Source organism: Saccostrea echinata, unplaced genomic scaffold, assembly GCF_033153115.1.
Source record: "Saccostrea echinata isolate AGI-Se365-2 ecotype Australia unplaced genomic scaffold, CSIRO_AGI_Sech_v1 ptg000028l, whole genome shotgun sequence".
NCBI lineage: Eukaryota > Metazoa > Mollusca > Bivalvia > Ostreida > Ostreidae > Saccostrea > Saccostrea echinata.
Window position 1 is genome coordinate 13188058 of NW_026889777.1, and position 144179 is coordinate 13332236.

General features: G+C 33.0%; 4 protein-coding genes across 4 annotated transcripts; all 4 read left to right on the forward strand.

Annotated features, from left to right (window-relative positions):
- Positions 1-1287: 1287 nt before the first annotated feature.
- Positions 1288-31089, forward strand: LOC133194139 (E3 ubiquitin-protein ligase HECW2-like). Its single transcript, XM_061330121.1, has 28 exons — positions 1288-1691; positions 3814-3924; positions 6722-6819; positions 7129-7195; positions 8339-8502; positions 9156-9298; positions 10784-10887; positions 11250-13016; positions 14255-14344; positions 14613-14763; positions 15076-15149; positions 15573-15739; positions 16019-16101; positions 16212-16314; positions 16642-16803; positions 17795-17849; positions 18850-19030; positions 20348-20445; positions 20699-20819; positions 21081-21197; positions 23423-23575; positions 24049-24147; positions 24455-24587; positions 24971-25117; positions 26161-26275; positions 26684-26769; positions 27247-27359; positions 27573-31089. The coding sequence occupies exons 1-28, from the start codon at positions 1409-1411 to the stop codon at positions 27682-27684; spliced, it is 5097 nt and encodes a 1698-aa protein (XP_061186105.1). The 5' UTR covers positions 1288-1408; the 3' UTR covers positions 27685-31089.
- Positions 31090-39204: 8115 nt separating this feature from the next.
- Positions 39205-42462, forward strand: LOC133193527 (uncharacterized). The gene is made up of 4 exons (XM_061329491.1): positions 39205-39446; positions 39574-39905; positions 40071-40180; positions 42328-42462. The coding sequence occupies exons 1-4, from the start codon at positions 39205-39207 to the stop codon at positions 42460-42462; spliced, it is 819 nt and encodes a 272-aa protein (XP_061185475.1).
- A 47093-nt stretch (positions 42463-89555) lies between these two features.
- Positions 89556-89987, forward strand: LOC133193779 (uncharacterized). Its single transcript, XM_061329709.1, has one exon. It carries the CDS (start codon positions 89556-89558, stop codon positions 89985-89987), a length of 432 nt encoding a protein of 143 aa, XP_061185693.1.
- A 39552-nt stretch (positions 89988-129539) lies between these two features.
- On the forward strand, positions 129540-130374 carry LOC133193528 (C-type lectin 37Da-like). Its single transcript, XM_061329493.1, has 3 exons — positions 129540-129590; positions 129803-129896; positions 130157-130374. The coding sequence occupies exons 1-3, from the start codon at positions 129540-129542 to the stop codon at positions 130372-130374; spliced, it is 363 nt and encodes a 120-aa protein (XP_061185477.1).
- The last annotated feature ends 13805 nt before the right edge of the window (positions 130375-144179 follow it).

Genomic DNA, 144179 nt, shown 5'->3' on the forward strand with positions numbered 1-144179 from the left:
TATCCATGGTACATAAAGAATTTATTTTTCATTTCGCATTTAAAAAAATATATATATATATATATCCAAATAACATTCTGTACGTTTCTTTGTCACTCAAAAGTGATTCAATGAATTGTGATTTTGTTTTTAATACTTCTTATTGACAATGAATATTAACGTGTCCCAGTCGGTCGATTCCCATACGGTTATGTTGGAAAATGCATTTTGAAACCTTCCCTCTTGGTGTCCGTGCATTTAAGCGATGCCGCCATAAGTATCCCATAATACACAGTTCAACATGTCAACAACAGGAAAAGGATGTTAGCGAATGGATGAATTTGTTTTCTTAATAAATCAACGTTATTTTATGCAATTTTGGCAAAATATTATCATCTGCAAGAAAATAAAATATCAATGGTTCAAATACTTTCAGATGGTAAGTATGAGATAATAAAAAAGACGAAATCCTGACATGTAGTACCCATTGAACCCGATTTCTCTGTTGAATGTATGTCTGGTTTGCACACTTTAGGGTAACAAAAAAGGGCATGAGGGATTAATTAATCACGTAATAGGTACATACCTACGAAGGTATCAAGTGTTTACAACGTTTTGATTTAAGCAACCCGTTTGGAATAATAAAATTCGGAAGTAATGATATTGGAGACAGTTGAGCTGTCACCTGTTTGGTGTAGATACATGCACTTGAATTGTTAATGAAGCATGTCAGCATGGTTTGAATGTAAAGTAAGAGATCTTGTTAGATATCTATAGATTTAGCTCTGTTCTTGTTGGTCATGTATGTTTTGCTCATAAAGAATTGATGTAAGCTTGAAAATTTGTTTAATAATGTTTGAATGATAATTTGTGTTAAATCTGTACACATACTGATTTAATGTTTGTTTTTGAACCATCTCCCTGGATTCATCATGTTTTGTGATAGGAACTCGGGCTTAAAGGGAACAAAGTATGCACATTTTTCGTATGTTTTGATATCTTTCTGTAAGTCGTTCACTTGCATAAATGCAAATAGATTAATGTTATCTGGAAGATTATGATGTAGTGCCAAAAGATTTTCTTCTGCATGATTCTAAGTAGCTACTTACAGTGTATACAAACAAAGAAAAGCTAGATAGTGTTATTTCTTTCATTTTCTTCATACTTTCCAGAACTTTCTGTCATTTTTCAGCCTTTCTGCAAATAATCAATTGTTAAGTTAATAACCTTAATTGTGAAACAAATTTATTACAGGAATACATCACGATTCTGAGTCTTATGAAGTCATCTCTTTGATTTCTATTCCAGAATTAAAGACAATGTGAAATTTAAACATGGGTTGACATAGTGTAACTTGAGTATGGTCCAACAAAATCACCAGCAGCAAATGAGATTAGCAGATTAATATAGGCAGTGGAGAAGATTCGTCATGGCCGAGGCGGGGTCATCTAAGGGCCCCCTTTATGGAGCAGTGGATGACCTCTCCCTCCCCTTACCCCCTTCTCCACTAGCCAACCAGTCATTTGAGTACAGACATGTGAGAGAGAGGAGCAGTAGTGAATCAGATTTAGCTGCAGAGTCTCCGGGATTGCTGTCCTATCTAGCTGTGGATAAAAATGTCCTTAACCTTGGTAAGATGACGAGTGTCAAGGTCAGCTGGGATATCAAGGAGGAGATTGGAGCTGATGATTGGATAGGACTGTATCAGTCGGGTAAGTCTCCAGGCCTTCATCATTAAAATAGGGGTTTTTAAAATCATATTTTTACATGTACATAAGAGTAAATGTATAAAGATACAGCAAAACACGGTTATAGTGAACACACTTATAATGAATTTACGCTTACAGTGAAGTTATTTTCCTTTCCAATAGTTTTAAAACGCATTTTGAACTGAACAGATGTAACAAATTACATTTATAAAGAATTAAAATTGTTGATCCCCGACACTTCACTGTAAGCATGTTTTACTGTACCTTTTTATCTCAAACTCTTAGAGACAAAAAAACTTTTGAGATATGTCTGAATGTTCAAGATAACAAGGTAAAAACTCAAAACAGGAACTGTATTTGGAACCATATACTCACTTTGTTTTAGGCCAAATAAAATAATTCTGTGTGTTACCTATTGGCTATTGCATGGGATTTTGAAAAAGGGTAGGTAGGTGCATTTTTTATGGTATTAGGGTGGGGGGTTGGAGATTCAATATCTATTGAATGTAATGAACAAGAAATAATTCTAGATCTAATCAAGGACTCTTCTAGGCCTAAAATTTAGGGAGTCTTCACCTCTATCTCAAAGCAAATTAAGGAGAAGTTTTAAAAATTAAGTGGGTGTGGGCTTGATACACCTTTGATTAACTACTTTTACTTCCCCCTATTTTAAAACATAAAAAAAAACATCATTATTAGGCCAAATAAAAAATATGTGTGGTTCCGGTTACCCGACCGTCCCTATTTTATACCCCCGACCGTAAAACTTTTTTTTGGCAATTTTCATATTTTTTCCGGAATTTTCCCCAATTTCCATCAATGGCTCCGGTTTAAGTTTTAGTTTCAGCAATGACGGCCCCCTTGCACAACATAGTGCAAGTGTTTATTAGTGTTAAATCCAAAGCAAGCTAGCATGTAGGTGTCCCCTACCAATATTGACTAGTATATTATCTCACCACATCTAAATGTCATTTGCAAAGTAGTGATAAGTAATATTTAGAAAAATTAAGAAAATCATTTTGTTAAAAAAAAAAAAAAAAAAAAAAAAAAATCCCTACCTACCTACCCTAATTTTTTTGGAGGTGTAACCGGAACCACACATATTTTTTTGTTTGGCCTTATTAATCAATATGAATTTAAATTTTGTAATTAAAATCTAATTCAAATCTACCTATAAAAATAAATATGCAGCAAACCATATGGCTCAACATTCTTTAGATTTCAAATGACTATATATTTCCTCTACCAGGCCTATGTTATTCATAGAATTCTTCAAAAAATGATTGGATGATATTTTATTGATATTCGTCTGGCCCATATCAGTTTACTTCCGTGATGCAGTAAGCTCATTGACAATGTCGTGACATCTGTAATTGTTTACAAGATCAATATAGCATTTAAATGTCTTAAATGGCATGAAAATTATTTAATAGTTAATTTCAAATCATCGATTGTCATTTATCAGATGTATTTTGCATCACTAATTTGATACGATCCCATGTTGATTCCTGCTGATATTTTCAGGATTGGTACTGTGAAAACGGCTCTACAGGGGACAATTCATAACATTTCCCTCTCTAAATAATTTAAAAAGGATGACTTTAATGATTATATTTTTGACATGAAACAGCAAAGGACTCAGACTTCTTGCATCCAACAATAGGGGCAGGAATTTGGTTGAAAAAAAAAATAGGATGGCTTGGATAACCGGAAACACACATATTTTTTTTTTGGCCTTATATATATATATATATATATATATATATATATATATATATATATATATATATATATATATATATTTTGTACACCTGATGTATCTACATTAGTTTACTGTATTCATTAGGACTCAGTATGTAGGGAAAATGTAAGGACTAAAATACTGTACTTTTTGTATGGTAAAATTGGACCTCCACAAGATTTCTTTTATCAATGACTAAACAGTTTATGAGTAGATAAAGTATCATTGCTGTGGCATTTTGAATATCAGACAGAGTGGCATTATTGCAGATTGTTATAGGATACTTAACATACAGATAAAGAAGGAAGCAAAGTCATTTAAATATAAGGATTTCAAATGTTCATCAACAAGATTTTTGTATTATAATCCTGTATTTATATTTAGGGGAGACAAATCCTTCAAAGTTTCTAGACATGAAGAATCGTGGAGGAAATGGTGGACAGACAGGAGATTTACAATGGGATCTGTCAGACATCACGTACAACTTTACAGCAGGTAATTGTAGTGACCAATGGGATCTGTCCGACATCACATACAGTTTTACAGCAGGTAATTCTAGTGACTAATGAGATCTGTCCGACATCACGTACAACTTTACAGCAGGTAATTCTAGAGACCAATGGGATCTGTCCGACATCATGTACAACTGTACAGCAGGTAATTGTAGTGACCAATGGGATCTGTCCGACATCACATACAGTTTTACAGCAGGTAATTCTAGTGACTAATGAAATCTGTCCGACATCACGTACAACTTTACAGCAGGTAATTCTAGAGACCAATGGGATCTGTCCGACATCACGTACAACTGTACAGCAGGTAATTCTAGTGACTATTGAGATCTGTCCGACATCACATACAGTTTTATAGCAGGTAATTCTAGTGACCAGTGAGATCTGTCAGACATCACATACAACTTTACAGCAGGTAATTCTAGTAACTAATGGGATCTGTCAGACATCACTTACAACTTTACAGCAGGTAATTCTAGTGACCAATGGGATCTGTCAGACATCATGTACAACTTTACAGCAGGTAATTCTAGTAACTAATGGGATCTGTCAGACATCACGTACAACTTTACAGCAGGTAAGTCTAGTGACCAATGGGATCTGTCAGACATCATGTACAACTTTACAGCAGGTAATTCTAGTAGCCAATGGGATCTGTCAGACATCACGTACTTTACAGCAGGTAATTCTAGTGACCAATGGGATCTTTCAGCCATCACGCACAACTTTACAGCAGGTAATTCTAGTGACCAATGGGATCTTTCAGCCATCATGCACAACTTTACAGCAGGTAATTCTAGTGACCAATGGGATCTTTCAGCCATCGGGTACACATTTACAGCAGGTAATTCTAGAGATTAATGGGATCTGTCCGACATCACGTACAACTTTACAGCAAGTAAGTCTAGTGACCAATGAAATCTGTCCAACATCACATACAATTTTACAGCAGGTAATTGTAGTTACCAATGGGATCTGTCAGATTTCATGTACAACTTTACTACAGGTATTTCTAGTGACTGTGGGATCTGTCAGACATCATGGACAACTTTACAGCAGGTCATTCTAGTGACCAGTGGTATCTGTCAGACATCATGAACAACTTTACAGCAGGTAATTCTAGTGACCAATGGGATCTGTCAGACATCAAGTTCAACTTTACAGCAGGTAATTCTAGTGACCAGTGGGATCCATCAGACATCATGTACAACTTTACAGCAGGTAATTCTAGTGACCAATGGGATCTGTCTGACATCACATACAACTTTACAGCAGGTAATTGTAGTGACCAATGGGATCTGTCCGACATCACAAACAACTTCACAGCAGGTAATTCTAGTGACCAATGGGATCTGTCCGACATCACATACAACTTTACAGCAGGTAATTCTAGTGACCAATGGGATCTGTCCGACATCACATACAACTTTACAGCAGGTAATTCTAGAGACCCGTGGGATCTTTCAGCCATCATGTACACATTTACAGCAGGTATTAATATCAGTCATAATAGTGGTATTACTTTATATTAGGTAAATGTAGTGACCAGTTAATCAATTGTATACATATCAAAGATCAAGATTTATTACATTTTCAATAGTGAAATACTGTGATTTATTTATTGAATAAAAGTGATATTCTCTCACAGTGTGAAAGGATACCAAAATGATATTCTCTCACAGTGTGAAAGGATATCAAAGTAAGTAAAAAATAATTTCTGACCTGTCATAAGATAGAGATAGTAACTAAACATCTTGATAGAGCTAAAACTGCAATTTTCTTCCAAAATATGTTGCTAAAATCCATGCTATGTAATGTTTTCAATCTCACAACTGCTAAGCTATGACGTCTTAACCGCTCAACTATGACGTCAAGCCTAGCTATGACACTGTGTTAAGAAAAGACAGAGGCAAAGAGAAATTCAAAGAAAATGTAATAAACAGAAAATTCAATGTTTTGTAGATAAATATGGAATTTATTTCACTCGTGAGACAGGATTTTTTGATATTTTCACTCGTGCTTCGCACTCGTGAAAATATCAAAAAATCCTGTCCCACTCGTGAAATAAATTCCATATTCATCTACAAAACATTGAATATCCTCTATCTACATCTCTTATACATATGAAATTAATATTGATATGTATCATACTATAGACAGTATACTTCACTTTGAGCTGTATGGAATCCATGTCTTCAGAAGAATTCAATGATTAAAAAAAAATAAAAATCCCCAGAATACTTCATTATTATTGTTAATTATAATTGTTAATCCTGTTCATGACTTAGTTCTAACATGTATGCATGACAAAAAATGAAGATATGAATTGAGGATTTCCTGATCAAACTATTTTGTATCTGCTGTTGGGAAATCTGCCAAGATTTAGTCGTGCTCTATGAAGTACATGCACGTGCTTGAATAAGGGTGTAGATGACTCTGTACAGCACAGGAAATTGTACATCCTTTATTTGTTAATTGGTTATGAGATCTTGAATTAAGATGATAAAATGTTCAAAAAGAAAATAAAAAAATAATAAAGTTGTATGATCATGATGATTCCTAGACAAATGAATGAGCCTTTATTATATTGCATGTGATATGTCATGGCATATGGGTACAACTAGTTGTATTTAATATTCTTATGGGAAAAAAAAAGAAAAGAAAAAAGAACTAGATAATAGTTTTCTGAGCATTTTATTCTTGGTATTTCTATCAGTATTTGACAGAAACCTATAGCTTTGTGTTACAATTAATCATCATGGTTATTTGTTGTTGATTAGGTGAAACAAAGATTTGCTTCAAGTATTACCTCGGCAGTAACCAAGATCTGGTGGCCACAAGTCCCTCTGTCAAAGTTGTGAAACCTGCCTCTCCAAAGGTATCTCAGTTGTTGTTATTAAGTATTGTTAATTTCATTATAATTTTTGTATATTTGGACACTCAAATTTATGGATGATAAAGTTTCAACAATTTTTGCAATAAATATACTTGGAATGAAAAAAGGAGAGAAAAAAATTACCTTCTAAGTCTGTAGTCTTATTCCAAAGCCAGTGAGAAAAAAGTAATATACATCGATTACATGTACTTCACATGTAGAAGTACATTGTAGGTATAGATAAAAATCTGAATCATTTAAATTTCCAGGAATATCTTAAGTTTTATAAGTGATGTCTTTTTCTTTTTTTAGGAGGAATCTGTTGAAAATGGAATCACAAGCAGAGATATAAATAGAAAAATAAAACTGAAGATAACGGGTAAAACTCTTACTGAATGATATAGAATAAAACTGAAGATAATGGGTTAAACTGATAGACATAAAATAAAACTGAAGATCACGGGTAAAATTGATAGTGTCTGATAGACATAAAATAACACTGAAGATCACAGGTAAAACTGATACTGTCTGATAGACATAAAATAACACTGAAGATCACGGGTAAAATTGATAGTGTCTGATAAACATAAAATAACACTGAAGATCATGGGTAAAATTGATAGTGTCTGATAGACATAAAATAAAACTGAAGATCACGGGTAAAACTGTTACTGTCTGATAGACATAAAATAACACTGAAGATCATGGGTAAAATTGATAGTGTCTGATAGACATAAAATAAAACTGAAGATCACAGGTAAAACTGTTACTGTCTGATAGACATAAAATAACACTGAAGATCACGGGTAAAACTCTTACTGTTTGATTGACATGACTTCATAGCAGACATGATTCTAGTGAATTCACTGGTACAATGAAGAGATGAAAATTAGGATTTTGAAAGGAAAAAGTTACAGAAAACTAATTTGCAAATACGCACATACACACATCATCAGAGTTTTAAAACCAAGTGGTGAGACAGTTTATAAACATGAAAGGACCTTTAACCACCAGTATTGATTTGATATGCATGTAACTGAAATATATTTTGAAAGTTATATTACAATCCCTTTATATTGTATGATGGTGCTTTTTTTAAGGGAAATAACTCTCACAATACCTGCAGAACATATGCCTATTCTCAATACAAATTACTTCAGAATGCAATAAAGAAGTTTAATTGTGTAGTTTATATTGATTAGTAATTTTAGAAATGACTATCTGAATGTTTATTCTTATATTTCCAAGTTTGCATATATATATATATATATATATATATATATATATATATATATATATATATATATATATATATATATATATATATACATATATAGTTCTGAATGAAAAGTAGTAAGCTTCTGATATGTTAAAATATCAAGCAAATATGTATCTTTTGACCAATGACTTTTTTAACTTGCTCTAAAAATATTTTTCAAACAATGCAATATGATATTCTTTATAAATATTTAAAAAAAATTAATTTCCCCCCAAAATATGGTAAACTTTTGTTATTTTGCAGACATTGAAGCTGTGAATCTGAAGAAAGGAATGTTCTTTAACCCAGACCCCTATGTAAAGATGACTGTGCTACCCGGAAAAATGTGTCCAAAAATGAGTCACCACCTGAGAGAGATACGCACTGGTGTGTGTAATTCTACAACAAACCCTGTTTGGCGGGGGCAGGTCAGTGTTGAATTGTTATGATACCATTCCTGTATTTTTTAAATGACGCAATACTTTTGATGATGCTTTGATCACAAAGCTGTTTGATAACAAGTTTGACATAAAGAATTTTTCTCAGTTGTTCAGGATGAAACAAGAAGTCGACACTATACAGAGTACAGGAAAAATGATAGAGTGATCAGAGTGATCAATTTCACTTTTTAGCTTTCTAGTTTTTGATAGTTTTTCTTTATGTAAACTGTAATCATTTACAGTAAAACAGAATTAACAATACCAATCTACAATTTATTGTAATCAACAGTTATTAATTGAAAAGCAAGGCCCAATTCTGTGAGTAATATATTTTCAAAAAGAATTTAGTTATGTTGAAGTAATTTGAATGTATTATACATAAAGAGAGGACCTTGAAATACTGATATAGGTAGGGGTATTAAATGAAACAGTATTTACCAGTAATTTTTGAACACCTAGTCAGTATGGTACCAATTGGTACGGATACCGAGCAAGTTGTACTGTTTAATGTCCATAAAATTCATGTTAAATGCCACTTAAAATTTAAGTTTTATTAAATCCTATTCTTTAATGGATTCCTCAATTCATATGATTCACCCCCACCTGATATTTATCATTAAATAATTCATTTCCTTTTCTAGTCTTTTTCCTTTGAGTCTGTTCCCACAGATGTTCTGGATTTTGAAATCAAAGATAAATTTTCTAAGAGTCGGCCCTCCATTAACCGGTTCCTGGGGAAAGCCACACTCTCTGTACAAAGAATCATTGATAAGACAGAAAGAGAGTAAGTATCCTTCAGACTGTGTAATAGACTTGAAAAAAGATTACTTTAATACAGTAGAACTTATCTAATCTGGTCACCACTGGTTCCATAGAAATTTGTCGGATTAGACATCCTGTATTTGACAACATTATAAACAACTGAATTCACTGAAAGGTGAATTGTATATTTAGATTCCGTGCATTGGCAGTAACTTTATCAGTGTATTTACTTCATCTCCTTCCTGCCTGGAGGTTATTTTAATATTTATAAAACCAATTTTATATTTGCTCTCAGACTGTTAATAATGTTGTTGTTGAGGGGACATATATAGAAACATTATTATGCAATAGAATCCAAGTTTAAAGTATTCTAAGCATCAGCAGAATTATGAAAGCATAAATTATACTTACGTGTAGCATATTGGAGGTTAAAAACTCTAATATCATACTAAAGCAGAGTGCAGGAATACATAGAAATTGAGTCAGCTGTGCTAGCATGAATAATGTGTTGTTGTCTATTGTTCTTTTGTACCTCATTTATATATGGAAAAAAAGAGTAAAACACAAAAAAATTAGTTAAGCTGCTTTATGGTTACTTCAATACAAACATGTATCAGTACAAATATGTACTATGGTACATATACATGTAACTATACAAACATGTTATACAAACCAAATCATGTATTTTTACATACATGTAGTGTACCCATATAGCAGTGCACATATAGCTGTATAAACAGGCAGTTGCTTATTTATGTAACAAAAACTTTTGCTTAAATACATGTATATAATATCTGAGAGCTAAAAACATGGATTGCCTTTGTAAGAAATTAAAAATTTTTTTTTTGGTGAAAGATGTTTACTGTTCTTTTCATGTACACAATTACTGTATTATCTACATAAAAAGAGAAGATAACATCCATTGAGATAATGCTTGATCTCAAAAATCCTTGAATGATTGTAATTGTTGTCAAGTGTCTCTTCCTTAATGACAGTGCAAATTTATATAAAAGGATATCAAACAGATACACATATTTCAGTTAAAATATAAAAATATTATTTCATAGGGTTAATTAATAATGTATTAATACAGTTGACATAAGTAAATCTGACATTACACACAAACCTACTGACGGTCAAACCAGGATAGGGAAGTGGTTATATATATGTGTACAGTAAATCTTAGTACTATCCTCCTTGACACAGCACTTACACATGTATCACTGTCATTTACTTCCTTTTATACAAACTAAAGTTTTGTTACATTCCAATAAGAAGGTAAGAAAGTCTATGAAGGGATATTTTTTTATTGCATAATAAGTGAAAGATTGTCATATCTTTTTTTTCTAGAGTTTATGAAATAGTTTATATGTGGTATTTTATTTCCCAGTATTCATCCACTCTAGAAAGTGTATTGTTATAACCATACATGGATATTATTTCTCTGTGGTGTTCTTAGCAATGCCTAGTATAAATATGTTGATATTTTGGATTTGTATTTAAACAGACCTGCAGAATTCTGTCTAGATCTGACAAAGAGGAACCCCACAGACAATGTCAGTGGTACTCTTAAGTTTGGTGCTGATGTGATAGACCTGGAGTTCAGATCAGGTGAGCCAAAAGAAGGAGAATAATAATAATAGTTCCTGTTAATAAAAGTATAACATAGAAATAACAGCTGTTTGTCTCCATAAATACATATATTAAATTGAATTACATACCATCCTAGCTGTACGTTACTGGCAATTGTAAAAAGAGAACCAAATATTAGCACATCTTTCTGCTCCCTATTATTTGTGATTGTCCAGTTTGATTTTTTGACTGCACACTTAATATCGAGTAATGAAATTAAGTGGTGTGATATGTAGGAAAATTTTCCAAGCAAACAAAATCTAAATGAACTGAGAATTGATCTAGAGGTATGTTATGTATACATGAAGCTTTAACCTGAATCATTCCTTATATATACCTAGGATTACAAGAATCAACTAAACAAAGTGCAGGCATTGAAAATCCTGAGTCAGTGTCTGAAAACGGCTCCATTTCAAAGGATGATTCAGTAGATGACCAAGAGGATTCTGGGATATCCTTAACGCAGTTATTAAGGGACCGTATCAGTGGTGAAATTGAAGACGATGTAATTGAAGTGGAATGTGATAATGTTCCAACTGAAAGTGAGGGTACCAGTCTACCATGTGTACCAGACATAGTGTGTAATTTTTCTGAGGATACAGAGGAAACTCGGACAGAAGAATCAAATCAGGGTGAAACATGTGATATTAGTTCAGGTTTGTCCTCTGCTGTGCCATCAAGTGGAGACAATTCCAGTGGATCAGACGTTTCACCTCAGATAGTGAATAGAAATGGCCGTGATCCACTGGAGTTTTTAAATTGTGCCAAAAACAAACAGGAGGAAGCTCCTGAAGTGTTAGATAGCTCTCTAGATAGTGAGGTAAATTTAGTCATGAATGACATACCCCCCAAACCACCTGTGCTCCCACCACGGACCTATAAGGCTCCCCCATTACCCCCTCGGTACAAGATGACCGATGCCCCTCCTCTACCCCCTCGAACACCTGAAAGAGGGGAGAGACCTACATTTCCTGCTAGTGGAGTAGGAACTGTGCAAATTTCACCAGACACTGTGTCAGAATCTAGGTCAGAGCCCCCCACACCTAGACCTCCTAGCACAGATGTATCAAGGACTTGTCATAGTTTGGAACCTCCCCCCTTACCACCCCGTACTTATAGTCCAATCACTGTGTCTCATAGTAGTCCACAACAGCAGACGGTGGAAACTGAACAAGAGGAAGGGGAGGGAACAAGTTCAAACAGTTTGGAGAGTTCAGGGGATTCTCAGGAGTGTGGAGAAGAACAGGAGACATTAGAGTCATCTCCAGCTGGTGTTCAGGAGGCAGAAATCTCATCCCCATCATCTGAGACAACAGATGAAGTGGACAGTCCGAGGAGGTCATGCCCAAGGGCTCTGAGATCTGAATCTGAAGTGCATAATAGACCTAGAAGTGTTGTGACTAAATTACCAGCTAGACAACTGACAAACAATAGCAATGTGTTTTCACAGGTGTCCATGATGAGTGGCACAGAGTCAGCTGTGTCACCTGAAAGACTCAGAAACTCGAGCACAGTGAGTCGATCTGTGGAGTGTAGCCCAAGAACTAGTCCGAGTCCTTCTATGCAAACTTCATATAGTGATTCAGTGGCCGAACAAAGGAAATATGCAAGTCGACATAGTATAGCTGCACCTACAGAAAGAAACTTTAGAAATAATGAAACCTTTGTTACTACCCCAGTAAGGGCTCCTTTGGATAGATCTGCCAGCTCTATATCAGACTCTGGAACTCCACCACGCATAATTCCTAGAAATGCCCTCAGTCGTGTCTTAAGTGATGAGGAAAAACAACAAAACCGTGAACAAATTGTTCAGCAACTACAATTATGGACCCAAAAACAAAAAGAAAAATCTAAGCCTGATTCAGAGGAAGATTCCGGTGCCGTGTTATCTACCGATAGTGAAAACCAGACAACCAGTGATAAACCAGACAAACCATCTACTTCAGCAGGTAATGCCACACCTAGCAACTCACCAAGACCTCAGCCAGGTGCCGGAAAGTCATCAAGTGCCAAATCTGGAGCCAGTAAATCTGAGTCTCGATCAACAGTTTGGCAGCTCAGGCAGTCAACCAATAAAATAGAACCTAAACAAGCATCCACAAACAAAGGTAAACAAGGCTACTATTATTTCACTTACTGTATACAGGGTTATTTTCGCCCAGTGTTATTTTTACCCTTTCACACTTGCAATCAAATTTGCCCCATTTTAAATTCGCCCAGTCACAGTTCTGTATAAGAAATTATACTGTATTCTTTGAATTTGCCCCGTTTAAAATTTGCCAAACTGAGGGTAGGGCAAAAAGGACGACTTAAAACTGGGGCAAAAATTTCCCTGTATATAGTATTTTCATGCAGGCTTAATTTTTGTTGTTTTCTTGGTATAAAGAGACCATAATTCATGTCCAACATTAAATGTTGAAATTGTGATTAAGACTTCACTTCCTCAACCACAAAATCAAATCCCGACCAACCAATTTTCTCAACCCATGAAAATTTGGCCTGTAAAAATAAGTGATTTTACATTATCAATGTGCATTAAAAATTTTTTTTCAACACTTGCATAGTCTGGCTAGCAGTGGCAAAATTTAACTAGCGCACATCACATTTTACTATCCCCCTTAAAAGTGTGAAAAATAAAATGACAGTTCCATTTCATTCTTTTAAATTAAACCAAGGCTCATATTTAATTTAAAAAATTAAACTTCTATGAACTGTCATTTTATTGTCACGTGACACAACGGCATCCATGCAAAAATATTTGATCCAGTAATAAAACTGTTTTTGTTTTACACACATGGATGCAGTTCGATGCACTATAAACATTTCATTACATTATATTCCTAACTGAGTCATGGTCCACTGTCTCCCTATCTTTCTGTTTTATGCAGAGAGCTTCTTGATGTCAGTGACAGTCTTTGTCTCAATTTTTTCTTCTTCTTTTTTTAGCCATTTAAACATGGAGACTAGGAACGACAAATTATAAATAACCAAACTAAGCATGGACAGAAAGATAACAATCGTTGAGAAAGTCGAAAAATGTTCAATCAAGATTATTAATATTTTCAGATAAAATTTTTTTTAAAATACTGCGATGGAAATGGATAATTATTGCTGAAAATTTTACGAGTCTGATAGGGCTGACCTACATTTACTAGCCTGACCAAATTTTTACTAGTGTTTGGGTATCGTGCTAGTGCTTTTGGTGCACACTGCAGTATTTATAAGGACTGTTATTACTGAAATTCAAGCCCTGTTTTGAAGTTACACTGTTAAGATTTGCTTGTTGCTTACATAAGATAATTGTACAAATAAGGATTTGATGATGATTTTGCCATGACTCTTATAGAGGGCAGCCAATCACCACTTCCAAAACTGCCTGCCAGGAAAAGGTACCACAGAGTGGATCCACCCCCAGGGGATCAGCCCCTTCCTCCTGGTAAGTGATCCTAATCAATTTTTCTAGGTGGGGGTCTCTTTAGAAGAAGAATGCTTTATGAACTATAGGTATAATATTTCATTCTTCTCTGTGTATTGTACATGTATTGTCTTTTTCAGTTCAGTTCATTAAAATTTTGTGAAAATTAACTATTCAGTATCATTATGTTGTGAACTGAGTTGGTAAATGTAGAGTGTATATACATGTATAATTTACCTGTTCATGTCTATAAATCCTTAAATAACTTTCAATTACTGCCTTCATTTAGGTTGGGAGGCTCGAGTAGACAGTCATGGCCGAATATTCTACATTGACCACACCAACAGGACCACCACTTGGCAAAAACCACAGAGTGGCCAGCGAACCATCCAACGCCGGCCGACCATCAGCTCCGAACAGCGACAACAACTGGACAGGAGGTATGAATTAATAGGCAGTGGTGTGTGCTGAGGCGACTACATTCATGTATTCTATTCATACTTTCTTTGTTGACTAGCTCTACTGAAAATCATCATTTTGATTGCCTTGCAATTTTGTGTGTACATATAAAATTCACATGTATATTTTGGAAGTGTGTACATTGTATAGAATTTTTAAAAAATGGAAATATTGATCTTGTTATGGTTGTTTGATATTAAGAATTCTTCACTGTTTGACAGGGAATGACTAGCAATGTTGTGTTGTTATAATATTTTCTATCATTTACACAAAAATTTCACAAAACATTTCAGATATCAGAGCATCCGTCGAACAATCAACCAACCTCGATCTGAACAGGACACTCCAACCGAAAGTACTTCATCAGGTGAGTGAGGTTTTATTACAGGTGAAAAAATGGAAAATATTCAGCATTATTGAATTGGTCCTACTCTTCACTGATCATGAGTACTTCTGAAAAAGTGAATATACATATTGTAGATTCATTTGAAAGTGTAAATTGAAATTAGTTGATGTCAGTTTGTATAGAGTAAGAGTTATTTTCACCAGGCAGTACAAATTTATGAAAAATATAAATTGATATAGTGAATTGTTTCTGGATGACACTTGTGATATAAAATTTGGACACCAGTTACATTTGATAAAATAGATTGCTTCTCATCATATGTCAGAACCTAGAGTGTTTATATATGAATCTACAGTGCGCAGCAATATTTTTTTTTTCATATTTAACCCCCTTTTTCATCAACAATTGACTTGTTTTGACTTTCGTTCTTGTTTATACATGTAGGAGGAAGTGACAATAGTCCACAGACGTCAGCACAATCTCGGGTACCCCTTCCCGTCACCTCCCCGCCCCCTTCACGAAGCCCTGCCCCAGAGCCTGGGGACAACAGAATGCCAGCTGTCAAGTTTCTCACCCGCTCTGATTTCTTCCCTCTTCTGCAGGGCAATGACGTAAGATGGAAAATTTTATTTTCATCTTAATTTGGATGAGAAATTGACATTTTGTAAATTATGATGAGCTTGAACATTTATTAAATTAAGATTCCATACTTATGAAAGAAGGAAAAAAAAACTTCAAATGTTAATTGAAAACTTTTGCTATGTATACTGCAATCTTCTTTTGATTATTTATGGTGTTATTTTGCTGTATGCACAAAACACCAAAGTACCCAATTTGGAAACCTAAGTGAAATTTCATACATTATTTTTAATATATTTGTATCATTGTAGAGAGCAATGGCAGAATATAACCGTAATGGTACACTCAAACACATGATCAGTAAAATCCGCCGCGATCAACACAACTTTGAAAGGTGGGAGAAAGGAGGAGCTTAAATTTCAATTAAGAGTTGCCTTTATTCTTTGCTTTTTGAGTCTATTAGTTAATGCTATAATCTTTGATGAAATGTGCTTCCCATCATAGATACCAGCACAATAGAGACCTTGTGTCATTCCTGAATCATTTTGCTGACAGCAGTAAGGAACTGCCAGCTAACTGGGAGATGAAATTTGACAGAGGAGGAAAAGTAAGCTACATATACATATATCAGTAATATGTTGCTGTGAGTTTAAGATAATGGGTGAATGTACAAGTTCCTGAAATATTTCACCGTATGTAATGCTGTGTTCTGTACATGTACTACATATTCTGTGTGATTTGTTCTTTTTGTTAATTATTTGTGCTTTTTAACACTAGTGCTGTATATGATCGCAAGAGTTAATTAAAATTTTGAAAAATACATGTTTCTCTCCAAGTGCATATACATATTTATACAGTAACTTCTCAACATGTTTTAATTTATTTATTAAAAAATAATTAGAAAGTAAAAGAATGACATTTCTTGTTGTTGTAGACATTTTTCATTGACCACAATCAGAAACTGACGACCTTTATTGACCCCCGTCTGCCAACAGATATCCCACCAATCAACACAGACTTCCTACACACGTCATTATTGTTCCGTAACCGCGGGAGACGTGAGGGAAGTGATAGCCCAGTCAGAACCAATCATGCAGTAAGAATTGAAATTACTGTAAACATGTACAATTTAGTTGTTTATTATGGGTATTCTCTTTTGTCTTTCTTCAAGAATTTATGTTTCAGTCTACAGAAATTGAGTTTAACATATTCTGAATTACTTTGAAAGAATGGAAAAGAAATATTTTATTTTGTAACAAATGCAACAAATAACACCACTTACAACAGACACTGGCAACAACATACACTCCCCTCCAACTGTTTCACCCCAGTTCTTTTTCTCTCTCTACTGTGCACCTCCTTGTGTTTTTTGGTCTTCCTTTAGGAGCCCATGGTAATGCAGTTCTCATGCTGGAACTAGTGTCTCTTTGGAGAATGTGGCCTTTCCATTGTTGTGCTTTGATTGTTTTAGATGGTTCTTATTCTCTGTCATAAAGTTATGGATATGAGATCTTACCTGACCAGTGTATCTTCAGGATTTCCAGAAGGCATTTGTGATTGAATGCATCTAGCCTTTGATCATCTTTCTCCTTAGTTCTCCAGAGTTATGAATACGGCAGTGATAATAATGGGGCCAGATTAGGGGATCTTGGATTATGCATGTATAAGAAAAATCTCAAAATCTTAAAAACAACAGGACCACAATTAGTCATATACTTATGCAATGTAGATTCAAGTTGTTTAAAGCATGGTCTTAGGACTAGGTTGGGGCTACAGTTAAGAATTTTTTATCCAGAAATATATATTGATATGCAAGAAGAAGAATGCTACAATTTTAAAAGTTGGCAGTTTGATATCAAGTGTCAATATACAATTATTGAAATCACAGACTACAATTTGGTGACTACAATAAGGGGTTTAATTTCTCTATTTGCATAGAGAAGGTGACTGAGTTGAGCTTTATGGACCATGGGCCTATTGTTTTCTTGTAGTCCCTAATCCAAAAATATTGATGTAGAAATTACATCAAAGCCTTCAACTCTGTATGTTTATTGCTAAAAGGTTGACAACTTTTTGGTTTTTTTTAGCCAACACCTCCTCCTAGAGCCCCAGTACCTGATGAGCCAACAGTTGTACCAACAGGTAAGGTGTCCTTTTTCTTAAGTTCTATATATTTCCACATGGTTAAAAGCACTTTCTTCACCACTAAGCATGATTCTTTGTGAAACTTCTAAGTTGTATTTGTGTTTATGTGTCAAAGCATTTTATGAACATGTCACAGCTCATGAGCTTATTATATACATGTACATGTATATGCAGTATGTAAACACATTATGTGAACATTTGATCATAGACACGTATTTTCAGATGTTGAAAATATTTATAGATAAACAAAAAAAGAGTGGTATATTATGTGGTATGTGTTTTATTCTTTTATGAATATATGCCAGTTATTTGCTAAAATGCCTGTACATGAACTTATAAAAATTATCCTAGAGGCTATGAAAAAATTGATTGCAGAGTCAAGTAAATTGTGAAAGGTTGTGAGAAAGTTTGAAAATGTGCATTTGATGATTGTAATAATTTACCACCAACTCTTATTCTAGATCAGAAAATGCTTTATATAACTATAACATAGTGCATGTATATTTGTGTTTTTACATTGTATAAATTTATTGCTTGGAGATGTTGACAATGTAAGCATTTCAGGACAGTAAAGAATTACTTCTCCCTGCAACAGCATTGCATATGTAGTCTCTTGTTTTCACTATAGATCTGTCATTCTCAGTATTCATTTACATGTACAAATGTACATACTGACTATTGACAATGTGCCTTCTAACACAGAAAATATATACATGTCAAACAGAAATACAGTCATGTACTAAAGACTTTTATTTTATAAAGATACACTAAAGTCATTGACAAGTACATTTACTTGGACATCATATCAATACAGTGTAACAAAATATTGATAAAGATTAACTGCAGTAGTCTTAAAGTTTATTTTCAAGCTAATTGAAATGAAAATTGAAATGAAAATTGATCTTGTACAAGTAAATTGAGTTTCTTTTAAAGTACATTTTTTTTACATTGATTTATGGATTTATTCCAAGTTTTTATGAAGACAATTTTTTTGTAGCTTACAATGATAAGGTTGTTTTGTTTCTGAGACAAGCCAACATTGGGGAGATTCTTCAAGAAAAGTACTCTGCTTATAACAACAGTACCCGGTTAAAAGAAAAGATCAACAAAATCCGTAGCGAGGGGACTGAAGCCCTAGACAAACTGAGTAACGATGTGGATCTTATCATTCTGCTCAGGTCTGTGTGCTTTTCTCAATTACCTCCCCTTTCTCAAAAATAAAACGTGTTGAAACTTTAAAAAAAAATTATACATGTAAATAAGTAAATATTTGGAATGAAATTTAAACCTAAAAGTGTAATTAGGGCCCCACAAGGATTTGCAGGTGCCCTATAGTACTCACTCTGTCTGTCTGTCCGTCTGTCATTCTTCCGTCCACAAATTTTCTGTTTTTTTCTAATAACTTTTTTTGTAGTTGATCAATTAAGTTCAAATTTGGTATGTTGGTTGAAGAGGCAGTAAGACATATTTTGATGCTAAGTTTGGTTCTCTATGTCATCCAGTTTGGAGCTGGGGTGGTGGGGTAGATTCCTTAACTTTACATTAGAATGAATGCCAGGGCAGAGAGAGATAACTGTTCCAATTGTAAAGTATGAAAGCTGCAACTAGTCCCATGGGATTAATTAACTTTCCTCTTGAAGAAAATCCAAAGCATTATCTGTTTCTGTCAAATTGAGATTAATTAACACCTCAGTCTGCAAATGAAGTTTGTTTTGAAGTTAAGGTCAATTCTGAATGTTTACATTCTCTGAAATGTGGATTTAAATAATGTTCATACTTTATATTGGTAAAATTTACAATGAGTTATGATTTTATTGAATTCTAAAAACAAGATATACATAAAGCTGTTTTTTTAATTTTTTTGTTTTTACATGTATTTATTTATTCTTTTTTTTTTTTGGCTGCCATTGTAAATTCAAGAATACTATTAATTTTAACAGGTAGTCCAATAATAAACTCATTCTATCATTACTGAAAGAGTTCTTATTGTAAACTTGGAAGAAAAGGATAAGAGAGCAGTACAATTAATCCCTTGGGATTAATTATCTTGTCTTGGGCAGAAAATTTTCCAGGCTTATCTTTATTTGTCACTTTAAGATAAATTAACCTTTGTCTGCAACTGATGTGTGTTTTGAAGTTAAGGTCAAGCCTGGGTGATATTTGAAAACACATGCTTTATTCTTGTTTGAATATACATTTAACTGAGTTATTATAGATATGATGTTTTTTACTGCCTTATGTAAATACAGGGATACTCTTTACAGGTTGTTGGATATTTAGGAATTATCTTGAAATTTTAATTTTATAAATACAGTTGTTATTGCATATTCTTCTTCATATATTTTTAAATTTTTGTAATCAATTAAAATTCTTATTCTGTAAGCTGCACTCTTATATTTCTACCCCTCGGTGGGGCCCTTGCTGACTGGTCAGTTTTCTAGTCTTTATGCAGTTGTGTGTTTATTAAGTTGTTTTCCCTTTTTTTCTCCAAACAGTCTATATGAAAATGAGATTATGTCTTATGTGCCTCAGAACCTTCTACAAGCCAGTGTACCAGGGGATTCCCCGGGGGAAACCCCTCAAGGATCACCAAGTAAGTTTATTTTTATACCACTTTTACATCAACTTACCTGTTAAGTACATGTGTATGATTAAGTGGCATGTGATGTTTTCCCTAAGTGCTGAATAAAATGACTCGAATCATCAGTGTACATGTACCAATAATAAGAACTTAAGTACACTGTACATGAATGAGATGCATTAAATAATGCAATGGTATCTTGAGACAGGTGTTTGGTATTGATATAATGAGAATCGTTTCAACAGCGACTAAATTTTTTTTACAGATGTACAGAGAGCTAACATGAGAGTTCATGCTCCATACAAACGAGATTTCCAGGCCAAGCTACGCAGCTTCTATAGAAAGCTAGAGAGCAAGGGTTACGGACAGGGACCTTCCAAATTAAAGTAAGAATGTACTGCGTATCAAGACAAGAATGGTCATGGTACCTAAGTAGTTAGAAAATAAAGCCTGCCTGTAGCTTTTTAGAATTTTTTGAAAAGAAATTAAACGTCATGTTCAGCTTTTTAAGTGGAACGGTGTGGGATTTGTAAACTTGATTGTCCTTTTCTCATAGATACAGTATTGCTAAAGACTTAACATGACCAGAATATTAGATTCATTTACATACATATACATCTACTGTATGTGTTTATGATCTGATTCAGGCTAATGGTGAGAAGAGACCATGTTTTAGAGGATGCTTTTAACAAGATAATGGGAACGACAAAGAAGGAACTGCTGAAGAAGAGCAAGCTGTACATCACGTTTGTAGGAGAGGAAGGGTGGGTATTCTATACTGTGTATACAAGCTGTACATCACGTTTGTAGGAGAGGAGGGGTGGGTATTCTATACTGTGTATACAAGATGTACATCGTGTTTGTGGAGAGGAGGGGTGGGTATTCTATACTGTGTATACAAACTGTACATCACGTTTGTAGGAGAGGAGGGGTGGGTATTCTTTACTGTGTATACAAGCTGTACATCACGTTTGTGGGAGAGAAGGGGTGGGTATTCTATACAGTGTACTGTACATCACATTTGTGGGAGAGGAAGGATGGGTATTCTATACTGTGTATACAAACTGTACATCACGTTTGTAGGAGAGGAGGGGTGGGTATTTTATACTGTGTATACAAACCATACATCACGTTTGTAGGAGAGGAAGGGTGGGTATTCTATACTGTGTTTACAAACTGTACATCACGTTTGTTGGGGAGGAAGGGTGGGTATTCTATACTGTGTATACAAGCTGTACATCACGTTTGTTGGGGAGGAAGGGTGGGTATTCTATACTGTGTATACAAGCTGTACATCACGTTTGTAGGAGAGGAAGGGTGGGTATTCTATACTGTGTATACAAACTGTACATCACGTTTGTAGGAGAGGAAGGGTGGGTATTCTATACTGTGTACTGTACATCACGTTTGTAGGAGAGGAAGGGTGGGTATTCTATACTGTGTATACAAGCTGTACATCACGTTTGTGGGAGAGGAAGGGTGGGTATTCTACACTGTGTATACAAGCTGTACATCACGTTTGTAGGAGAGGAGGGGTGGGTATTCTATACTGTGTATACAAACTGTACATCACGTTTGTAGGAGAGGAGAGGTGAGTATTCTATACTGTGTACTGTACATCACATTTGTTGGAGAGAGGGGGTGGGTATTCTATACTGTGTACTTTACATCACATTTGTGGGAGAGGAAGGATGGGTATTCTATACCGTGTATACAAACTGTACATCACGTTTCTAGGAGAGGAAGGGTGGGTATTTTATACTGTGTATACAAACTGTACATCACGTTTGTAGGAGAGGAAGGGTGGGTATTCTATACTGTGTATACAAACTGTACATCACGTTTGTAGGAGAGAAAGGGTGGGTATTCTATAATGTGAACTGTACATCACGTTTGTAGGAGAGGAAGGGTGGGTATTCTATACTGTGTATACAAGTTGTACATCATGTTTGTTGGGGAGGAAGGGTGGGTATTCTATACTGTGTATACAAACTGTACATCACGTTTGTTCGGGAGGAAGGGTGGGTATTCTATACTGTGTATACAAGCTGTACATCACGTTTGTAGGAGAGGAGGGGTGGGTATTCTATACTGTGTATACAAACTGTACATCACGTTTGTTGGGGAGGAAGGGTGGGTATTCTATACTGTGTACTGTACATCACGTTTGTAGGAGAGGAAGGGTGGGTATTCTGTACTGTGTATACAAACTGTACATCACGTTTGTGGGAGAGGAAGGGTGGGTATTCTATACTGTGTATACAAACTGTACATCACGTTTGTGGGAGAGGAAGGGTGGGTATTCTATACTGTGTATACAAGCTGTACATCACGTTTGTAGGAGAGGAGGGGTGGGTATTCTATACTGTGTACTGTACATCACGTTTGTAGGAGAGGAAGGGTGGGTATTCTATACTGTGTATACAAACTGTACATCACGTTTGTAGGAGAGGAGGGGTGGGTATTTTATACTGTGTATACAAACTGTACATCACGTTTGTAGGAGAGGAAGGGTGGGTATTCTATACTGTGTATACAAACTGTACATCACGTTTGTAGGAGAGGAGGGGTGGGTATTCTATACTGTGTATACAAACTGTACATCACGTTTGTAGGAGAGGAAGGGTGGGTATTCTATACTGTGTACTGAAATCACTTTTTATTCACAAGAACTTTATTTTTGCGTAATCATGCAAGACGGTATGCTTGCAAAAATTTCATTCTCATTTATATTAGTATTCGTTAAGATTATTTATAGCAATATAACCACAATTTGTGAAAATTTCATCTCGCTAATAAAGAGTTAATGACTGTCTTGTGAAAATAAGGTGTCACGAGAATTTAGTAATCTACAGTATACAAAGGTCGTCAGGACAAAACTTTGGAAGGCAACTAAAAAAAATTACATTTGAATTGATATTCTTGATGAAGTAAAGACAGATTTGCCTGTAGGATTATGACTATGTTAATTGTTTGTTGTATATTTTAGCTTGGATTATGGTGGCCCGTCACGTGAATTCTTTTTTCTTCTTTCTCGTGAACTCTTTAACCCGTACTATGGACTTTTTGAATACTCTGCCAATGATACGTATACTGTACAGATCAGCCCAATGTCTACTGTGGTGGAAGACGCTCATGAATGGTAAGTTTGAAGTTTTTAAGGTAGCCATACTGTTTGGTTGCTAAAAGTAACAGTAGTGTCTACGTTTATTGTGTTTTGCTTTGAGTAATACATGTATGTGTATGTGTTGATTTGGCTGGCTGTTCTCAAAATCTTAATATGTTCCCCAGAAAATTGATTGTACATGAGTAGGGGAATGCATGGTAATTGATTTTTGTTAGCTCTTAACATGGCTTTAAGGATTATTTTATTTTGTTCTTAATATTTGTATTTTTTGCCCATTCCTAGTACTGTACGCATTATACAAAACATGAATTTGTTAACAAGTTCTGTTCTGTGTTACTAAATTTGGGCAAAGACAAAATTGGTTGTTTTTTTTATATGAAATCTTCTCTCGCAGTGTATTCTGCATTACCATAACATTAGTGATATATATTTTGTTACCTATGTACTTATGTTTTACATGTACATGTATGTTTGTCACCTTTTTTCAGGTTCCGTTTTGCTGGCCGAGTTTTAGGACTAGCAGTTGTACACCAGTATTTATTAGACGCTTTCTTCACCAGACCATTCTACAAAGCTCTCTTAAGACTGTAAGTAATAGTAGTACAGTTTGTAATTCATCAACTTGGAATCAAATCATTATCAAATATTTCAGTTCAAATCATATACATGTACCTGTAAATATACAGTATACATCACAGTGAAATTAATATAATATCATCAGGAATGGTTTCACAAACATTGCTTTCACATCACACGTAGGAAAAAACAACTTTTATTTAGATGTACATGTAGACATAGAATTAAACATAAGTTGGTGGAAATGCAAGACTTAAGTGTAAACTGAGGGAATCATACACTGGTTGTTAATGTTTTCTACTTTGTCAATATTTCCAGGCCCTGGTCCCTAGCTGATGTGGAGACCTTGGACGCCGAGTTTCACCAAAGTCTGTTGTGGATTAAAGAGAATGACATCTCGGAGGTCGACATGGACCTTACTTTCTCTGTCAATGAAGAGGTGTTTGGACAGGTAGTGCACAAATGTTGAAGAAAAACCTTTATTGACTAATTATGCTGCACAGACTGAGAGAAACCTATATCTTTAGCAAAAAAAAAAAGAGAGAATGTGACTGATATTTTCTTTAAATCTTTAGGAAAAAATGTAATATAGGATGAGAGTAATTGATAAATTCACAATGATATTTCTCTTAGAGGAGAATGGTACTGCATAAAATTAGTTTTCTTGGATTGGAAAATGGGTAGGGTGCAATGGGAGCAGCATTTGTATTTCACAAGTTGTACCTGAGTATAGTCTGCATCACAGTAAAGGGATCAAAGAGGAGTGGTACATTAATTTTGTATTTTGTATTTGTGTCACCTGTACACCTAGCTCAATAAGACAATATATTTCAGGTGACGGAGAGGGAATTAAAACCTAACGGGAAGTTGCTCCCTGTGAACGAGAGGAACAAGAAGGAGTACATAGAGAGAATGTCTAAATGGAGGCTGGAAAGAGGGGTCACAGAGCAGACGGAGAGTCTCATCAGGGGCTTCCATGAGGTATAAACCTCCTCAGTAGAAACTGTTTATAAGGGGCTTCCATGGGGTACAAATATCCTCAGTGGAAACTATCAGGGGCTTCCATGGGGTTTAAACACCCTCAGTAGACACTGTTTATTAGGCCTTCACAAGGTACAAACACCTTGTTAATATTTCATACTGGAAAATCTGTCAATCATGGGTTTATTTTTGCCAGCTCGTCTTCATATTTGATGAGCAAATTTTAAATTAATTTTATACCCAGGGTTTTTTTTGGGGGTCGTAGGGGGCTTGTAATAGGCCCCATTCCCAATGGTAAAAAGTAGGTGTTTTTCCCAATTTCATAAAAGAAAATTCCCAAAAGAGAATCAAAACAAACAAATATGGTTAAAAAATGGCTGAACTCATTAAAGTTTATCAGGAATGTGTTCAAAAAAAAAAAATCTAAAAGGCATGCTCCAAAAACTGATTGACTGAATGTAAAATAAGTCAATAAATACCTTGCAAATGAAAAAAAAACTCTTATTTGAATTTATTTACAAAAATATTAAATATGATATTCTTCCCAATTTCAACCAAAAGTCGCTATTTTTCCCAAATGGAAAGGCCCAGGCCCTTGATTTTAAGACCTAAAAAAAACCCCTGATACCTCAAAGAACATAAATAGTGTACATACATAAGCAAATGTAGGTCATAAATCATGAAAAAAGCAGATTTAAGCTGGTTCAGAATCATTTTGTCCAGCATTTAGGCAAAAGATACACATGGCAAAAGTTCTGTAACTTGGTTAACTACATGGGTATACAAATGATTTCATTAAACTTCCCTGAAATTGAGTTACCGTCAAACCTCTATCTTGAACTGATGGGACTGAAAAAAAACCCCCAAACTTTGAGATATCTGAGGATTTGAGATATCAGGGGTAAAATACTTAAAGAATAAGTGGTTGGACTTCCAAATCGGTTCAGCATATCCATGATACTCAAAATATTAGTGTTCAAGATACCGAAGTTCAACTGTATATCTGTATTTTTGTATGTTTCATGGATTGATTTCATTTTAAGGTGATAGACAGTCGGCTGATCTCCATGTTTGATGCAAGAGAACTGGAGTTGGTGATTGCAGGATCTGTGGAGATCGATGTCAAGGATTGGAGAAAGAACACAGAATACAGATCAGGTGAGAGACACAACACCTATGTTACTAATATAGCATGCAACTTCCAGTGTCAGTATTCACTATATTCATGCTCTCATTAAGTTGTGAATTGTATATTTGTTTTAGGGTAGTTCAAACACATTAAAGTCAGTACTTATAGAAATAGAAGCAGAATATTATACCTTCAAATTTCAAACTTCTACAATACTTCATTATCTGTCATAATTTCTTAAAAATGCTTTTTGGTGCATGGTTCATGTAAATGTATGTAATTACTCGGGTAAATTAAATGCCGTAAATAAAATTTCACTTTAAAATAAAATTTGTCAGTAACTTTAAATTTAAATTTGACTGTAACTTTAAATTAAAATTCGACTGAAACTTTAAAAGAAAATTTGACTGTAATTTTTGTATGTCTTCTCTTGGCAGGATACCATGACCAGCATCAGGTGATTCAGTGGTTCTGGCAGGCCATTGAAAAGTTTGACAATGAGAGGAGGCTACGATTGTTACAGGTAAAAAAAGTATAGCTAGCATAGCTAAAAAAGTATAGCTAGCATAGCTAAAAAGTATAGGTAGCATAACTAAAAAAGTATAGCTGGCATAGCTAAAAAAAGTATAGCTAGCATAGCTTAGAAAAGTAAAGCTAGCATACCTTAAAAAAGGGAGCTGGCAAAGCTAAGAAAAGTATAGCTAGCATAGCTAAAAAAGTATATTAGCATAGCTAAAAAAGTATAGGTAGCATTACTAAAAATGTATAGCTAGCATAGCTAAAAAAGTATAGCTAGCATAGCTTAAAAAAGTAAAGCTAGCATAGCTTAAAAAAGGGAGCTAGCATAGCTAAAAATGGGGAACCTATGATTGTTTATATGTGGATCACATGGCTCAGTGCTGCTGTAAGAAGTCTTTGTTGGCAGTGTAAAAGTGTTTGTTGGCAGTGTGAGAGTATGAATGTTTGTGCTCGCTGAATGGGTAACAGTTTTGTTTTGTAGTTTGTGACGGGAACCTCCAGTATTCCTTATGAGGGATTCTCTGCTCTCCGAGGAAGCAATGGCCCTCGTAAATTCTGTATAGAGAAGTGGGGGAAAGTTACCAGTCTCCCAAGGTGAGATTTTCTTAATTTTGATGTTTAATTTTCAATTTGAAGCAGCTTAAAACTTTCAGAAAAAATGTAATTTGAAAGCAAGTGCAAAACATACAATTGTGATAGTTTTTGCCTGAATACCTGTATTTGAATGCATGGATGAAAGAAGAAGAAACTTTGTTTTAAAATTTATGGTAAAGTTTAGGTTTTATTAAAAGAGTTTTATATTTCCAGAGCACACACTTGCTTCAATCGACTGGATTTACCTGCTTATGCATCATCAGAGATGCTCTTTGAGAAACTTGCCACAGCTGTGGAAGAAACAAGCACATTTGGAATTGAATGATACTTCTCAAAAAGAGTCTTTCCCCTTGATGTTGGGATCTGTTTTCCTTAATAAGGGTATAGACCACTATTTGGTAATTAAAGAACCTCATAATAATATGAATACTTGAAAAAAGCGACAATAGTTTTTTATTACCATTGTTAGCTTTTTATAATTGATATATAAGTCTTTCATTGAAGAAGGATTAATTGCATGGTTAAACAAATTAATGGAGGTTTTTTTTAATCTCAACCCATTGATGTTTGTTAATTGCAAAGGCATTCAATGTATTTTGTAAGCTTTATTGTCAGTGAAGGGTCCTTAAAACATTCTGAGGACTAAGAATCTAGACACTAGTCAGCATGACATATGTGATAATGTTTGATTTGAGATTTCTTTTGATGCAAATTGACTTAGATGTGTATGTACTGTATTTTTTTTTCTTTTTGTGGAAAAATCGTAAATAATTTTGTGCACAGATGTGTATTTTATAAATGTATTAGAACATCTTAAAGAAATTTCGCTTAAAAATTTTTCAGCTGGAAAAGACAGTATTAGCTTAAAGCAACTGACGCTCATTAAGTCTTATTTAAATTGATACAATGCAATTAGGAAAATTAGAAGGGAATTACAAATATTAACAATAGGCATTCACATAATCCGTGACATTATTTTATGGTGAATTATGGTTGTGATTACTAGTCTCTTTATTGTATCATGTGCGAATGTAGTATTCTTGCCTTGAAATTTTAAATCTTCGTTAGACACTAGAACTTGTGTAACTTCAGATGTTATTCTTAACTAATTAACAAGTTCAGTGGCTCTGTGTTAGATACTTACACATATGCATTATTATTTTACATGCTAAGTTTCTGGAAACATTATGAAAGCAATATGATGTGCAATGAATTTTGGATAAAACCAAAGTTGTAATAACAAAGTTTTGATTCAGTTGATTTCGATGATGTGTCTTATGATTTTTGGGTGAATGTTTCTACAAATGAGTGTATTTTTTTGTTTAAGCTACAGTGTTTAAAATTGAAGGCAGATTTCATAAGGACTGTTAATTTTAAATATAAGAATTAATTTGGACTGAATTTCATAAATGGAATATTCCTGGTCAGGATATCCTTGTCATAAAAAAAATCCAAAGAAAAGTTTGAGAGGGTATATATTTTATGTACTGTGATAATATTTGATATTGGTAAAAACAGTTTATATAGCTTTTTTGGTTCTAACAGCTTTGAGTGGTATTAATGCTTTAAGAATTTACTTTTTACACAAATTGTAAAATGGTATTACACTTGTCAATATCAAACTCTCCTTTAATGCTTCATTTTATGTAAGAAAAAAAATTCTGAGAATGCTTATTTAAAATAAAAAATCAAAAGTAATAGAGGAAGTTAAAGAATTTTAGTGAGTTTGGCAAGTCTGGTTTCTTGCTGTATCATATGCGGCCCATATTTAGAAGTGTAACGGAAGCCTCTCTGCTGTGGGTATCAGGGAATGGATTTTATTATTTTGTTGTTATTTGTTAGCTTTTGTTGTACACAAGTGTTGTGATTTCTCCCTATTTTATTTCCTCATATGTGTATATATACTGTACGTATACATACATGTATGTATAGACTGTGCCAGTATATTGTAGTTTTTGTTATACACACAATCATGATTGGTGTTAACAAAAAAGAACCTTTCAGAATATTAACCAAATGTATATCACTGTGTATTGTTTGAGAGCATTAGGTGCAAGTTTTAACAATCACAGCCTGTAAATATTAGTAAATTAAACGTAAATGTAGAAAAATATTTTATCAGGATGCTTTATATAATGTAACACTCAAATTCATCACGCTTACATCATTCCGTTGTGTTCATGTTTAGAGAAAATATATCAATGTTGATATTTATTTTGTTATTTGCAGCCATATATACAGTTTTAGTCATATATTAGCCTTTCACCTTTTTTGTAAGATAATATTTTTAAGCCAATAAATATCGTTGAACAATGCTGAACTCTTCATTCTAAGAGATGAAAATGAAGGTTTTGTAATAGGCTTATTTTGTTCTAATGACATAATTGTAGAAAAATATCATACTCTGGGTTATTTATATTTTCCTACTATTTTCATTCCTTAGAGGTTTTAAGAACTATTTTTTTCTCCCCTGCTTTTTTTCATTAAATGAGTGTTTAATGAACAAAGAAATATGTTGTCACAAAGTTTAAGAAATACATATAATGAATTTTGCATGCCTGTTATAATTATTGAATGTCTCTGTAACTCTTTATTTGAATCAAAGGCACATTTGATCAGAAGAAAGATAATATTTTATGAGTACTGGTCAACAGTTAATAGGAAATTTACTGCATGTTGATGTTGAATTTTTCTATTGGGGTTGGGAAGTGGATGGGGGTATGACTTCTTCAAATTTACAATATTATCGTGGAGAATTAAAAAAAAAAAGGTTTTGAATGGTTATTTGATTGGAAATATCGTATTTGATAAAAGAGGAACACTTGTTAGAAATCTTTAAAATGGAAAAATAATTTTAATTTGTAAGTAGGTAATGTACATGTATATGATTATAATTAGCAAAAGTTATATTTATGTTATGTGTTCATTTGGCACAAATTGAAGTGGCAACAATGTTTTTTGGGGGGTATATTTTATGTTTGGCTGATGCAAAATGTCATTTTTTAAGCTAGAAATTCTTGCCACAAAATGTTTTTCCTAGCAATGATTTTTTGGTTAGAAGAAACAGTTACTAACTTAAGCTTTAATCTAAACCACCACCAAAATAAATTTTTTGCGACAATTACAAATCTTGCAGTTTCAGAGGAATTTATTTTACAATTTTCATGTACTTACTTATATGTTCTCTGATGTATATCAATATCATGTTTGAAACCTGCTCATGAAATTATTCAATATTCCAAAGGGCAAATATAGTTGATAAATATACCTCAATAGCTTCATTATGCATTTCTCACGTTCAGCTTCAGTGTCACTGGGATAAAACGTTCCAGAGAAAAAGAAATTATTTCTTTTTGTCCCTGTATTACTGGGTGGAACAGAAAATTTCATATTTTCAACACAAGAATGAAAAAAAAATTATTTGTATCTGAAGATAAATTTCTATTTCAGGTTTAATTACTCTGACAGTTTCAAAGTATGGTTTAGATGATGATTCTCGAACTAGAATAAACTATTTAAGAAACTATGTTTCCCAATAATATTATTCTGTTTTGGATGAATGAATAAACTCGAATTATTACTTTCAGTGTTATTATGTGCAAAGGATAACTGAAACACATTTTGTAATTTTTTTTTACGATTATTCATATTTGTATATCTATGGTAACAATTATTTATGTGCATTGTAACAAAATTGTTGTTTATGTTTTATAAATATAAATGAAAAACATTTCTGTTTGCTTGAATGTAGGAAGTTATCAAAGGATTACTTAAAATTCCATTAAAGCAGAAATTTGCAAAGACAGACGATGGGAGACTTGTATTTTGTGCTGATAGCACACTCCGAGTTTCAACTTTTTAATAGAACCGGGGCATAGATGTAGGATGTTTCATTTTTGATTTACACTATTTGTATGCGTGTAACATATCTTCTGGTATTACTGGAGATGATTTAGCAATATCTTATTTTCAATACGTAGTCATTTGAAATTTAGTAAGGAAAAATTTCAAGAACTTTGGTTATTATTAGTAATACAAGAATTGGTTATCATTAGTAATACATAAATATGCGAGAATAATATTTTTGCAAGCATAATTACACGGAAGTAAAGTTCTCGCAAATAAAAAGCGATTAAGAGTATTGTAAAATTTGATGCAAAGACTGGCGATTAAAGTTGAAAAAAGATGAGTTGCAAACAAAAATGTATGGAAAAATACCTCTATATTTCAATTTGGTGCTCTCTTTATGCTTTTTGTTACAATTCTTGTAACCAGTATTTAAATAACTAAAAGGTATCTGCCGTAAGACAGCAGACAGAGACCCTAAATTGGCCTCCTCCATCTCTTCGAAAAATAAAGCCTTATAGAGGGGACTTATTGCTCAATCTCAGTCCGGTGAGATGCTGCTTACTATATTCTTCAAGTGATTACGGTCGTTGTTGTAGAGCGAAACTCCCCCACCCCTAGTGAGACTCCTCCCCCCGGACGTCTTGCTCTAGAGTGAGCTTTCCCTTCTTGGGGTTGTCCAACTCTAGAGCCATACTCCCCCTCCAGAGCGCTACTTCCCCAAAAGTATTAAAAGATAGTAAGCCTATCCAACTTCTTAGAAAAATATTTCAAACATCTTATGTTTTTTTAGTAACTTATACAAAATTGTGCTCATGCTGTATTTCTAACTTTTATTTCAAACTATATTTAATATGAATATGGTGTACTTATCTCAGCCATACATAGTGATAAAAGCCATTCATTGCAAGAGCTCAAAGATACATGTATATCGTCCGGAAACAAGTGTTACACAAAGACAGAATAACAGTCGGCCGGACGGATGGACAAACGAACGGTCAGACCCAAATGAATATCCTTCACTGTGAAATCGGGGGCAACTAGTGTTCCGCTATAAATGTTTCGTAACTAAATAATCTCTATAAAGTGATTTTCGTAATAGTAAAACAAGATCAAATGAAGCGGGAGCCATACTCTGGGGGGTGGGGGGTGGGGGGGGGGGGGAGACTGACTCTACAACTAGAGGTAGAGTAGGTCTTTCCGCTGGAAAGTGGGGAACTAGAGAGATACTTCCCCGGAGATTCTTCTATTCTAGAGTCCTTCCTCCCCCAGAGGGAAGTCCCACTCTAGAGCAAACGTCCGGGGGAAGTCTCACTCTACAGCATGACTACCGAGGGGACGTCTGACAATGGAGGAAGTCTCAGTCTACAACATCGGTCGACGGGGGATACTTATTCTTCCTTGGAACCTGATCCAACCTCTGGAATTTGCGGGGTTCATGTTTTATGTCCTGTTCACAGAGTTGTGTTGTTCGAAGTTTTTTGAGATAGATCGCTGTCTGTTATCTTCCATTTTTCATATGAAATATATGAAAATAACAGTAACCAAGCTCAAAAGTTCATTCAAATAATACAAATCAGAGCAGAGCAAACACGGACCTCTTAAACAGGGTGGGATCAGGTGCCATGGAGGAGTGAGCATCCCCTGACGATTGGTAACACCCCCGTGTGCTCCTTGTCATGATCGGGAAATAACGGAAAAATCCGTAGACCATTCAGTGTGTAAATAATGGACAAAGAATTAGTATGAAACACGTCAGTCAGCATTTGACTTAATGGCAAGGTCATTGTATCGACCATAGAACAAACGAAATAATGACTTTGAATGAGATTGTTAATATTCTTGTTTTATCAACTTGTTGTCAATAACTTATCTCGTTTTAGAAATTGTTCATTCGTAGAGCATGCTCTTGCTTATCAAATCAACTGGGAGATATAAACTCCATATGCATGTGATAAGGGTATATTGCTACTTAAGTAAGGGAAGTTAAAGTCATCACGTTTTTTATAAAGCTTTGTTGTTAAATTACCATTAAGTCTTTCCCTAGTTAAATAGCCAAATAATATAAGAAATAGATGTGTCAGATTCTGTTGTATCTTTTATTTCAAGCTCACTTGGATATATATCGTGTCGACATATGAATAGAAGTAGGTATTTTTAATTGATAATAGGTTGTCGATACATGTATATCAAAATGTCGAGTTGACGGCCACAGCAAGAGTACGTATATATAAGGAAATGGTAACCAATAATTAAAATGTTCATAATGACAATTTTTAGTCGAAATTTTAAAGCATTTTTAGTTGAAACCACAAGACCATTAATTTCTATTCTTTACTGAAAATAAAATAAAAAAAAATATACAGGAAGATTTCCAAAAATTCGAAGATTTTTGCTTTTAAGGAACTTTTAGACCCTTTGCCGTGAAGAAATTTCTTACGGTAATCTACATTATACAATATTTTGCGGTAGTCTATGTTTATAAATACGTTTTATAAAAGTGCGAATTTTTGCAGAGAGTTGCTCTTTCATAATTGTCTCAAGCTCTGGTAATTAAATTTCATGTTATGTTCTAATACTTTTATGTGTAGATTTTGATGATATTTTTTCTAGTTATTAATTATACTAGAATTATAGTACTTTTACATGTAGATCTGTTAAAAACTAATTATTATAATCTATAATTTGCATATAACATTCTTTTAGTACATCTTTGTGTTGTTGTTTAATTATTGAGACTTGCTCTGGTTATTAATTATACGAATCCTCTAATTTTCACGTATATTACGATTTGTTGCCGAAATCTTTCAATTAATCATTACAAGGATTTTAAAATCTTGTTAATTTAATTACAATTTCTTTGCAAATGTAATTTAATTTGCGAATGTAATTTAATTAAATAAAAAATTACAATTAAAGAAAACGCTCTATTAAACTAAAGAAGGAAACAATATATACAAAGCAATACAAACAGTTAAACATGAAAGTCGAATAATATTCATATCATATATAGTTACAATATCTTTTACGGTTACATTTTATGTTCATTAACTGTTCAAATGTTGTGTCCCCTAACCTACATCTATCAGATCTGAAGGTTTTTCCTGCCAAATTGAAGATTCTTTCCAATGGGACAGATGTGGCAGGACTACCAAGATACGAACAATCAAGTTTACTCAATGATGATCATTTCCTAGCCAAGAAAAAAGCGGATTTTCAGACATGTCACAACATGACTATTCTACATATTCTTCAACCTCAACTTGTACAGCTCCCCCAGAAAAGAAGCAAAAAAGGTCTTTTTCTGAATGTTGTGGAAGCATATTCGAAGCATTCCCTGACTTTCTGACATATATGACAATTTGTGAGCTTTTTCAACAACTTGTTTCAAAGAACAAATGAACAAAAATCACTACTGAAATTGACAAAATATTGTTGATATATCAATATGTTGAATTAAAAACCACAGCAGGAGATTTCCTTTCATTTTAAAGTTTTTAAATAAATTCTGTTGCTAGAGAATATAAAAAAGAACGGCTAATTAAGGAGCAGAATTAGAGCAAAGCGGAATTTCAACAGAGTGTTAGAAGACCTGGTCTCTAAAGACTACATGAAATATATGGAGATAACGAACAGTATTCAAGCTCAAAAGTCCATTAAACAATACAAAATAGGAGCAGAGCAAACACGGACCTCCAAACATCAGAGGTGGGATCAGGTGCCATGGAGGAGTGAGCATCCCCTGCCGACCGGTCACACCCGCCGTGTGCTCCTTGTCATCATCGGGAAATAACGGAAAAATCCGTCGACAATTCAGTGTGTAAATAATAGCCTAACAATAAGCATGAAAAACGTCAGTCAGCATTTGACTCAATGATAAATTGTATTTGCTGACAAGGTCATTGTATCGACCATAGAACTTACGAAATGATGACTTTAAACGAGACAGCTGATATTCTTGTTTCATCAACTTATTTGTCAATAGTTTACCTCGTTTTAGAAATTGTACATACGTAGAGCATGCTCTTGCGTATCGAATCAACTGAGAGATATATACCCCGTATGCAGGTGATGAAGGTATATTGCTGCATAAGTAAGGGAAGTTGACGATTGAAAAGTTAAAGTCATCACGTTTATCATAAAGCTTGGTTGTTAGATTACCATTAACGTCTTTTTCAAGTAAAATATCCAAATATGAAACAGATGTGTCAGACTCTGTGGTATCTTTTATCTCAAGTTCACCAGGATATATTATCGACATAAGAATGGAAATAGCCATTGTTAATTGACAATACGTCGTCGATATATCTAAATGTCGAGTTGAAGGCCACAGCAAGTGTTTTCTTCTTTTCACGTACAAGATTTTGGACATATAAATATTGTCATCGAGTGACGCCTGCATCTTCAGAGTACTTTTGTGTTGAATCAGAATGATTTTTGTTGATGACTAATCACAAGATAGGAAAATCTAGAAAGTTCCATTTTTATTGAAGAAGCAGTTGTCTATGTTGTCAAAAAGCCTGCTCTTTATTTATCGTGAGGAATGTTTGTGTGGTTGTATGGTTGCATAAAGCGTAGAGAAATCATTTGTTATCATACTATTGATTTTTGAAAAGTTTTGTGATTTTAGATTTTCTGAAAGTTTTTTTTTGGAGTTTTTGAGAATCTACAATAGAATTGTTTACATTCCTGTCTTATATACATGTATATGTTGAATCATAGTACAACTTCAGGTTCTCCTTTGCTGCAGTCAAAATTTTGGCGTAAGGACAGGGGCTTAAGACAATGTGATAATCTCTTTTTCTGTATATATAGTGTATATGAAGTTAGTTTAAAGCAGTTTAATCAAAGAAATTTAGTTTGAACATAATTAAACTCACACAGAGAAATTCATCAGAGCTAACGTAATATAAACAGAATGTTTATAAAATATGAAGGTTGAATTCTCATTAAATGTTGTTAACTTACAATATTAGGGCTTAAAGTCTTAAAACATGTTGGTATAATCTGTGAAGTAGGCAGAAGCGCCACCTGGGATCATAAAAGACAGTATAAACATTGAAGAGTTACAAAGAGTATAACTTGGTACAACGATAAAATCACGTACAAAAGGAATAACACATTATTACAGCTTACAAACATTTATACATATAAGCCAAGTAACATCACGATTTCTATGCATTTTCTTAACAATTAAATATGCTATAGTGAGTTGACTCTATCTGATTGACTCGAAGTAGATCACATATTCAAATTTAATGTTTTGCCGTGGATATCGGCGTGGGTAGCTCTGTCGGTAGAGCACCTGACTAGTGATGCAGGGTTACCGGGTTCGATTCCCGATCCAACCATACATTTTCTCCTTTCCTCTTACAAAAGCCGTTGACCGTAAGAACTTGGGTTGCGTCTTCGAGGACGAAGACAATTTAAGGAGGGAGGAATGTAATGCTTTGGGCCGTGGATATCGCCTGGGTAGCTCAGTCGGTAGAGCAACTGACTAGTGATGCAAGGTTCTCGGGTTCGATTCCCGGTCCAGCCATACATTTTCTTTTCCTGTTACATAAGAATAAAACAGTATACAGCCTCAAATGCCTTAATGCTTCAAAAGAGAATACTGACCCCATATTTTTAAAAACAATCTTCTGGGAAAACAACAACAGTGATGAATTTGCAATAGCCGATATTGATTGCATGTTTCTAAAAACAATTTCTTCAAATCTTATTACTAATTGTAATGACATAATGAGCATGAAATAACAATGTCGACTTCTTATATGAGAAAATACTCTATGATTGAAAGTTGATAATCAAAATATTTTTCCATTAATTGATAAAAAAAATTAGATAACAATGTGGTCTTTTTATTTGGTACAATCCCTAGATATACATGTATACCCTTATTAGAGAAAAGTATATCTTATCGACCTTGCACTTTATGCACCGTCCATATGCTTTCTCTAAGGTCTATATATCTGCAATCTCTACCCAGAGTTATCGTTCCCGCTTCGCTCCACTAATACCTCTGTCAACGTCTAAAAAGTAGTACGGAAAATGGAGACAGGTGACCTTTATCACAGGAAGATTAACAAGCGCATTACCTTACGTATCTGTATATGTGTCAATGCTGCAAGTTATTTGTCTTTAAAAACTAAACCATGTTGATATTTATCGGCAATGCGTTTTAAATTTTCCAAATTCTCCATATCTGTCTACATGAGTGATGCAATATCCCGCCGAGAAATAATCCCTTGTGAGATACGGTGATGCAGACTTATCTCTTTCTAATTTTCGTAAATAAACTTTAATTTAAATTTTAAAACTAAAATATTATATAACTTTAAAGTTTATAATTTGTTATGCAATAGGTCAAAGTAAGTTTTGCCAAGAATCCTGGCATTTAGACGTTGACAAAGGTGTTGTAGCGCAGCGTAAACGCCTTCTCGTGAGAGATTGATATATCTGGTGTTTAACCTCATCAAAAAGCTATATTTGTATATCAATTAGTTCATTTTCCGAGTCGTACTTTGGACAGTATTATCAATTTATTTTTGTTTTTCCCTATTGTTTCCAACTATTTGATCAGCACAAACTAGATCATCTGCTGAAATATTAGGTTTCGAAAAGGCTTACTGATGTGTCTTAAAATGGAGAGAATTTACATCGAATCAGCAATAGTACTACTTCAGGATATTGTATCTAAAAATCACTAATTATGGTCCTGCCGTTCTGAAAAAAAAAAGATTTTGAAACATACTTGATGACGTCACAAAAGTCATATTGTTTGTATGCAGATACTAACTCATCTGTTATGTGGTATCATTATAAATACAACGTAACGATGCCTTATATTCAAATCTACTCGATAAAGGAAACATAGTTGCTTAAGATATTTTTTTTTCATTATCTGATACCAAAAATACAGAAACAGATGTAGTCACTCCCTAAATATATCTATCTTAAAGAAAACATATCATAAATTTAAGCGAAGTTAAGTATCAAGTCTCACGTGTTTCAACATTCGTTCTTTAAGTTTGACATTTATCTGTGATTTTAGATCACATAAGCGACCATTCAGAGAATTAATCGATCAATTATCTAAAACCCACTGACGTATGATTTTAATTCCAGCTTCAAATGTAATATTCTGAAAGGGGATTTAAATGTACCTATCAGCATTTTAACTAGGCTATTTTAGGCCCTATGTATGTGGTTTTCAGAATTACTTATGTCAAATACAACCTATCATTGTTTCGTATTTTGCTTGATATGTTTTAAGCTAATTATTGGGCTAACTTAATTACGTATTATTCCCGATCAATATATAGAGGGTCGACATTAGATTGTTGATTAATTAATTGTATGATGTTTTACGTCCCATTCGATTTTTCACTCATATAGGGACGTCATTTGATTTTGTGGTATCATACTGTAGTATGATATTTTAACATTTCTTGAAGATATAAATTCGTTGGTCTCTTTGAACCACAAAAAAATCCAAAGTTAATCCGATTTTGAAAATTTGTGATTTCACAGTAGAAGGGAATATAGGTTCTGCGCCTCAATGTGTGCTCTATGTTACATGCTGAAAAATTGGCAAAACAAGCTAAGCACCACTTTTGTGTTGTTAATATCAAAATTTCCCTTATCAACATAAAACGTTTGTAAAAAGGTTTGAAATTATACACAAATCTGCTTCTGTTTTCTTTTCTACCTTATCTTGCCTTACGGAATAGAAGTCTTATTTTTTTGGATGTAAGAATTTCCTTCAAAGTTAAAATTACGCTTTAATAAAATAAATTTAGGTTTTTGGATTACAAATGAATTGCGTACTGCATGTTGAAACCTGATTCTTTTGATTTTCCACATTTAACAGCTATATAAATAGGACATTATCTGTCAATCAATTAGGATCACGTTTGAAACTAAACTGTAACAAGGAGAAGCAATATAAATAAAGGTTGTAGAGGATATTATAACAGTTCTCAAATCTCCCAACACCATGGAAGAACAAATCACAGGAAACGCATTTTACTACATGCCTTACACAGCAAAGATAGGATTTAATAATAACAGCAAAGATGAAATGAGTGTCAATGATGTTTCAGAACAGAAGTGGCTTTTGTTTATTGCTAATGGATATTCGAGATATCATGGCTACATAAGTTTAGTGATATGCACCTATGGCATTATTGCAAACAGTGAATATGGTTATTTTAAATATGAAAGAGCTGCGTTCTCCCAGTAATTATATCCTAACTCTAATTGCAGTCAGCGACAATATTACAATGTTAATATATATACCACAAGTTCTTCTCTTCCATATGAATTACACAGATGTGCCTCTTTCCCAGTATTTTTCTTACAACAGAGTTGCTTACAGGCTCTTAGCCTCCAAGATAACCTTAGCTTCTCATAATGCCAGTGTATGGCTTGGAGTATCCCTAACTTTTTACCGGTTTATCCAGACTAAGAACAGACGTCATATCCATCGAGCCACGCGAAACATGCAGACAGTTGTAGTAGTGTCCATTGCCCTGCTCATCTCTGTTGTTTCATCATTCCCGAATTTTCTCACAAACAACATCGTGGAACATACTTTAACCAGCAATGAGACTATCTACATCATAAATGCTACCATGCCTACCAGTGGTGGTTCTCGTAACATTGTGGACACTAATGGCCTATTATACGCCATTGTAGGTAAGTTGCTTCCTTGCATACTGATGACAATGTTTGTTGGGGCTCTGGTGCACACTTTACTGAAAAGAAGAAGTAAATTTTCATTAACTTCCAGTAAACGGTCCATCATCATTGGGAGAACAAATAGGCTTCTTTACGTCATCGTTGCTCTATTCCTGATCACAGAACTACCACAAGGAATACTAGTTCTGATGCGTGTCTTCGTCTCTGGACTGTACGAAAATGTGTATATTCCGCTTGGAGACTTCTTTGACGCCATTGCTTTACTTAACTGTGTAATTAATTTTGCTTTGTATTGTATCATGAGCAGTAAATTTCGAAACACATTTAGAGAACTGTGTTTTAAAAAATGTATTTCACGAAAATCCAATTCGACCTAAAAAGAATCATGTATCAATTTGATAATAAGTGTTTGTTTAAAAGAGATCATGTATCAATTTGATAATAAATGCTTGCTTAAAAGAGATTGATGTGTTTTGTTTTCTTTTAGTATCAGCAATATATATAGGAGTATTGCATTTTCATCTTAAAACATATCACATATATGTTTGCTATTTTTCTTTAAGGAATTTTATTATAAATTTTGTTTGTTTTTTGTGGATTTTTTTCTTCTTAAAATCAACTGAAAAATTTGTCTTTACTCGAGTTCATGTTTTTGTGATAAGGAAGTATTGATATTTATTCAATGGTAATAAAGTAATAATAAGAAGACTAAAAAAAAATAGGTTGTGTAAATTTCAATAATCATCAACTAATTATGCTAACAAGTGCTGTCGAGTCATTCCGAGCTGGTCTTATATGCATTTAATTCTTTATGAATTTACTAATACGAATTATATTTAACTGAAACTCACACTTCCCTTCCCAAAGATGATTTTTCTTTAAAAAAAAAACTTTTAAGATTTCAGTCAATATAAGTGAATTTAATTTACACTTCCTATATCAGGCTTCAAGATCATAAACTGAGAACATACTTAAGTCAGAATTTAAATACGTGAAACTTTTGAAATAATTTTTATTTAACCAGAATTGTTATCATGGGTTTGAATTTAAATATTATACACTAATGCAACTTTAAAAAAATATAGATAAACACTGAGATTTTTAAGATTAAATATTGACTTAAGTCTGTTCTCAGTTTATGGTCTTGGAACATGATTCTAAAACTTAGAAAAAAACCTTTAAACAAAGTATAAAAATTCCTATACAGTGAAACATAGCATGGGCCAGTAAATGTTTCTCCAAACTTCCATCTTTACTCCTAGCAAAAAATTTATTGCTGTGAAGAAGAAACATCAGACGCACTGTGCTAGATATGATTCTCAAAACTCAAAAGAAATTTTAGAAAATTTGAAAACTCATTTTTTCCTCCAAAATTAGAAGCGTCTTCCTTACACCTTTTACAATTATTCTTCAGGATAAATTTAAGACTGTCTTTTGACATCAAAAGATAACAGATTCAATAAAAATGAAACTCGGAAAGGAAAGTGAATATGACTTTTTGACTTTATTTTGTCCTAAAAAATATTGATGCTTTCAAAACGTTTGACATTTATTTTATCAAGAAAGAATATGGCATGGGGAAGGACCGTTCAGGAAATATTACATCATTTAATTGTTTAATTTCTATAGTTAAAACAGAAAAAAATATCCTCAAAAAGATTCATTGAAGGGTCTATTTTCCTCAGGAAGAAAGTAGCTACAGCCGTTGCCTACTTCAATTTTCGGATATGTTGTGTACAAATCTTTGAGAAATGATATTTCCTAAAATCTTTCTTGGTGATGCATGTGACCTATATTGTCTGAAGATAAATTCCACAGAAAATTGATGACTTCTGCAACTGTTAAAGAAATTACGGGAAATACCCAGGTTTATGACGTCACAAGTGATATTTAGGAGGTCATATAAAAAGACATTATGATCTTACTGCATGGCCTTTGAACAATTCAGAGAGCATGTGTGTTAATTTCTCAAAAGTTTTTGGAAAAATGACCAGATTTGTATTGAAACCGTACCTTCTTTTCATATCTTGAGATTCGTCACCTACAAAGATAATTCGTTAAAAACGTATAAAAACCCATTAAACAAGTAGTTAGAAGCTGATATTGAAAGGATGTTGGAGTCCCTCAATAATGATATCTTTGTAGTCATTAGAAACAGATCTTCCTACATTCTGTTGTAATTGCGATGGACATTAATTGTGCCCCTTTATTAGCTGACATGTTTATATATTCTTATGAAGCAGAATTTATTCAAAACCGTCTACATTAGAAGAAAACTCATGCTGTGGCATTCAATTGACATTAAGATATATTGACGTTTTATCAACTAAGAATTATAATTAATTGTCTACTCAGTATATCCCAATGAAATCAAAATTAAAGAATATACCATATCTGTTTTGTATTTGGATGTTTTAAGACTGTAGACGTTAATGACCAGCTGACAACTATACCATATGACAAACGGGATGACTTTAGCTTTTCCATCGTCAACATTCCACTGTCACTATCCACTATCACTTGTGCAGCTGTGTTGGCTGTGTATGTCTCCTAGATGATTAGGTACCCAAGAGGATGCTCTATGCAAATCAGTTGTGCTATGGCTACTAACAAAAACATTGATGTTACACGCAGCTAGGATAAGTCTCTCTGTAAAATATCACAGTGCTCCATCTAAGTAACTTCTCTGTACTACCTAGATATGACGTCATAATAGCATATTATTAAAATGTTATTTATTCATAGTGCATTATTGCCTGCGATACTTTGATTATTCAGCTTAAGTCAAGATTGATATCACTCTGTGTCTATGTAATAATAAAAATGATTCTTATTGATATTTAGCCTATTACAATCGTAGTTTACACATTAAAATAAACTTCAGACACTTTATGATGTTTGTACCCTATGATCACTACTTGACATTATTAAAAAAGTAGACCAGTATGCCAAACTGAATCAGAAGTTTTGCTGACTTCACAAAACATATCATGTTCTGCCGCGTCTAATCTCATACCCATCTTCATCGATATTTATTGTCTAGACAACAGAAATGATTATCTACAAACTATGATTCTATTCACATATTTCCATAATTTCCGTTTCCTTAAAATGTCATTTAGTGGGATGCATTGGAGTGATGGTACATGCAGCTTGTTTTTTCTTTCTTTTCTAAATGTGGATTCAGCTCTGATTTATGAGAGAAAGTTGCAAATTATAATAGATATTGTGTTCTCAGAAATCACCGTTTTGAAATTTAGCCCTTAAAACTTTGACTTTCTGTAGCTTAAATTTAATTGCGGAGTATTTATGATAACATTCGATAATACTCGTTTTTCTGATAGAGATAGGGAGAGCATTTCCCTAGCATTGAAGTGAAGCAGGGGAAGAGTGAATATGAAATTAAAAAGGATTTGAACGCAGGCTTCTAAACTCTGGAGAGATATTTTCCTACTGGTGAACATATTTGCATGAACGACACACCAATTCCACCAGTAAATCAAATGACAAGAAAACACTAATTATTACTTGTAAACCCAGGTAAGTTTCTCATCGTCACTTGAAGGGCATTACAGAAACAAAATAACAAAGACAGTATAATTTAAACTATCATCTCTAAGACAAACTTTCTACGTACAGTATCTGTCTAGCCACTGTGCGGGAACACTTGTCTGATAGCCACGCAAATAAGTAATTAATGCACTGAGCATGTTTAAAGGTGTGTGGTAGGATCAAAAACACTAAGACTAGATTATTAAAATTCCAAAATTTAATTCGTTTAAGAAAGTATACCATGTATGTGACTAGAAGCCAATCCAAAATCCAATATCTCCACTTTGAAGAAGACATGGCCTATGTTTCAACCTACCAAAGAATGCACCCTGTTATTAGCAGACCTATCTCATATTCATATGAAGCAGAATTTATTAAATAGAAAGACACTTGCTTTGGCCTTCAGCTCGAGATTTAGATATATCTACGACGTATTATCAATTAACAATAGTTACTTCCATTCATATGTCGACTCGATATATCCCAGTGAATTTGAAATAAGAGATACCAGAGAGTCTGATACATCTGTTTCATATTTGGATATTTTACAAGAAAAAGACGTTAATGGTAACGTAATAACAAAACTTTACGATAAATGTGATGACTTCAACTTTTCTATCGTCAACTTTCCTTACTTATGTAGCAATATACCCTTATCATATGAGGTTTTTATCTCCCAGTTGATTAGATACGCAAAGAGCATTCTCTAAGTACAAACAATTTCTAAAATGAGGCAAGCTATCGACAAATAAGTTGCTGAAACAAGGATATCAACAGTCTCGTTTAAAGTCATCATTTCGCAAGTTCTATGGCCGATACAATGACCCTATCGGCAAATACAATCCACCGGTATCATTAAGTCGAATGCTGACGAAGACGTTTTTCATACTAATAGTTAGGCCTTATTTAACAATTGTCTACTGATTTTTCCGTTTGTCCGATCATGACAAAGTGCAGACAGGGGATGCTTACTCTGGCACCTGATCTGATGTTATTTTTTAGAGGTCCGTGTTTGCTCTCGATTTGTAATGTTTCGATGGACTTTTGAGGTTGATTACTGTTCGTTATCTCCATATTCCATTTTGGGAACTTTGAGTAAAATTGTCCGGGTGGTAATGGAGCAGTTGATAATGTTGAAAGTAAACAAACATCAGACAGACGGACAGACGAACAAAGAGGGTACATACTTTACTTTTATCGTGCCAATACTTAAATAATGCAATGTCAATCTCAATAAACAAGCATTTTTGCATTAGCAATACTAGTTCACTACCCGTAATCTTGTTCCATTAAAAACTGAAAATGCCGTAGTTTCATCAGCAATTAATTAAGGTGTAACAAAATGCAAACTGCAAAATCTATAACTCATCAAGGTAGACTCACCTACCAAAAATGCCTTTCTGGAGAAAAGGAAATCCAAAATCATTTCATCAATGCAAAAAAGTGATTTATTCATGATAAATACAAACATATCGTACATACCGTATCAGTGCATCTATTTATTTGTTGGAAGGGTGGTTTACAGAGTAAACGTGCTTAAGAAAAAAAAGAAACATCCATGCATGTACAGTGAAACAAAAGCTATGTGTCTCACATTTTCATTACAAAATGATTAAATGATTTTTTATCTATAAAAAGATGCAGTTTACAAGACATATTGCTGCAGGTATTTCAAATGGTGGTGTGAATATAAAAGCATGATAAGTCAAACAATAAAAATATTACTTACTAATTTTTATTTGATCAGGCCACATTGAAATATCCAGAAAAAAGCCTATTTTCGAAATCCTAGGTGTTTTGATTTCACTAAAATTGTCCGAGGGTCCTCAAGAAAGTTCCGTTACAAACAGGTTTTCATAGTAAATACTCGTTTTGCTTGAAAGATTTCATGTTTTAAATTCTTAAAGCTACTAGGTTGTGAAATTTCGTGCAGAATAAATTATGTCACATGTAAAAGATATTCACATTGAAATCAGGAGTACGCATTGGTACTGACTTTTTTATGTGGATAACGAGGAAAGAGGATAAATTACCTAGTATTAATGTGATCCTACACTAAGGGACATGTTACTCTGAATATCACTCCAGGAGAAATTTACGAAGAATTTGTCATTATCTAAAGAGATTCTTTGGAATGAAGAATAACAGTTTGGAGGTGGGTTAAAAAGTTTAAAAGTAGGTTATCTGGCATAAAAATGGCCACTGTGAAGGACGCCCAAAACACCAGCAACCGAAAAGTATGTGTCGTGAAAAAAGTGAATGAAGATGGAAGATACACAGTTACAGACATAGCTGGAAGACTAAGATATCTGAAGGGAGTGTTAATACAATTTCGAAAGATGATTTAGGACTTAAAAAGATTTGTGCTCGAGTATACCGCATTTGCGGACAGAGGAAGAGAGAAAGACACGTTTGGAATGCTCAAAGAAAATCCTCAGATAATTTAAGAATTGCAGTTGCAGGAAGTTATCTAATTTGTTGATAGGACATGAGACTTGGATCTACATATTTGAAACACAAAAAGGGTCAGACAATGACAATGGAAAAGCAAAAAAAAAAAAACAACAAACAAAAATGCCTAGTAATTTGCAAACGTCAACGGAGTGCAAAGAAGTGCATGAAATGTTGTATATAATATTTTTCATTTCTTGTGGATATGTTATACAATTACTATCCACGTCACACACATCTCTAATTGGAAACACTTATAAGAAAGTTTTTTTCCCGAAAATTAAAAAAAATCTACAAAATAAAACGACCAAGCACTGCTTTAAGATACATTTTAATATACCTAGTGGATGATGCTTCAGAGCTCATAAAAGTTAAGGGGTTAAGTTTCTGGACAAAGAAAAGGTGCGGGTGCTTAAGCTTCACCCCATTTCCCTGATTTAATCCTTGCGACTTTTTCTCTTTTTCCTTGCCTAAAAATACTTTCTGATCGAACGTATAACAATAGAAGTGCCCTTGGAATTACTAGTGTTTAAAAAATATCCTAAGGGCAGAGTACTCTGGGGCTTTTTAGGAGTGGGCCAGAAGATGAGGAAAATGCGTTTTTGTACAAGGTGAATATTTTGAAGGATTTAATAAAAATTTGAGAAAAAAAAAAACCCCAACATTTGGTTTGGTTAAATGTATGTGCTATATAACATAACATGTTGAAAGACCCTCATATTCATGATAATTATATTCATTTCAAGAGTATGTACGAAAAAAGTATCTCTAAATTCATGTATCTTTAGCTGGCTTCAGCTGGCTAATCAGGTCATCCATCACAGTCTAATCTTCCTCTTCCACTTGGGATTCTTCTGAGGTGTACGTCTTGCTTCTCCCGATATCTTTATCATCGCCAAATTCTTTACTTTCTGCATATTTCACACTGGTTTCACTTGAGAAAAGTCAAAGACAGAGATTACACATTTGTATAAAATCAATTTATACACTGACTGTTTATGTTCTAAAGCTATAACCGATTTAAATTAAAATATTTTTGTCTCATCCTTGCATTTCAGAACTCTCTATACACTGCACACAAGAGAATTATGATTTTGTGGTATTTTTATGCAGATATAGTGATCAGAATAAAATAAATTGAAATGTACAGTTTAATACTTAATTTGCAATCGAATCAAGCATTCACAACACTTTAATAGACCAAGGTGAATAGATAGAACACTTCATGTGCAGGTATTTTGCCCACTTAAGTAAACAACAGTGATCTATGCTCATCAGTACTTCATTGTCTTTGAACATTTTTCCTGGGGGTAAATGCAAGGCACCCTATGCTGAAAATGTGATAGATAAGCTCAATGCTTACACCTTTACACACTATAATTTTCTCAATGTCCAAGAAATATTTTCCTCTAGTGTATAGAGGGTCCTTAAAATATTTTCTAGTTACGCGTCCGCCTTCGCGTTGATTTTTGACACACGAGATCAGAACATCCCTACAAAATCAGTATTCTAAAAAGGATGATGTGGTTGTAACATATTGATTCTTGTCATTCACGAGAATCTGGCGAATTCGAAATATGCTTGGCATTTCCAATCTTAATTGTGCATAGAAGTTTGTTTTTCTACGAGAAAAAAGATAATTATGGATAAAATCCATTAAATGATATTATTTTAATGACTATGAAGTGTGTGTACTTGTGAATAGGTTGAGATGTTCAATGACAAGTGGACACTAAACAAGAAAAAAAAACCTGGAATGGTCTTAAGTTAAAAAAATCCTTCAAGGTAAGAAATGCAGTCAAACCTCGTTAGCTCGAACTCCGTGGGACCGAGATTAAACCTAGAGATATCTTAGGATTCGAGATATTAATGGTTAAATACTACAGAAATATGTGGTTGGGACTTCCAAATCACTTCGACATATCCATGGTATTCGAGATATCGGTGTTTGCGATACCGAAGTTCAACTGTATACTCAGTCATGCTTATTTAGAATTCTGTTTGTTTGCGAACATCGAAAAAATTTCACTCATGTTTAGACGTCATTAAATGCCCATGTAAGGTTTCTCATAAGACTAGTACTCAGCAATAATGACCATTGAGAAGAGATATTACTTCTTTTTTGCGCTATTAGCTGTTGCTATACGTGAATCTTACTATACTATTTCATCCGAAAGACCAGTCTCAATGTCCCGTTCTTGGATTTCCTCCTCAACTCCTAAGGCCACAGCGCTCATCTGAGTAACCCTGGGCCTGCTGTTTTAATCGAAGATTTTTTCCTATATATTTCTATGTTTGAATTTGATCACATATTAGGGTCCCACCCCATCCTCAGGGGTCATAATCTGAACGTAATTGAAGCTACACAACTTGAGGATGCTTCCATATAAATATGACTAATCATAACTTTGCTGTACTTGAAAAGGGTTTTAAAGATTTTTCTTACATATTCTTATGTAGAACTTTGATCCCCCATTGTGGCCCCACCCTACTCCCGGGGATTATAATTTGAACAAATTTGAATCTACAAAACCTAAGGATGCTTCCATATCCATATAACTAATGATGGCTTTGCTGTTTTTGAGAAGATATTGAAAGTTTCTTTTCCCATGTATTCCTATGTAAAACTTAGATCGCCAATTGTTGCCCCATCCTTCCCCCAGGGGTAATGATTTGTACAAATTTGAATCTACACTATGTCAGAAAGCTTTCACATAAGTTTAAATTTGAATCTACACTATGTCAGAAAGCTTTCACATAGGTTTCATCTTTTCTGTCTAAGTGGTTCTTGAGAAAATTTTTAAATGACCCCACCCAATTTTTACTTTTTCTTAAATATCTTCCCTTGGAAGAGGGTGTGGCCCTTCATTTGAACAAACAACTTGAATTCCCATTATCCAAGGATGATATGCGCCAAGTTTTTTTTTTTTTGATATTTGCCCAGTGGTTTTAGAGAAGACGATGAAAATGTGAAAAGTTTACCACAACGACGACAACGACGATGACAGACAACGGACAAATTTTGATCAGAGAAGCTCACTAAGTCTTCGGCTCTTGTGAACTAAAAAGGAAAAAAAAGTTTTTGTTTCTTTTCCTTACCTTAGATACTCTAACCTGAAATAATAATATATATTATTTTTAGTGTTATTCAATAAGAGTGGTACAACTGTAGGTTCGATTATTCTCAAGTGGTAAATTATACTTTTCTGATATTGAGTTGAGTTACTAAAAAAGCAAAAGATTTGTTTTGCTGGACGTTCAAGTGAAAATTATATTCAAAGCATCGACCGGGCACAGATCGCCTCTGATCGAACTCATAAAAGCAATACGTGGTAGAAAGACATTGTATCAGCTACTGAAACAGGTAATGGTTAAAAGAAACTAAAACTAATGGTCTAAAATTTGGGTTGGAAATGTTGTTAATCAAATGAGTAACTTCCTTAAGGCAGAGGAGTTTCTCAGTTGATTTATAATGTAATAATCAAGTTAATTTCCCGAGGAACGTTCAGACATTGTATTTGTTAACTTCACATTTCAAACAATAATTTTTTTTAAGTATTACACGTATTCATGTACTAATGGCCCACCTTGATTCGTGACGAGCTGTAACTGATACACATTACTTCCTCAAACCGAGGAATTTGAATTTTCAATCACGATTTTACTTATTTATTTTAAAAAAATTATTTATTGATGTAAGTTTGGCAGTGATCCTGGCACAGGTTTTGAGTAAATTTTAGGAAATAGATTTATGTATAGATATTTCCTTCATTTTTGACAGAGTTGGATACTAAATGATACACATATAAGTGGGAGAGTGACGGTTTAGACTGTATACTTTTAGTAATAAGGATTTCAGAATAGTAATGCTGGTTTATTATACATAGAGCAACCAACACAACAGAATGCATGTTGGAATTTTCACAACATTTCACTGACTTGTTTAATACAATGAATACATTTTCCCCCTGCAAAGTGATTAAAAATCATTTGTGGTGTTTTTTCAGATGTAATTTTAGAAATTGTAACGTATTAGATTAAATTAGTACATAATGTGTATCATTAGACCAATTATGATGGAAATAACATGACTTTTAACCCACTTTGAAATATTTATACGAAATTATACCAGCTAGTATCTTCATATGGAAGAAAAATAGCATAACATGAATACATGTGATATATTCTTTATATCAGGTAGCTAATATAAGCTAAATGTATTTAAAAAAAGCTTAATTTACTTTGAGACGACGATGTTAACCATGATGCGAAATTCTCCCCTCAGCCTGAAGCATTTGTGTCGACTAGAGGAACAATTGGAATCCATCTTTTCCCATAATTCCTGGACTTTTGCAACCCTCTCTTGCAGTAGCAAAAGGTCTTCTTTATAACTTTTCTTGAATTTCATTATCTCTGTTTCCGATTTATTCACCTAATATTGATGGTCAATATTATATAATTATCATGTAACTTTTTACATCTTTTTAAGGTCTTCCGTTTCCAACGGAAGACCTTCTACTGATTCTGATGGTTAAGATTATTCTTATTATTCTTTTTTTTTTTTCCTAGACGCCAACTTTGAAGCTTCATATCTTCCTCATTTCTGAACGGATTTTGTTCAAATTTTCAGAGCTTTTAGACTTTACTAAACACTCTCAGAATATTGTAATACAATTCGGAAATTACCTTCTGTTCACGAGTTATTCCCCTTTGATTGAAATTTTTATGCCTCTGGTTTCCAGACAAAGGCTCTGAAACTGTAATAATTGGAGCACAAAACCCTTTGAAATTGAAAAGAAGAAGCATTGAAGTTGTGCACATCGGTTTTTGTTTTTTGATTTTTGCATTAAAAATGGCGCTAGAGAGGGGTCAAAAGTTAGAACGCGGAAAAGAGCAAAAATTTTGACATATTTTCCTTTATATCTTTAAAACTAAAAATATTTTGTTAAAACATGTAGAATAAAAGTTGTGCATAATAGCAAGAGCTTTCATTTGATATCATTTAAAAGGGGCTGGCCCCTATAATTAGGGATCTAGAGCCCTTGAAAGTTTTCGCTTTATAACTCAGAAACGGTAAATATTTCGATATGGCTTTCGGAATTAAAGTTGTTCTTTAACACCTTATTAATCTCATACAAATGTTGTTTTGTTCGAGTATTGCGTAATATGTCGTAATATGTAGGTAAAAAGCAGGTCCCGTAAACAGGTAAGCGTTTTCAATCGGCAAGTAAATCAGAACTCTTCATGTGTATAACTTTAACAAACTTGCAATAAATTATATACCCTACTGTATTTTATGCTAATTTTCTTCTAAATAAGGTTTTAAACGTGTTCTGTGGTTCACTCATAAATTATTTTTTACAACTTTCTTTTCTTTTTTAATTTAGATTTAAAGGGAACACGTCTTCAAATAAAGGAAGGAATTAAATGTATCTATTAATTATTCGATGCTTAAAGTTTAATATTACTTATATTAAACTTTAAGCATCGAATAATTAATGAACATTAACTGTACGCATTTTACCAGTTTACGTTCTCCATGTTCACCTCGATGTTATGGTTATGTAACACAACCCGCGATCCCACGTTGCCGAGGTCACCAGTGTACCAGGCACCTGCGGTCATAAGCCATGTAAACAAAACAAACATCTGAGAAGACAAATCCATTGTGTAGAAACAACGATTAATGAAACATTATGTTTTTTTAATTTATATCGAATCTTTAAGATAACTTAATCTCATCTTTGATTTAATCTTTACGAATTTTAATCGCTTTCATCGACCTGGTCACTGTTGACACAACAATACGATTAAAAAAAAATATTTCTCTATCCCGTGTTATAGTATTCTATTTCAATTGTAATTGAAAAGGTGCTACGGCAAAGAATTGTATTTAGTGATACTTGTGTAAAGTATAATTTTTACTATCAGTCTCTTGTTTCTTCATTTAATTTTTCATTTAATATTAAATAAACTATATACGTAAAATAATACTTTTAAACAAACAATAATTCGCGCCTTCTTACAGCAGACAGTTTATATTCCGCTCTGTCTCTGTGTTTAACTTCAAAATTTGTAACCCACTCGTCGTTCACACGTGGCCGCAGAGATTAGCGAGCCGCGGTCATATCGGTGTTAAAAATTTAATGCAATGTGTACTCATAGCGATTAATGGAAAATTGTACATGTGTTTGAAATCATTTCAAATCTTAAATATTATTTAATTTCACTCTATCTCACGCTTATTTTTATCATTATCTTATCCGCCTGTGTATTTTTTCATTTTAAGTTTTATGCATTTTAATTGCCGACTTAACCACTAGGTTTGCAACAATTTATTTTTCTGTCTCATGTTTTAAACTGCATGTACACATGCATAATATTGTAAGTGGAGGTGACGTTTTCAATTCTCGGGAAAATCGAAAATTAAATTAATCACTTCTGAGTTTGCATTATTTGCTACCAAACTTACAATTGTATTGTACAGAATGATATACTTATGCATTTCTTTTATTTCGTCGAATAAACAGAATATCCCAATACACGATTTTACGGATACATGCTTGTAAGTACATGCAGTTTTACATGGAAGAGCGCCCAAAGTAAATACATCCTGAGCTTTCAGAATATACATGCTTGTGTACAAAGCAAACGGGTAATTCACAGATAAGGAAAAACAGAAATAAAACATATCTCCATAAATTAAATACACAATCGCAATGATGTTTTGATTGATCAGCATACGGTTTTTTATCCTGCGTCCATGCATTTCGACTATACGGAAAAAAGATCCGATTCGGTAAAATAATAGCAAACGTGGTTGAAAATTGTCGGACTTTTTATCCAAATTAAAAAAAATGTGTTGGTCCTTTGAATGGCAATATATCCGAATAGTAATTAAACAGCCTATCAAATATATCACGGCGTCCATATAAGGGTGAAACTTTGTTTGGTAAATAAAGTGGTTCTTACAAATATGTCACAAATCTTAAACATCTAATTTAAATAATTATTTAATTTATCTAACAAATACTAATTTGGTTCTAAGAAAGCCACGCAGTTGTATACAAATATTCCAAAATAATCTTTCATGTTTAATGGACTGACAGGTGATCAAATTTCCTCTCATTACGATACGTACCCCCCCCCCCCCCCTTTAAAGAATACAATGTTTTTCTTTAGAGCCGAAAATGTCAATCGGTTGGTTTGTTCAGGCACGTATACATATAGGTGAGGGCTCGTGTTGAATTCCGAGAGATATCCACAACCTATTTTAATGTAAACCAATAATCATACGCGACATTCGTTATTCGCGAATCGTCAAATGAATGAAAAACAAGGTCTGCAACGATTAATATCTGTGACTAAGCTTTCCTATTTTATAAACTTTTTAAGGTCTTTTATTTTATTTTAAAACTTAAAAAATGTAACGATTTAATGTGTTCATTGGAGTGGTCAATTGAGCGTCGAAGTGTTTACTAATAGTTTCTTTGGGTGAGGGGAGTTACCATTTTCGGTTTTTGCATTTGATTTCCGGAATTTTGCATTGCACTTTCGACAATTAATAAATTTCACTTTTAACATTTATTATTTTCATTCCTGATTTTTGACTATATTTCCAGAATTTAATGTTAACAAAATAGATGGAATTAAAATTTTGATAGGATATAAATGGTGAATGGCTGAAAATTTATACATTTTATAATGTACATGGTACTTACGGCCTTTGAGCAATAAGGGATAGAAATCGGAGAAAATGATCAGCATTCCACAGGTGAAATGTTAATGAAAAATGTACTTTTTCTTTGTGGAAAAGAGTGAAAGAGAATAATCTAAATGTGGATACTACACTCTCTTTATTTGATACATATGTAGGTTCTGTTCTTCATTATGGATGTGAGATGTGGGGATTTCATAAAGCCCCACATGTTGAGCAAGTACATATTAACTTTTTGAAGAAAATTATGTCGCTTCGAAAATCTACAAATAACTTAATGGTTTATTTCGAATTTGGTAGATGCCCAATGTATGTTCAAAGAAAACTTCGAATTCCGAATTATTGGTGTAATTTGCTCAATACAAATAATTACATTCTGCGGACATGTCATAAACATATGTGAGTATGAAGAACAACAGGGAAATTGTACAAACTGGTTAAATGCAGTTAGAAAGCGTTTTTTAAAACGCTATTTGGTTTGAGTAATAAAATCCTTTAAAAAGAATATTGATGACTACCCTAACTCATCTGGAAAATCTGCAGCAAAATTTAAAATTCTAATGAATCGATTTCGACTTCTTTATCAAAATTTTTCCCGAACTTTTCCGTAGACCTCTGGCTTTTCCCTTTAATTCTGTAACACTCGGAACTCGAGAGTTACCCGCTAGGTGTCGTTTCTGCATCACTTCCGTATAATTTCTACTTTGATATTTCCAAATCTTACATTTCTTACGTTTGACGATGAATACTCGGATTATTGTGGAATGCATAGGCAATTAAATAGCACGATTAAAGACAAAAAATATCTACCGAAACAAGATATAATAACATATTTTGGTGACATGTGGTAGGTATATGATATTTTAGGCCCGATATCCAAGAGAGGTCCAGTGTTAACAAAATAAATGGAAGTGACTTACCTTCTCTATTTCATAATACCGCGGGTATGATTTTTGAATAAAACGTTAATTCTACGGTAATTTTTGATTTTTCATATGGAATACATTGTAAATGTGTACTAAAAGATTAATTTATGGAAAAAGACGAATAAAAATATTCTTGGACCCCGGGGTGTGTATTGGGTGTATATTGGGGGGGGGGGGGGTTCCTGTCCACAAGCACCTGTGCAACATTCAAGCTTAAAAGACCATTCAAACAATATATACAAATTAGGAACAGTGCAAATCTTTTGAAATCAGAGGTAGAATCAAGTGCCATGGATCTGTCATGTTGTAAATTTTGAACTTACCTGTTGTCAGTAAATACAAAATTTACATGTCATGTTGTAAATTTTGTATTTACTGCCACCCGGTAAATTCAAAATTTATAGCATGAGATCACTCATGCTATAGCACTTACCCCGACACGAGACCTTATACGGTCTCATCCAAAGAACCGCTCTCCATGTTTTACTACTTATCCAAACTGAGCATAAAACATTCTCAATGAATCTTTAAATCATTGTGTTGAACCTAACAAATTATTCCGACTCGCTGTATGGTCTGAAAAAACATGGCTGAACTTATCCATTCAGAAACTCAGACTGGGATTGCTCTTAACCAGTGTGTGTTATGGTCTTGATGCAAGGTCATTTGGTCGAGTCAAGGTCACTGACAGAGAAACTGTAATTTCGCTACCGTATTTGTACTAGTGAAACATTGCTGATATCATGCAGAGTGTGACATGGCCCTGACTCAAGTTCAAGGTCACTAAGGATAAGATGTTTTGACTGTATGTATGGACTAAAAGAACATGGCGTGTCACTGTGAACTTTTCAAGTCGGTAACACACAGATTGGGTTTTATGACGAGAGTGTGACATGGCTTGTCATTTGGTCATTTGGAATGTTCAAGGTCACGTACATTCCTTTACAGTTTTTCCTAGCGAAATATTGTAAGTTGCTTCCCCTTACAAGATTGCTTACATGTATAACTTTAGAATGTTGCATGACCTTGACTCAAGGTCACTTCTTCCTTCCGCAGCTCCAACGGAAGACCTATTCGTTGCTTTGCAACGAGCTCGCTCTAGTTCTTATTATTCTTTTTTTTTTCCTAGACGCCAACTTTGACGCTTCATATCTTCCTCATTTTTAAACAGATTTTGTTCAAATTTTCAGAGCTTTTAGACTTTACAAAACACTGTCAGAATACCGTAATACAATTCGAAAATTACCTTCTGTTCACGAGTTATTCCCCTTTGATTGAATTTTGCATGCCTCCGATTTCCAGACAAAGGCTCAGAAATGGTTATAATTGGAGCACAAAACCCTTTGAACTTGAAAAGAGGAAGCATTGAAGTTGTGCACATCGGTTTTTGTTTTTTGATTTTTGCATTAAAAATGGCGCTAGAGAGGGGTCAAAAGTTAGAACGCGGAAAACAGCAAAAAATTTGACATATTTTCCTTTATATCTTGAAAACTAGAAATATTTTGTTAAGACATGTAGAACAAAAGTTGTGCATAATTGCAAGGGCTTTCATATTATACTATTTAAAAGGGGCTGGCCCCTATAATTAGGGATCTTGGGTCCTTAAAAGTTTTTGCTTTATAACTCAAAAACGGTAAATATTTCGATCTGGATCCTGGGAACAAAATTGTTCTATTACACCTTTTTGATCTAATGAAAATGTTGTTTTGTTCGAGTATACCATGGGTATTGCGTAATACGTATTAGAAAGCAGGCCAGGTAAACAGGTAACGTTTTTCATTCGGCAAGGAAATCAGACCTCTTCATGTGTATAACTTAAACAGACTTGCTATCAATAATATACCCTGCGGTATTTAATGTTAATTTTCTTTTTAATAAGGTTTAAAACGTGGTTTATGGTTCACTATTAAATTATTTATTACAACTAGTCTTTCTTTTCTTCTTTTTTTAAATTAGGTTAATAGTGTTCAAAAGCGGAGAATATTAAATCTATCTTTCTACGTTTATTATTACAACAAACTTTGTAAGTGATTTTAAACTGTATGCATTGAATAATTCACGATCATTAGCTGTATGCATATTACGGTCTCCATGTTCAGCACGATGTTTAGTTATGTAACCCAACACGCGAATCCCACGCTGTTGATCGAGGTCACCAGTGTACTAGCCACCTGTGGCCATAAACAAAGCTAGTATTTGTGATCGCGTATAATGTCAATTTTGTACAAAGAGCTATTAATTAATGGAAAGTTATGTTTTTAAATATATCGAATCAGTAAGATTATTTTACCGATCTTTTATAATCTTAATTCCAAACACTGGTGCATAAAAATCATTTTGAATTTTAATCGCTGTTTTTGTCTGTTCACGCAACAATACATTTAAAAAAAGTATTGCTCTATCCCGTGTTGTTGTATTTTAATTCATCTGCAATTGTAATTGAATGGGGGCTTCGGTAAATAATTGTAATTACCACGCATGCTACGCACATATTATTTTTACCATCACTCTTGTGAATGTCCATTTATTATTTATAGAATTAAATAAACATTAACATAAATAAAAATTCCTTCAAATATACATGTACTATAATTCAAGTCTTTGTAATATAGCAAACAGTTTCATCCATCTCTGCCGCTTTGTGTCTTTAAGTGTTGTAGTCCAGTCCTCGTTTACATACACGTGGCCACAGGGAGCCGCGGGCACCTCGATGTTGAAATACATTGTGTACTCTGATAGTTGCTCTACACCGCACAAACAACTAACGTGTACATGCAGTGTAGTAATTGGCAAAGATTGTTTGAAAAATATAAACTCGCATGTGTTCGCTACGAAGCATTCATTTTAAAATTTTATTTACATGTAGATACCTTATAAGAACAAAATAAAGTAAATGTATAACACCCAGAACAATGTTTAAGAATTAAAATACAAATATCGTGTGCTCGGAAGGGAAGATGGCTTGAAAGGGTGTGTCTGTGAATGCTTAGATCTAGCAACACACTTCGCAAAGTTAAGCATACTTGTGTCCAAATCCTTTAAAAGTGGGGGCAATCCCCAATCCTCGCACCCTTCCTTTTTGAATCTAAAAATATATACCATTCTGAGAGTTGTATATAGAGCGGGAATGTTATTTTATTAGTCCATAAAGGCACAACTTAAGAAATGACTTATAAATTTTTTTTAGATAAGATTGTTTCGCGATACAGCTGTGATAAATCTTAGACACTTCTAAAGTTATAACTTAAGCATATCTTAAGATAACTTAGGAAACGTTTTTGAAACAGGCATGTCAAGCATTCAGTCAGATCTATTACGACGTCCATATTACCATATAAGAGAATGAAATTTTGTTTTGTATGTAAAGTGGTTATTACAAATATGCGTGTTACAAAAATGTATGTTGAAATCTTCAAAAGCTATCGAATTATTTGCATACGTGTACTCGTACATATGAACATTGATCAACACTGATCAAGTGTATACCGGGACCCGGGATAGTCTTATTATAGCTCTTGCTTTATCAAATCATTACTTTCATACCCCTTGCATTTAAGAAAAACTATGTTAAAAAAAAATAATAATAATCTGACATATAACAAGTATACATGTAGCGTGTGCAATTTATTTGGCTAGGGGCATGTACACACGTGGTTCGAAACTGTAGGGGGCTACAAATGCGGCCATAACTAGCATATTTTTGAGGTGTTATAAAAAAAAAATAATACTCACAAAAGCTTATAAAATTGCCGTTCTATCGATACCTTATATGCCATGTTTCATCCACCAACAACGCCACGACATCGATGAGAAATACGTTTCTACACGGGCATTTTCTTCGAAAAGGATAGGAAGTTAATGAATTAAAATAATTAATTCTTTTAGTTAACGCATTATGTTTACCTCTTTATTTGTTGTATGCAATAAGTATAGACCTTACTAATAATGACTGTTTGGTTGTCACACCTGTGCATGTGTCGTGCGAGGTACAGCGGTAAGGTAAATTACAGAGAGTCGCGATGTGCGGGGTGATTCGGAATACCCTAAATGACTGTGGTCCATTGAATTTCTACTAGTAAATCAACCTGTCAAATCTAACATGGGCCCACATAATACGACTAAATTCGTTTCATGAATGAACTGGTTCTTAACAAATATATGTACAGTATACAATATCTTTTCTTTAGATCTGTTTGTTTATTATTTTCAACCACAATCTGCAGTACATGTATAGTTACACGAAATCCATGCACAACGGCGCTACACCTGTCAATCAAAATCACTCGATATTGCGAACTCAGTCTGGTGTTACGGCAGCATTTCCGAAGTGATTCAAAATATTCTATCGGCTAATTCTAATTTTTCGCGTTGAATAATAATATTTTGGAACAAAGTTGGAATTAAGGCTGGAGCTGCATGCTGTGAATTTATCACACCTGCAGTCTGCAGTCTTCCCTTCTTACATGTATATGAAGCATCTGTTGAGTAATGAATCAGAGAGCATAATATGCGGAACAAGTTTGATTGAGATTTTTACTTTTCCTTTAAGATAAAATGATTAATAACATAATTTATGCGTCTAATAGATACATATAAATGTACAAGTATAGCTTTTTAAAAAAAAGAATCTGTAATTGAAAATGTGAAAGTGAAGAGTTTAGGTAATAGTTCTTAACCAAAATTTAATGACAGTTCATTCCTTCCTAGTCTCTATATAACTTTTAATTACGGCCGTGCCTTCTCCCCTTCAAAAGATGTCTAATACATGCTTTTAAATTCTGTTTATGTATCAAGAAATTTCCACAGGTACTTGTGGATAGGATCCCCCCCCCCCCCCCCCCAAATTCAACCCCAATGTTTGTTGGACATTTTTTTTCCACAAATTATTCAATCATGTGTACCATAGGAAAAAATCGAGTACAAGTACCTGTGGAAATTTCTATTTGCCCACGCCCCCTTCCCAGAAAAACTGAAATTGTTTTCTACGGGCTTGACAACAGGTACTTGTGGACAGACCCCCCCCCCCCCCCCCCGATATTCAACCCCTGGGCTTGATGGACATTTTTTCCACAAATTATATTTATTGCACTTACTCATCATGTGTACCATATGAAAAAATCGTGAAAACCTCAAAATAATCGTTCCACACAAAAAATGCCTCACTATGTATAGTTAAAACATTAATTTTTCATATTTCTTGATGAAATTAACATTATAATAAAATTAACACAAAATTAATACCGTATTACATATCACTTGAATTTATCATAAAGCAGAAAATCTGTTCTGCGGGCTTCAAGGCCAGCTCAGGAACCTAAAGATGTCCTCATTTTCCAAGTCCAGTACAGAACGTAAATTAAATGAAATAAATCACACGATCACTGGGAAGAACTCAAAGAAAGAAGACTCTTGAGGAAAAGATATTTTGATTCGACTTATAGACTGAAATGAACCGATATTCTCTTTTTGCCACTCTTTCCTGGTGCCCTGGGACTCTGAATGTAGGATCAGTATTTTTCTCACAGGTCCGTTGTACGGATTGTACGGGGGGGGGGGGGGGGGCAGACCTTCTGAAAATAGTCTTTTGTTGTAGTTTTAATATGTAAATTTTGATTTAGTTGCTGCTTGCACCCTCCCCACTCTTTGTTTCTCTACGGTCATACATAGGCGAATCCCAGCAAAAATGTAATGACCCCCCCCCCCCCCTTCCAACACACTTTTTTTTTAAATGTGTATTGCGATAGGACTTAAAATTGGAAAACATTTTCTGTATATCTCTACATCGAAAAATATAAAACAAATTTTTTTTTATATATTTCCTTTTTAAAACAACATAGATAATTATGCATAGCTAATTAAATACTGAATTAAATATTTATCTTTGCAGACAATATGCTCTGGGTTATAGAACATGATGTGAAAGCGTATCGTAATGTACCTTGTAATCCTTTGGATTTTCAGATTTAAGGCCAATGCGAAAACCCAAAGACGCCGACATTTTATTATGCTACTGTAATCGAAGATCCGGGGGGCATACAGTTTTTGTCATGTCCACCTGTCTATTTGTCTGTTAGACTGTGTTAGCCTCTTTGTCCGCAAAAACTTTAACTATGCCCTTAAATTTGATTGGTTGGAACTACTGCTTTCATATTTCTTATGTGTATTCCTAGTAACAAGGACTTCCTTCAGGTACCAACATATTTGACCTCTTGACCTTGAACTTGGAGTTTGATCCTCTTTCGCAAAATTTTACCAAACTATAACCTTGGCCAAAACTTTTGAACAGTTGGTCCTATGGCTTTTATACTTCACATCTGTATCCCTTGTGATAAGTCTCCTCCTTGGGTATAAATATGTTTGACCATTTGACCTTGAACTTGGAGTTTGACCAACTTTTAAACAACTTTAGCCTTGACAATAACTTTTGAATGACTAGTACTAGGGCTTTTATATTACATAGGTAATTTTCTTGTGACAAGGCCTGTCATTGTATACCTTTAATTTTGACCATTTTACCTTGACCTTTGAGTATGTCCTACTTTTGAAAAACTTTAACCTTGGTTTTAACTTTTGAACAGTTGGTGCTAAGGCTTTTTTAATATCACATGTGTATTCCTTGTAACAATTAAGACCTTCCCTCAAGTACAAACAATTATGATCCCTTGACCTTGGAGATTGACCTTTTAAAGAAATTAACCTTTGCCATAACTTTTAAACTGTTGCTGCTGTGGCTTTCATACTAGTATATATTTCACAGTATATTCTTTGTTCAAGACCTTTATTTGGGTAATAACATTTTTTTTTATCTTTTGATCTTGACCATGGAGTTTGACTTGCATTTGAGAAACTTTTAACTTTTGCCATAAGATGCCATATGGGGGCATCAGTGTTTCAAAAATCACACGTTGTTCAGTATCCAAATCGGGCATAAAACATTTACAATGATCCTTCAAAGCAGTGAGTTGAACCTAATAAATTACGATTATAGAAATTATGATAATTTATTTCGATGTATGGTCTAAAAAAACGTTTATTATACCTCTGTGAAAACTAGCTTACAAGTGAAAAATCACTAGTAAAATAGAATTTGATTGGCCGAGAAGGTCACGTGTCCATCAAGTTTGCCCTGCAACAAAACGTCGTGTTTCACGATTGTGACGTCACAATTAAACGAGTGAGGAGTTAGATTGTTTATAGCGACGCTGCTAACTTCGTTCGCGCGGTAACAACAACTAAAAATTCACCCCAATAAATCACCATAATTAATGGAATTGCATACAGATAGTAGATTAAACGTTCTTTGTTAAAATGTTTGCACTTTTCAAAATTCGTTTATGGAAATACAGCTAACATACGTCATGAGACGTCACAGTCTAGACGTTCCAAATGTCTCGTGCTGTTTGAAGATGCGGATCTTAAAATTAAGTGAACAATGCACTCGCCCAACGGTCGCACCGCCAACATATTTTCGTTGATTGATTGTGTCGATTTAAATGTGTAAAAATGTAATGGTGTTGAATGTAACTGGTGTGATCACACAAACTTGTCACGTAGGAATTTTTTTTAATGAAACGAGGCTATTGGTGTACCTGTAACTTACATCTCTTTCATATCGTTCTCATCAAATGCATGTTTGCTTTATTCATTGGATCTCCTTTGTAATTCCTGCATTTTGGTTAATTCGGTATTATAAACAATTTATTGCATAATAGTGAGGGAGGCATAAAGATTTCTTCGCAAATGAAAAATCATATTTCTCTCGGGCGTTGCCTTCGGGGAGTATGATTTTTCATGGGCGAAGAAATCTTCTTGTTGCCCTCGGGGAATATGATTTTTTATGGGCGAAGAAATCTTCATGTCTCCCTCACTATCATGCAATAAATGCAAACTGTGAACTTGTCAATTCCGAAACACACAAAAGGGTATCGCTTATATCATACAGAGTGTATCATTGCCTTGATCAGGCCCATAGGAAGCAAATTCAGGGGGTTTTTTTTGGGGGGGGGCACAGCCATACATTTTCAGTTGACAGTTGAGGGGGCACTGCTACCATAAATTTCCTAACAAGCAAAAAAAAAAAGGTCACCAACTACCAAAAATTCCTTGACAAGCAAAAAAAAAAAGAAGGTTATCAGACGTTTTTATTGAGGTGGCACAAGCTATAGTATCTATGTCTACTATAGTAATCTATATATCGGCAAAATTATTGGGGGGGGGGGCACGCCCCCCTCCCTCGGTTCCTACGGCCATGTTGATTAAATTTAGGGTCACTAAGGAAAGAATGTTTTGACTGGATGAATGGTCTGAAAGAACATGTGTTAACTTGTCGAGTCGGTAACACATAGATGGGGTTTGCTTATAACCAGAGTGTGTCATGGTTTGATGCAAGGTCATTTGAACGAGTTCAAGGTCATCAACGGAGAAACAACATTTCTTAACTGTCTTTCTACTGGTGAGACATTGCAAGTTGATACCCCTTACAAGATTGCTTATAACCTTAGAATGTGGCATGACCTTGACTCAAGGTCACTTCTTCCTGTTCGCAGCTCCAACGGAAGACCTACTCGTTGCTTTGCAACGAGCTCTGCTCTAGTTCAAATACTGTTTTATTTCAACCTGTAAATTATTCTCACATAAATAAATGCATACTTTAATTTGATACTGTTGCTCAAGATATCGTCTCTCTGCCTCAAGTCGAATGTTGTAGATATTCCTAATTATATGTGTGGTCTGCAAGATCTGTGCGTCCCAGTACTGTTGTACACGTGTTTTGTCAAATACCCATTCGTCATACATTCTCATTCCGATGGTCTTTAAGAGATAAAAATATTCATTTTTGATGTCATAAAATTGTGATATTTTGATCTTTAAAAATAATGTACATTTTTGGAGAATAGGATTGTTTAATTTTCAGTGTTTAATGCATGATAATTAAATTTAAAGTTAGTACTTGATACCTAAATGAAAATACTACTTGCCTGATTGAGCGTTGTTTTGAAAAATGCAAGTTCTGCATTGCACATTGCAAGTCGATTGTAGGTAGTCTTTAAAATCAACTCTTTCGTATTTGCAAATGTGACATTCCACTACAAATAGAGGATCATATTATCAAACAGTTTCATTTAACTTTCATTAAAAAAATCTACTTCAATGATTCAGTTACAGAATTTGAATTATATGTAAACCCAAACCTCTTTCATCTCACAGACTACGGAAGACAATTTTTCGTTGTTTTCTGAAAGTACTGCCACCTTCTCCTCTAAAGATCTGATTTTGTTATTTTTATTCTCCAGTGCGTTTTTATACCTATATATAAACAAGCTAATACCTTTTACCATTATTTAGTTGAATTTCATTGCAATCTTTATGCAATAATTAGCAAAATATAAATTTAGGCAAGGAAAAGGATGCAGGAGACTTTATCATTTTACAATGGCTATTAAAAACATTGCACCCTAAATTTATTTAAAGTTGATCTTACTTTGAACCCAATTTGTGACTAATTTTATCATGTTAAACTTAACAAAAATATATACTACAAACCTTATTTCATTTCTTTCAAGTTCATCGATTCGTTCACGCTCCTTGCTGCAAACTATTGAAACATCAGTGAATTTGTCCTTTACTTCTGCCCACTGAGACTCATACTGTGTCCTTACCCTTTCTTCCATACTGATTTCCTCTTTCGTAAATCTATCAACCGTTGTCTTCAGCAAAAAGATCCTTTCATGAAGTTCGTTTATTCGCGGATGATAATACGATACGTTTCGTATCAAGATCTCAAGTTCTTCTCGCAATTGATAAATATCTTCGAGTTCTAAAATGTTGTCTTCATCAATTGTAGACATCCCACCCAAAATCAACAAAAGTGAGCGAACATTAAAATCAATATCTGCATAAATGTGCGACTGTGGCACACAGGGTAGGGGACAACTTTCCATACTTGCGTATATTTCACACTACTAGAAGAGCTTATAGCAAAGTTTTATTATATAAGAGGGCACTGCGCATAATTACTCAGAAAAAAATAAAAGGATTATGTTTCTTGGAAATAAAGCATTTAAATGTAAATCTACTGCTAAGATTAAAGAGCGTGTCCAGTCATATCTGAAAATGTAGGTGAATTTATTATCCATCCGTATTTTCCTTAAATTTATAGAATGAAATCTTGGAAACGACCAACATCAATGTTAACATTCATCCTGAATAATGATATTTTAACCCTTCTGTTTTAGGGGAAGGAGTACTTATTTATTCATTCATACTTCATTCCCCTCCCATTAGGATTAAATGAAAGCATAGCTACCTATATGCATACATTTATGAATACATAATCATAAATAAAATGTATACAACACAAAATACAAACTAGTGCTAATTGTAACGGGAACCGTTACAGATGTTCCCCAAACGGCTCCCCAATCCCTTATGATGCCTCATTCCCTACAAGCTTCAATAAATTAGACAATACTTTTGTAATATAGATGGACACTTTATTTTTAAGGGTATTTCATTGGAAAACTACCCCGATATAGCCATATGGGTATTAGCCAATCAATTTTCAGCGCATGTGCTTGCACATGTTTTCTACATTTTTCACATTAATTTTCTTATAGTGTCTCACAATACATACATTTGTGTTAAATATTAAAGAATTTCATTGAAAAATAAGAGAGATGTAACCCTTTAAGTATTAGCCAATCAGAATTCAGCATACGCGCATGCATGGCCTTGCATTCAATTTTGATAGTATCATAATGTAGGAACTCTATGTGCCTATCCATGTCAAAAATTTCATCCTGTTTTGTTGAAAACCAAGGGAGTTATAGACATTTAAAGTTTCAACCAATCAGATTGCAGCACACCTGCATGCGCGTGTTTTCAAGAAATTTCCTATATAACATGTTGTAGCACCTTATAATATATACTTATATTCTAAATTTCAAAGTATTTTGTCAAAAAACAAGGAAATTATTGAGATTTTTGTATCAGCCAATCAGAGAAGAGCGCACGTGCATGCGCGTGAGTTCACGCTAATTTGACCATGTTATCTTGTCTAGACTACTAATATATCTTTATATTTTGAGTTTCAAAGCAATTCATCAAGAAATATAAAAGTTACGGCTTCATCAAGTATATCAGTCATTTCACTCATTGCACGCGCGCGCACGTGCATGCATGTGCGCGCAAAATGACCTTCGTTCCGAACACCTACACAACATGCCTATTAACCCTAAAAAGGTTTCATGTCAATCGGATGAGTGGTTCTATGAGAACACTCCCGGACAAAAAAGTACCGGAGAAGAAAGTAGAAAAAAAGAAAAATAATAATAATAACTAGATACTTATTGCCTAGGCAATAACAGGTCTTCCGTTTTCTTGACTTCTTTGAGAAACAAAATAAAACACAATCCTCTCCATAAGATTACTCTAAATAATTAACAAATGTTATCTCAAGGCTTCCAAAGATATGTAAATACAGATTTAAACAAACGGAATTACTTTTCTGTTTTCTTTATGTACTTCGTCATGAACGAAAGTGCTCCAAACGAATAAAATGTTCATTCTACACCTAAATTATTCACAACTGATCATCCCTAAAAGTTTCCATGAAAAACTACTCATGTTTGAGACAACTTCTGCTTTTTTGTTGGCATTTCCGCTGAAAATAATTTGCATGGTCATGGTCTATCTAACATCTGCATTAGCCAAAAAGAAAAAAAACTTTAAAAAGAAAAAAACTTTAAAAATTCACTTTTTTGCATTGCTTCCTGTCACGACCGGAAGTGACGGCAACGTACGATTTTTACATGATGTAGATAAACTGGTGACTGACTATCAGTTCTGAAAGTTTTAGACTTCAGTCATGTACTGTTTTTGAGCAATTAGGTGAACAAAATCTCAATTTGAGGACAGAAAAACACGCGACCGGAAGTGCATTTTTCTTAGATGGTTGACTTCATACTAGACAATTGCAGTCTCAATAACATATGTAAAAATCATTTCAAAAACTTTATCAATAAGCGATATTTTTGGGAAAGTTAAAGATCCCAATTACATAGTTTCTCTCTTATAACCGGAAGTTGTCGTTTTTTGTTTCCAGTGAGACCAACACATATAGAGACTGTGAAAGAGATTCAATTATATCATGCAAGTTTTATTTCAAAAGAGAAAAGTTTAAATTTTTGATTTCTTTGATCACTTCCTGTAACGACCGGAAGTGACGGCTGATGCTATTAACCCAAAGGGTTTTGCCTACACATTAAGTTCTATTACTCATATAAGTTTGGTGTCTTAATCTCTTACCGTTTTTGAGATCTCAGTTTGACAAGTTCTCATTTTGCGAACAGTAAAACACGCGACCGGAAGTGAATTTTACCAAGATATTTGACGTTACTCTAGACATTAGCAGTCTAAATAACATATCTAAAAATCATTTCAAATACTTCATCTATAAGCGATATTTATGGGAAAGTAAAATACTCAATTTATGTAGTTTTTCGCTTATAACCGGAAGTTGACGTTTCTGTTTCCGGTGGGACCAACATATTTCGAAACTGCGAAACAGATGCAATAAAGTGATGCAAGACTTGATTAAAATAAGAAAAGTTGAAATTTTCGATTTCTTTGATCACTTCCTGTGACGACCGGAAGTGACGGCTAACGAATTTAAACATGTTCCACAAATGTACTTGTCATGGTCTATAATCCCTGAAAGTTTGGTGTCTTAATCTTTCACCATTTCTGAGAAAACGTCCGGACATGAACTCTTTTGAAAAAACGGAAATCGGACATATCTGACGACCGGAAGTAAATTTTGCAAAATCCTTAAAATGTTTTTAGTTTATTTAATTTTACATAATCTCTGAAAGTTTCAAGAAAATCCATCCAGCCATCTCTGAGAAATCGCTTGGACAAAAAATGGGGAAAAAAAAAATAATAATAATAACTAGATGGTTTCTTGTTGCTAGGGCAACAAGTGGTCTTCCGACCGAACTTTTCTCCAGAACGCTATGCTATCTCACTTCATTTAATACTTTATTGAAGGTATTTTTCGTTTGCGTTTATGTAACACAGTCTTTCAACATAGATCATAATTATTAAAGGATTTCTGTAGATAGAATCTCTGTTAACAAAGCTTTAAAAAATAAGCAAAAACTATCATACATGTCTTCACGGAGAAAAATATTATTTACAACTGAAAAAAGAGAGAAACAACCTCCCGCCCAAGCAGGATTCGAACGCGCAACATACGAGAAAGATTGGATCGGTCATATCTTTGCAATAAATGCATCAATCAAAATGATGAAAACATACATAGAACTCTTAGAAGACTCTCTATTAACCCTGTAAATTTCAAAGAAAAATATTGAAAAACAAAAAAGTTGCAAATTTAACATTTTTGAATTCACTTCCCTTCGCGACCGGAAGTACGAACGACGAAAAATAAAGGTCGATCACCATATCTCCATTTGATGTTCTATCACGTCAGTGAGTTTCAATTTCATATCTTTAACCGTTCTCGAGAAAATTAACGGACAAAATTCCATTTAAAAAATACAATTTTCCCCAAAAATCGCGAACGGAAGTGAATTTCAAAAAAGTGAGGGACGCCCCTGGAGATATATTCATGATGCATCTTCCCTGAAAAAATCTTTCAAATTGAACCACGCATAGCTGAGATATGGCCTGTACTATGAAAAAAAGAATAATAACTAGATACTTATTGCCTAGGCAATAACAGGTCTTCCGTTTTCTTGACTTCTTCGAAAAAAAAAACAACACAATCTTGTCAAAAAGATTACTCTAAATAATTAACAAAAGTTATCTCAAGGCTTCCAAAGATATGTAAATACAAATAAAAACAAACGGAATTACTTTCCTGTTTTCTTTATGTACTTCGTCATGAACGAAAGTGCTCCAAACGAATAAATTGTTCATTCTACACCTAAATTATTCACAACTGATCATCCCTAAAAGTTTCCATGAAAAACTACTCATGTTTGAGACAACTTCCGGGTTTTCGGTTGGCACTTCCGCTGAAAATAATTTGCATGGTTATGGCCTATCTAACATCCGCATTAGCCAAACATTTCTGTAAAAAGAAAAAAAAAACCTTAAAAATACACTTTTTTTCATCGCTTCCTGTCACGACCGGAAGTGACGGCAACGTACGATTTTTACATGATGTAGATAAACCGATGACTGACTATCAGTTCTGAAAGTTTTAGACTTCAGCAATGTACTGTTTTTGAGCAATTAGGTGAACAAAATCTCAATTTGAGGACAGAAAAACACGCGACCGGAAGTGCATTTTCATAAGATGGTTATCGTCACACTAGGCAATTGCAGTCTCAATAAAATATATGAAAATCATTTCAAAGACTTTATTTATGAGCAATATTTTTGGGAAAGTTAAAAATCCCAATTACATAGTTTTCTCTTATAACCGGAAGTTGTCGTTTTTTTGTTTCCAGTGAGACCAACACATATAGAAACTGTGAAAGAGATTCAATTATATGATGCAAGTTTTATTTCAAAAGATAAAAGATGAAATTTTTGATTTCTTTGATCACTTCCTGTGACGACCGGAAGTGACGGCTGACGCTATTAACCCAAAGGGTTTTGCTTACTCATTAAGTTCTATTACTCATATAAGTTTGGTGTCTTAATCTCTTACCGTTTTTGAGATCTCACTTTGACAAGTTCTCATTTTGCGGACAGTAAAACACGCGACAGGAAGTGAATTTTACGAAGATATTTGACGTTACTCTATACATTTGCAGTCTAAATAACATATCTAAAAATCATTTCAAATACTTCATCTATAAGCGATATTTATGGGAAAGTAAAATGCTCAAATTATGTAGTTTTTCGCTTATAACCGGAAGTTGACGTTTTTGTTTCCGGTGGGACCAACATATTTCGAAACCACAAAACAGATGCAATAATGTGATGCAAGATTTAATCAAAAACAGAAAAGTTGAAATTTTTGATTTCTTTGATCACTTCCTGCGACGACCGGAAGTGACGGCTGACAGATTTAAACATATTCCACAAATGTACTTGTCATGGTCTATAATCCCTGAAAGTTTGGTGTCTTAATCTTTTATCGTTTCTGAGAAAACGTCCGGACATGAACTCTTTTGAAAAAACGGAAATCGGACATATATGACGACCGGAAGTGAATTTTGCAAAATCCTTAAAAAAGTTTTTAGTTTTTTTAATTTTACATAATCCCTGAAAGTTTCAAGAAAATCCATCGAGCCATCTCTTAGAAATCGCTTGGACAAAAAATGGGAAAAATAATAATAATAATAATAATAACTAGATACTTATTGCCTAGGCAATAACAGGTCTTCCGTTTTCTTGACTTCTTCGAAAAAAAAAAAACCCACAATCTTGCCAATAAGATTACTCTTAATAATTAACAAAAGTCATCTCAAGGCTTCCAAAGATATGTAAATACAAATAAAAACAAACGGAATTACTTTCCTGTTTTCTTTATGTACTTCGTCATGAACGAAAGTGCTCCAAACGAATAAAATGTTCATTCTATACCTTAATTAATCACAACTGATCCTCCCTAAAAGTTTCCATGAAAAACTACTCATGTTTGAGACAACTTCCGATTTTTCGGTTTGCACTTCCGGTGATAATAAATTGCATGGTTATGGTTTATCTAACATGCGCATTAGCCAAACATTTCTGTAAAAAGAAAAAAAACTGTAACAATTCACTTTTCTGCATCGCTTCCTGTCACGACCGGAAGTGACGGCAACGTACGATTTTTACATGATGTAGATAAACTGAGGACTGACTATCAGTTCTGAAAGTTTTAGACTTCAGCAATGTACTGTTTCTGAGCAATTTGGTAAACAAAATCTCAATTTGAGGACAGAAAAACACGCGACCGGAAGTGCATTTTCCTAAGATAATTAACGTCACACTAGACAATTGCAATCTCAATAACATATATAAAAATCATTTCAAAAAACTTTATCTATAAGCGATAGTTTTTGGAAAGATAAAAATCCCAATTACATATTTTTCTCTTATAACCGGAAGTTGTCGTTTTTTGTTTCCAGTGAGACCAAAAAATATAGAAACTGTGAAAGAGATTCAATTATATGATGCAAGTTTTATTTCAAAAGTGAAAAGTTTAAATTTTTGATTTCTTTGATCACTTCCTGTGACGACCGGAAGTGACGGCTGACGCTATTAACCCAAAGGGTTTTGCCTACTCCTTAAGTTCTATTACTCCTATAAGTTTGGTGTCTTAATCTCTTACTGTTTTTGAGATCTCACATGCACAAATTCTTATTTTGCGGACAGTAAAACACGCGACCGGAAGTGAATTTTACCAAGATATTTGACGTTACTCTAGACATTTGCAGTCTAAATAACATATTAAAAAACCATTTCAAACACTTAATCTATAAGCGATATTTATGGGAAAGTAAAATGCTCAAATTATGTAGTTTTTCGCTTATAACCGGAAGTTGACGTTTTTGTTTCCGGTGGGACCAACATATTTCAAAACTGCGAAACAAATACAATAATGCCATGCAAGATTAAATCCAAAAAAGAAAAGTTGAAATTGTTGATTTATTTGATCACTTCGTGTGACGACCGGAAGTGACGGCTGACAAATTTAAACATATTCTGCAAACGTACTTCTCATGATCTATAATCCCTGAAAGTTTGAGGTCTTAATCTTTTACCGTTTCTGAGATATCGTCCGGACATGATCTCTTTTGAAAAAACGAAAATTGGACATATCTGACGACCGGAAGTGAATTTTGCAAAATCCTTAAAAATGTTTTTAGTTTATTTTATTTTTCATAATCCCTAAATGTTTCAAGAAAATCCATCGAGCCATCTCTGAGAAATCGCTTGGACAAAAAACGGGAAAATAATAATAATAATAATAAACAGTAGAATCACTATAAGGTCTTCCGTCTGAAACGGAAGACCTTAACTAGATGAGATCTCGTTGCGAGCAACGAGTAGGTCTTCCGTCCGATTTTTCGATAAGATGAGACATGATTTTGACTATGATCTTTGTTAAAAGATAATAATACATAGACTTCGCTAATTAGATTTCATTCTTTTGATTTATATAACATTATTAAAAAAGCTATAGATGACATGCTTTTGGTCCCTCTGAGCCCCTAGTTTGAGGGGTCAGCCCCTTTTTCTTGATATCAACTGAAAGGTCTTGTGATTTTGAAAACGTTTTGTTCAAGAAATATTCAGAGATTTCTTTACGTTGTGGAGATATGCTGAGTTGAAATATTTAGGGGCCACCCCTCCAAGTCCTTAATGGGGCCGTTTGACAAAAATTGAAAGGGTGCATATTGTTTAGAACATTATTCTGACCATCTTTTGTTCAGTATTGCTTATCAAAATATTCAACCTTTTCGAGATATAAAGCGTCAAAGATTTAGCATTCTGGCCCCTTGTGACCCCTTATTATGTAACATATGATCAGACTCTTATCATATATTGTTGTAAATCGTTAAAATAAGCATCTTTGCTTCAGTAATGTATAACAAAATATTGATCGTTAAAGAGTTATAGACGAAAGACTTTTAGCCCCTCTCAGCCCCTAATTTGAAGGGTTAGCCCCTTTTCCTTGATATCAAATGAAACGTCTTGTGATTTTAAAGACTTTTTGTTCAACAACTATTCAGAGATTTCTTTTCGTTGTGGAGATATGCTGAGTTGAAATATTTAGGGGCCACCCCTCCAAGTCCTTAATGGGGCCGTTTGACAAAAATTGAAAGGGTGCATATTGTTTAGAACATTATTGTGACCATCTTTTGTTCAGTATTGCTTATCAAAATATTCCCCCTTTTCGAGATATAAAGCGTCAAAGATTTAGCATTCTGGCCCCTTGTGACCCCTTATTACGTAACATATGATCAGACTCTTATCATATATTGTTGTAAATCGTTAAGATAAGCATCTTTGCTTCAGTAATGTATAACAAATTATTGATCGTAAAAGAGTTATAGATGAAAGACTTTTGACCCCTCTGGGCCCCTAATTTGAGGGGTCAACCCCATTTTCTTGATATGAAATGAAAGGTCGTCTCATTTTGCACAACTTTTCTTCTATATGTTTAAACAAATTATTAACATGTATGAAGATATGAAAGGAAAGATGTTAAATTTTTTGAGATGTTTCCGAGACATTTTTTGAGCCCTACCGAGCTTCGGTGCCTTTTGCGCTATCGAGATTTGGACACCTGCCTGCAAATCAACAAACCTTCCCCTATCTTCACTGAAAATCTTGACTCAATATATTAAGTCGTTTCGGAGGAGTTTCCAGGACAAGTCGACCTTCTGAAAATCAGAAAATCCTAAATATCTCGAGATGGAAAGTGACGTCATCAACGAAAAAAATTTCCAATAAGGTTCAGATCAATACCTATCAGATCTGAAAGTTTCATGAAAATCGGCCAAGACGTTACCGAGAACTTGCGTGCACAAAATCGGTAAGAATAATAATAATAATAATAATAGGGAAAAAGAAATCGAACGAAAACAATAAGGTCTTCCGTTGGAGACGGAAAACCTTAATAATAAAGATGAGATCTCGTTGCGAGCAACGAGTAGGTCTTCCGTCCGATTTTTCGATAAGATGAGATATGATTTTGACTATGATCTTTGTTAAAAGATAATAATATATATAGACTTCCCTAATTAGATTTCAATCCTTTGATTTTATATACATTATCAAAGAGCTATCGATGAATTGCTTTTGGCCCCTCTGAACCCCTAGTTTGAGGGGCAGCCCCTTTTTCTTGATATCAAATGAAAGTTCTTGTGATTTTGAAGACTTTTTGTTCAACAACTATTCAGAGATTTCTTTTCGTTATGGAGATATGCTGAATGGAAATATTTAGGGGCCACCCCTCCAAGTCCTTAATGGAGCCGTTTGACAAAAATTGAAAGGGTGCATATTGTTTAGAACATTATTCTGACCATATTTTGTTCAGTATTGCTTTTCAAAATATTCCCCCTTTTCGAGATATAAAGCGTCAAAGATTTAGTATTCTGGCCCCTTGTGACCCCTTATTACGTAACATATGATCAGAATCTTATCATATATTGTTGTAAATCGTTAAGATAAACATCTTTGCTTCAGTAATGTATTACAAATTATTGATCGTTAAAGAGTTATAGGTTGAAGACTTTTGGCCCCTCTGAGCCCTAATTTGAGGGGTCAGCCCCTTTTTCTTGATATCAAGTGAAAGATCTTATGATTTTGAAGACTTTTTGATCAACAACTATTCAGAGATTTCTTTTCGTTGTGGAGATATGCTGAATGGAAATATTTAGGGGCCACCCCTCCAAGTCCTTAATGGGGCCGTTTGACAAAAATTGAAAGGGTGCATATTGTTTAGAACATTATTGTGACCATCTTTTGTTCAGTATTGCTTATCAAAATATTCCCCCTTTTCGAGATATAAAGCGTCAAAGATTTAGCATTTTGGCCCCTTGTGACCCCTAATTACGTAACATATGATCAGAATCTTATCATATATTGTTGTAAATCGTTATGAGAAACATCTTTGCTTCAGTAATGTATTACAAATTATTGATCGTTAAAGAGTTAAAGATTAAAGACTTTTGGCCCCTCTCAGCCCCTAATTTGAAGGGTCAGCCCCTTTTTCTTGATATCAAATGAAAGGTCTTGTGATTTTGAAGACTTTTTGTTCAACAACTATTCAGAGATTTCTTTTCGTTTTGGAGATATGCTGAATGGAAATATTTAGGGGCCACCCCTCCAAGTCCTTAATGGGGCCGTTTGACAAAAATTGAAAGGGTGCATATTGTTTAGAACATTATTGTGACCATCTTTTGTTCAGTATTGCTTATCAAAATATTCCCCCTTTTCGAGATATAAAGCGTCAAAGATTTAGCATTTTGGCCCCTTGTGACCCCTAATTACGTAACATATGATCAGAATCTTATCATATATTGTTGTAAATCGTTATGAGAAACATCTTTGCTTCAGTAATATATTACAAATTATTGATCGATAAAGAGTTAAAGATTAAAGACTTTTGGCCCCTTTCAGCCCCTAATTTGAGGGGTCAGCTCCTTTTCCTTGATATCAAATGAAAGCTCGTATCATTCTGCACAACTTTTCTTCTATATGTTTTAACAAATTCTTAACATATATGAAGATATGAAAGAAAAGGTGTAAAATTTTGTGAGATGTTTTTGAGATATTTTTCGAGCCCCACCGAGCTTCGGCGCCTTTTGCGCTAGAGAGATTTGGACACCTGCCTGCAAATCTACAAACCTTCTCCTACTTTCACTGAAAATCTCACCTCAATATCTTAAGTCGTTTCGGAGGAGTTTCCAGGACAAGCCGACCCTCTAAAAATCGGTAAATCCTAAATATCTCGAGATAGAAAGTGACGTCATCAACGAAAAAAATTTCCAATAAGGTTCAGATCAATACCTATCAGATCTGAAAGTTTCATGAAAATCGGCCAAGACGTTACCGAGAACTTGCGTGCACAAAATCGGTAAGAATAATAATAATAATAATAATAGGGAAAAAGAAACCGAACGAAAACAATAAGGTCTTCCGTTGGAGACGGAAGACCTTAATAAACAGTACAATCACTATAAGGTCTTCCGACTGAAACGGAAGACCTTAACTAGAAACTCATTGCGAGCAATGAGAGGTCTTCCGTCTGATTCTGAAAATAAAAACGAAAATTCAAGCTGAAAAAATGAGAAAAGAAATTCAGACACTCTGAAGATTTAACCCTAATCGTCAGCGTGAAAATCCAACGTGCTAACCATTAACCATTCACTTTTTTAAATCACTTCCTTTCACGACCGGAAGTAACGGCGATGCAAGATTTTCTCACGATTCAAATAAAGTGATGACTGAATATCAGTCCTGAAAGTTTTAGTCCTCAGTCGTTAACTGTTGCCGAACAATATTGTGGGACTAAATTCTAATTTTGAGAACAGGTAAACACACAGGTAAACACACAACCGGAAGTGAATTTTATAAAAATCTCTGACTGTTCTCTAGACATTTGCAGTATCTACAACATGCATAAAATCATTTCAGGTACTTCATCGATAAGCGATATTTATGAGAAAGTTAAATATAAGAATAACCTAGTTTATCTCCTAAAACCGGAAGTTGACGTTTTTGTTTCCGGTGGAATCTAACATATTTCAAAACAGCAAAAGAGATGCAATAAAGTCATGTAAGTTTTAATTTAAAAAAGAAAAGTTAAAATTTTTGATTTCTTTGATCACTTCCTGTGACAAGCGGAAGTGACGACTGACGCGTTTAACCCAAATGGTTTCACCTACCCCTCAACGTCCATTACTCTTAAAATTTTGGTGTTTTAATCTTTACCTGTTTTTGAGATCTCGCTCAGACAACTTCTCATTTTGAGGACAGGAAAACACGCGACCGGAAGTGAATTTTTTGAAAAAAATATTTAAGGTTACTCTAGACATTTGCACTCTGAATAGCACATTTAAAATTCATTTCAAATACTTAATCTATAAAGAATATTTACGGGAAATTAAAAAACTCAAATTATTTAGTTTTTCTCTTCTAACCGGAAGTTGTCGTTTTTGTTTCCGGTGGGACGAACATCTTTCGAATCTGCGAAAAAGATGCAATAAAGTGATGCAATTTTTAATTAAAAAAAGAAAAGTTGAAATTTTCGATTTCTTTGATCACTTCCTGTGACGACCGGAAGTGACGGCTGACGCTCTGAACCCAAATGGTTTTGCCTACATACTAAGATCTGTTGCTCATATAAGTTTGGTGTCATAATCTCTTACCGTTTCCGAGATCTTGCTCACACAACTTCTCATTTTGAAGACAGGAAAACACGCGACCGGAAGTGAATTTTACAAAGATATTTGAAGTTACTCTGGACATTTTGAGTCTGAATAACATATCTAAAATTCATTTCAAATACTTTATCTACAAAAGATATTAATGGGAAAGAAAAATACTCAAATTATGTAGTTTTTCTCTTATAACCGGAAGTTGACGTTTTTGTTTCCGGTGGGACCAACATATTTCGAAACTACAAAAGAGATGCAATAATGTGATGTAAGTATTGATTTTAAAAAGGAAAGTTGAAATTTAACGATTTCTTTGATCACTTCCGTAAGCAACCGGAAGTGCCGACGACGAACGAAAAGTAGCGACCCGGCTAGTACCTATCACGAACTATAATCCCTGAAAGTTTGACATTGATATCTCCTGTCGTTCTTGAGATTATCCGCGGACAAAATGTCATTTTGAAATCAGAAAATGGTCTGTAACTTGGCACCGGAAGGGAATTTCCAAAAAATCTCTCAGATAGATCAAGTTCATGTTACCACACACTTTTCCTGAAAATTTCATGTAAATCCATCCAACAGTCTTTGAGAAATCGCGTGCACAAAATTAGAAAGTCAAAAAAATAAGAATAATAATAATAAGAAGAAACAGTAGAATCACTATAGGTCTTCCGTTGAAAACGGAAGACCTAATAAACAGTACAATCACTATAAGGTCTTCCGACTGATACGGAAGACCTTAATAATAATAATAATAAGAAACAGAGTAAAAACAATATGTTCCCAAACTTCGTTTGGGGAACATAATTATGAAACTCACGAGAGGAAATAGGAAATAAAAAATTATAATAAATAATTAGATGGATTGATTAAATAGGTAGATAAATAAATAGTTATATATATTTACAAATTTGTGAATTTCTGAATTACATGTTTGTCACCGTAAATGGTGTGCATTGCTAATTTATGATTTGAGAAGGGCCCGGTTGTAACTGTATTTCGTCACCTGCATTGCACAAAGTGCGGCAGTTAAAGGGACATCAAAATTATTGGAATCATTCCAACTGCAGTTACGTAAAAAGGAGCAAGAACAAGTGATGTACATGAAAATATCAAGAAAGATTGCGCCAAAGAATCTGCAGATATCTGGAGTCTGTACAGGAGGATTTGCCATAGATTTTTTAAAATAAAAATCATATAAAAGGAATTGACCAAATAAATCAGACTGAGATTATAGACTGGAAACGATGAAAATAATTTCATTTAATATTTGTCAGTTTTTTGAAAACTGATCTATTGAAGAAAGTACATGTACACTGCAAATACGGGTTTAATAAAAAATCCTACCTTAATTCTTTAGGTTAATATTCCAAAAGGGGCTTATTAAGATATTTAAGGTTCTGAATGTTTTTATGACCTTAAATATTAAAAGGGTATCAGTAGTTGCATTTCAAATTTCTATTTTTATTTAAATATAACTTTATTTAAACGTTTACCTGAAAATCTTAAAGTTCAAGGACAACAATTCTCCTCCTATCCTTACTTTTACATTAAAAAACCTTTGGTTGTAGTACGAGCTCAGTTGTGTGCATTTGCTAACTCTGCACATATCACTGAACACAAACTGACAGCAATGGTATGTTGGTTTGCTTTCTTACATTTTTATTCCTACTTTTCTTGATTTTAGTTTTCATAACTTTTATTAATACATACTATAGAATTTCCATTTTTCTTGAATGGTAAGGATAAATTTCAATTCAAAAACCTGTAATACAATATATTAATAATGGCCTAACGATTTGTATGAAAGATTCGACCTAAGGACAGATTGAATTTGCAAACAAGGTTATTGTATCGACCATAGAATTTACAAAATTTTGACTTTAAACGATATTCTTGATACCGTTGTATCTTCAACTTGTTTATCAGTAGCCTTCCTCATTTTAGAAATTGCTCGGACGAAGAACATCATCTTGCGTATCAAATTATCTATGAGACATAAACCCCACATGCATGTGATAATGGTATATTGCTACATAAATAAGGAAAGTTGACGATAGAAAAGTTGAACCATCAAGTTTATCATAAAGTTTAGTTGTTATTTCGCAATCAATGTCTTTCTCTAGTAAAATATCCAAAAATAATGCATTGAAAAGTAATACTGTTTGGTGGTTCTTTTATTTCCAGAGTCATGTATGAAAATACGGTGATGGGTTTAAGATACCCCCCCCCCCCCCCCACACACACACACCAACGATTGAATGATGACAAAAAACACACCAACGATTGAATGATGACAAAAATTATTCTACCGGATACGTGTGGAAGATTGGTTAAGTCTTTGTTATATATTCCCGTAAATTCTACTAAATAAGAAAGAAGGTATAATTTTGAAAAATCTATCAAAATATAAATAGGTGTTTGTCAGGTTATAAATTCCCATGAAGCCTGAAGGGTTATTGGTCATATTTCACATTTGTGACTGACCTATAAAAGTATTTGCGCAGTTATAATCTAAAATATATATATTTTTTTCATTTGAAAAAATAAAGACTATAAGTTGAACTCCAGTGTGTTGTGAATGTAAAAAGCAGAATTGCCTAGAATTATCTTCAAGATGAAACAAATTCTAGCACCTTTCTTTACTCTTTGCATATCGTGTTAGGTTGTTAAGCAACCTTTTTTTTTTAAATCGTAATGAATTGAAAACATCAACCGATACTTGAAGGTGAATGATATTCTGAACTGTACGGAATAAACACATGTAAACTGATTTATTGTAATGACATATTCTAATTCAGTAATACATTTCTTTGCCCTAATTTTTGTAATTTATATATATTAATGCATTATAAAAATTGGAAAATAATTCAAATTTACTTGCTAAGTGTCGAAAAGACATCATTCTGTAGATTAATGAAAAAGTTATCTTTTTCTTGGGGGATATAATTCCAATTTTTCACGACTTTAAATATAACGTCATGCTTCATAAAGATTTTTTTCAAACACTCAGAAATTATTTCTAAGTAAATTTGTTCTAGAATGTACATTCTTTAAATAGCTAGTTAGAATATCTTAAAGACCTAGCAGTTAAGAAGCGTATCATATCCTGTTTATTAAAATCAGGAGAAGCAAACTTTTATTTATTACTTAGATTGGTTTAAAGATATACTAATATGTAATATATATGGTTGGATCTCTTGATATTTTTCAATTAAACCTACTTAACCTTCTTACGAGATGTCTCCATTCATAGGAATTACTGATCTTGATAAATACCTTGCACTGATCAGGGTATACTGATAACTTGAGTATTTTGCATTTTGAGAGAATTCGCGCGTTTTTTGAAACCTCCCCCGCTTCCCTAGAAATTTGCATTAATTTTTATTTTTTCTTTTGTTTGAGTGAAATAAAATATCTTTTTTTTTTTCTGAAATTCCTCATAGAGAGCTGAACATTTTTGGATATATTTTCATTTTTAAGAAGAAAAAAAAATGATTATCAAATATGACATTTCTATTGTGTGAAGTCCAATTTTTTGCGTACCATTTAGATATGAAATGCAGTTTTTTTATGTGTTGATTTTATCAAAATTATTTTCATGACTGTTTCTATTTCCATTTTTTCCCCTTTTATGTACGTACGATTCAACACGATTCATTTACCACGAACTACATTTGATAAAATTAACTCATTTTCCTGTCTCAATATCCGTATATGTTCATCATTTATTAGGTAACTTTTTTATATTGCCATCAATAGCTCTGTACTTTAGTAGATTTACATTTGTAGATGAGTGATATGCTTAGTAGGTATCATAAAAACACAAATTAAATTGACATTTCGGCCTGGAAGAATGTTTGTTTTGAAAAGAAAACCAATTAAATTCGAAACTGTGAGAAAATATAAAAAAATATTACGTTTTTATTTAATTTTGTAAGAGAGTTCTCCCAGGAAATAGGTTTATATGAAAGACAAAAATAAGGTAGATGAATTTTAAGAAATCTAATTAAACTAGTTATAATTGTAACGGGGACCGTTACAGATGTTCCCCAAACGCTCCCCAACTCCCTTTTGGTGTCTTATTTCCTGTAAGCTTCATTAAATAAGGCAATAAAATTACGCATTTCAAGGGCGCGCATGTGCATATATTTGCATGATGATCATGTCATTTCGTCTATAGTATTAAAACATCCATATATTCGGAGTTTCAAGACATTTCATAAAAAAAAATACTGTACGTTACGGCTATATCAAGTTTATTGATCATTTTAGCATTGCAATGCTAAAAGATTATGTCATCTTGTCTACACTATTAATATACACGTATGATAAAAATAAAAATAAAAAATTTCATCAAAAAAGTTTAAAACGTACGACTCTATCAAGTGTATTGGTCATTTTAGCATTGTACGTGTATGTATGAGCACGAGGGTCATATCATCTTGTCTACACTATTAATATATTCAAATGTACTGAGTATCAAAGCATTTCATCAAAAAGTGTAAAAGTTACGGCTATATAAATTATATTGGTCATTTAAGCATTGCACGCGCGCGCACGTGCATGCATGTGCAAGTTAACCATATCATCGTCTACACTTTTATTATATCTTTACATATTTAGTATTAAAGTTTTTCATCAAAAAATATAAAGGTTACGGTTATATTAAGTATATTGGTCATTTTAGCATTGCACGCGCGCGCACGTGCATGCATGTGCAGGATGACCATGTCATCTTGTCTACACTTTAATATATCTGTATATTCTGAATATCAAACCATTTCATAAAAAATATAAAAGTTAAGGCCATATCAAGTACATTGGTCATTTTAAGCATTGCACGCGCACGCACATGCATGCACGTGCGCACGCACATGCATGCACGTGCGCACAAATTGACCTTCGTTCTGCAAATCTACTTAACATGCCTATTAACCGTAAAAAGGTTTCACCTCAATCGGATGAGTAGTTTACGAGATCACACGCAGACAAAAAAACAAAACAAAACAACTTCGTTTGGGGAACATAATAAGAACGACTTTTTTTTTTTATTAGATTCAAATGTAAATATATAAAATATTGTAAAATGTGAAGATACTGAACAGTGATCAATCTCATAAACCCAAAACGAAACGAATCGTGAAAAAGGAAAACCACGGATCCATGGAAACACCAGAGGTGGGATCTTGCCCCAGGATCATGAAACAGACTTAGACTTAAGTCAAATTTTTAATTGCCTGTAAAATGTTTATTATTTATTAAATTAATCTTTAATTTTGGAGATAACAAAAGTTTTGTAAAGCAATATTGTAAAATAGTTTAATTTTGGCCTGCTTGACTTCTATAACATTTTAGTACAACATAAAGATTTTGACTTAAGCTTAAGATGGTTCATGATCCAGGGGCCAGGTGCCTAGGAGGAGTAAGCATCCTCTGTTGAGCCCTATGTATTGATCAGGAAAACGGTGGACTCCATAGTCAAATTCAGTATAAAAGCAAAGACCTAACAAATGGAATCAAACATGTCAGGCAAAATACATGTACGACCCAACGGTAGGTTGTATTTACAAATAAGATCATTATTACAACCGTAGAATTTGCAAAAAAAACTGACTATACGGGGTAGGTAAAATCCTTATAACATCAACTTATTTGTTAGTAGATTTCCCCAGTTTAAATATTGATCCTACTCAGAGCATGCTCTTGCGTATCGAATCAGTCGGAAGTCATAAACACCATATGAAGGTGAGGCTGGAATATTACTACATAAATAAGGGGAGTCATCCCGTTTGTCATACAGTTTAGTTATTAGTTGGCAATTATCTTCTATAGTCAGTAAAAATTCAAATATAAAACAGATGTGGCAGACTCAGTCGTGTTTTCATTTCGAGGTCACTGGGATATACGAAGTAGACATATAAATGAAAATAACTATTGTTAATTGATAAAACGTTGTTGATATCTCTAAATGTCGAGTTGAAGGCCACAGCAAGAGTTTTCTTCTTTTCCTGTAGAAGTTTCTGAATAAATTCTGCTTCATAGGAATATAAAAAATAATATAAATAAGTCCCACATTATGTATACTGACTTCGTTTGGGGTGAAAAAAATGGAAACGTTGATTGATGAAGCAATAGCGTATGTCATCTCGAACTGACTTTCTTCCATTCCATTGCTGTTTCATTAAGATTTTCCCAGGCATTTGTAAGAACTCCTGTGGACAAAATTTTTCTTCTGATTTTTGATAAACTGTGGTTGAGAGAATCAAGTATTTATAAATTTCCAAAATCTAAAGTTTCTTTGTCAGCTCAAATTCTCTTTAAAATCAAACTTGCTTTGTACGTTTTGATTCAGAATATTTCATACTTCATAACATTCAATGTTTTTGGCACTAGCCTTTTCTTTTCTGAAATACCATTAAAAGATGGTTGCAACACCGCTTATCATCATGTTATATCACAACACGAGGTTGATGATAACCTGCATTAATAAAAAAGCAAAAGCAATAGAAACATTATTCCTTCCTTTATGCTCGAGAAGCTCATATTTGTCAACTGCTTTAGTCTCTTTTAGTCATACCTAAGTTATCAATCTTTGTTTTGAACATATTTTATTAAAGAATCAAAAGGATTGGCTAAAAGTTCTAACAATTTACTGGTTCCTCTCTTTAATCTTTTTAAAGGTTATTAAAAATGGTCAGATTAGTTTTGCGAAATTTACTAACGAACTTCGTAAAAAAAAATATTGATATCTAATACACATGATTTAAAAAAGGATGTTAATCACATTTAGGAGATAGACGACGTTTTGCTAAACCTGACGTCAAATTTGATGCTTATTTTAACCGTCAAAATTATGTGCAAAACAGTCCAGATATATGTGCGAAGGAAAAGGCAACCAGGCTTTCACTCTTTTCTTCATTTTATTAATGGAAAAAATTCTCTCTTGATAACTAAGTATTTCCAGTCACACACATTTGCATATACAGAATGTCATTTCAATTCTGATATTTCCATGAATTTCTCTGTTTGCAATTGATCTTTTTGTTTTTAAAAAGCTTTTTTCGCTTATTTTAAAATTGTTAAGTACCCTTCGAACCAGCTCTTGATTTCCAGAAAAAGTTTTACCAAGTCAAAATATTTGTTTTCATAAAACTTTACAAATGTATACAATGTTGATTATCTTCATATAAATTAATGTTCTATTCTATAATTATGCAAATTATTATGCAAACCTGTTTTATGTAACAAAATTTGTACACTTTTCTCATATTTCTATCGAAAGTTTTCTACAAATGGTTTTCAGATACATTTGCTTCGTATCAAGTTGGTGCGTGATTTGTTTTATGATTAATAAATGTAAAAAAAAAATAATTTAGTGCTTATACTTAATTTGACTACATATTACTCCGCCTACCTGACCAATACATAGGGCTCACGGCAGGTGTGACTGATCGACAGGGGATGTTTACTCCTACAAGACACCTGATCCCACATATGGAATTTCTAGGGGTCTGTGTTTTATTTGTATTGTAAGTAAGTTGTTTTTTTTAATCGATCACTGTTCATTATCTTCACCTATTACATTATTCGTATATTTTGAAAGCATTTTACGAAATCTAGTAAAAAAAATTACTCTTCCCTGCAAATATCAAGGAGAAGCAACTTGAAACTTTGGGAGATTCAAGAGGCTGAAATTAATCTGAATACAGCAACTGAAACCACTTTTTGCAACTGTTTCAGTTTGCATTTCCTCAAAACAAAATTATTCTGAGCCTACACAATACATCATCATTATTATAGGTTATCAAGCACAGTGAATGATAAATTGGCAGCTTAAGATTTTATTTTAAATATGATTTAGATAAATTTCCATTTTAATGGAATGAAGGATCTAGGAACAACATTCAATTAAGTGATAATGTTGGGTGATGAAAAATTTCAATTAGCTTTTAGTTAAACTTGATAAAAAAGTGCTTCCAGGAAAATCATTAAAAGGGTAATTTATATTTAAAAACTGTCATAAATAATTTGATATTTGAACTTAAATAAGAATTCATTATCCAGATGCAGATTCTATTTATTCCAAGAAAAGAAAACGAGCCCCGTTGACAAAAGTTTGCATAATGGTGTAATCCCAAGAAGGATTAAAAACTATGTCACCAAAGTTCGGAGAGTGTCAAATTAAAGTTCAATTTCTTGTTTTTCAATCTTAAAGATACTTTTATCACCTTCAGCACTTCCTTTGAGCCTAAAAGGTTTTCAAAGAATAAAAACTTTATTGGTTGTTGAAAAAAAAGTCACCTTTAAGCTGATTTAAGTCTTTAACCATCTTACAACAAACTTAATACAGTTTTTAACAAATTGGAAACCATCCTTAAGTTATCAGATATTTATTTTTACTTCAGGTGAATTCTTTTTCATTTATTACTTTTCTCCTGTCAATACTAAATTCCGAATTTTTTATCATTTGTGAATAAGTCCTGTGATTTATTAAGTATCTTCCAGAAGTTCTTAACATTACTAGTTAATTATAAAAATATACTTTTAAAGCCAATTTTCACAGGCCCTAGAAACGTATTTTATATTCATTGACATTTCAAAATTTAATATTTAAGATTTCATACGAATGTGGAAGTCCTTTTTGCTCAGTCCAAAACTTGTATTTTAGATTCCTTTTCTTGATTAGGTATATCCCACTGAGCTGGAAATAAAAGGCAACAGAGAGTCTGCCACATCTGTTTCATACTTGGATGTCTTACTGGAGAATGAAATTGATGGCAAAATAACAATAAAACTTTCTAATAAACCTGATGACTTCGTTTTCTTTCGTAAACTCCCTTTATATATGAATTAATATACAATGATCACCTGCGTTACTTCAGGATGCTAGAGCTCGAAGTTCACGGCGAGATACTTTTGACTTGGCGCAACATAATCTCTAGCATCCATTCTAAAAATTCTCAAAATACGTTCCTGTGAATTACTTGTTTACACTTTTTTTTAACGCAAAACAGGTTCCGACCAAATCTTAGTCGGAACTAGCTCGTTTAAACATGGCCTTTGTCCGAGCTATATAAGAAGCGTATTGACGTTCAACCGAGACTCTTACTTGTAGGAGTACACCTGCGTATGGCGAATACATGTCTCCATGTCATACGCAAAATCATGTGCTGCGTACGAACACATTCTAAATCGAGGCAGGCTACTGTGACATATAAGCTGATGTTATAAGGGTATCAACATTCTTGTTTAAAATTTCACAAATTCTGTGATAGATACAATGACTTTCATTGCAAACACAACCTCAACGAATATTTACCGACAATTTTAATACAACTTTTTTCTCCATTATTTCCATGTTGACATGTTTGCGGCTTACTCTGTTTACTCGATCCAGTTTAGGACAAAGGGATCATGTCGGGCCGGTCATTGGAGATGTTCACGCCTCCATGGCACCTGATCCCAACTCTGTTGCTTTCAGAAGTCTGGATTTGCTCTTTTCTCAATTTGTATTGTTTAATTGGTCTTTTGAGCATGATTGCAATTAGTTATCTTCATATTTTATTTTTTATTTCATTTCATTTTATTTAACAGAGTAGATATCAATATGAAACTTTTAAGAACTCAGTTTGAAAACCTCAGGTGCAATTACCTGAAAGACACTAATTCTTCAATTAAGACAATAAATGAATTCATATAAGAAAGAAGAAAGCATTTGGTTGTACAGCAAAATTGCAGAATTAATTCAAAAATTCCTCACTATTTCAGCAAAAACTGCTACCAAAGAAAGAACAGTAGCACTTCGGCTTCATGCATAAAATCATATCCAACTATAAAATATCAGCCTAATCGGATTAAATGATTGCATGATCCTTTATATTCTATAGATTTGATTTGGAAATAACACTGTAGATTTCGTTTATAAATATTGAAGCTTTTGTATATCTTTATTTTGGCTCAAATGAGCACTTCCTTTTTTCAAACACCTCAGACTTAATTCTGTCATGGGGTTGTAATCCCTGGCACGGAACAGAAGTTACAATAAAGGACGAGGAAATTAATTTAAGGCAGTTATACTGTTGGTGGTCTTGAAGAACTAGATATCTCTGTATTGACATCTGTCCCTTACGGGATTAACTTCAGTAATCAACCAATTCTTTACCTGTGGGTATAATTAGAAGCATTGATATATTGAGTGTGCATTTATTTAAATTTGAAAAATGTTCCTTGTTATAATACAAGAGCTTATGAGGGTTCCACCCTAAAATCTATTTGGGGCCTCGAGACAGTCAACACACTTATGTTGTCATAAATTCTCGTCCCCTTTCTTGGCTCTGTCACCTAATATTTGGTGCTTTGATTCCCATTTGCTGTTCATGGGCTTTATTTCCTGACTTCTACAGGATCTATGCAAAACACTTATCTATCAAACATAAAGTAAATGACCATGTTTGCTAAAACAAACTTCGTTCCGTCGAATGTTGATTGACGTTTCTCAAACAAATTTGTTAGGCAGTTAATATAAATTCACACTGAAATTGTCTACGAATTTTTCTGTATATCCGATCATGACAAGAAGCACACAGCGTATTGACCGGTTGACAGGGATGAATACTCCTCCATGGCACCTGATTCCACCTCTGTTTTCAGAGTTCAATGTTGGCTCTGCACACAGTTTTTATTGTTCAAATGGACTTTTAAGCATGCATGACCACTGTTCTTTATCTTGTTTCATTTTAAAAGGATTTTTTAAAAAAATTAAGTCATATATATACAACTACGATGGAAATGACTACTCCACTCATATACACCATTTCAGGAAAGACAAATCCCTCTTAAGAGTTTAGGATATCATGTTTGTGATATAATGACTAAGGCAGGTTTCCAAAGTTGTGTTAATTAACTCTTAATACTTAAAGAAGAAGGTATGGTTTTAGCTTTATTGTGCCCTAAAAATTTAATGTTTTAAAAAGGTTTGAAACTGGCTTAAATATTAGTTGAGTATATGACTGTAATAAATCAGGAAAGAATATAGCATGATGGAGTACCATTCTGGATATATGACGTCATTAATTTGATGCATTTCTCTATTTTAAACAGAAAAAGCCTCAAAATGGCCCATTTCAAGGGTTATTTTCCTTAAGAAAATAGTGTCCACAGCCGTCGCCCACGTTAATTTTTAGATATATTGTGTAAAATTCTTTGAAAAATCACATATCTCAAAATCTTTGTGGGCGATGCCTGTGGACAATATTATCTGAAAGAAAATTCCATTGAAAATTGATGTCTTCTGCAACTTTTTAAGAAAATACGGGAAAATGCACAAATTTATGACGTCACAATTAGCATTTGGAAGGTCATGTGAGAAAAAAGATTTGTATGATCTTTCTGCATGGAATTTCAATAATTCAAAAAGCATGAATTTTAATTTTTTACATCACTTTTATTTTTAAGAAAAACACAGGGCAAGATTTGTATTGAAACCGTACCTTGTTCTTAGTCCTAACGCAAGTCTGGGGTTAACACCAGCGTGAAAAAGAACAAAGTTAGTGCTTGAATGTCGAAATTTGTCAAGAATTAAAAGTACTTATGGAGTGCAATAAAATACAAAAAAGGATGAATAAATTCATTAAAATACTTTTTCCTATTCCAATCTTTAATCTTTGGTCCCGCCTGATCTTTTAATATATGTATATATTATATAAATATATTTAGACTTTTCAAATATCTTGTTAATTAACCTATATACAGAAAATATTTGTCTTGACTTGAAAATTGCACAAACTATTTTTGAAAAATTTGTTGCTTTTTTCTATATGTCTATTTTCGTATAACAAGTTTATTTAACTTAGATTCACAGAAAGATCAACAGTTAATTACATTCAGCGTAGAGAGGGGTAGAAAAGAAAACAAACACAAAAAACATCACATTTACGGGGAATACGGAAACCTGGCACCTTAAAAATAACTCAGATTTTGATAAAAAGTGACCCAATTACCTTTTTTTTCTTGGAAAAAGTCCTCCCTCTCCCTTTACTGAACAGAGAGGCTTTCAAATAAAGAACAGGATATAGAGGGAATTTAAAGCAGTAAAACGTCTTTTAAAAATAAACGATTGATTTTCATCATATTAAGTATTTGTGTAATTTCACTCCATTCTAGTCTTACATTAAAATACAACTGCGCCTTAGCACAGAACTGCAGGCTGGCAAACTGATGATAAAGAGCGGGGGTAAGTCATGAAATTTTTTTTAAATCTCAAATATTGTTAAATTGTTTGTTTTTGCTTGGATTCTTGAAATGATTCAAATATAAATAGTTTATCATTAAATAAATGCAAAAAGTAATATTTTGTGTACATGTAGCAAGTATTACAGAATCGTGAGCTTGTCATCCAATTCATCAGCTAAAAACAAACTGAATGTTATTTTTTTAATTAAATTTGTATAATTTCAAACTTACTGTATACAGGGTTATTTTTGCCCCATGTTATTTTCGCCCTTTCACACATGCAAACAATTTTGCCCCGTTTTAAATTTGCCTAGTCACAGCTCTATTTAAGAAATTATACTGTCTTCTTTCGATTCGCCCCGTTTTAAATTCGCCCACCTGTGAGTAGGGCGAAAGGAGCGAAAATAAAACGGGGCGAAAATTTCCCTGTATACAGTATTCTTAACTTTTTACTCTTATAGTCACTTATTAAATAGGAGCATGCGCACACACGAGTATCATGGGGTAGACCAATCAAATTAGTAACAATGTCTTCAAAAAGTATGTAAATTAACAAACCATTGTTGTGGTTACTAAGAAGCCCAGGATTTAATTTAACTTTGATTCACTGTAAATTGATACTTGTTGTCAGATTAGCAAAGTGTAGTTTTCTTCCTTCAAAATTTTGCCTATTTCTGTCAATTTTGGTTACTTTTATGCCCCGTCACCCTATCTCCAGGAGTCGTGATATGAAGAGACAATCTACACTACATGGGAAAAATATATTTGTTGGTAAAATTTGACCCCTACTTCAGCCACTAGACCATATTTGTAAAAAGGTAATCTACATATACATACAAAACGGATTGATTTTGTTGCCTTATTTTTGAGAATGCAATTTGCAAATAATATCACTTGTGCTTGTTTTAATTTCAGAATGGCAGTTTGGGTAGCTACCACCGGGTCAGACATACCAGAGGGGGCAATAAGAGGTGGATATGAAGCAGATGGTAGACCACTTTTTATTGCCAGGGCAAAAATTGGTGACACTATGACGCCTGGAAAATGTGGATTTCACCTTCCTGGGGCCCATATTCCATATGACATGAATGAAAAAATAATAAATAAATACGATGTCTTGGTTTACCCCCTGAAAAATTCTGGGTTTTTAGATTGGCAGACGGCTTCACAGGGCAATGTGCCACCAAATGCATACATGACGGACCGTGAAACCTATGTTGGTAGAGCGGTCTATCAAGGAAGTTTAGTGCCAGGAAAAATTGCTACTGGTCACCGTCATAGGTGCGCATACATTAGTTATGGAGGGAAGGAAATCAGTTTTAAGGATATGAGGTCCTGTGTCAGATGAAATGAAACCTGAATAAAAGTCGGAACATTTTAATAGATTGGCGATGGCAAAGTGAAAATCAAAGCCTTTGAAGTGCATAGAATAAAACTGCTTTGGAAAGCACCAGTTTTTCATGAACCCATATCTTGAATTTACAATATTTCTAGCATATATATCAATATCTCTGTAACCTCTATTACAACTTTTTTCATCTTCGTTGTAGCAAAATAAATAAAAATAAAACGCACAAAAATTATGTACAGGTTGAATAATTTTTTGGCGTTAAAAGTATTTTTTGTGCTGTTTAAATTGCAGATCTTTTCAAAAAGATCATCCTTATTTACTTTCTTACCTGCTTGAAAGCAAGAACAACAAATTCCTAAACGCTGTCTTCCTAAAATACCTTGTTAACAATAAAACATAAGTGCCTTGTAATGATATATTCAATTTATCCAGCTTTGATTGTCTTTTAGAAAAAACTTATTACTAAAAGAATTAAATATTTGATTGTCCTATACAGTTGAACACAACAAAACGATATATCTGAGACCAGTCACACAATTCGTATACAGATTTATGTGTCCAAAATAAAGCTGACCCGTGATCTATTATGAACTTCCTTGCACTAAAACAATTTTGGAATCTCGGAGACATTTTTTCACATGAAGATAACTTGTTCCGTAATACTGCACTAGAACATTGAAAAGAATTCTTCAAATATTTCAACCTTATATTTTCACATGTAATTCAGAATAAGATTTATACCTAGATTATTTGAATTCAATGATTGAATATTGTGGACTGTTGTAAATTCCCAACTTCAAGAAACACAAGAATTTGTTTTTTCTTGAAATGGTTATGTTGAAATATACAATTGTAGTACACTTGCCATATTGACCGTTTTATGCAAACTCGAAATTTGATTAAGTGTAACTTACAAATGTAACCATTATCTTATACTTCTGTCTATGGGTACCTTTACAAGAGTTTTAAAGATTGTGTTTAATCATAAAACACAATTAAATGCTACTATTCACTATAAATCAATTATTTACACAGCAGATATTGCTAATAAACCATTTTATGAGAATTCATTAGAATGACTTAGTTAAATTTTTTTTTAGATTACCAGTTCACTCAAATTTCATTAAAATATATTTTTGTAAGTTCATCAGTAAAATAAAGATCTAATTTGAAACTGCTCTTTATTTTGTAGACTTTATTCAAATATATGCTTCCGGTAGAGATGTGCCAGGAATATAGACAAAACGACGATATGACTCCATTTCACCTAGTAATGTCTTAAGGCTATAATTGGTCACATATGGTTGAACAGCTGGGATATCCTTGTCTTTAACCTTAAAACGCGTTGGACCGGAAGGATCTGGGGGTCGTAACATAAAGGGTACTTAAGTCTAAGACCATGCTTAAGTAGGACTTAAGTACAGTCTTAAACTTAAGACCGTAACTAGAAACGTGCTAAGATTTGACAATCTTAGCAAAACTTAGGCGGCCGGTAGAGGTGACTTAAGTATGTCTTAACTTTCTTAAACATATATTTAGAACTATTTAACGTTGACTTTCTATGTTAAAACATTCCTCTATTTATATTATGCATTAAAAAAATAATTTTCTATATTTAATATACTGGTATAAGAATTTTAGTTTTTCGTCGGGGGTGGGGGGGGGGGGGTGGGAGTGGGTGGGTGGGGGGTATTCATCACTGATTACAATATCACTCTCTAAATGACATATACATCTAAATGCAAAATATTATTTTTGGGATACGTTTGAAATATTAGTGGGACCTAGGTTATAAACACTAATCTTTATAAGTATATTGTATAATTTTAATTATAAAAGTATAAAAGTAATTTGTATACAGCAATCATGGATTTGTTTGTTCACTGTGAAAAATGAGATGAAATGATTTTAAAAATTGTCGGTGAATTAAAGGATGATGACTAGAAAACAAATAAAGATTTTCTGTAAATTAGATTGAATGTAGACCGCAACAAGCGAGGATTCAGACAGGGTTCACTAACGTTCCAGAGAGAGAGAGAGAGAGAGAGAGAGAGAGAGAGAGAGAGAGAGAGAGAGAGAGAGATTGTTGATAAGTTGGAGATATACGAAATATTATTTTCTGAAAACAATTCTTTAATTTCCATCCTTCATTAAATTGTAAATAAGTATATCATAAAACGTCTGCAGTTTCTGCTTACTGATATGGGAGGGAAAAAAATTCAAAATGTCCCTATTGTTCTGCACTTTTTTCTTTTATTAGAGTTTCAATTTCAGGTACATAGACGTTCGGTTATCGTGCCATGTCTGCGAGAATGACAATATTTTGTCAAACGAAAGAATAACAACAAACGGTAAACTGAAAACATCGCAGTCTCTAGTGATAAACAATATTCACGCATTTACAATGAACCACTAGTGACACTTTGTGACCGTGCAATATTTGTTTTCAAATACATTGTATTTCGAATGATTTAAACAGAATTAACTTTAATTAAATACGAAATTAATCTAACCTAACTAAATCCGATAGGTAAGGACGTCAGCATTAATATATATGTGATTAAAAACGTAACTAAATCATTTTTACAAATATATATATAAATGAATTGAAAAACTAGGATGATTCATAACAAATATTTTGAACATAAGTTTGACTTAGCTAAGACCTACCTAAGTCCGTTTTATGTTACGGTTTAAGACATACTTAAGTAGTACTTAGGCAGGTCTTAAGATTGCACCTAAAACATACTTATGACCCTACTTAAGTCAAAAACTTAGCAAGCTTTATGTTACGACCCCCTGGTTGTTTACCTCTGAATTGTTTTTCTCTTGTCCACATATATCCGAAAAAAAATTTAAAATCCAAACTATTTAGGTCGCACACATATTTTTACATTATACTGGCGTTAAAGACGATGTTTAAAATTGCACGCAATGATTACTTTCAAAATCCTATCATATTTTCCAAAATTTCTTTTACATCTTTAAAAGTTTTCATTCATTTCCTTGAAGTTTTTCAGTACATAATTGAGCAGGTAAGGATTCAGCCATGTACTTGATATCCAAGCACCTACGCAATTTCAAGATAAACAAACTTCGTACCTGTCTTGACGGCTAAAGATTGTGGGGAAATATTATGTGTTTATGAAAAATTGAGTTACAGAAATAAATAGGAATTTCTCTACCAAGTTTTTAGAATTAATATTATTTTCCAAAATTGTAAAACCGTGGAAATCAAAATACACAACAGAAAATTGTCATTGAGTTTCGGAAGTATTTTTTTTCTAAATTTGGTAAATGATTTATCGATAAAATTTTCAAACCCAAAGTTTTACATAAAAGTTCTGTACATTTCTCCCTTTAGGTTTAAAGAATTATTTACATTATCGAACCCTTTAAAAAAATTGATATCGTAATGTTTTGCTTGTCCATTTATAATTCATATTGACTACTTGTTCATGTAGTACATTTGATACCCCATTTTCTGTATGCAATAAATCTAACCATAGGATTTCTTTCACAGTGCAATTCAAACAAATATTTGTATAATCGCCCAAACTCAGTTCAGTTGTGGCAATGACCATGAAAAATGTTCACTATATTTCTTAACTAAAAATGAAGAGAACATATTCGGTAGTTTTCTGTATGTCAACTCTTGAGGAAAAAAATATTTGAATGAAAGGTGGATGGATCAAATTTACAATTGGATTGTGGAGTTCATTTGGTTTCATTTCTCTCTTGTTATCAATGCCTTATTTATGGAAAGTTTATGTTTAGGGGGTCAGTTCGCATAATACCATGCCCAAAATTTTATGTGATCTATAGAAGTTTTTATCTAGTCTCATCTGACCTTCTACTGATGTGTATTTGTTACTTTTCGTCGTTTACTTGAATAAATGACTTTTTTTTTTCATTTTCAGTGCTGCTGTTATTTTTGCCTTACTCCATCAAAAAATCAAGCTCAGTCGCCTTGGCTTCGTACTTACAAATATGACAAAGAAACATAAAAGATGTACCAGTTTTTAAATATTAATCGCAAATAGAAAAATATCGGCTCTTGACACAAATGAAATGTAACGTAAATCACTGTATTATTACATAAAAGAGGTGATTGTTTGGCCCTTTAAAATACTGGCAGCATTTTGAAACCGTTTTGATAAATTAAATCAATGATATCATTGAAAGTTTCGAAAGAATGATTTGCATTCCTTATAGCTGTTGCAGTAAAGGTGAATTTATACTTTTTTCCATTTGTAGAAGACGGAAATTGCATATATTTCTTACAAAACAATTTATTTTCATCAAAGAATTATATAATGTAAACAGAGAAAGCAGCAGAGTTTATAGGGTTTTTGGCAATAGAGTTTTATAACGTAATTCCCTGTACTTTTGAAACAATGAGATATTACAAAATTTCATTTCATGAGAAATAATCTGGTAACTGCTTTTATTAATGTATTTTTCATATTTGTCTTCTGCGATTTGAAGGAATGACGATTATTGGCTAAGATTATGTATGCCCGACAAAGATACAATTTTCTATTCATACCAACAGTTTGTGACACGAGTTTTCTTGACACTTTTATGTTTTAAAATACCTTGAAATAAAATATTACATAGTGAGGTTTTTTTATTCTTTGAAATAAAACACATTTTATATACAGGGGTATATCAAGCACTTTAAAAATATTGGCTTTTGTTTGTGACAAAAAATGTAAGAAAGCACAACCTAACTAAATTTGGAAAGAATACATGCATGATTTTTTTCCTGGGTATATGAAATTATTCGAAGTTTACCGGAATGTAAAGATAAAAGTAATTTTTCGGCATAGTCCTTGATGACATGTACGCTAGCACCAACTTTTAAAATTAAAAAAAAGTGCTTTAAATATTACAAATGTAAATTTCAAGAACAATAAAGTTTTCGACCCCTTACTTAGGAACCGTATGGTAATAAATGTAATGCAACTTTACTAAAAGATTAAATAGTCAGACAGCTTTCATTTAAATCGGCCAATTTCTCTAATAATTGTCATACATTTGTTTTTGCTCACATAGTTTTTTTTAAATTTTCCTTTTTTTAAATAACTTATACCAAAAAAAAAAAAAAAAAAAAAAAAAAAAAAAAAAAAAAAAAAAAAAAGAAAGAAAGAATATTTGAATTTTCCATGTATTGCATTTATAACAGAAATTCTTTTGAAATTACTAGGTATTTTTTTTCAAAACTTACTTTCAACTTCCATTGTACAAAATATATACAAAATTCGTTTAGTGCATGTCATAATTTATCAACAGATTTTACAATAAGAACACGTGTTCAAACACAAGTTTGAGCAGATTAAAATATATTAGATTTTCAGTCTCATTGGTACTATTAATACATTGTAAACCTACTACACTCTTCAAATTCATTTATAGAATTTTTAAAAGATTTTTTGTCCTGTTTACAGCTGAAAAGAAAATGTCGACATACCATATACGTTCAACATAGACTTTCATTTTTCAATATTCCGGTTTTTCCATTTATGCGCATCTGGTTCCATAAGGGCATTTCATTATTGATAGTACAATTTCTTACGTCAATATATCTCATCTTTCCTTTTCCTGAATTTAAACAAATATTTAAAGGAGAATGAGAGTAATTGCCTGTACACTCCTCAATCAACCAGGGACATGTTCTGCTTTTACAAATTCTCGAAGAATTGGGAAACTTGCAAAATGAATCTTCTTCTCCAATCTTCAAAAGTAATGGAGCAAAGGTCCGTCAGGGGGCAAGACCAGAATATTGAGCCACTTAGTACAAATCTCTGTTAACATTGGATTTTCCGTAGGGCATGACATTCTGGACGTTTAATAATTACCGTCAGTCAAATGGTGATCTACATTCTCATTGGTTAAGAAATTCATAATACCAGCAACTTTAGATGGTTGTTGACACTGGTTGTAAACACTGAGATGACTTAAGCCCCACATCTTTACTGTAAGAAACACTGTCATTGGTTCCTTGCTACACTCGTTGACATTTGCCAGATTTTCTATCCAAAGTATATTTCACCCATGAAAAGCTGTGTAAATTTCAGTTTGTTGTAACATTCTATGTAAATTGACCGAATTTCAAATCAAATTTAAAAAATAACGATCAGACCACACTCTAGCATTGTAGTTAAAAGAGTGAGAGATCGGTGTGTGTGTGTGTGTGTGTGTGGTATGTATAGGCATATATGTGTGAGTAGATCTTTATACAAATACATGTTTATTGAAATTAAGAAACATTTTCTTTCGACTGATGTAAGTTATCAACTTTAATCGTTTTCAATTCAAAGCCACTTAAGACTTTTTCATGACCTTTTAATATGACCTGACTTACAGGAAGCCGTTGGAAATCACAACTTACACGACGGTAGCCCCTCTTAAAAAGTCATGAAAATTTTCAACGTCGAAATAATTTATCGAATAGAGGGTACAGAGTTTGATACCCAGCTCTGTAACTGTTTGGCATTAACATGCAAAATTTTTAATACTTATAACATATTATATATTGGCTAAAGCGCTTCATGAAATATGCCGGCATAAAGCGTCGTAGTTCATGTCCCCATGAATTCTCAAAAATTAAATTAATCTCTTAAATCATTTTGCTAAGTTCAAACAAGATTAACAATTTTAAGATATTAATTGGACGAAGAACTTGAACATGAAAATAAAGTGTGTTCTCCTGCTGAATTTTTTTTATAACACTTGAATCCTTAAAAAAGATACTCAAACACATGATTGACATCACAAAGGGATTTGAGTGTTAAGAGTTCAGTGAAGTATCCTTTGTAATACAATTACTGGTCCATTTGATGCTTATGTGACAATTTATGTGACAATTTAGCCTCTCCTGGAGGACAGCAATTACTCAGCTCAAAGGGCTAGGTGAATATTGTACTTCGAATGTTTCAGGCAATCGGGATGCTAGGAGTGAATCGATCACTCAGTAATAACGATATAATGAATGAATATGTATTCCTCTTACTTAATACTACTTTGTTTACACTAATGAGTATATTGACTCATGAAGATTTTTTCCATATGAGTTTCTTATTGACAATATCTTACGATTTTTGGAGACCAGGTCTTCCAACAATCTATTGGAATTCCATTAGGAACCAATTGCGCCCCATTATTAGCAGACATATTTTTGTATTCATATGAAGCAGAATTTGTTCAAAATCTTGTATGTGAAAAGAAGAAAACATGCTGTAGCCTTCAACTTGACATATAGATATATCGACGACGTAATGTCAATTAACAATGGTTATTTCCATTCGTATGGCGGGGCAACTTTGAGCGATCAGAGTTTACCCTCATTTTGAAGACAGCAGTGCTTTGTTTTGAACTGGAAATTACCACTTAACATTGCAAAATTTACACACTTTCTCAACAGAAGGCTCTAGTGAGAACATTAATGCAAACTTAACAAGTTTTCATAAAAAGATGTTTATGGCTCTGCTGAAGTATGTAGTTGCGATGTTCTAGAGAGCATATCAAAAGCATTTTTCTGGAAATGTAAACAAAAAATATTTACACAAAACATGGATTCATTTATGCGTATTGTTTCTTTATCCCAATAACATGAAATTTAGTCAAATGTTAGTGTATTTTAGTCATTTGAAAAAAAAAAGTTTATTTTTTGTTTTCAGTGCTCCTTAAAATTAATTTTAAAATTAATGATTAAAATTGCACACAGTGATTACTTTCAAATTCCTATTATCCAAAATTTATTTTACATCTTCATAAGTTTTCTTTTACCTCTTCAATTATTGAGTACATGGTTGAACAGGTATGGATTCCGCCCTCCACTTGATATCCAATCACCTGCTGAATTTCAATATTTACAAGCTTTTACTTTTATTTGTTTTTATGACAAATTATGATTAAAAATATTTATTATTATTTATAAATTAATTATAAATTATCCACTAAGTTTTAAAAATTAATATATTTTCAAAAGTCGTAAAATATGAAACCAAATTAAACAATAGAAATTTCTCCATTGAATTTTAAAAGTATTTTTATTTTCTAAATTGGTAATTGATTTATCGATGTAATTTTCAAAACCAAAGCTTTGCTTTAAAAGTCTGTACATTTCCCCCTTTAGATATGAAGAGCTATTTACATTATTGAACATTTTTTGTGAATAATTGATATTGTAATATTTGCTTGTCCACTTATAATTCATATAGACTTTGTTCATGCAATACATTTGACACCTCATTTTTCTATGCAATGAATCTAACTATGGGATTTTAAGATTTAAACAAATATTTACAAAGTTAGGTTGTGGCAATGGCGATGAAAAAAAAAGTTTAATATATTTCATACCCTAAAATGAAGAGAATATTTTCGGAAGTGTTCAGCATGTCAACTGTCGTTAAAAAAGTGAATGAAAGATATTAGTTAGTATTGAATATTAACCGCAAATAGAGAAATTCGGCGCTGGATACAATATTGTATGAATCAAATATAACGTACACTGTAAATCACTGAAATGTAACTAACAAAATATGTGATTATTTGGCCCTTTTTTCAGCATTTTCAAATTGTTTTGATAAATCAAATTAATAGCATCATTGACAATTTCGACTTAATGATTTGCATTCCTAAAATCTGCTGTATGAAAAAGGGTGAAGAAAACAGTGATCGATCTCATAAAAACTTCAAACAATACAAATCTGTGAACAGGGCATAAACACGGACTCCTGGAAATTCCAGAGGTGGGATCAGGTGCCTAGGAGGAGTAAGCATCCTTGCTGACCGGTCACACCAGCTGTGAGTTCTAAGTATTGATCAAGTAGCCGGAATATTCTGTAGTTAAATAAAGTATAAAATGAAAGATCTAACAATTGATAGGAAACAAGTCAGCCAAAATACGACACAGCGATAGGTTATATTTGCTTATAAAGTTATTATAACGATCATAGCATTTACGGAATGCCGGCTTTAAACGAGGTTGTTGAAATCCCTGTAACATCAATTTAAGTGTGAGTAGCCTGCCTTGGTTTAAAAACTCGTCGTGCTCAGAGAGCATGCGCGTGAGTAGTGCATAAGTTGGGAGACATAAACACCATATGCAGGTTATAGCAGAATATTACTACATAAATCAGGAAAGTTGACGATGGAAAAGCTTTGTCATATAATTTGGTTGTTAGTCGTCTGTAGTCAGGAAAACATCCAAATATGAAACAGGTGTGAGAGACTCTTAGGTGTCTGTTATTTCAAGCGCACTGGGAAAAATCGAGTCGACATATATATGGAAATAACTATAGTTAATAGATAAAACGTCGGCGATATATCTTAATGTCGAATTGAAGACCACGGCAAATGTTTTCCTCTTCTCTTGTACAAGTTTTTGAATAAATTCTGCTTCATACGAATGTAAAAGCAGGTCAGTTTATTAAGGAGCACAATTAGTGCCCATTGGAATTCTAACAGTTTGTTCGAAGAATTGGTCTACGAAGACTACATAAATGTTGTCAATGAGGAACTCTAGCATCTTTTTAATATCAACGTCAGAGTAATTCTGTATACAATCAGAGTGATTTTTAACGAAGTATTTTGTTGATGACCAATCAAAAGATGTAGAAATTTTCGAGTTCCTTTTTTTTAAAGACTCAGTTGACTATGATATCATATATAGACCAACGTTTGGCATAATCTAAGAATTCACAATAAAAAATGAAGTTCTGTCGCCAGTTGAGAGATCTGGGCTCCCTGTTTTTAGGACTTTTTGTAATTTTAGGTCCATATTTTCAACTACATTATCATCACCAGTAAAGGCGTGTCCAGCGGGACTGTAGTTAAAAGAGGAAGATGTTCAATATCTAAGCACTGTAGGGTTTGTTTGTAATTGAAACGTTTGGAAGCAACAGAACTGGGAATATCTGTAGGAAATATAGGTTGTATACTTTAACTTAAAATATGGTGGAATGCAAGACTGAACTTTTTTATGATTAAGAATGTTATTTATGTTCATAGCATCTATTCCTTTGCTGGCAAATTTAAGTTTAAGGAACCGACGTTTAGAGTCAGAATTGTATTTCGACACACGTGGGGGCTTTAAGAGCCTGTGCTGGACAACATCCAAAATCACGAACACTAGCTTGCATTCTGCAGTTGAAGAATCTAAGTATGGACATGCTTTAGCTTCTTCAAAGATTCAAAAATTTCAAAGAAACCAAGTACAGTTGAGTACGAATGAGATAAAGACCCAATTGTATAATGACGTAAGGTAAAAGTGAATCAAAAGAGACATCATGTATTTTTGATTTATTGTATGTTTGATACCCATGGCTACGCTTACGTGTAGGTGATTTAAAGGTAAGGAGGTCATAAAAATGATATTCTGAATTCTGTAGATTACATTATAAATTTTGATTTTCTGCATTTGCAGAAGACAGAAAAAAAACATACAGAAATATATATTTTTCTTACAAAACAATATATTTTATTAAAGAATTAAATAATTAAAACAAGGAAAGCATCAAAGGTTGTAAAGTTTCATGGCAGCAGAAATTCGTTATGTTATTGAGTGTACATTTTGTGACAATGAGATATTACAATGTTCATTTCAATTAACACTAATCTGGTTCATGTATATCTGCTTTTTAATATAGTCTTTTTCATATTTAACTTCCGTGATATGAATTGATAAAGATTTTGCGCGAAGATTATGTTTGTTCGACAAAGATACAATTTTTTATTCATTCCATCAGTTTATTAGACGGGTTTCCTGAGAGTTTCTAGGTACTTTTGTTTTAAAATGCCTTAAAATGATATTTCAGAATCAATTGTTTTGCAGCTTAATATAGTTTATTCGGTGAAATTAGTCTCTTTGTATATATCAAGCACTTCAAAAATATTGTTTTCTTTTGTTTGTGACAAGAAAACTTAAGATTGACACAGCTTTACTGAAACTTAGCGTATGTCTGATATCATCTTTTGGGCCTTGAAAAGGCTCCACTCAATATGAAATTATTATATGTATACTGTAATGTTTAGTAGAAGTAACATGCTTTGCCATCATGATATGTAGGCTGGCGCGAAGTTTTTAAATTATAAAATTGCTTTAAATATTATAGATGTAAATTTCAATAACCTTTAAGTTTTCAAATCCCATACTTCAGAATCAGCTCTTCAAAGTCTTTTTATTTAAATATTTTGGATTTCCAACCTTTCGGCATGAGGATCACTGATGTGACATAACTTTTCGCAATTTTCATCTGGTGCATCAACATTGTTATGATTTACATTATGACTCCTGGGTCAAGGCCTCTGCTGGTGTACTGTTAGTCCCCGAGGGTCTCTACAGCCCAGTAGCTAAGTACTTTGGTACTAGCTTGAAAATACGGATATATATTTAATTGCTGTGGTAAAATTTAGAAATTTATTTCAAAATTAAGGATTATCTTCCTAATGCATAGCTCTGATCCTTATTTTGCTCCAGTCTTTGGCACTTTTGTTTTAGCTCTTCAATGTCTTTTTATTTAAATATTTTGGGTTTCCAACATTTCGGCATGAGCACCACTGAAGAGACATAATTTGTCAAAATGTGCATCAAAATTGTTACCATATATGAATTATTTCATATCTTTAGGAATATACGGTATTGTTGTTCTTTCTCTGTGTCAGATACTGTATTGTAATCTAGTGTATAACAATTTTTCCTGAAGAACTCTTGATTTCCTTGATCGGAAGAAGTAAATTGATCGCATTTGCGTAAGTTTGTATATAATATTAAAGTAACATAATGAGTCAAACTCATGTGTTTCTTTTAAGATATCTGTATCATTAAGAGAAATATTAATTAAAATTAATGAGTATAGCGAAGATATGACAACGAAACTGCACTGCAAAGTAAGAAAAGACTGCACAATATAAGTGCCGGAAAAAACAAAGGTTGTATCTACCGTTTAGATGTTATCGTGCATGTCAAGGTCACGCCACTTTTCTTTTTAGTGTAAACTTGTACACAACATTCAATTGGAGCATGCAAAGGTGAGAAATATGTTCTAATAATCTTTTTTGAAGCTTGTATTAAAAGTCTTGGTCTACCGACATTTATTTTTTTGGTAGCTTGAGACCATGGTAACTTCTTCAACTTTCTGCGCACGCGTACAATAAGGAGGAAAAAGTAAAGCAATATTTTTAGTTCCAAAACCTGTAATTTTCTAAAACTTATACTTTCAGGAATTGAACAAAATTTGCACGGGTCATGCAAAATTTCTATGTTTGTCAATTTTACTGTTTGTGCGTCACAGTGTCGCTTTAATAATACAAGTGAAGACTGCACTGTTAGTGGATATTAGGATTTGTGGGATCGCCTTCATTAAAACGCTTATAGCTGCAGCACTTTTCAGTCACCAGTTTTAATTTTCTTTTAATTTTGTCGTTTCCGGATTTCTTTAACCTATAGGCCTTTGTTGACCAAAGAAGGCTCTTTTAAAATAAAATCATTTGTCGGACGTTTTCCGTAACAATGAGCTGATTGTAAAATATGTACCAGGAAGATCACGAACAGCGATCAATCTCAAAATTCTAAAAACAATAAAAATATGTAAGAGGGCATAAAACACAGACCCCCGAAAATTCCAGAGGTGGGGCCAGATGCCTAGGAGGAGTGAGAGTCCCCTCTTGACCGATCACACCCCCCTTGAGCCCTAGGTATTGATCAAATAAACGGGACATTCCGTAGTCAGATTATGTGTAAAACAAATGGCCTAACAATTGATATGAAACACGTCAACCAAAATACGACTCAGTGATAGGTTTTATGTCTTATCAAGGTCATGATAAAGACCATAGAATTTACGAAATGCTAACTTTAAACGAGGTAAATCAATGTAATATCAATTCGTCTCTCAGTAGCCTGTCTTAAAAATAATCGTACTCAGGACATGCACTTGAGTATCGAATAAACTGGGAGACGTAAACACCATATGCAGGTGATGTTGAAATATTACTTTATTGATAAGGAAAGTTGACGATGGCAAAGATGAATTTTAATTCTCTATAAATACTATAATACCCTCGTGAGATGTGTAAGATTTTGATGGACACCAATTATGGCCCTTTATTAGTCGACCTGGATTTATATTCACATGAAAAAATGAAGAAAACTTGCACTCTTCTCAACTAGACTCAACTAGATAGAGAAAAAAGAAGGAAGACCGATAAAAAAGTTTTGAAAAAATTGAGGTTATTTCATTGAGGAATGATGAAAAAGGTGAAGATGACGATAGATGATGTCTTTTTTTTAAAGAAAGATTACAGACTAATTTTGTTTTTAAATCATTCGTGATTAATTGATTTTCGATCAAAGAACACATGATTATATTCTACTAAACAGACACTACCAGTTACACTTTGTTTTTTAGGACATTCAGTTTTAAGATTTTTTTTTTATATTTGTTTTAATTAAATCGATCATCCTTTCTAATGGAACAGGTTCACTTTCACATAAATAATTATTTAATTTAATTTTTAAGTACCAGGTAAACTTCCATCAATATTGATAATGTAGACGACACATGTTTATTCAGGATACCATAAAATATCAAGGGTTTTTTTTAAAGTTATTTTTAATAGCTTTATTCTATTTTTCGATTATTTTATCATCACAAATTACAACACCGTATAGAAAGCTCATTACAGATCAATACCAAAATCAATACTTTTTAGATCATCTTTAAAAAAGTTAAACATATTTTTAACATCAACGTATGGAAAAAAAAAATGGCGCAATTATTTGTCCGGCGTTATTTATTTTACTTTGTGTAAGAATTTTTTTTTTTTAAATTTTTGGGTCAGAGCTATTAATTTGTTTTTAATGATCATTTCTCATTAATCATTAACTCAAGATAGGTTTCATAATTTACTGAATTATATCTATAGTAAATGTAAAAGTAACATCTCAAATGTTCTCTACGAGGTACATGTATTTGTGCATTTAATATGATCCCTGCCTATATAAGCTAAACATAAACAAACTAGAATAGCAATGTTATTGAATGCCACTAATTTCTTTGCATGGTCCCTTGTTGATCATAAAATGAATCTAAATGTTACATAAACATGAAATATTCATGTGACCTTAAAAATTTACAGATATTTGATAATTGAGCCAACATATTTTGACCCCTTTTATGAATATTTATGAAGATATAATTACAATTTACACAGCCATAACAATAGAAATATATAGAGAACATAGCAAAGTAATTTTTACTGTAATCAGACAAAGATGGTTACGGTTATTATATGTTTATGAATAGTGAAATATGATTTTTTTCCTGTGCAACTATATTATTATACAAATTTGATAAATCTGCCTGAATATTTTTAAAATGCAGTTAGGCATTAAAACCACAGTTATTGAACTATTTTTCTGTGCGGATTTAGAAAACATCTATCATTGGGTCAATACAAATGTCTCCTACTACGATTCAGATATTATGCGTCTTTAAAGTGAAAGCATAGTAAAGTTCGGCACAAATGAATACGGTATTCCATACTGATCGAAGATTGCATTTCAAGTGAACAAATTAAAATGAACTTTCGTTATCTTTGCTGCATCAGTGTATTTCTTGCTCTTGTCGGTGTTTCTATCAGCTTTAAACATTTTTCTGTTTTTTCCCGTATTCCAGGAAACGATAACAAGCGTCCAACTGACAATATTTTGAATGAGATACTGGAAGTACGAAGTATATCATCTTGCATTTCCTATTGTAAACTGGATTGTACGGAAATTTTCTTTAATGAATTGACGAAAACATGTGTTTTATCGAAACCTGTGGGGATATCACAAACGATATCCTCACTGGGATATATTCATATGACATCATCGTTTTCAAGTATGTATTATCACCTTTTGTTTCATACTAGAGATAAATCATATATTTCTTGACAAACCCCAAAAAACAACAAACTCTTTTCCTAGAAGAAAGGTAACAGAAGTAAAAATAGAAGAAGAATGTAGAAATATACTAAACTAAGCATGCTTTTTATCTTGTACATAAACTAGGAGTTATAAGTTATTGAGTTTTGGTCTTTAGGGTATACATTGTCGGTTTCGATGATATTCAAGGTAATGCAAGACATCTGTGGCCTTTCCTCTATCAATAGCAAATTGCATATGGGAAAAGGTTCATCGTATTATTAAAAATTTAGTTTTTGCAAAAGTTTTTAAAGTTTTTTTAAGCATGTACACCACAGTGAATGTTAAATGCAGCTTGAAGTGTTTTATGATGTAAAAGGTAAAAATAACGAACAGAGATCGATCTAATAAAATCCATAAACAATACAAATATGTGAAGAGGGCATTATACACGGACCCCTGGAAATTCCAGAGGTGGGAGCAGGTGCCTAAGAGGAATAAGCACCCTCTGTTGACAGGTCATACCTGCCGTGCGCCCTATGTATTGATCAGATAGACGGAACTATCCTTTGCCAATTCAGTACAAAACACAGGCCTAACAATTTGTATGAAACAACTCAGCCAAAATAGACCCAATGATACAAGATTACAAGATTTATTAGTCCAATTTGGGCCTCCGGAGGAGCAAAAAAGATTTACAAACATGAAACAAAGAAGGAGGAAGATCCAAATGATAGAACAAAAATGGTTTTAAATATAATGAGCAGTGTATTTGCATAATCATTGATAAATGCATCTACGTACAAGAGAATATAATAGTAACTGGAAAGATACATATATGCATTTCAAAGAACAGAAGAGATGATATATTGCCATTCCTACATGTATATACATCCCCACATATATTTAAATTTTTCAGTTAAGGTAGATTATCAAGGAATCTAGCAAGAGATCTTAGGATCTCAGGGTCTTCATTAGTCATGAGCCAAAGAAATTGATTATCATATGATAGGGACTGAAAATTTTTGCATTCGTTATTACAAATATTTATGAGTTCAAGTCTTTGTACACTAAAATGAGGACATACAAGGAGAAAATGAATTTCATCCTGAATCTCCTTGTGATCACAAAGGGAACAAATTCGTTCATCTTTAGGTATTTTTCGATATCGTCGAATTTCAATTTTAAGCCTGTGAGCTGATATTCGTAACCTAGTTATGGCTGATCTATGTTGATTGTTTGTTAAAATATCTAGATAGGTTTCAAAACAAAATTTAGTCTTTAGGCAGATGAAGGTAGATAATTTACCATCTTTATGCAAAATCAGTCTTTTTCCCATGTAATTTTATAGAAGTTAAGTAATATTCTTTTCAAGTTTATTTTAAACCGTGGGAGTGACATACCTAAAACATCACTAAGTTTAATATCAATATGGTTAAGTAAGAAGTTAATGCAAGAATACCATGAAGTAACTCCATTTTGGTGTAGTGTTTTGGAACATTTATAAGCCTCACTAAGAAAGGGAAATTCCCTATCTAGATTCTCTAATCTATGCCAATATAAAAAAAAATTTTTAATGATATCAAAGTGTACATTCAATCGTCCTTGCTCAGATCTTACAGCAAAGTTGCTACTTTTACCATGAACCACTAATAAATGTTTGTAAAATTTAAGATGCAAACTTTCGCCTTCTAAACTTTGGTATATTTTATCTAATATTATATTTGGATTTCTCTTAAATTTGGAAGTTGATGGGTAAAAAAACCCCCATAACTCTGAACCGTACAGGATAATGGGTTTAATAGTGTGGTCAAATACATTTAAAGCAGTTTTAACTGATGGATTAAATGTGAGAAAGTCTTTTTGAAGTTTGAAATAGGCTTTTTTGGCTTTATTACAACAGTCATTTTTAGCGCTAGTTAAGTTTCCAGATGCATTAACTGTCAGACCCAAATACTTGTACTTTTTAACACATTCGATATTGTTGTTATTCAGATGGAAGGGGATTTTGATGTGATTGCCAGATGAATTGAAAACTAGAATTTTTATTTTCTGTGTATTAACTTTGAGACACCAGTCCTTGCAGTATGTATTTAGTATATTGAGTTTTTCTTGTAGACCTTCAGCAGTGGGGGAGAGAAGCACCATGTCATCAGCATACATGAGACAATGAATATATGTAGTTGAATCATTGTTTAATTTTACAAAACTTTCAGAATTTGATAGATAATTAGGTAGATCATCAAGGTAAATCTTGAATAAGTTTGGACTCAAGTTATCGCCTTGTGTAACCCCATTGTATGTGTGAAAGTGACCAATTAATTTGTTACCCAGTTTAATAGACGAATAGCTTTTAGAATACATTTCCTTAACAACTGAGTAAAATTTTGTGCCAATGCCTGCTTTTAATAGTTTAAGTTTCAAACCAGCATGGTTTATACTATCAAAGGCCTTATGAAAGTCAACAAAGCAAGCATATAGTTTCCCTTGTTTTGATTTGCAATATTTTTCAATAAGTGTTTTCAAAACAAAAGCATGATCTGAAGTTCTAGCTTGTTTTGTAAATCCTATCTGACATGGATTGATTTTTTTTATTACATTGTAAATATTTATCTAGTCTTGAGTTAAGAATATAATTAAAAAGTTTGCCAATTGTGCCTGTAATTGTGATTCCTCTATAATTGTTGGGATCATTAGTGTTGTTAGATTTGTATACTGGAGTGATGTATCCTTCACACCATGAAAAAGGATAATAGCCAAGAGATAAGCAAGCATTTAAGATTTTCAGTAAGACTGGTATAAGAAACATTTGACCATGTTTCAGCATTTCATTACAGATCCTGTTAGGCTCGGCTGCCTAACCATTTTTTAGTTTGCTGATTGCTTTATTTATTTCATTCAAAGATATTTCGTAGTCAAGTTCATTAAAAATGGGTGTTGATGTTTCCTCAGCTTGTTTTAGTTGGTCTTTGAGAAACTGATCTTGATCATGGAAATCCTCATGAGTTTTATTCAATTTTTTGAAGTGGTTTATCCAATCATTATTAGAGATTGATGTATCAATTGTGCCTTTGTTTCCATTTCTTAATTCCCCTATAAGTTTCAAATATTTTTTTTTGGATCAGAACCTAAAGTATTTAGCTTGTTAATAATATTACAATGGTATGTTCTAAATTTTGTTTTCGTAGTTTGTTATAAATTCTATACGCTCTATAATACTGATTCTTAACATAAATATTTCTAGGGTTGTGGCCAAATAAAGCTTGATTCTATAGACTCTATGTCATTGATGCTCATGGAGTTATCAAAATTGCCTTTTATTTTTTGGGACTGTAATGCGTCTATAAATTTATTGGCAGAGTCTTCTCCCCATTGCATTGAATATTATCTATACTATTTTCTCTATTAGTAGAACCATACTGAGAAAAATATATTCCATGACAACATACAGTGGAAGTCAGATAATGTAGAAATAAAATCTGATACTTCAAAAAACAAAATATGATGCACAGTTTCTTCATCAGTTAAAAGATAATCAACAACAATACTACCATGATAATTATGGCAAGTGAAATTTCGCAAGATGTCACCAAAACATCTTCCATTCATAATACGGAGATGGTTTGCAATACAAAAATCTACTAGTTCTTTTCCTCTTTTATCCATGCAAGTGTCCCTATTAACTCTGTTGAAAATATCGTTATCAATTTTATATGTTTCAAATAAAGGTATATATTGCATGTTATTATTAAATATATAGTCAACTGCACTTCCTGTTCTAGCATTAAAATATCCACAAAGCATTATATTTCATAACTCTTTAAAATGAAAAATATCTTTCTGTACAAGCTCAAAAATATTAATATTATTTTTTGTAATTGGAGGTGATCCTTCAGGGAGATTGTATACAGTACATATATACAAATCTCTATCAAAATTGAAAAAAAAGTTTTCTCTAGTTTGATCCACTGGTATTCACTACATGTATTTTTGACTATAGAGACATAATTTCATGCTTAATTAATATTGATTTTCCTCCATAGTACAGTACCAACCAGACCCAACCTGACACCTAAGCAGTCCCAGAAAGCAGTCCCCGGGACTGATTTGGGACCGCTTTGGGACTGCTGTGGGACTGCTCTGGGACCGCTATGGGACTGCTCTAGAAAGCAGACCCAGCAGTCCCTGGGACTGCTTTCTGGCACTGCTTTGTTCACTCATGCGTGAAAAAGGTTCTGAGTGACAAGATAGCTCCGCCCCTTGTGTATTCTGAATTTGCAGGTCCCCTGTTGTTGTTTTGTTTACTTTCTGCAGAGAGGTGTTTAAGATAAAAAATTAAAAAAAAACAAGTATTTCTTACAAAATTTAAATAAGTAGAGATAGTTATACATGTAATTACTAAATGTCTTCATGGGCTGTAAATTTACACAATTGTAGTCTAGAATTAATTTTAAAAAATGAAAGTAGTTAAAAAGGGACGTCAGGGGATTATTTTTATCCCTTGAATTAAACTTCAATACAGGTATTTTAAGAAAAAATATCTAGGCCTATTTAATAAATTAATGCTATTAAATTATGTACTAAAAGCTTGCATTAGCACTATTTAAAAAAAAAACAAAAAAACTTGTCATTTCAGTAAGATATTCAGAGGGACGTACTGTACTGGATTTTTTTTCTTAATTGAAAAAGCTAATACCATGCTTAAAAAGAGCACTCCATGCTATTTTTACCGCCCTCAAATAAAACCTAATAATTTATTAAATGACCATGAAAAAAAAAAATCTACCATTTTTCTGTCACATAAACAATGTGAATAATTATTGGGGGATTTATTTATGAATTATTTTTTAATTTATAAACAAGTTATTAAAAGAGTACATTTATTAAAAAAAATAAACAGTTGAAAATATCGGGAATTGTGACTTATTTCTTATTTGTTTTGTTTGTGTTTACCTGGCCGATTAATAAAAAGCAATACAATATGGTATAAAATGGTGTCAACACCTGAGGTTTCAATCGTCTTTGGGCGTGATTAGCTGAAAGTCAATGCGTGTTACTTGGGTATCAGTGTTACACATCATTGAACACGCTGTTCAACAATGACAATAAATTCAATCTATGTACTGCAAAAAATCTTTGTTTCAATAATTGTGTATGAATTTATTTCGGGATTAATTAATTTTGAATATAATCTGATGGTTCCATTCCCGTGATTTACAGATGTACACTTGAACATTTATATAGTAAAACACTTAAAACTGAGAATCTAACGATAATTTAATTGGCAAGTCATTGAAAATAATCATTACTGAAATATAATACTCGGCAAAATTTATCAAAGAATTTTTCAAAAGCTCCAATACTTAAAGGAAAATACATTCAGAGTATAGTATAGGAACTGGCATTGCTCTATAATTTTTAGATCTATTAAAAGCTAATTGTAGTAGAAAATAAACAATTCAAATTTAATTTTCTATTAAAAAAAATAAATACAAAAACCAATATCAATCACAGAAAATAAAGACATTGATTTATTTTAGTGAAAAATTAATATACCAAATAATTGTGTTTAAATATTCATGTAATTAAGGGGTGTGAATGTCTTCTTCGTTCAATAATTATTATTTATTTCTATACGCGTGCTGTAATTTTCTTAAGAGTTCAGAAATGACTGTCGTGTAAGAATTGTAAATATTTGTTGATACTACTCAGAAAGAAATGATCATTTTCAACTGCTCTTTATAGTTACATCGTTTATTGGTAATCTCATTTCTGAGTAAGCTCCGCCCATTAAATTAATTAACCCCGCCCACTGGGATTGCTTTCTGGGACCGCTGGGACTGCAGGGACCGCTATGGGACTGCTGTGGGACTGCTCTGGGATCGCTGTGGGACTGCTTTAGCAGTCCCAGAAAGCAGTCCCCGGGACTGCTCTGGGACTGCTTTGTGTCAGGTTGGGTCTGGTTGGTACTGTATCTGCCATTATTAGATCTACTTCTACAGATTGTATGACAGTAAAAATCATCATGTATAACAATTGTATCTGGTCCAATGTGTGTTTCCACAAGAAATGCTAAACCTTTATCTATAATTCTTGATAGAAAAAGCTCATCATCCATTTTGTTCATACCTTTTGATATCAATCCTCCAATATTCCAAAAAGCACATTTAACATTTGTCTTGCTGTACATCTGATACATTCTAAATAAAAACTACCAAATTTCCAAACCCAAATCAAGAGAAAAGGTACAACATCCTTCAATACATATAAAACAATATATATTCTAGCAACATTATGTGAGAAAAAAAAGGGAATTGCAAATAAGCATGATGGTCATGAGTACAGGTGCACCGATAAGTGGAGGTGTTGCAGTATTCAAGTGTATTACTGGAGTAGAACACATAGCAATGTTTATATATATATATATCATCTGTGTAACTGATAGGTAAAACCTAAAAAGATGATAAAAAAGTTAGTAATTATAGTTAAAGCCATAGCTGGCAGGTTGGTAAGATCTCCTTTCCCATAGACCAGATGGTGCGTATTGGTAGTTTCGCGATCTCCGATGGTACGTGTACATCTTCTTTGGTGAAGCACGGCGAGAGTCTTGGTCTTTTTCCATCTGAATTGGAGACTGCTCAATTCCTAATGTTAGAAGGGTTGATCTTTTTATGTTGGAGGCTAACATGGCAACACCATCTTGTGTAAGATGGACATTGTCTCTTTCTAGGACTTTGGCATGCCTAGTAGACATGTTTATTTTATCACTAATATACACAAATGAGTCATCTTCTTTAGAATGCATTGCATGATCATAGACTATTTGCACAGTGTAATTCGTCATCTTTACGAGGAGTACATAGCGACAGAACCACTTTGGCTGACCATTTTTGAGTGATGGTGCTGACAATTTCTTCTGTCTCGTTAACACAAATCTCAGGACTTTTTGTCTTTACATCATTAGTGAGATGAAGAACGGCATCTGGTGCCGCTTCCTCATATCTTAATATGGTATCTCTAGTTTCTTCAATTGTATAAGCAAGTTTATTTGTTGTTTTGAATGATGAACTAAGAATGTCTGGATTAATCTTCTTCATGTTAGAAGTCCCCACCAACAGGACTTTGGGTTTAGGGGGTTTTGTCTTAGAAGAAGTTTGATTTCCCTTATGAAGCTCATATGGTGAAGAGTGATTTTCTTCAATTTTCTTATCTCATACCTGTGTAAACTTCTCATTCTTTGATTCCATACTGGAAATATGCATCTTCAAACCAAGAATCTCCTTAAAAAGTGCCTCATTTTTTCTTTGAGATGTTTGTTTTCATTTTCCATGTTAAGTAACTCCTCATTTTTGCTTTTCAGTTTTTCCACTAATGTAGAGCTTTCTGACTTGTTTGCTTCTAACATGTCAAGGAGTTGGTGTTTGCATGTATTATGCATGATTTTTTCATTTTTAAGTTGTGCCTCCTTGTTTTCTAGTCTAAGGTGTTGATTTGCAACTTTTATTTGAATGTCATTCCTGATTTCATCTGACTTCTTAAGCTTGTTTTTTATTGAGTTTATTTCATTTTCAGGGTTTTTCGATTTACTCGGTGTTGTTTTTTTACTGTTCTGGCTGTCCAAGTTTTCAACGGCTAAAGTAAGAGTACTAACTGTAGTTTGAAGCGATTCCAGGCCTTTTAAGAATCTTGTTTCTAACGTTTTCACAAGTCCAGAGTGTGATTTGCTTAATTCCTCTAAAGCCAGGACCATACTTTCTGAAATCTCTCTAAGTCATGCATTGAGGCTGGTAAAATTTGCCTTTGTTCATTGTTTAGCAATTGTTCTTGGTTCGAGTAACTGACAGAGTTGGGCCTTGTAGATTTTCAATTACAGATTTTGGAACGGTTATTATAGGCAATATTTGCTAACAAGGCCATACAATTTACGAAATGCTGACTTTAAACGAGGCTGTTGAAATCCCTGTATTATCAACTTAACTTATCAGTGAGTAGCCTGCCTCGCGTTAAAAATTGATCGCACTCAGAACATTAGCCATTGAGTAGCGAATGTGTTGGGAGACATAAACACCATAAGCAGGTGATAGTGGAATATTACTACATAAATAAGGAAAGGTGACGACGGAAAAGCTAAAGTTATCTCGTTTGTCATGCAATTTAATTGTTAATTGGCCATTATTGTCTATAGTCAGTAAGACATCTAAAAATGAAACAGATGTGGCAGAGTCTGTGGTGTCTTTTATCTCGAGTTCACTGGGATATATCGAGTCGACATACAAATGAAAATAACTATAGTTAATTGATAAAACATCGTCGATATACCTGAATGTCGAATTGAAGACCACAGCAAGTGTTTTTCTCTTCTCGTGTAAAAATATTTGAATAAATTCTATGAAATATCTTATTCATCTCTGCTAAGAGCGGAGACGTTTGGGCGGTTTCATAATTAATTTGGGATGGAAAAGTTATTTTTGTCTCCTGAAAAGGGAACTGACTCTTTAGAATCATTCTGTGTGTCTTTCTCTCTATTTGCAAATTCCGAAATATCTTGAACAGCTTAGAGATATTATGATTATCTGTTATTTATGCTGCCCTCATTGTCTTGGCAAATAACCTTCCACCAGCCATATTGTCCTATCAAGTTTTCCGTACATTTTTGGCTGCGCTGGACGATAATTAGGTCAGCTGTATTTGGTTTAAAACTGTTTGTCTCTTTATATGGAGAACATAAGGTCAAAATTTGAAGCCCTTCACCGGTATATGGTGACGTCTCTATATGAGTGAAAAATTCTCGAATGGGACGTAAAACAGCATACAATCAATCAATCAATCAATATATGGAGAACCTAAGATCAGGTCTTATTTTTTTGTCTATTGAACTTTATTGACCGTAGAATTTGTAATTTTTTTTCTTTTTCGCTAACCCGTTTTGTGCCATTTGTAATGAAATGTAATCATAAAAACCCATCATTTTCGAAATTTTATTGATAGAATTAATTAGGGAAATATTGAAGCATAAATAAACAATAACAGTTGATTATTGTTGAGAATCGAAATTTGTTTTATAGGCATAAATGTGCTCTTGACGTCAGAGCCAATGCCTAGCATTGCTGGTGGCCGCTTGTTTGAGGAAAAGACCTCTGAATCGTTCGCGCCTAGCAAAAAGACTACTTTCATGCAGACGGCGCCGGACTGTTGATGACTTGAGCTTCGGATTATGTTTTAAAAGGGGATATTTCTAGTTGTTGATTCAGGAGTTTCGAACCTGTCACGCAGATGCTGTAATTGGATGCGGCGATCTCTTTTGATTGTAGCGATCCTTGGGACGATGATCAAATACGCTATTTGTGGTTGAATCTTTGTCTAGAGCGTACAGTAGTTCTATGGTGGCAATAAAACAGTTCACTGATTTTTCTTTTTGAAATATGTACCTGCCTTTTTTAAAAATCCATAGTAAAGAAAGTGACTGCTCTGGATTTCAGATAGCACAAACGGGAAGTCTGTTGTTGAACAACTTCAACAACAACAAAAAACTGTTTCGGTTGATTTGTTACTGTCAACTTCTAACCTGTTTTTGTTCCAACTTCGTGAATATCAAAATATATAAGGTGAATATAATTTTTGGAAAAAAATGTTTCTATGAAATTTAGAAAGAGAATGAACAGAAATGAATGAAAGTACTGAAAATTTTTTTGAAATTAATTTTTGAAAAAAAATTATATCTATGAAATTTAGAAAGAGAGTGAACAGAAATAAATGAAAGTACTGAAATATTTCTCATCAATTACTACAAATTCTTGTAATTCTTAAACTGTTTTGTAAAGTCTAATTGTTCGTGAACGAGAATCACTGCAATGTACTAAACATCAGATAAAAATCATCTTGGAAAATTTTTGCAATAATATTCAAAAGAATGTATGAATCGATGATTTAAAGTGAATCAAAGCATGGAAATCAAGGAATAGCGATCGTCATATCATTAACTGGAATTTTTTTAAAAAAAATTAATTCATACAGTTCTCAAGTAGATACATGTACTATAGTAATGCTCCCCGTCTTTTCAAGCAGCTCGAGTATATCATGGTAAAAAACCGAGTCAAGAAAACAAAAGCAAAAATATGGTATTCTTTTTTTAAGAATAGAAATAACCAATAGAAAAACGTGAGAGGGACGTTCGTGTCATACTGACATACTTTCTTTTGTTCTTTTTTAACTGTTTTACTTACAAAATATGTAACATTGATACCTCGTTTAAAAGAATACCTTAAACAATATTTGAAGTCGCACAAAGCAAGTTCACCTTGTCAGGTCATGAAAAAGTCACCCCTCCTTCTTATCGGACAGTAGAAGTAAAGGGAGAATAAAAAACATAAAAAATATCTGGCCGAGAGTCCGTCCCGACTCATTTACATTACTAGTCTGGTACTCGTACCACTAACAATTTACTTTAATTATCAATAAATACTTAATAATTAATTAACAAAATATTGAATTAACAGATTACACTTAGCAATTTTTCACAAATCAGGTGATTGGTAGAGCCATGTAAATACATTTAATGACAAAACTTTTCTAGACAATTTATAAAATATTGAATAAATCTTTGTTTAGGTTCTGCTGAATGGAGAATATATGGCAAATCCCAATACTTACCGGTTTACACAAGCAAAGCATGGATCAATGCTCAGGTAAGAAGAAAAAGAATCACAGACTCTGAAAAGGTTATTTTATTTTGTTTTGTTTTTACTGTTGCACAGATCAAAATATTAGAATCATCCTGAAAAATATTTCAGACACAAATGCAGTTGTATAAATAGCAAGTAATTGGATTCATTTATTTGTACAGATTGATACATGCAAGTTTGTTTCTTATATTTAAAGATAGACTGTTTGAAAAACGGTTCAAAGCTCACAGAGATTGAAACAGCGGAAGAATATCATTTTGTGAAGAACATTGCTGGTGAAATTAATGCAGGTAATAAAAAAATCATGCTTATTTAAAACCTAAATTAGTTTAGTTTCGAAAAGTTTGTCTCGTTATTATAAAGATACTCGTAGAATGTAGCCTTTAAACGATGTAAAAGGTACTTTAGCAACTTAACACTTTGAATGTTAAATTAAACATCTGCAAAAAAAATATTTTTAAAAAAAGTGATTGTGATGTTTTTTATTGGTTAGGATGAAGATTTTTTTGTAAAAAAAAAATACTCACGTTCATATTGTTTCAGCCAATATTCATATAGGTGGTACAGACGCATTCGAAGAAGGACATATGGTCTGGTGGTCAAGCCTTCAGTCTGTAGATCTGGGTCTAAGTTTGTGGACACCGAATCAGCCTGATAATTATAATAATAATGAACATTGTATGAATCTTCAAAAATCTGCAGATTATAAACTAAATGATGGTAGCTGTCAATCCGCCCTTCCTTTCATCTGTGAACGAAGTGTTTGAAGAAGACTGCATGAAAAAAGATATTTAGACAAAGGCGCTTCTGTTTTAGTTATAACAACTGAAAGCACAGTGCAATTAACCCACCAAACAATTCGTACTTTTATGAAAGAATAGTTTTAAGTTCAGTTAAAAATCTTTATAGCTAATACAAACATTATCACATTTTACAGATTGCTTCATATTGTGGAATTCGAGTGAGGAAAGGAAAAGATTTTTGTTGTAATTCTTTCTAAAACATCCAGGTTCAATACAGATTTTCTTACATTTTCTTACATTTAGAAATAGGATTCATATTCTGCCGAAATTGATCTTCAAAATTGATTCATGTTTATGAGTGTCATATGTAACAAAATCAATTTATCTATTTACTTTAATGCGCTTCTTTGAATGAATGTATTTTTTAGGTCACCTGAGTCAATCAGGTGACCTATTGCTATCCGTTTTTGTCTGTCGTCGTGCGTCGTCCGTCGTGCGACGTGCGTCGTGCGTTAACATTTAAACATTTTCAGCTTCTTCTCTGAAACCGCCTAACCAATTTCAGCCAATTTTGGCATATAGCATCTGTGGGTGAAGGGGGACAAAAATTGTGAATTTCATGGTCCTTGCCCCCCTGAGGCCTGAGGGGTGGGGCTAAAACCACCAAAATTAATGCAATCTTTAAAAATCTTCTTCTTTCCTCCTGGACATCAAGCAGTCAAACTGTTGACATGATTGTAATAAGCATTGAGCCCTCTACCAAAATTGTGAAATTCATGGCCCCAGGGTCAGGGGTTCTGGTGCTAGGGCGGGACTATATAGATCATATAGTGAAAGTGCATTATTTCTTTGAAAATTTTCTTCTCTACTCCTGGGTATTATTTAAACAAATTAAATACATAGTTATGATAAGCCAGAGTGACTTTACCAAAATTGTGAAATTCATAGCCCCAGGGTCAGGGGTTCTGGTGTTAGGGCGGGGCTATATAAATCATATAGTGAAAGTGCATTATTTCTTTGAAAATCTTCTTCTCTACTCCTGGGTATTATTTAAACAAATTAAATACATAGTTATGATAAGCAAGAGTGACTCTACCAAAATTGTGAAATTCATGGCCCCAGGGTCAGGGGTTCTGGTGCTAGGGCGGGGCTATATAGGTCATATACTGAAAGTGCATTATTTCTTTGAAAATCTTCTTCTCTACTCCTGGGTATCATTTAAACAAATTGAATACATAGTTATGATGAACAAGGGTGACTCCACCAAAATTGTGAAATTCATGGCCCCAGGGTCAAGAGTTCTGGTGCTAGGGCTGGGCTATATAAATCATATAGTGAAAATGTATTAATGCTTTAAAAATCTTCTCTACTCCTGGGTATTATTTAAACAAATTAAATACATAGTTATGATAAGCAAGGATGCTTCTTCCAAAATTGTGAATTTCATGGACCCTGGATCAGGGGTTCTGGTGTTAGGGTGGGGCTCTATTTATTATATAGTGAAAATGCATTAATGCTTTAAAAATCTTCTTCTCTGCTACTGGGTATTATTTAAACAAGTTAAGTACATTGTTATGATAAGCAAGGATGCTTCTTCCAAAATTATGAAATTCATGGCCCCAGGCACAGGGGTTCTGGTGCTAGGGCGGGGCCATATATATCCTATAGTGAAGGTGAATTATTTCTTTAAAAATCTTCTTCTCTGCCCCTGGGTATTATTTAAACAAACTATTAGTACATTGTTATGATACGCAAGTATGCCTCTTCCAAAGTTGTGAATTTCATGGCCCCAGGGTCAAGGGTTCTGGTGAAAATGGGGGGGGGGGCTCTATTGATTATATAGTGAAAAAACAAAATTTCTCTGAAAATATTCTTTTCTGCTTCTGGTTAAAAAGCAAAGAAGCTAAGTGTATAGTTATGATGAGCATGATTGCTTCTTCCAGAGTAGTGAATTGCATGACCCCTGGGTCAGATGTGCTGGTGTAAGGGTGGGGCTCTTGATAATATAGTGAAAATGCATTAATTCTGTTAAATAATCCTGTCTGCTCCTTAGTGTAAATCAGATAAACAAAGTGATTACTTACATGTATGATGAATTAACTTCTGGTCCCAGGGTGAGAGGCTCTGGTGTTTCTCGGTGGGGAGGGGGACTGGGGGGCTCTATTGATAATGTAGTGAATCTGTAGTAAAAAATGCATTATTTCTTTGAAAATCTTCTCTGCACCTGGGCATATCAGAGGCAAAAAGAGTAAAAGTTTTAATAAATATTTTTGAACATCTGGACCATTTTGTCAAGTGTTCTGGTCCTGGCCAGGGTTCTATTAATTTGTATTCTACTGAGGGGAGTTATTCCCCTTTGCCATTTGCTTTTGATAATTAGTCACTGTAAATAATGTACTTGAAAGGTTAATAGAATAAGAGAATTTTGCAAGATTTTTTATTGTATAATACAAAAAGTACTTTCATAGTTTTAATGATCAGGTAGACTTGTAAGTAATAGATAAATAGAAATGAGACAAAAATAACTTGTCTTATTCAATGTTCATCAAAGACCAAGAGAGTCCAATGTAAGAGATTTCAACAAGGAATTAAAATAGTACAGAAGCACTGATAGTTTGTTAATATACTGTGATAGTGATAAATGGGGAACAGATTAGAACCTAGTTTATGAACTGTTAATGAACACTAGACTAATTATTTTGTTGATCCTGATAACCCTATTTTTCTTGCTTTTGGGCAAACAAAGCTTCACCTTTTAGTTCATATTATACTCTATGGATTCTCTAAATTGTTGTAACATACTCAGGTGACCGTTAAGGCCCTTAGGCCTCTTGTTTAAGATTGCCTTTATTTGAAGCTTCATTTTTTTTTACATAGTATTAATTGATCATCTACTATATCACTGAAGAGTTTTTCTTTTGTATATGAAAAATCAAATTCACTAGTGAATAAAATGTAATATTTTGGATAATTTAAATACATTTCTCACCTAAAAATAACAGTTTGATAAAATCTTTCTCGATTGCACTTATACAACAAATTCAATAAAAAAAGGAAATAAGAGATCTTTCGTGTAGAGATGTTGGACAAATTTTCATTTCTTTTTAAGTTAACTCAAAGGTGATTAAAAAATTGTAGATTTGTTCAGATTTTCATGTTATATCTGAACATGTATAAATAATAAATACAGCTTGACCTTGCAGAAGTGTTTGTCTTTTCAATGTATACACATATTGTAAAGGTAAATACTGTACATTTATAAATATAAGCTATGAATTTATAATTGCTTAATTTCACGACTCGTGAAATAGAATTACACTTTTTAAATACTTAATTGTTTAAATATATGTACAATCTTCCGATCAGCAGTCCGATCTCAAGATTGGACACCAGTACTGAAAGAACCACGGCTTTTATTTCTAGAAGAAAATATTACCCTCAACGAAGCATTGTGTAAGAAGCAAGATGTTCTAGGCATTTATGTGTTGCCTTAATCTTACAAGTTATCGAAATTAAAGCATATTTTAACTTTACCTATATTTTCAGCAATAAATGTTAAATAACCCAACCCTATTAGCAAAAGAAAATTAACTGTTTCCTCATTTATTTTTCTATTAAAAATTCTCTTTGTAAAGAGTAAATGGAATTTGTTCAAAATACATTAGCATTGCAATTAGACTTTTGCAAAATGTAAGGCCATTTTTCCTTTAAGTTCAGCACTCAACTGCAGTTTATTATCGTCTGTACTAGTAGTTTTTTTTCTAGCTATAAATTAAAATTGGTATTCCAGATCTTGTAAAAATATTTATTTAAACCAATTGAGCATACTTTTAAAAGAACATTTATCTCTTAATTTACTGGGAAACATTTTTTGATTATTTTGCCGACAAAATCAGTCCCTCCGCTTTTTGCAATTCATTTGCGTTTCATAAAGCATGATTGCTCAATGTGAGTGTTTGTATACACAAATCGAAGATTTTTCTTCAAATGAAATGTGAAGCTTAGGAACAGTTATCATGTTTAAAAGTCCAAACAATACAATCTGAGGGCATAGAGAACTTAGAGTTCTAAAATCTCTGACGTGGATTCAGGTGCCATGAAGGGGAAAGCATCATCTGTCAACTGGTCACATCCTCAGAGAGCCATTGTCTTGCTTGAGTAAACGGAATAATTAATCCATAGACAGTTCAGTATGAAAATAATGGCATAACAGTTTGGTTAAAAAAGATGTCAACAATTGACATAACAACAGGGTATACTGGTATTTGTAAACAAACAAAGTCATTGTATTGCCATCAAATGTAACGTGGCCACCAAATGTAACGTGCTTGAGCAAGGATATTTCCAAATAACACATGAGACAGTTCTAATTAATTGAAATTTATCCTTTGGTAGCTGTACCCATAATTAATATAGCTTTCGCAAAAGTCACGTGATTTAGCTTTCACTGGGACATTCCCGGGTGAGCTGCTATGTGAGAGACACGTATTTGGAGGGCAGCTGAGGTTTGCTGTATGGGCAGTATATTTTATGCAGTATCCAACGTGCAATACCACAAGCATAAAAAGGACACGTATAGCAGACCGTACGTTATGACTTTTGGAACACGTTGGCTGAGTTGAGCAGCATTCCAGAGGGATCAACTGCAAGGGCGATCGTCACCTATCCACAAGTTCAGGGACTACAGCCCCAGAAATGATGGGATGATTGATCAACGGATCTTTTTTCAAACCTAATGATGTGATTTGATTCATATAAGTCAACTGACAGGATTTATAACTTACAGCTCCTGTTGATTGTGGCAAACCTTGATGTTCAGCACTGTACAAGTGGACATTAATTCACTGACAACAATATGAATTATTACAAGAAATTATAGATGCAAAATAACATCTACATATGTCTGTCAGTTTATTAGGGTTAATTGATTTTTCTCTTATAAATATATGTGAATGCGAACGGAGTGCGAATGCCAGTGTGCTTATGTAAATATCTGTTTCTTTTTTTTTTGTTAATGAATTTCCATTAATTAGAACTGTCTTTCGAATTATTTGGAGATAGTCTTGTTCAACCATGTTACAATCCGCAATCCGTAAAGTGATTGTTGATAACCTTGTTTCATATACTTATTCGCCAGGAGCCTATTGAGGTTTAGAAATCTTGCGCTTTCGTATTAAATCAACTAGGGGACCTAAACACAATGTGAAGATGATAATTGTATATTCGAACATATTGACATAAACAAGGAAGGTTGACATAGAAAAGTTAAAGTCACCACGTTTATATAGTTTAGCTTGTCATCAATGGCTTTTTCTACTGAAACACATAAATATGGTACAGATGTGTAAGTCTTGCCTGGATATCTCAAATCAACGTATGAATGGAAATGAATATTTTTCAGTAAATATCTTAACTCGAACTTAAGTGACTGCAAGAGTTTGTTCTTCTTTTCGACGTTTTTTATGTCTCTCAGTTGATTCGATACGCAAGAGCAAGTTCTACGTATGAACAATTTCTAAAGGGAGACAAGTTATTGACAAACAATTTGACAAAACAAGGATATCAGCAGTCTCATCTTTTCGCAAGTTTTTCGGTTGATACAATGACCTTGTCAGCACATACAACCTATCATTGAGTCAAATGCTGACTGACGTTTTTCATACTAATTGTTAGGCCATTATTTATACCCTGACCTGATTTTTCCGGTTTTTGTTTTCCGATCATGACAAGGAGCACACGGCGGGTGTGACAGGTCGGCAGGGGATGCTCACTCCTCCATGGCACCTGATCCCACCTCTAAATTTTGATGTCCGTGTTTGCTCTGCTCCAAAATTTGTATCTTTTCATTGGACTTTCGCGATTGAATACTGCTCGTTATCTTCATATTTCATGTGGAACCCTGACATATCTTTCATCAAGGCTTTCTTACCTTTGTCACTTCCGGTATTCTTAAAACAGATAAATAGTTTGCATTTTGCCTTTTAAATTTCTAATGCGATACTATATATTTCTGAAACTCTTTATCTATTCTGGTAGGATGTTAAGGTATTCTTCTTCGAATGTAACCCAACTTCTAACATACACTGTAAATCTTCCACCGAATTCCAAATAAAAATAATGTTTTGACGATATTTTAAAGATCTGGACTCCCTTAATTTAGGATCATTTAAAATGATTTTGTTGATAATTAATATTTTTGAATGCAAAAGTTGGGTGAAATCTCTAGGAAATGCAAGCTGTAGATTTCAACTAAAATATATTGGAATACAAGACTGAACTTTTTTATGATTAATGTTGATAATATTTACGTACAATAACTATATCTCTTTGACAGAAACATTAGTTTGTATTCTGGTTTTGAAGAATCTAAGCATTGGTATGCTTTTAGTTTTTCAAATAGTCTTTATAAATTAGAAAAGATTCAAGGGAACAGAGATAAGTTAAGTGCGATTGATACGTGCATGTAGACCTAATCGTTTATTGATGAAAAGTATACGAACGACGTCCATGACTAACGTATGTCTTAGTGTACATTTAAAACATCTAATGACTGTGGGGTTGAAAGATTTCCTACATTATTGATGTGATCATTACAACGTTATGGAAATACAGTGACTGGTTTCCAAATCCAATATTCTCCTCGTTGTCTAGTACTTAAAGAAGGGCTATTTGTAGTATGGAATTTTTTCCTCCAAATTCTGACCTCATAGAGGGACATCCATCATTTTATTAGAGCATATGCCCATTATATATTCAATAAAGAGTGATAACTTTTTGTACTTAGCAACATGCCATCTAATATCCTCTGGGACAAACTGTCCACCAGCAGAGACACATGATCGATAGTTAAAATGGAAAATGTGAAGATAACAGTGATCAATCCCATAAATCAAGTAGAATACAACTAGAGCGATATCACGGACCTCTGGAAACACTGAAGATGTGAAGGTTGGATTGAGTACCTAAGGGGAGTAGACAAGATTAAGTAACTGATGAATAAAGTATCTTTTAGTTGCAAGGCAGATAAATAGAGGACATTGAAATTAATCCTGCAATTCTTAGTAGCACTGTTTTATGTTTGTTTGTTTGTATGTTGTTTAACGTCCCTATCGAGAATTTTTCACTCATATGCAGACGCCACCACTTGCAGGTGGAGAGCTGCAAATTTTGTCCTATACTCTGCACTTACGGCCATTGAGCAGTGAGGGGTCTTTTTCGTGCCAGCACCTACTGCGACATGGGACCTCGGTTTATACGGTTTCATCCGAAGGACCGGTCTCCACGTCCCACAGTGGGATTCGAACCCGCGACGTAAGGATCAACTCCTTACTTCGCGACTCTAGAGCAGATGCTCTAACCACTGCGCCACGCGGGCGACAGCACTGTTTTAAAGTAATGCAATATCAGAAAAGAATAAGCACGCACAAGACCATCGTCGGATACCCACGACTGATCTCGTCTTTTACGTATCACCCGTGGCAAATTTGCTGAAATATCGCTGCAAAATATGCTAATTTGTTGAAAATAGACAACCAATCAGAAAGCTGGAACTCTTGGATATCCGACGATGGCACAAGACACCTCATTACAAAAAGAACAATGCAATGAATTAATATTATCGGTTAACCGTGTGAGCAAAAAGCAAAAGTTGTAGATTTTGTTTAAGAGATTACTATATATAAAAAATTAGATATAATATCATAAAATATTTACATTTCCAATGTCTTTGTCAGAGATAAAATTACAAATTGTAAAAATACTTTTATTTCTACAGAAATCTACTGGTTCATCGATAGGCGCGGTTAAAAAATCACGTGCGGGGCGGGACAAATAGAGACGCAGAAGCGGGGCTATTAGCACGGGAATTTGCAGAATCAGGAGCATGTAAATATAAGGAATAACTGTCAGATTTTTTGGATTCATGACGATGATCAATCGATTGGCTTGTGTGATAATTTCGGCGTTTATGCAAATTATCACGCAAGCCACTCGATTGATCACATCATGAATCCAAAAAATTAGACAGTTATTCCTTAATTAAACCAAGTAACATTTTTAAATATCTACTCAGAGAATTTTTTTTACAGATTAATTGTATTCAAAGGTTTTATGAAGGATGAATACATGTTAGAAATGCATACATGTATCCCATTGCTGGACGCAGTATTATTTTAAAGGACTTCAGGAAACACTTATGAAAGAGAGGCTACTCTGAAACAGAAAAAAAATAAATCAAGGCATTACTGGAGCAGATAGAAATGAAGCTTGAAATAACACATAGAGAATCGAACCGCTTTAATCCATTAGTTTCCGCTTTTGTTTAATAGCCTACCGACTGCATGCAATATCAAATTTCACAAACAAAACTGTAGATGTTACACAAATTTACACTGACGATTACATAACGATTCCGTCATATTTATTTATTTAAATGATCCCATCTTACATAATCAATATATTATTATTTTTCCTTCGAAATATGCATAAAGCTTACGAAATGAAAAAAAAAAAAAATTGGAACAATCATGTAAAGTTAGATAAGCTTTTCTATACGTGTACTTCACAATTGCTATTACTGAATCATAATGTAATGGTACTCGTTGCAAATGAAAAGTAATGAAGGATTTATTAAGTACCTTGCCTGAAATAATTTATTTCCAAAATTTGCTTATTTAATTCTCCAAAGAACCAAAAATAATTAAAAACAACTTTGAGAATTCGTTCCCTATGAAGCATCAAAAGTGTCTTTATATTTAGGAGCAGGAAAGGAGTCTTTAATTTGTAATAATACTTAACAAATAGCAATGGTATAACATTGTAAATAACATAATTATTTATTGATGTTTTGATTACTTTTAAGGTAGAACAGTCAATTAAAAGAAAAATTTTATACGAAAAGATTATGATTGTACAATGCCATGTTGTAAATTGGAAATGCTTAAAATGTCATTTCAAACAAAGGCCGCAAACTCTTCAACCCATTTCTGAAAAACATATTTTCAAATTAGTAATGAAACCTCCAAAATGTTTTACAAAGGTAAGTGCAAACTCAACATATCATTGCAATATGTATCCCACACCGCTTATTTTCACATTTACAATCCTTTGTAGGAAAATAATTAGCAAAAATCAGGATATTGAATTCACTGGAAAATATCTATCAAAAAATTCTATATACTAACATGTTAGAATCACTTTAGGGAGTATCAAATATTGGATACGTACAGAATACCTCCATAAGCTTATGTATTCAGTGTGTAAGTAAATAAACATTGCCAATGGTGACAAATCGCAAATAGTGCCATCTTTATCTTGTGCACCTCAGGAAGCGGTCTTCTATGCCTAAATATAATTATCTTGGGAATCATTCATCAACTTTTAAAGTGCATAGAATATCCGAACAACAGATACCAAAATTGTAATACGAAGGGGGGATGTTAACTTTCCACCAGTTTAACAAATATTTCTCATTTTACGTCTACTAGTATTTGCAGCTCATGTCTTTGCACATGAATACTTTTTGTGAACAATATTGCTTATTATATTCTTGTACATTCAAGAAACTGCTTGTTGGAAGAGTATTATTTTATAGTACGTTTTGAATATGAATAATTACTGACAAATCACACAATTAAAAAATCCGCCAAACTTTGTGAATGTAATCTATATCATTATATCCAATATTTTGACAAAGATTTAGTTGTCAATAAACATATAAATTTTCCTTTACTTTCGTATTGCAGTAGCTTTCATATAAGAACTCATAAATCTGTATCACATTTTTCTTTTTTTTTAAGTGATATATATATATATATATATAAAAACACTCCTAGTGTAAAGTTCATTAGAACTTTTTTCCTTGCGGATGTAGAAAACATCGGTTATTGGGTCTATAAAAGCATCAACGTCCAACGCAGAGGTTGTTTTTCATTTTAAAGAGAAATTCGTCAAAAATGACTAGTGTTAACACATTGATCTTATATTGCATTTCAAATAAATAAATGAAAATGAAATTACGTTATTTTTTCATCGCTGTAACTCTTGGTCTCTGTTTTCATGTGTCTGGAAGCTTCAAACAATTATCCGTTTTTCTTCGTGTGCCAGATAATGATAACAAACGTCCAATTGACAATATTGGGGATGAGATAGAAGGAATACGAAGTATATCATCTTGCATCTCCAATTGTAAACTAGATTGTACGGACGTTTTCTTCAATGAATTGACGAAAATATGTATTGTTTCGAAATCCGTAAAGATCACAGAAATGATTTCTTCACTGGGATTTATACATATGACATCAACAGCATCACGTAAGTTTACTTTATATACGTTTTATGCTAATGCCCTGTTCACACGGAGAGTTTAATTTGAATTAAACGTAAGTTACTGCGAATTAAATTTGATCCTCGTTCACACGAAGCATTTAATGCGAATTAGTTGAATTCGAATTAATTTAATGCGCATTGAATTACTTCGCATTAGCTCCGTGTGAACGCTTAATTAAATTTTTACGCATGCGTAAGGGCAGAATTAAGTCACATGCCACATGTCGGTGGTCAAATATAGGTATTTGTGCTATATTTGAGTGGAAAACAAAGGAAAACTATGTTCATCACTAAAAACTGTACAGACACTATGGAATTTTGTCAAATGTATAGCTGGCCCCGGGATCATGAAATATCTTAAGCTTAAGTCAAAATCTTTATGTTCTTTTTAGTTTTTGTAAAAGTCAATCAGAACAAAATTAAAATATTTTTCAATATTGCTCTACAAAAGTGGTGTTGTCTGCAAATTTAGAGATAAATTCAATAATTAGTAAACATTTTACAGGTGATTGAAATTTTGACTTAAGTCTAAGTTTGTTTCATGATCCTGGGGCCTGCTCTGCACAATGTGACGTGATTTGCAAATGACGTCATAATAGCCTTACTAAATAGCCATATAGAAGAAATAAAATTTTAATTCGCATTAGTGTACTTCGCATTAGCTGTCGTGTGAACGCAATTTAATTCGCGTTAGTTTAATTCGCATCAATTTACTTCGCATTAATTTACTGCGAATTAAACTCTCCGTGTGAAGAGGGCATAAAGATGTATCAAATATCATTTTAAATACATTACTGGTAAGGTATGATATGCAGGAAGATTTTAAAACCATTCAAAACTAAGATAAATATTTATTTTTATGTAACACAATTTGAATCATAGCTAAATAATGTTATCATTGCATTATCGTCAATATGAAGACAGCGTCATAATAATAGAGATTTTTAATATTAACATTAGGAGGAAGCATTTCTAAGTTGAACAGTCAACGAAGCTTATTTCAAAATATACAATTCCTTACAGAGTTATTGTAAAAAAATATGGATTTGCATTTCTAGTTTTATCAATGTCCCTTTTTTATGGTATTTGTGATTCTTCTGAAAATTTATTTTTCCCTGATTTATTATCAGGTGAACTAACAATCCGTGAATTTCTCAAAACGTTTTAATTAGGTAGAATTGTTAGCTCATCTTATAGAATAGCATGATAAAAATAAACATCATAGTCCTCATGATTTTTGTTTGTTTGTTGTTTAACGTCCCTCACGAGAATTTTTCACTCATATGGAGACGCCACCACTTGCAGGTGGAGGGCTACAAATTTTGACCTATACTCGGCACTCAGGTCCATCGAACAGTGAGGGATCTTTTTCGTGCCAGCACCTACTGCGACATGGGACCTTGGTTTATACGGTCTCATCGGAAAGACCGGTCTCTACGTCCCACAGTGGGATTCAAACCCGCGACGTAAGAATCAACTCCTTACTCCGCGACTCTATAGCAAACACTCTATAACCAAAGCGCCACGCGGGTGACTCGTCCTCATGGTGATCATTAAGGTATCCGACCCCCTATTAGGACAGCATTTTTTAACTTGAAATATCAATTGTGTATAAAATACACTGATATTAGTTATAAGCCTTTTAGAATAGAAAAGGATTTACCAAAATTAAAGAAATGTAATTACATCAGCAGTAAACAACAAGACTTAGTGAAGATTGTTTGAGGACAAAACAAATTTTTTGAAAATAAGAGTTTAAATAATACGAATGTCAGCAAATGCTGTGGTGGAAATATGTATCAAGGATAGAAAACGATTGAATCTATTTTTAAGAGGAATTTTTTTTAAAAATTGATTTTGATTGATTAAAAGCAAATGATGATAGCTCTTTAAGGACAGGTCAAGGTCATAAAATAACTTTCCGCTCTTACATATTGATACTAAAACATGAATATTATATCCTAAATTCAAAGAGTATTTAGTCCATACATATCTGTTATGCATTTAATTTTATTGAATCTGATGTTATTATGGATCAGATTCCCTAGCTTTTAAACATTTTTCTTTCATTTTCGTCTTTAGACAATACTATAAAATAATATATGTTTGTTGAGTAAGATTTTCTTTGTTGATGGAAAAAATTAATTCCAGAGAATTTGATGTCTTAGTAGGTAAAAAATAAAATACTGTGAAATAACATATTTCCGTGGTGTCTAATTCTCGAGGTTTGAAGAAAAAGGGTTGGTTTGGGGGAATTTGATTTCGTGGTTGGGGAATTGTTGAGCAGTTATGAATATGTAATTTTACATGTCATGGTATATATGAATTCGGGGGTCTCTTCATACTTCGAAAATAAGGAAAATTACCCCTCCCTAACACATGCGAAAAGTAGTGATTTCACAGTATTAAAAGAATATTATAGTTTGGTTGTTTAAAATTTCGTGGGGAAAATGAACTTGTGTCTCTCAAAACAAAAAAATGGGCCCTATAAAATTGATTTCACAGTATGTGGTAAATATGTGCATGAACTTTTCCTGAGAAGCAATATTCAGAGTAAGGCATGACCGTCGACCTTTCCGCTATAAAATATTTCAAAATATTATATAGTTCACGTACTTGATCTAACGCCTCTTTTTTGTCCGCTAATTTAAATACATAACAGTAAATGATTAAATCAAAAAAAAAAAAAAAAAAAAAAAAAAAAAAAAAAAAAAAGACAAAAACAAACAAACAAACAAACAAACCAGAATCATAGCTCAAAATACGCTAATTTATAATTACACTATTGCTTTCGCTAAATTTTAAGTGAGTTATTTTATGTACGTTTTCACTATAAAATGTAGTTTTGTTTATATTAGGTTCCTCTAAATGGAGAATATATGGGATGTCCCAGTACTTTCTTGATTACACAAGGAAAACATGGATCAATGCACAGGTAACAAAAAATTAACCATGTGTTTAGGAGACCTATACATGTAAATGGGGATAACCTTTCCTAATAAAAAAAATCAACACAAAAAACATACTATCACAGAGACAAGAAAAATGTCTAATAATGTTCTATGGAGTTAAAAATCTTTACATACTTTAAGTCATTCAAAGATAATATATACTTTTGATGCTCTAATTTGTTCTTTTCATTTAAAGATAGACTGTTTGAATAATGGTTCAAAGCTGACTGAGATTGAAACTGTAGAAGAATATTATTTTGTTAAGAGCATTGCAGATGAAATGGATACAGGTATTAATGAATTCATAATCATTTAAAACCATTTAGTAAAATGACGAAACTCATTCTCGTTATTTTGAAATGCACTACAGCTTTAATACAATGTAAAAGAAATCTTAGCAACAGTATTAGTATATTTTGAATGAGAAATTAAAGTGAACAGAGACCAAAAAATGTAACTTGTGAAATATATTGAAGGTCTGTGTGGTAAAAATAAATAAATAAATAAAAAAAAACCTCATCCAAAATTTCTTGTTCATACTGTGTTTCAGACTATGTTCACATCGGTGGTACTGACGCTTTTGAAGAAGGAAATATGATCTGGTGGTCAACCTGTCAGCGCGTTAATCTCATTCACTGGTCTTCCAATCAGCCTGATAATTATCTTAACGATGAACATTGTTTGAATCTGTGTAAAGCTGAGGATTATAAACTGAATGACGGCAACTGTCAGTCGGAGTATCCTTTTATCTGTGAGCGTAGTGTTTGAAGACGAACTAAAGTAAAAACTTTAATTTAATCCGCATATTCTGAATTCACGCCTGCTAGAATGAAAAAATTTAGTCTCTTTCAGTAAATCCAATTGATTTAAATATTGCCGTCATCTGTCAAATATTAACGGAACCATTTGTGTCCGGATTAGAAAGCTTTACTGCATATAAATGAATTCACAAAGGTAGATAAAACAATAAAACTAATATCAGAATTTCCTCTTTCCACAAAACACTTGAAAGCAAGATACATGTATTTGTAATCGGATTCGCAAATGCAACCAAAAATAAGTTTTAATTAATATGTATATAATATTAATGTGTTACTTTCGTTGGTTTATGCAGCATGTTGTTTCTTCTCATCATATTTTGGTTATCAAATTAGATTCGAAAATGTTTCAAATCGTTTAGTAGATTCAGAAGATCACTACATGTATTTAGACAGCTTCTTCTTTTGAGATTTTATTCTGTGGAAGTTTCTTAATCCTATTTTGTTAAATGTAAATAAATTCTTTCTGAAATATAGAGAATGTCAGTACTTTTTTTTTTAAATTTCAATCCTACGCTGATTCAACGTATCCCATTGAAATCGGAAAAAAGGACAAATTAGAGTCTTTGTTTCGTATTTGGATGTTTTAGTAGAGAATGACTTTGATGGCAAACTGACAACTAAACAATTTAACCTTCTGAAAAACATGATGACTTCAACTTTTCTATCCTCAATTTCTCTTTCTTTATGTTATTTATGTAGCAGCATATCATTATCACTGGATATGGAAATTATGTCTTCTAGATGATTCAATGCACAAGACCATGTTCTACAATTTCTTAAACGAGGCAGGCTGTTGAGAAATAAGCTGATTATGCAAGGATTTGAATAATCTCGTTTGAATAATACTTTTTGCAAAATCTTTGGTCGAATCTTGTTTGCAAATATAATATGTCGTCAAGTTGTTTGTTGACTGACGTCTTTCATACCAGTTGCTAGGTAATTTTTTCCCCAATGAATTGTCTACGAATTTTTACGTTCACCCGAGTAAGACAAGAGGCACACGGAGGGTGTGACCGGTCGACAAGGGATGCTTAATCCTCCATGGCACCTGATCTCACATGTGTTTTTCAGAGGTCTGAATTATTTTGTTCTGTTTAAATGGACTTTTGTGAATGATGACTGTTCATTTATCTTCACATTTCATTTATCAACTGCCATATGACTTCATTTATCAACTGCCATATGCCATATAACTATCATATGATTGTCATAATATGCTTATAAAAGTACATGAATTCATGAATTGCCGCATCTTTGTCAGCGCCAAAGCCGCTAAAATATGAAGTTTGCTTTTTTAAGTACACATACAGTAGTTTATGTTCCTTAAGCAAATTATTGCTAAATTATGATCACCATTCTCACATATTTATCCTGATGCTTGATTAATTTCATTGCAATTAAAAGAATGAATCAACTATGTGTTAAGAGGTTGTTTGCACATACAATATATTTAATCAAATTATATTTTTGTTCATTTTATTGCAAAGATATGTCCAATATACAGAAACTGCAGATGTGCAGTTAAATGGTCTATACCATTGTTTTTTCTTTCATAAGAAAGAAATGTGAGACACTAAAAAATATCTATATTATTTCAAGTTACCTGATATGTAAAACGTGATTTTTTTTTCCTTTACGGGAAATTCATCTATTTTCAACTCTCACTTTCTGTATGCTTTCATGTCCATGTGACATCATAGATTGACGTAATATTTGTCTGTAAGGAGTGGGCAGTCAAATATATGCTTAAACAATATTTACTTTTTCTGTTGGTAACATTTAATTTCATTTTGCCTCACAAACTCTTGTGTAATTTTATAAATATTGCCTTTACTCAGATGCATAATTACAATTATTATGAAGAAGACGATTTTAAAAATACTTAATACATTTTGTGTAAATCAATCATCTAGACAGTAGATATCGCCGACATCATTTCATGCACTTTCATGGGTATGAATTTGTTTATTGTTTTTTTTTAATATTACCAATTAACTAATATTTTTTATTTTTTCTGAAGTTCTTCAGTAGAATAATTTAAAATTCAAAGCTCAAAGAAAATAATCTACACTGTTTCTTCTTAACATTATTTTAATTCTATGCTTTTTTATCCAGTCTACTAAGAATATAGCTCGGAAGACGATATGACTCCGTTTGGCCTTCGTAATAAAGTTTCAAGGACATTACTGGTCACATATGGATGACCATCTGGTGTTTTCTTATCTTTTTGTTTAGAAGGTGTGAATTTAGAAGTAGTTAGACAAGTGTCTGCCTCACTTTCATTCAAAGTTACATGTACGTTTCTTTTGAATGAAACTTTCGAGTTATCAAATTTCTTTAAACGTAAATAATCATCGACATGAAAATCATGGTCTTTGACTTTACTGGTTGAAGTATCCGCATATTTGTTGATTTTGCTGTACGTTTTCTTATTACCAGTGTCTTTCGAAGATTTTGAACAATGCTGCAAAAAGTCAATTTTGCATGCACATTCACAGTTCTCAAAATTCCCTGGCAGACTTGATAGAACATCATTCCCTGATATTTGGATACTTTCCCTGTTTTCTAGGTTATCACTCGTTCCATCCTTGTACAGGCCTTGAAAGACAGATGTGTCAGAAATGGTTGAGATGCTAATTTTTTGTGGTGCATTGAAGATAGGCTTTGACTTATTTGTAGCAGTGGCAGACTGTTCATCTGATTTGGATAAAATGTTGTTTCTTGTCATATCTTTTACCATGGATTCAAAAGCACATGAGTTTCTTTTATCTAGTTTCTTCTTCTTTGATTTCATACAACCAGCTTCTTCTTTTATTTCGTTCCATTTCATTTTGACTTCTAATTGCTAAGATAAAAACAGAAAATATAGAAATATTACTTGATATGATAGATTATAATAATTAAGAGTTAATCAGATGTCTAAAATGTAAAACAGTTTTACCCTCTGTTTGCCAAATGCTCACCACTGCTATGCGTGTTAATAAATTAGTCATTCCTGTCATTATTGAAAGACATAAATAAAGTGTACTTACACATATTCTTGTCAACATTTTCATCAACACATTTTTGTATTTAGATTCTAATTTTCTGGTATTTGCTTCAAGCGTCTCCTTCTCCCTTTTCATTTCCTTTATATATTCCACAGTTGCTTTGAGAGTTGATCCTTTATCTAATGCCTTAAGACTAAAAACAAAAAAATATAATTGTACACTTTATTTTGGCTTTCATTAAGACATAAACTTGAAATAATTTAAAATTATTTTTAAAGAGCCAATAGACGATAATTGTAATTCAAAGACGTTTAGGAAAACAATATTCACAGGCAAATAGGTCTTAACTGCAATTGTTGCAATGCCAGTTGAAGAATAAAAGGTAGGAATTTCTTTCAATGATTTTTGTTCGACTTTTATCTCAATAATTGCCTCGACAATAAGGCATTAATTTTTATTTCTTCTATTTGTCATAAAATATTTAAGCCCGTTTTTGATAACGTGTTTGAATACTAGAGTACCATTTTATGTTATCCTCTGAAATCAGCATACATTCTTTGCCATACCCGAAATAATGATGAAAATAAGCACTATTAGGAGGTTATATTTCACATGTCATACTTGGTGTTAAGGTAACAGGGAACCTTTAGATTTTAGGCTTTGTTTTGAAATACGCGACTCGCATCTGATTATATGTTCATAGTCCTTCTATTCACTCGTATAAAATTTTGCTTTAATGCTAATGGTTTTTAAAAAGAAATGTATTTGTGAGTGAATTGTAGACAATTTGGACAAAGCTTTCGGTTCAAAATTGAACAAAACAGATATTTAAGCTTCGCAAATTTATAAAAAAGAATAATACACCTTTATTCCATTTATAGTTATCTCTCTTATCAGCGTATCAAAGAGCCATACCACCTAATTAGTTTGAGTAGTTCGAAAAAGCAAACAAGAAATCACTGCAAATATTCTATAAATCGTAAAGTGGATACACTGAAAAAGAATTCTAGAAATATCAATTTATTCCAATTATATTAACAATTTTTCAGTTTACTTTGAGCTTCAATTTTGAAGCTGAAATTACCTCTTTTTCGTTATACTATTTAGCATGTTTATGCCAAACAAACTGCATATATTTCTTTGCTATTACTAGATGGATATTTTCCCCCCAATTTCTCCATATCTTTGTTTGCTATTTTTAGAGGGATATTTTCTTCTGTTTCTGTTTTGATTTCTTAAGTTTATTTGAAAGAAAAACATATTCACATGATACTACATGTAATATCATGCATATATTTTAAAATACATGAGAGGTCTTGTGTTTTTACATTTTGTTTTGAAAACGATTGAATACTGTTCGTTATCTTCATATTTCATCTGATTCTAGCGGTGTAATATCCTAAATTATTCCGATGATTGTTCCTCTTTTCACTTTTTTTGCTTGGTACCGGTGCTGTTCATCTACTACATTTGCATTATTTTCAAATGATACAAACTATATATTTAAAAAAAACATAAAACATACTTACCCATATTTCGGCAAGAGTGAAGCAAGTTCCTTAATTCTATCGTTTATATGGAATCGTCGTCTGCGTTCGACTAATAAAAATACTAAACAATGTTAGACGTTACCCTTTCATTAATCAACATTGTTAATTCATGCAAAAACTAAACCAGGATAGGATTAATTAATTATTGTTTAACTCCAATTCGGCAGATTTTCAGCCACATAGCAGCGATATTTGAAGAGGAAGCTGAATATCGGGGAGATTTCCTATAAAAATACGATCATCCATCTTAAATAAACTTTTTTTAAAAATAATCAACAGTACATATAATTGATAGATATGAATAAGCATTACCAATATTGTGTTTGTCCTTCCTAATCCTGTCTTTTCTCAATAACCTCTCCTCTAGTTTTGACACACGTTGTCTTGGTTGAAAACTGGATGTCGAGAGACATTTTTCATTTGCTTTGCAACAACTTGTATGACCGCTTTCGCTCTGCAGTGTAGAGAATGTAGCGTGAAATAAGCAATAAAATAACTCTTAGTAGTGAAAGTGTAAGTAAACATTTTCCTTAAGTTGTCAAGTTCTTTTCCACAGCATATTTTACATTCTTGGATATCTGTTTTTCGAAGAATTGATTTTTCACATACATGTATTTAAAAAATAAATGAATTGTTCAAAGAATCACCGAATGATGGTTTTAGAAGAATGTGATACATTTGCAGAGTAGCAGAGTGCTTCCTGATAAAAGTGATGTGCAACATGTAGGTGTCACTATATTCTTGTATATGCCAAACTAAAAGACGTGGTCTGTGGCAGAGGAAATCAGCTGGAAAGTTGTGGGGCTTATAGAAGAAGGTGTGCATCTCAAAGTTAAGGTGCCCCAGATCAATTGATGAATTTGCATTAGGACAAGAATACAGAATACTGGGTGTTTTATTCTCCTCGCTCCTGGGTGGGGCTGTATGGGTGCGACTAAGGCCAAAATCTTAGAAAAACAGGCCAACATTTGGGGAGGCCCCTGAGTGCATTTTGTACATGTTATATGTTGAGATAATTTTTGAGCTTTGGGCTTATAAAGTGTACCGGGTAATTAATTAGCCCAAAAATATCCCTTACCATAAATATCTATGTACAATATGTCGGAATTCCCATGGGTACAAATTACGCAACATTATTAGAAGATAGAGCATATGAATCAGCATTCATTCAAAAGATTTTACGTGAAAAGAACTTTAAAATCCCTTGCTGTGACCTTCAATTCAACATACAGATGTATCGACGACGTTTTATCAATTAATAATTTTCATTTTCATTCCTATGTTGATTTGCTATATTCCTTTGATCTCGAAATAAAAGATCCCACAGTCTGGCACATCTGCTTCATATTTGGATATTTATTACAAAAGGACGTTAGTTGTAACCAAACAACAAAACCTTTTTGACAAACGTGATGACTTCAATTTTTCTATCGTCATCTTCCATTATTTATGTAGCAATAAGTAGCATTTTCGCCTGTTTATGGAGTTTATGTCTCCCAGTTGATTCGATACGCAAGAGTGGGATCTACATACGAACACTTTCTAAAACGAAGCAAGCTAGGACAAAAAAGTTGATGATACAAAAACATAGCGGTCATGGGTCACGGTTTTCATTTGAGATGAAATTATCATTTTTACAAATGGACCTACGTACATTATTATATTCTTCGTCCTGTTCAACGCAGTCAAGTTCCTCTATATGTACTTCATCCATCCGTATAGATTTCATAACATCATCTAATACATTTTCCACCTGAAATACCAATCTGTATATATAAAGAGGAGATATAATATAAGTGATAAACTGGTAAAAATGCCTTGAATCAAATCAATTCAGTTTTAATATTTTTTCTACAATAATGATTTTTTTGCATGTGTTCTAATTCAGAGGAATATATTTATACAACGTAAAAAATATTTTTTCAAGTTTTTCATAAATGTTACACTATATTTCAACACAGAAATTTCACATATGGATTGCACTTTACATGAATTATTTAAGGTCAAGATCTAGTAAATGAAAGGAGCCTACAGATTTCTCAAATTTGAGAAATAAATTCCTTTAATGATGCTTTATAAGTATAGCTTGGTCAAATAAGGTGTTTCGAGGCATAATTTGTAAACAAATTGGTAAACAAGACTAAAAATCATATTATAAACTGTCATTTTCATTGAAAAATTAAGAAAATCAGTCATGAATATGGGAGTTTTTTACATATCAGACAAATTAAATGTATCCAGATTGCCTACAGTCTCTCAGAAAACGGCAATTTGTATGTTCTTAGCCTCTCCTTTAAAATAATATTAAATTGAATATAGGTTTCGGGATTACTTTTCACATAATTTCAAATTGAATTCCAGGAAAATACTTTATTTTCTTCATAATTCTATTACAGCCGTAAAGTACGGGAAAAAGAAAGTTTAATTTGATTATGACGTCATAATGGATCTAGCATAAAAAATGCAGTCTAAAATCATTTACTAGATCTTGACCTTAACATATATCGTTTAATTGTATCTGAAATTATCATAGATCAAAACATGAATAGTTGAGTGCTGTGCGTTTTCCTGTACACAAACTGCAATGCAATGTTTTTTTCTATGTAACTTTGCTTTTTCGAGAATCGTCATAATTTAAAATTTTCTCCATAATATTCATGCAACTTATAAACGAGGGAAATAAAACTTTGATGTGATGGAGAAGAGTTAATTTCGAGTTTTAAAAGAGTTCCAAAGAAAAAGTTATGATAAGACATGTGCATTGTTCATCCCTAACTAAATATAATTTAGTAAACTATGTAGTTAATTATAGTTTACTATTGTAAGCCATTATGACAGCAAATCAAAGTTTTACAGTTATCATAATAGTAGATGAAAGTATTCTACGGAAGCCGGTAGGTGCCAGGTAGAAAAATATTTTATCTGGCGGCCGCCAGAAAATTATCTGGCGGCCGCCAGAAATTATGTGGCGGCCGCCAGATAACTTTCTGGCGGCCGCCAGATAAATATTTGGCGGCAGCCAGATAAATATTTGGCGGCCGCCAGATAACATATATGGCGGCCGCCAGATAAGTTATCTGGCGGCCGCCAGATCTTTTTATCTGGCGGCCGCCAGAAAATTATTTGGCGGCCGCCAGATAAGTTTCTGGCGGCCGCTAGTTATTTATCTGGCGGCCGCCAGATAATTATTTGGCGGCCGCCAGATAAAATATTTTTTCTACCTGGCACCAACCGGCTTCCGTAGTATTCAGTTTTCAGTACAGTGTCATAGTGATCACTATAGTAAACGTGTCAGTTTTCACTATAGTAAATCGAAAGTTTCAAAGTTATGAATACGGAAAAATGGTTTTAAAAATGATACATGTAAATATAAGTAAAGTAAGTTTAAAATTAATTACCATCGAATTTGATTTCATGTTACAGAAATCTCATTTAATTTCAAAACTTAAATATATCCAGTTTTTACAGATTTTCTCATTTATCTAGAGATCTGTTGATGTTCTTTGATTTGCACTTTGCATGCAATACATTTTCATTGTAAACTTTATTTTTAGCTGTATACTTTTTTTAAAGTTATGTTTTTATTACCTATTACTGGCAAAACATTTCTTAAATGAATATTGTCTGTCTTTCACTTATTTGGTCGTTTTATATTAGCAAGTCACAACATTTATGTATGTCATTATGTATATCAAAATGGATGTATAGAGTTATCTTATACACACATTATATTGCAGTGATAGCTATAGTTAATCAATGTTTTTGAAAATATCACTTTTGTTAACTATAGCTTTCATAGTGTCAAAGTTCTCACTAAAGTTAACTCTAGTCTTCTATAATGTCAACTATAGTTTAATAAAATTCGTTTTGTATTTTTTGTTGGGGTTCGCAGATGTACCTGTTACATAATCGCTCATTTTCTGTCGAAGCGGTCATTTCAATATGCAATAAAAGCTACCTTAACTACAAAAATTGAACAAAAATGACAATAGCTTCTACATAGCATTTTATATCCCTTTTTTGGTCTCCTTGAATTTTTATTCATATTTGAGTTCAAGTATAGACCGTTTTTCATTGGAGCTAAACCTATGAACTATGTATGTAATCTTGTTAGGAAACACAATTACGTCCATCTTGATAAAGTATGTCATTAAAATAAGAAACAAAGAAATAAAGAGTTTTACATAATCATTTGACCAAGTTTAGCTTGTGGAATTATTTCAGAAATTTAAGGACTTTCACTCTAATACATTCACACTATATAAAAGGGTGTTCTACTTACGTCTGCAATATCGCTCATATTTGTTATAGCTTCATGTAACTCTTGAGAAACTTGAGGGATTCTAAGGACCTCGGCGCATGCGTCTTCTACTAGAGTCGAAAACATATCTCCAACTTCAAGAGAGCAGACAGTTTCCAATTCGTGGGAAGGAGATGGTCCGTCACACATTGCTTCTGTCATACTTTGATTTCCTAAAGATGGTGGCTGTAAATATTATATTTATATATTCATCAAATTATCAATTATGTATGATTAAATCTGGTCTAAGTCTGATCTACATAAAAGTTTAATAAGGTTTTATAGGATGAAATCATTGCAGGTATGACACAAAAACAAAAAAAATGTGAATGATATGAAGAGAAATATAATTAAGACCCTATTCAAGAACATCAAAAGAGCCACAAAAAGAATTTACAAATCAAATGCGTTATTTTACTGTCATGTGATGAAACACAGTCCTATTTTATTAAAGTATGAATGTATACAGTATATCATAGGCAATTTCGCCACATATGATCCACATATGCATTGCCTTTCATATGGGAATCATATGAGGATCAGATGTATATTCAATCATATATGAGTATCATATGTGGCAAATCATATGAGGATCATATGAAAACACATATGTAAATCATATGAAGCAATATACATATGATACACATATGAAAGATATTGCATATGAGAATCATATGTATACTTTGAGGATGATCATATGAGAATCATATGAAACAGATCTGTGTGTGTTTATTTATTTGTCCTTGTTATAAACAGGTAAAATTCATTTTTATTTCAATTCAATGAGATTAAAAAAACATGTTTATTCAATGTTAATCAATTAACACTTGAATTAAGCTTAATATATTTACATTTGCAAATGTTTTCTTTTATATAACACTATTGAAAGCAACGCGTATCTATATCCGTATAAACACAGGTTCCTCGCGTCATAAACGTTCGACGTAATTTCTCAGTGACGTCATAAAGGGTCGACGCGCAATCAATAGATTAAACTCGTGCCGTTGAGTTTGAAAAAATAAAACATTACACGCGTTAAAGGTTATAATCAGGCTGATATATAATATGAATAAGTCACAAATGTAAATATAAGTAATAAGGTATCATTTTAAAACATCTATCGGGATATAAATACGGGTTGGTACGAGATCAAATTTACCATAAAGCCCTTCGGGCTTTATGGAATTTTATCTCGTGACCAACCCGTATTTATATCCCGATAGATGTTTAAAAATGATACCTTATTTCTTAAAGAATAAGTTGGTGTTATATTTTAACTAGTAGAGTTCATGATTAAAAAAATAATTTCAATAACATATATCAAGATGTGTAAATTTAAATGTATATTTATTCAAAAGAATCAAGATGTTCATTTCCTTAAGAAGCTTGGATAAAAAGGGAATAAGTACTCTGTTACTCCCCCCCCTCCTCCCCCCCTCCCCCACACACACACCAAAAAAAAATCCTTTTATAAAATTCAAAATTTGTCTCTTGATAAACAAAATTCATCAAGAATAAATTAATTTGTATTTTATCCAAAAACTGTTATGGTTGGATTTATTTTATGAGTAAAATTAAAATCATTCCACATGTACTTACGGATCGATTTCGGTTTTTATCAGATGAAAGTGTACGTCATGTTTGACGTCACTACTGCAGCAGAAGAGTTGGATGTTGGGAAAAGTAAGTAATCTCAGATACGTTTTAAAAGACTTTTTAAAGGCTAGTTATTGTGTTCAGATCATTTCATTACGATTTCAGATCCGTATAAACTTTCTAGTACTCTCATCACTTGTATGTAATTGTTAAATTAATACAGTTCGTAAAAAGCCGATAAACCTAGTGATCAATAAGTAATTTTGAACTTGTTAACGAGGAATGTTAAGGCCATTTAACATCACTTGTTTTTCAGATTTGTTTCTCTTTTGTTAATAGCTACGCTTGAATTATATTTATATTCGATATGCAAGTGAAAGTAGAAACCTTGTATAGCAGTTAACGTAAAATGTTTATTGAGATCGTTATTCATTGGGTTCTTTCATTAAATTAATGAGAAACGTGTTTTAAATAATGTATGTAGGAACTGGAGTTCAGTGTCACAGAGGTGTGTTTTGTATTTTTTTTGTTCGAAGAACCCCAAAGCTGATTAGACTGACGATTGAACACAAAGCTGATTTGACTGACGATTTAAACCCAGACGATGCATGATCACAATGCAGGTAAACATAAATAAATATAAATACAATAATCATCACAGTATATATAAGTAATGACTTAAGGATATGTGAACCTGACGATTTTGAACCTACCGCGCAACTCGAACTGCTGAAGATCAGGTCAATGTCGTGATCATACGTAGAGCGTTTGGTTTTGCTATTAAACTATTCTAAAGGGTCGTAAACACCGAATTCCTTGTGAAATAAAGTCAAATTAAATTAATATTGCATGTTTTTCATAAATTTTTGCTTTTTGCTTGTTCTTCCGACCTCGGAGCATTTACGACATACCCTTGCCGTTTTGCGACACCATGTCGGTAGAGAGGGACGCAACGATACATTTGCACGGAAAACACAGTATATATTCCAGTAAACGGGTTATATTTAGGCAAGAAATATAGAGATTGATGCTGTTAGGTTTCGTGCAACAACTTCCCAAGCGATGTCACCTCTGAATACAGTATCACGATGCACTACATGGTTTCAGGTTAGTAAAAATAAACAGCAGAATAAACATGCACCAAACAGAATGATAACTTCACACCTTATATACTTATTCTTTGGTTGTAATTAATATCATTATAACATCATCGACATTCATTTTCTTACTAACCGGGATTTCATTCACGTCAGTTTAAACTTTTTAATTTAAGCTTTAATTTAAAATTGCAGAAAATCTGCCAAATTTTCCTGTACAGTTACATATTATACATATATATAGATATCTCGCTCATAAATTCAAAAAGATGGGGAAAATAAACATCTAGCATGACGTCAGTGACCTCTGAGTATAATATTTGGTGCCAAATATTTTGTACCTGTGTTTTTGAGACTTTGAAATATACAGTTGCATAAAATATTTACCTCTCGGGGTTGCTTTAAAGTCTTTTAATTCTTAATGGAGTCAAAATTTTCCTTCATTTATGAATATGGAATTATAATATAGTCTGAAGTGACATTTCTAAGATAAACATTGTAATTACTTTTTGTTTACTAAAGTCAAACTATCAAATTACACTTCACTAGCCTTGTGACAAACTTAATGATAAACAATTCAGTATGATGCATGTCTGTGCAATACAAGATATGACTTATTAAAAAATGATGGGTTATGTACTTAGCCTAAGAAATGAAGTAATCTGGGGAAAAAAGACTTGATCAAAAAGTGTTCATAAATTTTTTTAAGACAACAAATTGACCAATTTTATTCTTATTTCAAAAGAACAGGACTCCTTTTCTTGAGTGAGCTTGAACACTGTGGTGACTTTACACATTCATTCATTAGTCTTTGTTGTTGGTTATGGATGCTTATATGCTGCATAATTCTTTTAGAATTTTGGAATTGTATGAAAATTTTAATAAATAATAATTAGCACTTTTTATTATTATATCAATTTCAGATAAAGGAGGGAAGATGTTTTAGAGAGAGATAATTCCCAAAACAATGTGAGATTACAGATTATAGAAGATTGCTGGGCATTATGACAAACAAAGGTCTGATTAAACATTAAATATCCTTTTGCCATTCAATCATTTGCAAACAATTTAACTTCAAGACCTATATGGCTTTGGATCTCTACTAAAATAAATTTCAGCAAATGAATAATTATACTGCTTTAAATGATGTAACTGTTCTATGAAATTATAAAAGCAGATATTAAAGTTAAAACTAGCCAGGTTTTTTTATACTCTTCTTAAGCATTAAGCTTTAAAGATGCATATATTGTCATAATAATGTTGAAACACCTACCACAATATATATATATATATATATATATATATATATATATATATATATATATATATATATATATATATATATACAAGTGTCATATGTCTTCTTGTACTTGTTTATATAGGTATGTCTGTAAATGATCTTTTTTTCACATACATTTTAGGCCTTTTCCTTCTTATGTTTATTCCCTTTATGCCCATATTGGCACTGAATAAATAGTAATAGAGCATATCTTATTTAACCTCATATTACTCAACATACAAATTGACGTCAATTTTGTAAGGGAAGTAATAACAACCAAATTTGTTTTACTAACATTGATTGAAATCATAAAAGCTGTACATGTAACATGAGTTGCTTTGGAACTTGGCACTTACTTTTCATTGTAATGCTAAAGCTTTTTACTTACTACCGTAATAACTAATTGACATTGATTGTACATATTCAAAGAATATCTATAAAATTTACTTGTAAATTGAATATATTTGTGACTGATTTGTTATTTGTACAGGTACAAGGAGGAATATGAACAATGTAGGTCAGCAGTCAAAATCTCTCACCTTATTCAACTCTTAGCAGCATGTTCCTATGGATCCAGATGCATTAAAAGATTTCTATTGTGTTGCAACCAATGGAATAGGTAGGAATGAATTAATTTTATTAAAATAAAAAAAAAATGGGTTCACTATGCATTCAATTCTGGTGGGGGGGGGGGGGATATATTTTCTGGCCTTCAAAAAGGACAAAATATTTATTTCCCAGCTCACCAAAGACAAATTATGACAGCAAGATTATTATTTTATTTTCACTGGAATAAATTAGACAAAAGAAAAAAAATCTTCCCAGTGGAGAAGAATTTTTTTATTTTATTAACATCTTCTAGGTCAGATTATTTCCAAAATCTGCCCTCAAAATCAAAAGGTCCTCCCTTTAACTTGCTAGCATGATAATAGAATTTTTA

Coding starts and splice junctions, on each gene's coding strand:
- LOC133193528 (XM_061329493.1), top strand. CDS start 129,540: ATGTCCCAGTACTTTCTTGATTACACAAGGAAAACATGGATCAATGCA. Junction 129,591..129,802: donor AAACATGGATCAATGCACAG/GTAACAAAAAAT, acceptor TTTCATTTAAAG/ATAGACTGTTTGAATAATGG. Junction 129,897..130,156: donor TGCAGATGAAATGGATACAG/GTATTAATGAAT, acceptor ACTGTGTTTCAG/ACTATGTTCACATCGGTGGT.
- LOC133193527 (XM_061329491.1), top strand. CDS start 39,205: ATGGAAGAACAAATCACAGGAAACGCATTTTACTACATGCCTTACACA. Junction 39,447..39,573: donor GAAAGAGCTGCGTTCTCCCA/GTAATTATATCC, acceptor TTCTTACAACAG/AGTTGCTTACAGGCTCTTAG. Junction 39,906..40,070: donor CCTATTATACGCCATTGTAG/GTAAGTTGCTTC, acceptor TCCTGATCACAG/AACTACCACAAGGAATACTA.
- LOC133194139 (XM_061330121.1), top strand. CDS start 1,409: ATGGCCGAGGCGGGGTCATCTAAGGGCCCCCTTTATGGAGCAGTGGAT. Junction 21,198..23,422: donor ACGTTTGTAGGAGAGGAAGG/GTGGGTATTCTA, acceptor TGTATATTTTAG/CTTGGATTATGGTGGCCCGT. Junction 26,770..27,246: donor GGAGGCTACGATTGTTACAG/GTAAAAAAAGTA, acceptor TTTGTTTTGTAG/TTTGTGACGGGAACCTCCAG.
- LOC133193779 (XM_061329709.1), top strand. CDS start 89,556: ATGGCAGTTTGGGTAGCTACCACCGGGTCAGACATACCAGAGGGGGCA.